The sequence below is a fragment of the Phyllostomus hastatus genome, unplaced genomic scaffold (assembly GCF_019186645.2).
Source record: "Phyllostomus hastatus isolate PE091 unplaced genomic scaffold, TTU_PhHast_1.1 phas_contig_551, whole genome shotgun sequence".
In the NCBI taxonomy this organism is placed as follows: Eukaryota; Metazoa; Chordata; class Mammalia; order Chiroptera; family Phyllostomidae; genus Phyllostomus; species Phyllostomus hastatus.
The window spans coordinates 8,050,789-8,184,921 of NW_025333909.1; the positions used below are offsets into that span (position 1 = coordinate 8,050,789).

At 34.7% G+C, this 134,133-nt stretch overlaps 1 protein-coding gene across 1 annotated transcript; it reads right to left on the reverse strand.

The window, feature by feature from the left end:
- Window positions 1-11,817: 11,817 nt before the first annotated feature.
- HDX (highly divergent homeobox) lies at window positions 11,818-104,845 on the reverse strand. Its single transcript, XM_045847506.1, has 10 exons — window positions 104,722-104,845; window positions 85,127-85,273; window positions 78,551-79,660; window positions 65,690-65,743; window positions 37,674-37,820; window positions 27,718-27,925; window positions 23,803-23,882; window positions 21,311-21,394; window positions 16,162-16,284; window positions 11,818-12,174 (listed from the first exon to the last, which is right to left on the reverse strand). The coding sequence occupies exons 2-10, from the start codon at window positions 85,271-85,273 to the stop codon at window positions 12,049-12,051; spliced, it is 2,079 nt and encodes a 692-aa protein (XP_045703462.1). The 5' UTR covers window positions 104,722-104,845; the 3' UTR covers window positions 11,818-12,048.
- Window positions 104,846-134,133: the final 29,288 nt, after the last annotated feature.

Below are 134,133 nucleotides of genomic sequence, written 5' to 3' on the forward strand. Positions count from 1 at the left end.
TAAAAAAAAAATTAAGAAGCACCCTTGCTGGGTGGTGCAGTTGGTCAATACATCGTACCATACACCAAAATGTTGCAGATTTAATCGCAGGTGAAGGCACATGCCTAGGCTGTAAGTTTGATTCCCACTAGGGGTGTGTATGGAAGGCAACAGATCTATGTTTCTCACATCTCTCTCTCTTTCTCTTTCTCTTTCTCTCTCCCTCAAATCAATAAAAACATATCCTCAGGTGAGAATTAAAAAAAAAAAACAACTTAAGAACATAAGACTTCTTTGCCTAGTAATTTGGAGATTTGTAATGGGAGTAAACAACTATATTTGCTCATTCTTACACTTCTCCAAGAAGGACATACAGAAGGCCCAGAGACATACGAAAAGATGTTCAGCATCACTAGCCATCAGAGAGATGCAAATTAAAACCACAATGAGATAACACTTCACACTAGTCAGAATGACTATCATAACCAAATCAACAAACAGCAAGTGCTATAGAAGATGCGGAGAAAAGGGAACCCTAGTACATTTTTGGTGGGAATGCAGACTGGTGCAGCCACTGTGGAAAATGGTATGGAATTTCCTCAAAAAACTAAAAATGGAAACACCTTCTGACCCAGCAATTTCACTGCTGGGATTATACCTTAAGAACCCTGAAACACTAATTCATTAGAATCTATGCATCTTAATGTTCATAGCAGCATGACTTACAATAGCCAAGTGCTGGAAGCAACCTAAGTGCCCATCGGTAAATGAATGGATCAAAAAACTGTGGTACATTTACACAGTGGAATTCTATGCAGCAGAAAGAAAGGAGTTACTACCATTTGTGACAGTATGGATGGAACTGGAGAGCATTATGCTAAGTGAAATAAGCCAGGTGGTGAAAGACAAAGACCATATGATCTCACCTCTAAATGGAACCTAATAAAAAAAACAAACAAATAAGCAAAACATAACCAGAGACATGGAAATTAAGAACAAACTGACAGTAACCAGAGGGGAGGTGTGAAGGGATAATGGAGGGAAAAGGAGGAAGGGTTTTCATGAACATGTATAAAGGACACATGGACAAAACCAAAGGGGGGTAGGATCAAGGGTGGGAAGTGGGGATGGCTTGGGTGGGGGTAGCAGGGGGGGTAAAATGGAGACATCTGTATGTAAACAACAATTAAGTAAAAAAAAAAAAAGAACAAACTGACAGTGACCAGAGAGGAGGGGGGAGGGAGATAACAGGGGAAAGAAGGGAAAGGGATGTCAAGGAACGTGTATAAAGGATCCATGGACAGAGTCAAAGGGGGTAGGCTCAAGTGTGGGAGGTGGGGGGAAGTGGTGGTGGGAAAACAGAGACAAATATATTCAAACAACAATTAAAAAGTGGTAAAAAAAGAAGAAAGAAATCAATAAACAACAAGTTCTGGCAAGGATGTGTAGGAAAGGGAACTCTAGTGTACTGTTGGTGGGAATGCAGACTGCTGCAGCCACTGCGGAAAACAGTATAGAGTTACTTCAAATAATTAAAAATGGATCTGCCTTTTGAATCACTGATTTCACTTCTGGTTATATACCCAAAGGTACCGAAAGAATACTTTGAAAGCATATATGTGCTCCTATGTTCAATGCAGCAGCATTTTCAATAACCAAAATTTTGAAGCAGCCCAAGTATCCTTCAGTAGATGAGTGGGTAAAAAAGCTGTGGTACATTTACACAATGGAGTATTACTTAGCTGTAAAAAAGAAGGAAATCTTACCCTTTGTGACAGCATGGGTAGACCTACAGGGCATTATGCTAAGTGAAATAAGCCAGTCAGAGAAAGACAAATACCATATGATTTCAGTTATATATGAAATCAAATGCACAAAATGAACTAACAAACAAAATAATGACAGACAGAGAGCAGGCTGACAGCTGTTGGAGGGGGGAGAGTAGCTGGAGGGTGAAGACACTGAACAAAAGAGAAAAATTTCAGGGACATGGACAGCAGTGTGGTGATTGTGTGTGGGGAGGAGTGGGAGTTGGATGAGGGTACAGGGGGAATAAATGATAATGGAGACTTGACTTGGGGTGGTGAACACACACAGTACAGTGTACAGGTGATGTGTTGTGGAATTGTACCCCCGAAACCTATATAATTTTGTTAACCAGGGTCACCCCAATAAAGTCAATTAAAAAAGTAAATAAATAAATAAATGAATTTTTAAGATATATGTTTTCGTATTTTTTTATCCACATTATCTCTTGGTAGCCTTTAGGGATGAATACTTGGCTGGAACCAACCAACTCAAACTTATCCTTTCACAAAGCTTCTTTTTGACAACAGCCCTTATTTCTATTCCTTTCAGACCACTCTTCACCAACCCTGTATTAACAACACCATGACATTTAACATTCAGTTGTATGCTGTCTTGTATGTTACATTTAATCTGTGCATGCCTAATTTTTCAAAGTACACCAAGCTCCTGGACATCAGGGAAAATACTCTTTCCCATATGTCTCCAAGAGTCTATATAGTGTTGAATATATAGGTAATCAATAAGTACCAAGTGGAGAGGGGAGAAATTTCAGGGGAAAAGGGAAGGGTTTACAGGAACAAGTATAAAGGGCACATGGACAAAAACAAGGAGGGGTAGAAACAGGAGGGAGGTGGGGAGGGCTGGGGGTGTGGGCTGGGATGGGAGTAAAAGACAAAAAACTATACTTGAACAATGATTAAAATAAAAAAAGATAAGAAAATAAATACTGTGTACATGGATGTTAAACTTTAGCATTTCTGCAGTGCTTTGTGAGTTGTAAAGTGCTTTGAAAAATAGTTAATTTGATTCTCACAACACTGTGAGAGGCAATCAGAGCAGGTATTTTTATTTCCTAATGAAGTAATTGAGCTTAAAGCATTCACAGCTTGAGCAAAATCACATAACTACTGTTCTTTCTTTTCTACCACACTACATTGTACCTTATTGGAGAAAGGAAAGGCTGAAGACCATTTAAGATCTGGGAACTTTTCGCCTCAAGAATTTCAACCCTTCAAATACAAATGTTTGTACTGGCAAAAGCCAAAAGAAAAAGGAATAGAAACTTAGAATATTGTGAGTTTCCAACCAGGATGAGGAGAAACATTAATTATTGGATAAGTAACTTTATTATATTTTTTACCTTGATAATGTTTTGGTTCTTAGGATTTCCAGATTCTTGTACTTAAGCTCCTTTCTTTTTTCTTTGTGGTTTCCAGTAAGCATTTGTATCCAAATGGTTCAATATTGCTTATCTGAGAGATTGTGATGTCTTTTGTTTGTAATGTCTTAAACTCTTGTTATTGTTTTGCTGTTATTCCACTTAATGTGTCTGCTAATGCTTTGAAAATGGAAAATTAGTATGAAAATATGAGGTTATATAGGAAAATATATCCATTTAAATCTTTATTTAATTTACCCAGTACCTATATTAGTGGATTAAGAGAAATAACCTTGCATGTAAGCAGCCTTAGCTAAAGTAAACAGCCCTATCATCTGACACAGTGTGTATCACCTAAGTATTTTGAAATGGTGTATGGTTAGAAAGAATAACCCTAAGAAGGTAAAAAATGTGCCCATGAATAGACTGGAAGGAAAACACATGTAAATATGAAACATGCAGTTAGAAAAGCTATGATGCTGTTTCAAGTGATAACACATGCTTGAACAACATAAGTTAGTTTATGCAGTCTAGAACTAGTAATAACTGGCTAGAATTCAGTTTTTTTCTATTGCTCTAAAAAGTTCCCTTGTGCCAGCTTACAGTCTATCCTTTGCCCCTGTCCCGATCCCTAAAAATCACTGATCTGACTTCTGTTTTTATAGCTTTGCCTTTTCTAAAATTTCATATAAATAGAATGATACAGTACAAAGTCTTTTGTGTCTCTTTTCTTTTTTTTACATAGCCTAATGTCTTTGAGGTTCATCCAAGTTTTAACATGTATCAGCAATTTGTTCCTTAATTCACTTGATTGGAAACTAAAGGCAAGCCAAAACAAAGCAAGTAATACAAAATTTCTGCAGATAATTTCAAAGATCTCTCATAAATTTACCTGCATACCACACAAATTAAACTGGAGACAGCATTTGATATATAAACAGTCAAATAAATGTTTAAAGAGGAATTATTTTCCACAAAGTTTGGTTCATAAAAAATTATAAAACTGTATACATACAGATAACACATCACTAAAAATGAATAGAATATGTTCTACAAAATCAATATTTTTTTGAATTTGATTGACCTCAGATCTCATGGCAGCTTTTGATAGAGAGGAATGACTGTTAACTCTCTAAGGCATTAAGAAGATCACTGAGGGCACCACCAATAAGGTTGTACTACCTTTTGAATGTGATAACCCTGCTAGTATATACGAAATGTAGGTGAAATTGTTTTGAGTTGTGTTTTGAAGATATTTGCATTAAGGCATTTCTGCACAGGGCAAAATTGGTGGGTGAGAATTGTCTTTGAATCTTTTCAGTCTCCTTTTCTGTAAGTAGTAATGATAGCATTGGCTAACATTTACTGAGCACTTACTGTGTGCTGAGCACTTGATGATAGATTATTACATTTCTCAGAGCAACTTGAAATAAGTACTGTCATTATCACAGTTTCTAAAGAAACTCAGAGTTCAAACAAGTTGTCCGAGATCATGCAGCCAGTGTTAAAACTGAGATTTGATACTGAAATTTAACTCCTACAATATTCTACCCTAACCCTTGCACTTTACTACTATACATGCGTTTAACCTTCTAGATTTTAGAGTGTAGAATTCCCTCTCTCTTGCTCACCAGTCACTTTAGTGCCCTCCATTGTTATGCTTCCCTTAAGACTTTCACAGGTTCTGTATTTATCCTTCTCCAATTGTAATGCATTATCCTGTTAACTGTTGTGCTCTCAGTGTTCTTCAGCCAATGATGCAAAGTATGCAGCTAATTAAGCAAATGCCACTATGGTATGAATACTTTATAGGCCCCCTTATCTTTACCAGGAATGATTGCAATTAATACCAAACTATCTCCATTAAATTACTACTAATAAACTTCTAAAAGAGACATGGGAGCTAGAGGAAATGGACAGGAGAACCTTCCCAGAGTCCATGATTTTATGACATTTAAATAACCATAAGGTTGACTATATCCATCCGCATCTTCCCCTGGTGCTCTGTGACTAGTGACAGACTACAAGACAAGATAACAAATACAGGTACATGCTGGTCCTGTAGCAGAGGTTTTTCCCCTTGTTTCAATGAACTGATCTGAATGGAGATCAAACCTGTGACCTGAGTTTCAGAACTGCACTCTGTCCAATTTGAGCTAACAAGCATTATTGACACTAGTTTCCAACATTATCGAAACGGTACATTGAAGAGTCTCCTAACAGCTTGAGAAAAATATTAATAAGCCTCCCTGAAGATCTAATTTTTTACTAGACAGGGATGTAGGTATTGGGAAAGATTAGAGTTTCATGTGGCTTAGATCACAAAGGAGTTACTTGATTACAATAGTCTTCGTATACATTATATTACCACATAAAATATTATTGTTTCGCAGCAAATTCCAGAATTGGCAAACTTTCCCAAACTTCCAAACTGGCTGAAACAGAACACTATAATTAAAAAATAGTCTTATTCTTTTTTTTAAAATTTTATTTATTTATTTTTAGAGAGGGGAGGGAGGGAGATAGAGAGAGAGAGAGGGGAACATCAATGTGCGGTTGCTGGGGGTTATGGCCTGTAACTCAGGCATGTACCCTGGCTGGGAATCGAACCTGGGACACTTTGGTTCCCAGCCCGCGCTCAATCCACTGAGCTATGCCAGCCAGGGCTAGTCTTATTCTTTAGAGAAAATAGAAACTGTGTTCTGACTTATTTAAAAATTTACTACTATAATTGCATATTTTTGTTTTATTTTTAAAATTTGTAACAGTTTACTGATATAGGTAATAAAAACACTAGTTGGACAAAAGTATTAAGGAGAGCTATCTTGCAACTTGCAGATAAAATATAGAAACTTTGTTATTCTGAAGGTAAATAGGTACCATCATTTGTTTTAAATCTAGGGCAAGAAATATAGTTTTTATGTAAAGCAGTTACTTGTTAATCCTCTAGAACAAATGTATTTTCATCATTACAAAGTTTTTTTCTTATAAATTAAAAAAAATCTCCCTTTATGTCCAAGTGTAATTGAGAGTAAAATACCTTGGTGACAAATGCTTACATGAGAAAATGCTCTCAATACATCATTAAGAGAAAAAGCTGTACACAAAACTGCATATTCAGTATAATGCCAGTTTTGCTGAATATATGTAATATGCACATGAAACAGCTAGAATGTAATATAATAAGATGTTAACAATTATTATTATTGGGTGGAGGATTACAAATGGTTTTGCTTTTTCTTTATATTATCTACATTTTCTAAAATGTCCACAATGAACATGAAATATACAAAAATAGTCTCAAAGGATATAAAAACTTCATTCAGTTATGTACACACTTATCCATCCATCAACTTGTCTTCTAAATAGATTTATAATGATTCCCACTCATTTTTTAAAACAAAGGATTTCACCACTTTGTCAATGTTTTGACAGATCTGAGAAAGACTTGGGTCATTTGAAGTGTATGTTTATATGTGAGTCTTTCCCTGCAACATTCTTTAGTTACAGAAGAAAAAAAAAGGGAGGTCCCTTGGAGCTTAGAAGCAAGAAGGAAGGGTAAAGGTAATGTGCCTGGTGGGAAGACCAGGGGGACTGGAAAGGCATAGGTTTGAGAGAGAGAGAGAGAGAGAGAGAGAGAGAGAGAGAGAGAGAGAGAGAGAGAGAGAATGCTCCTTGTAATATTCTTAAAAAAATATATCAACTGGGAAGGAAAACTGCTGATGTGCTATTTGAAACTCACCCCGGTCCTGGTGGGGTAGCTCAGTTTGTTAGAGCATTGTCCCAGATACCCCAAGACTGAAACTTAGCCCTTGCTCTCCCCCATTAGTTGGGTAATATGAAGATTTTTGATCGGTATAAGACTTTGAAAAGAGAGACATGGACATAACTTCACCCAAATTAAAAGCATGCTCAGTTGTGACTGATATGGCTCAGTGCGCTGGGCACCATCCTGCAGACTGAAAGGTCCCTGGTTGGGGGTGTGTATAGAAGGCAGCCGATTTGATGTTTCTTGACCTCTGTTTCTCCCTCCCTTCCCTTCTCTAAAAATAAATAAATAAAATCTTAAAATCTTAGACATACTCTCCCCCCTTAAAAAAAAAAAAAAGCATGTTCAACTGGTGTCAAAGAGAGCCAAAAGATAGATGCCATACCACCACTTTAAAAAATCTGTTGTAAAAATAGTATTCTTTGTTTATACTGTGGTGATTTACTTGCTGATTTACTTGTTTAAATGTACTATCATGGATAAATCCATTCTCTATTACAGAATATTGACTCTATTCTACTGGCGTTGGAGTAATTCTTTGTTAAGTACATGCCAGCTTGGAAATCAACCAAATTTTCACTTGGGTACTCCATTTTCTCCCTTTCTGGACTCCCAGTACTTTACTATTCTTTGTATTTTGGGGGGGGGGTCTTTTTATAAGAACCTTATTTTTGTGAGGTAAAATTATTTCTAAAAGGATACAGTGCTTGTAACACAACAACTTGGGGAAATAAACACTAAAATAATGAAATAGATGTCTATTACTTGGAAATCATTTATTGCCTCTATAAAATTTAAATAAAAACCCTAGAAAAGTTCATATTACAGTCTGATACAGTTTTAAGGTGATAATATGTTTCAGAGGTAGTACCAGTAAAATGTGATGCAAAATTTCTAAAATTAATTACTTAACAAGTTAATGCAAAATAAAATTTCAACGTGGAACAACATATACTCAGTATACACTTTAATGGAACAATCATAATTATATTTTCATGAAAATATCACTTTATTCTCTTTTAGCCCTTAGCAAATCTGCTATTAGGAAATGTTTATTTTAGGTAATGGTGTGTTGACTTTAGTCTCACAAGTTAACAGGTTCCTCCATTATATCATCTCCAAAACATAGCTTGGTGAAGAGCATGATACAGTGCTGTCTGCCAAGGATAACACCAACTTCAAAGATGAGCCTATTCACTCATCACTTAGACACCATGATTCTTATAACTCCTTTAAAAGGCTAATCTATTAGAATTTGACATTTTTAGGACCTGAATGAAAATCTAAGATTATACACATATATAGTTTTTAAAATAAATGGTATTCCTGGTATACCATCACTGCAACATGGAGGAAGGACTGCAGTTCAAGTTTTCAGAATGTCTCTTAAAAAATGATTATAAGCTATTAGGCTCAGATGAGGAAACTATTCCTAGGAAATAGGTGAAATGCCTCTTCTCCTCAAACAAAGCAACAAAGTCAATCTTAGAGTCTAGAATTTTTTTAAATACACAACTTATGATTTATGCTACAAATTTACAGATTGCTGACTCTGAGAGTGCCTTCAAATAGGTGTTGCTGTGTTTGGAAAAAATGACCTCTTGGACATAGTTTGAAGTTTTAGTGGTACACAGAGCACAAGATGTGACTGGACCGCAGACTATTCTCCAACAATAACAAATATTTCTATCACACAATAAGAAAAAGCTCTGCTGTTAAAACTGATCTTACAAAACATTCCCAGGTCCCATGAAATGGCCAATTTTCTTTTAAGTTTTCCTTGTATGTGTTAATTTTCCTATTCAGCAGGGAAATGGCAGTTCTCCTTTTCTTGTGAATAATTTTAGTTTGGCTGAAATGAGGTCGGTATCTTAATTTTTTTGTTTGTTTTGTATTTTAATACATATTTTGGAAGGTAAGTGCTCTTCGAAGCACATTTCTTGCTTAGAAGCTGATTGGTTATCCTAATCTGAAAGCAAACATCAAAGTTAGGTAAAAGAAAAAGGTTTTTCACCTGACATCTGTTTTTGCGAGACATGGTTCAGACAGTGTGGTCTGTTTTAATACTGTGTCATAGCCCTATAGAAAGAAACACTAGTGGTTTATTTTCCCCTCCCCTCAGCGATAAAGACGTTCACAAAAAACTCATGAACTGATATTTTTCCTCCTCTAAAATGTCTCAAAACCAATTCCAATCTATATGTGTGAAAATATATATTTTCTTCATAATAGATTTTTAAATTCTATTTTCTATTTTTAGATTTTCTATTTTTCATTCTGCCAATTATGATTTTTTTCTGGATACAGCTATTTCCTTTGGTTTCTGCTACAGAACAACCATATTTCATTTCAGAAATGTTTTAATTCCAATGGCAATAAAGTAAATAATCCTGATGCTGAAGCACAAATGCCAAAATAAAGGGATCCCTAAGTGTACTGCTATGATTGATGCAGTTTTATTTTAATGGAACTTTAAACAGGGACAAAGGAAACATCTATTCAAGTCCTTCTAGGAATTACACCTATCAGAATCCTTAAATCTATTAACCTTTCTAATTAAATAAATTTTATTACTATCCCTAAAAAAGTAAACAAAATTATTTGTTTTGAAGTTTATGACTTGCTGAGGAATCGAAATCCAATATCCTTAGCAGGAGGTCCAATAGCAGAAGGTCAATGAATATTATTTGGTGTAGTGAGTAAATGCTGAGATGTGACAAATAAAATCCATAGAGTTGAAAGATGTAGATAATCATCTATCCTTACTTTGTAACAAGAATCAAATAAGAGGGGCTTAAATTGAAGCAGAAAAATTAGACGTTAAAGATAAACTCAGTGACTAGAAAGGAGATCTTAAGTGAGGCTTTGAAGGCCTGTAATTTGTTCATGCTACATTAATGAATGGTCTCTATATTTGCTGTATGTAGTAGGGACTCTTTATCTCCTGGAGCAATTGGCGGAACAGATAAATTTAATCCTAATATCTGACGTTTTGTTGTTACTCAGCACTCTTTTTCTGAATGAAATCTGACTTGTCAGCAAAGAGTACTAAACATTGTTTGCAATGAACCATATGGCCGTTAGTTAAAAGGAAGCATACCTAACCATTGATACATTTCTATTAACAAAAGAACCACAGTAAGATGGCAGCAATATTAAATTAAACAGCTGACAAAATGAAGGATTATCAACTTTACTTATTTGTGTGTGTGGTGAGGGGACATTTCAAATTTAAAGACATTCATAACTGCGTTTCTGCATTGGTAAATTTGTATCTGAATTCCAAGATCAAAATTGGTCTTTCTTAAAACTTACAAAAATAGCCCTGGTTGGTGTGGCTCAGTGGATTGAGTGCTGGCCTGCAAACCAAAGGGTCACTGGTTTGATTCCCATGCCTGGATTGCAAGCCAGGTCCCCAGTAGGGGGCATGTGAGAGGCAACCACACACTGATGTTTCTCTCCCTCTCCGTCTCCCTCTGTTACCCTGCATCTAAAAATAAATAAATCTTTTAAAAAATTACAAAAATATCTGACATAGAAACTTGATGGCCAAAAGAGCAATCTAAGCTACTTCATTAACTTTTTTTTTACATTATTGAAATTTTTCTTTATTTTTTTATGTTTCAATTACAGTTAACATTCAATATTACTTTATAATAGTTTCAGGTGTACAACATAGTGGTTAGACAAGTATAACTTAAGAAGTGATACTCCTGATAATTCTAGTACCCACCTGACACCATATATAGTTATTACAATACAGGGTGGGACAAAGGTAGGTTTACAGTTGTTTTTTACAACTTGTATGGAAAATATACTTCATTAACTTTTTAAATATATAGATAGTAATTTAACTGCACAACATGATTCCACACTCCCAACCCCAAAATATATGATACTGTATTGTCAGGGAGAAACTGGCATTTTCCTTTTTATGGGCCCTGGTAATGCCATCTAGTACTGGGAAGGGAAAGTCTGCAAAGAATTGTCTACAATGTATTGCCACCTGGTACCTGCTAATAGAATGACTGGGTAGCATGCCCATACAATAGTAACCAGGAAATCCAGAGGACTGTGATTTACCACCAAAGTTGTATAACTCTTTTTGGATATTATCCTTGGCTGATGACTCTGTACAAGCCTCACATGGAAATGAAGTAAAACCTGTGGCAAAGCTGAATGACTAGATTTAAAAAAAAAAAAAACATCTTAGTGGCTTACCTTGACTGGTTGTTTCATGAAATGTAAAAAGTAAAAAACAAAAAAAATATTATGAAGGTGGTGATAAACTTCTAATATTTGTGCAACATTTCATCTAACTCAGTTACACAATTTTACTAGTAGAATGTGAATCGTATCAATATTTGTCATTTGCAGCAATGAAGAATTCCCATTAAGACTAATCTTTTCGACATTTTGTTTCTGTACACTTAATTTATTTAACTTCAAGTTGGTGAATTGTTTTTCCATAGTGCTTTCCCCCCTCCCCCCAAATATTTGGGTTAGTTAATGAAGACTACCAATAATTTACAATTATATACTAGTAATCACTTCCATTTTCAATCATTAGCTTCAGTCAAATTCTCGTAGTTTGAAAAATAAATCCGAAGACTCTTCCAGGTTAAATCACTTTCAAAGTTTTGTTTCAATTTTCAGTCCACTTTCCTGAGTAAAAGTGTATGTTACGAAAAACAGGGAAAGAAAGAAGATACGATGGTGACAAAAACAATAATCAAGCTTCAGTAAGCAACTTGATAAGCAATGTTGAAAAACTTTTGTGTCTCTGTCCAAAACTATTATTAAAACTGAGATTGTTCTATAAAACTAAACAAAAAATTCAGAAAATGAGACATTATGCATTTCATAGTTAATTTGCTCCGAATTAAAGTTATTTGTTCAGGTTTTTATCAGTTTGAGAAAAACTTCAAGAGATATTTAAATTTCACACATTTTTTGAACTGTAGCCATTATATCTTGCCTATTCTTCATAATACAATGGTTTCAATAATATATTTTTGCAACCGAAGAATATCAGGGAAACAGAATGCAGTTATCTTGGGAAGCACGCCTATTAGGCAGCCTAACGGCTGTATCATACACCTGCCCCACCAAATCACACACTGTCTGAGGCATTTTTCTCTGATAAAGAAGACACACTGAATGAGGTATCATCAGGCTCCGGTGAGGCATGATTGAAATCCATCTCTTCTAATTCAGGAGGTAAATCTGACAGCAGTGCCTGAGACAGAAAAATCAATATTTTTGAATTAGTATGTGGGCAGATTTCCCCCCAACTTTATGTTAATAATTACAGTCCTCTCATGTTGATTTTTTCTTATAGATTTTAAAAAGAAGCATTTATCTTTCAGGACCTTATATGATATCTCACCTACAAGAAAAAATTAATACACTACTAAGGAAGTAACAATGTACTAGATCTTGAGAGTGTGGATTATATAGAGTAGAACCTTGGACAAAAGGGAAATCAGGAATGAGATGAACAACTATTCTGTAACAAGTGCTTTGAAGTGTCTGAGATAAGTGATTTCTATACTAGTTTTGAGTGTTCACTGATCACTGCTAAAGGGCTTTAAAATGATATTCCTTATTAAAATATTCCTGCCTAGTTATGCTGTCTTTTAGAGAAAAACACATTTCACAAAAGGCTATTTTATACTTCAGTTGGAGAAAGAACTTAGCCATTAAGAGATAAGTTCAACTATTTTACTTTAGACTAAACTTTAACAACTTGATAAAACTAAGCGATATTTTCTTCTTTTCTTAGGCTATGCCCATATATCTACAGATGGCCAAGCACCCACAAGGGTACAAGCTGAACCAGTGAATTTAGCTGTGTAATGATGTATCTAGAGGGCTGGTCATTTCTCTGCTGGAGTAATTAGGATAAGTCAAGAGCCAAGAATTAAGCTTTGCCATGGTGTAATTGTTTCACCTAGAGTTGCAGAACATGCATCCACTCTAGAGAAACAAATGATTAATCAAGTTTTATATGGCTGACAGTGTTGATGCCTACTTGTCCATAAGAAATTGTGGAGTAAATTACTGATTTGCTACTCCCAATACTAAAAATAATGTAAGCATATGTGGGCAGTTTTTAGATAGCATTACTTGTAACATGGACTTCGTATATAGTGGTAAAGAAAGACCAAGGGAACAAAAACAAATGCAAGTTTCCTACTACCTGGTTAAGAAACAGAAAGACAGGGCATGTTGAAGAACATATGAAGTCCACTGTTGAAATAAGACAGTATTGTCATATTCTCTTATTAAAACAAATGAGAACTAAAATCCTATACTTTTTGCCTCAAACAGCAGAGAGGCAAGATTAGAAACTTTCTCCTTTTTCTGCAGCTGCATAAGGAAAGACTAATTCATGTCTGACAAAAATGAATTTATTTTATATTATTAAGTAGTTCTTGAATATCCTGCTGAAATTGAGAGTATTTACAAAGCAGTCACCTATGAGTACTACGTGCTTTTTAAAGTGCTAGGTTGAACCATAAAAATAAGACATAATGCCATTTTCTTCTATAACAGTTGTTTACCACTAACCCAGTCTAGGTGAAACAAAGCTTTTACTGACATTGGCTGATCATGGTTTATAAGGAATATATCACTTGATTTAGTTCACTTTGTAATTGTGAAGAAGTTATATTAGAGAGAGCAAAGTGCTTAGAGTATTGAAAAGTCAAGTGGATGAGCAGACTTAGTGACAATCTAAATTCTAGGGCGGAGACCTTAAAATCAAAGAAGCACATTTATTTCTTTGTCATTAAATTTCACATAGTTGTCCAACAAAATGAGTGTAGTATGAAATAGAAAAACTTTATTATCTGAGTCAGTATAGGGCACTACTAGTACATAAAGATGGCTTCAAAAATTTTTTTCAGTATCTTACTAGATTGCAACATTGGCACACTGAACAAATCTTTCGAATATGTCAATTGTAGAACTGCCTTTTTCTTAGGTACTAACATGATTAAGTTTTCTTACTACAGGTTCTTTATCAATCTATCTTCAGTTTGACTGAGGGCCACTCTTCCCAAAAGATTAGAGCACTTCCCAAATATAACATCAGTCTCTCTAACATTTATTCTGGGTCATAGGGAATGAATGCCAAGTTCCATTATGTTAATCATTCTCATCTTACTTGCAAAGTGGAGAAATTAAAGTTCAAGAAAGGCAATTGACCTGGCTAGGATCACATACTGAATTATCAGGGGAAGAAAGACCATAACTAATGATAGAACAGTGTTGGCAATATTATTTTTATCTTAAAATGGCCATTGATTACAAAAAAAGCTTTTAAGTAATATAATATTTCAGTCAGACTGTATCACATATTTTTAAAGCTGGGGCTGCTTCATTGGGGCGAAATATTCTGTGTGCCACTCATCTCACTCATCCGACCCAAATCAAGATGAATGGAAAAACACTTAAGATTTTTTTAAAATGGGAATCCAATGAAACACATTCCTTCTAGAAATAAACCTCTAAGAATTTCGTAGTGTTAAATCAGTAATTTAAGACATCATCTGAATAACTTTTATGGGATACTATTAGTGTCTGCTGTATTTTGAGACCATATTTTGAGATCCATTATACCTGATATCAACTATGAAAATTAGTAGTTTCTATTCGAGTGTTTATTTTGTAAGCTATGACTTTTAGTATGGTTTTGTACAACATTCTGTTTCTCAGCCAACATTTTGTCCATATCTTAGTTCATTAGTCTTTATTAGAAGAAAAGTATAAGAGAAGGAGAAAAGTAAAGTGTAAAGTAGTTCCTTTTCTTATATGTTAGTGGTTTTAGGAGAAAGAAGCAACCTATTAACATGAGATTAGAAATAGCAAAGAAAATGTAATTTGTATGTTATTCTTAGATATCAAGAGACATAGACACCTGCCATTTAACTGGCTATCTAACTCTGAATTCAAAACCAGGTTATGGCTTTGGGGATCAGGACCATACTCTAAGTTATTCCTATGGTTGGACCTAATATTTTTCCAGTTATTTAAAAGTTACAGTACCCATGGGACCATGTTAAAGGCTATCAACTTATTCTGTAAAATCTTTAGCTTAGGTTCATAAAAAACAAACACATTTTCAGTATGCCATGGGATACGCATAACTCACATAATAAAGCAATTTTCTTCAAAAAATCTGGCAAAGGTAACTAAAGATTAATGTCTTGGGATGTCTCTGTGTGTGCCATAGGGAGAGCAAAATCCATGAAACTGGAAACATAATGTGTGTGCTAGTTTGAACCTCATCACTAAATTATTTTAGTTTAAATTTTGTTTTTCTGTACTTCAGTGAAAAATAAAGACTTTTTCTTTTTTAAAAAAGGGAGAATTGTGAGATACTAAGACTCTATTTTCCCCCTGGAGATGTCTGGGATGATATGTGCAGTCTTGTTAGGATATAAGGGATAAATTTTTGTACTCTTGAGGTTCTTTGCTAAATAAAAGCTTCTTAGACTGCTTCTTAATTAATGGTTACCTTTGTGACATACTACTCATATTGAACTTTTCTAACAAGGAATCAACAGAGCAGTATACAACTCAGATGCAAAGTTGGTACCATTTAAGTATTAAATAGACCACTATAGTTCTATAATTCTTTTTAGCAAGCATAATAAATTGTTATAAAATTTCATTTACAAAGATTCCCAAATATGTGCCTCTCCAGTTAAGATAGTGGTCTTTACAAACATTTTGAGAATTTCTTTAAAACTATTATATTTCAATCCCTATTTAGCCCTGACTTTTGTGACTCAGTGGGTTGGGCATGGTCCCACACACCAAAAGTTCCCCAGTTCAATTCCAAGTCGGGGCACATGCCTGGGTTGCAGGCCAGGTCCCCAGTAGGGAGCATGTGAAAGGCAACCACACATGGATGTTTCTCTCCCTCTCTTTCTCCCTTCCTTCCCCTCTCTCTAAAAATAAGTAAATAAAAATCTTTTAAATTTTATTTAAGATTAACTTGGAATTAAAGTATATTAATCAGTTATTTTAATTTTCCACTAAAGTAGCACACAAACTTCTGAGTATGTAATATCAAAAACTCTGTGCTGAAAAAGGTTCTAAGTAACAAATCTTTCCTTGATGGAAAGCAGGGATGAAGTATAAAAATATATATATGAAAAACATGCCATTATTCAACATGATATATAACAACTTACTATTCACTTCTGGCACCTACCTGTTGTTGTTCTTTATCCTCAGCTTTCATAGCTAGTATCAAGCTTCTAACAAATGTCTGAAGTTTAAAGTACTTTTGCTTTTGAATCTCTAGCTCATGTTCAATGAATCTGACTTCTTTATTCTGAAGGAAAAAACACTATAATTACCCTATGCAAACATAGGACTATACATAGCTTTTGCACAATAAAATTTTTAAAAAGCAACAAAATTGGAGAGACAGTAAATAAGGTAAAATTTTAGCATAAAGAAATATAAAGCACAGAAGGAAATTGTCCTTTTACTCAAAGGCTATTTTTTAAGCAAATCATGAACAGAAAACAATTTGCTAAAAATCCAATGAAATTAATTTCAGTAAGAAAAAATCAAGAAACAGTTTTCTCCTTGGAAAGACTTCTCCTATATTAAACCTAGTTAGCATTTGAATTAAGATTAAGAATAGACAGAGCTCAATTAACCCCAAGTAAAAAGGAATTGCAGATGCATTAATACTGAATGTACAATACACAAAGCCAAATACTGAGAGCTAAAAAGGTTATAATTTTTTCCAAGAGACTAAACTTATTACTAAAACTGTTTTAAGTGGTTAGCTGAGCACCCCTGCCTTTATGTAGGAGTCTGTTACTCAGAAAATATTTCCAAATCACTGTATAGCACTAATTCTAGACCAATTTTCTCTTGACAATCTTTGCTTGTTATGTAGGAAAAAAGGAGTAGAGTAGGATTTTGAGGAATTTTAGTGCCAAGACTACTAATGATTGTATAAATGTGGGCACCAGTTAACTTTTCTGTGACTTTGTTTACTCATCAGTGAAATGGATTAACAATCCATTAACAATCTTTGGTTATTCTGTATTTGAGAATTACAGGTTCTTATGAAAAAGTGCCCTTAAAAGTGGTTTGAGTAGATTTACTATTAAAGCTACAGTAGTCACGAAATCAAGAATACATAGTATTGGCAAAAGGTTGGACATATAGGTCAGAGGAACAGAACAGAAAGTCCAGAAATATGTGTGCTAAAAATGGTCACATATATTTATCTGGTTGATTTTCAAAAAAGGTGCTGAAGTAATTCAATGGACAAAGAAAGGGTAGTCTTTCAAAAAACAGTGATTGAACAACTGTAAATGTATATCTAAAAAATGACATCGACTCTACCTCACATCATATACAAAATTTAACAAGAAATGGATCATATACCTAAAGGTAAATCCTAAAACTATAAAACTTCTAGAGAAAAACAGATGAGAAAATCTTTGCGTCCTTGTGTTAGACAAAGATTCCTCAAGGGGACACAAAAAGCATGAAATGTAAAAAAAAAATTCATAAAAAATGTTTGGTCTTCAAAAGACACTGTTAAGAAAATAAAAATACAAGCTACATATTGGGAGAAAATATTAGTAAGTCAAATATCTGATAAGTAATTGCATTCAGAACACAGAAATAACTGTTATAACACAATTATGAGATCAGAAACAAAGCAAAAGCAAAGTATTTGAACCCACACTTTACCAAAGAAGGTGGGTGAATGAGCAATAAATACATTAAAATGCTTAATATCATTTGTCATTAAAGAAATGCAAATTAAAACTACAAGGAGAGGAGACTACCAACATACTACAATGGTTAAAGTTAAAGAAACAGACAATAGCAAGGGCTGACAGGAATGTGGACCAATTTGGAGTCTCATACATTGCTGATGGAAGTGTAAAAGGGTACATCCACTTTGAAAAATATTTTGCAGTTTCTTATAAAATTAAATCTTGTCTTTCCTACCATCTAACTGAGCAATTCTACTCAAGTATTTTTCAAAGGGAAATATATGTCCACAGAAAGACATGCATAAATATTCCTAGCAGCTTTATCAACAATAGCCAAACACTAGAAACAACACAAGTGATCATCAGTAGATGAATAAACAGATCATAGTCATTGACAGACAACAGTGTCCCCTTGTAAAAACCTCATCTAACTGTATAAGGAGGTGAATTTTATTGTATGGAAATTACAGGTCAGAAACCTGACTAAAAATGAAAAATAAATTATTAGCTGGCCCTTTTGCTAAAAAAACCCCCCTGAAAACAATCTATGAGTAGTGTTTGCAGCTGGAGAATTGGTCTCAAGTGCACAGCAGGGTTTTTAACAGCATTTTTTCAAAAAGTTTCATGAAAGACATTAAAATTAGTTAATTTTAGGGGCTTTTTTTTTGTTGTTTGAGATGAAAGGATGCAGTTGCATTAGTCACACTGAATCTATGAACATGTTTATTACATCAACTATTTTATCAGCTCAATTTAGAACTTATTTTACCTAATAAAACTGCTTCTTTTTCAGACTATTTCATATCAAGTGAATCATCTGCAAATGATGATTCAAGCTAAATTCCCCATCCAAAGACACTCTATAGCAATCTACTTTACAAGACAGCATTATAATAAATTTCAATACGCTCCTGCCATAATACATTCAACTAGTTCTAAATATATAGATATTTTTGGTGCTTATTGTCAGAATAATAGCATTAGTAAAGTGCTGACCAGGAAGTCTTTTCAAATAATAACCATCATTATCTTAGTGTCTCCTTTGAATGCATCATCCTTTTGAGCTGCACTCACAATCCATTAAAATTTTTAAAAAACATTAATTCACATTTGCAAAAGTCACAAAGCATTGTTGGTATGCAGATCTCTAATTTTTCATGTGAATGTTCCTCCTCCTCCTCAGTATTTACACAAAGTTTTAAAAACACAAATGGCTTTGAGATCATTTAAAATTACGGACATTTCTTCTCAGAGCTGCTTTTTTCAAGCCTATTAAATACTTCCAAGATTACAGGCAATAATTTACATGTACTTTAGAGACTTGCCTAAGTAAATAGAATGTTTGTGAGGAACTAGTAAGGTAACATCAGCCACTGACTTTCAGAATGCAAGATCTAGCTCATTTTTCATATTAAAATCTTCCCTACATTGAAGTAAGTTCTGTCGGTTCTTCTCTAAGCTGACTGTAGGGAACATTCAAAGTGTTATTTTATGATATAGTGCTTATGCCTCAGAGACTGAGATCACCAACTTGTCTTATAAACATTTTGGGTAAGTTAGAACTCTGAGCAATATTTTTAGGAATATATCTGAATCCGGTATGACCAAACTGAGCACTGCTGGTTGCACAGTAACAATTATCAAATGTATATTAGAAATATTCTTTCATTTAGCCACAGTGAATTTCAAGAATAATGGAAGACTTGTTTAATTTAGCAAATGAAAAAAGTTATCAGGATCAAGCTTTCTGTGTTAATTGATTCCAAGGACTTTAATGTATTCACTCAGGAATTAGTCGCCGGATGTCTATAACTAAGCACTAGACCAGATAACACATAGATAAATAACTCTCTACCTTCAAGAATCTTATGATAAATGTACTTAAGACCTGACAAAATGATTTTGATCACCCCAAAACTAACATGTATGCAAATAAAGTACCAATGTTCTCTGGAGAAAGATTAAATTTCTAAACTGATAAGGATGTTTTAAATCAACATCCTGAAATCAGCAATGAGAACTGTTATATGAGGTTTCACTTACCCTTACTTTAAGGTAACAAAATTCATAGATAAAGTGGACCCAAATATTTTAAATAATGATTATAAAAATATATTTTTCTATATATGTCTGAGTTTTTTTAGAGTTAAAGAAGTTTATATAGGATGGCAATGTGTTTTAAAAGACACCCTTAATAGGGTAGTGAAAGACCCCTTGTTCCCAAAGCATTTACCACAATGGAAAACAGTGAATCACTGAATGTTCTTTAGAGTTCAATGAAAATGTTAATTAAGATTTCTAGACTGAACACTCTGCCCTGCCCTGGCTTTTAGCTCCAAGACTTCTCAAGTTTTCTGGAACACCAGAGGGGAAAGGTCCTAGAAAGAATCCCCAGAGTTCTGGGCCCAGCCCTATCTGAACTGTTTGAGAGTGTTAAGTGGAGCACACTTAACAGCTGTGCAATCCACTCCTCTTGTCTGTAGTTTCCATAGCCTGTGCCAAGCAGAGCCATTTTAATCCTGAACTGGGTATTTAGGAATATATGATCTTGTGGCAGAGATGATAATGATCTCTTGTACTTTAGAACCAACAACTTTATTTTGTTATATGTAAATACAGTTTAAATACAAGACTGTATTGTGCTCTTTGACCATTGTGAAAATAAATTTTGACAGATAATTTCCTTTTGTGTTTGCAATGTTCAATATTTTGAAGTCTTGACATGTTATGAACATTTGGAAAACAATCTGTTGAATGACATAACTTTCAATTATAGTAAAACTTAAAAAATGTGAAAATGACAGCTGTTGTCTTTTCTGATTAGATGTTATATTATTCTCTGTTATATCTAAATACTAGTCTATGCTTTGAACTCTTATGATATTCTAAAAAAAAGGGCTTTTGTGTATGGGACAGATGATTCTCTGGCCAAAATTTCAGAAGGCCCCAAAGTTACCTTGTAAGTTATGACACTGATTAACAAAAAGAAAGCAACTCTACGTATAAGCAGAAAATATATTAACATACGGATAGATAGCTTATGTCAAAATTTAATAAAAACAAAATTGTGTATGGCATGCTGTCAAAGTAAGCCTTTCAGTTTAGTAACAAGTGACATTAAGAAAAGGTAATTTCTATTCAGAGTCATTAAGTATTTGCTTTAGGGATTGTTTTTCAACTTCAACAACAGATATGTTATTATATTTTAACAAATGGCCTTCGGAAGCTGCAATTCAACATAAAATTAACAAAGGAAAAATCTGGAAAAAAATTCCCCTTTACCATCTTGTAAAAATGAACATTGGGTTTAAAAAGCATTGCCATAAATTTCACATTAACCACCATTATGTACTGCATCACCTTGTCATACACCATCAATACCTACTCCTACCAAACTTTGTGCTTATAACTATAACCAGTGAACCAGCCAGTGTTAATTAAAATGCCTGGAACATTGACTGATATCCAAGTTGTCTGAGAGAGTCAATGTGGAGCCCCAGGATGTTAAACTTTTCAAATGGGAGTGAAATAAACCAGTATATAAGTACTGTAACAGCCTGCCTCATTTAATACCTTCTCAATGAATTCACAATTTGAAATTACTTTTACCTTATAATCCAAGAAAGAATTCACTTGCTCTACTTCAGAATTACTCATCATGTCACTTTCTTCATCATCAATAATTTCTATTTTCTGTAACACAGAGAAGTTTTGATAAATATAGATTTGCTCATCATCACTACACTCAACAACACAGAGAGCATATACATTCAAAGTTCAGTTTCAGTTATGTGATTATCTAGTCAAGAATATCCAGAATAAACTCTGATAACTGACTGATTATACTTTAAAATAGAAAAAAATCTTCCATGACAACACCTGAAAAAAGGCATTCAAATTATGCTTAAATAGCTCCCTCCAGTGACAGGGAACTTGTTTTCTGTAACAGTAGTGTGATGCTAACCATACTTAATTGGTTTAAAGATTGTTCTTTTTTAAGTCCCCACACATTTCTTTGCAATTTCTAATGTAAAATGTCAACATATGACATGTAGTCCTGTTAAATACATTTAAAAAAAAATCACTTATTTACTTCACTCCATTAGCTAGACAATTGAAAGCAGACATGTATGATATAATGATCAAAATAGCATGGCTATTTATTTCCTTCACTGGACAGTAAGAAGGAAGAGTAAGAGAGATTCTAAACTGCCCTTAGCTTTTGAGTCAAGGTACAGCATAGTTTGTACAGTATCTTGCACATAGAAGGTACAAATTAAATACCTGCCAAAAGAATAAACGAAACAACTTAGTACTGATGAAAAGAATAACCAATCAGCTCCAACCATGGGGGCAAGGCAAGTTCTGTAATAGTGGAACATTTTGTTTTGAAAACAAAACTAAGCCCTGGCTGGTGTGGCTCAGTTGGTTGGAGCATTGTCCTGTAACCTGAAAGGTTGTGGGTTCAATTACCAGTCAGGGCTCATGTTTAGGGTTTGGTCCGCAGTTGGGGTGTATACAGGAGCAACTGATCAATGTTTTTCTCTCACATCGATGTTTCTCTCCCTCCCTGTCTCCTTCCTTTCCCCTCTCTCTAAAATCAGTGAGCATGTCTTTGGGTAAGGATAAAAAAAACCCAAATATAAAATCAACTCTAATATCTCATTTTTTAAGAAAAATAATTTTTACTTTTATGTATGAAAAACACAGTTAAGGGAAAACACTTTAAAACATGTAAACTCTGCCAACACAAAAGGAATTTTCAAAAAGAGAAAAGCTAAGCTAGAGCTAGTCACTAGGCAGTATTTTAGGAACAAGCACATTAATAGCAACATGTTGTGGGCAGAATCTAAAATCAAGTTTCCTACCCAGCAATATATATGGTGATTAAAAGTTGCAAACAATCTTGGAATGGTCATATTTGACATATTCTCTATGAGAGTACAATAGCATAACAGGGTTCGTGACCTGCAGGCTTCTGAGTTAGGAGGACAGCTGCAATGAAATTGCTTTCTACCGCTGCCTGGAGATAAATCTAATGTTTTGTTTTCAATTATAATCATTATAAACTTAGGGCTTAATCATGTTGGCTCTTACCAGACCTCAGATTTGATACTTTTTTGATGCTGTTTTTAGATTCTCAATATATTTGTATAGATTCTGGGAAAAAGTAGCTAAGTAATCTAAGGAGGATGGCACCAAAGGCCACTGTATAGATTTGTGCATATAAATGGGTCTTACATGTCTTTGTGATTTGTTATCCATGAATAATTGGGGACATTCAAAAGTTACAGGCAGAGAAGATCAACCTTTGAAAGTTTGGACTTTTGTCTGTGAAAATCAATCGTTCTTGAGAACTTAAGTGCCTAAGTGACTGTGAGTCATCCCATGCCATGACTTCATTCATTATCTTCAAATGCCTGCAGCAAAGGAGATCCAGTTCAGAGAAATTCAGGCTAAAGTGAGCATGTCTTTAGGGGAAAAAAGGTTCCAATTTTTAAGTAACCATATAAACTTGTATTTCAAATCTACAGCAGAGAATATTATTACTTGGTGGGATTTAAGAATATTAGCATAATTAAGAATTGTGGAAACAATTATGAGCTCTATAATGAAAACATGACTTTGTCTCAAAATAAAGGCTTGTTTTCCTATGTGCTTATTGAATTTAGTGTTAGAAGGGTCAAACATCAACTTAAATCAAGATTAAAATCAATAAAATGTAACCCTAAACTATATTTTGCATGTGGAAGATACTTATATATGGTTGATGTTTATCAAAAAAGAACAAAACTGTATTTTATGTGCTTAACTTTTATTAAGGAGACGTGGCAGGATTATAGTATCAGATAAACAATGTTTGTAATGAAAGCAAGGGTAAATCTTGAAGTTATTTCCATTTTGTAACAGAAAAATCCATTATAGGGACCATTTTTTAAAGGTTACAATTAAACATAAAACACTGTTTAAAAGGCGAAAACAGCACAATAACATTCTCCTTTATGTCTGACTTTAATAACATCTCAGTATCTATATTACAACTCAAAACATATCCCTGAAATTCATCATGTAATGAGGAAATAACTTCAAACTGTACATACCACATTATCTTCAGATACTGCATGGTGGTCCTCCTCCTTACCAGCCCTTCTTTCACTAGGAACAACTTCACTGGATTCTTCTTATAGAAAAAAAGGGCATGATTTAATTTTTAATTCCTCAAAACCTATTAAGAGTGCTTCCTTCAAGAACAATTAAATAATGTATTTAAAAAAGGCACAAATGGCAAATTCACCCCATATGCTTTGATGAGCAATTCTACTTCTAAAATGTGTTCTAAGGAAATAAACGTGGATAGGTAAAATTACACGGATGGTTACTACTGCTTTGTTTATAACTAAAAACCAAAAAGGAAGCAACATAAATCATTTAGGACCTATTCCTACAATAAACTCTGTGAAGCTACTAAAAATGAAGTAAAAGAATAGTGGATAATGAACAAAATATTCAAGATATATTTCCTGTAATGAACATATATTCCTTTTATGATCAAAATTTAATATTCTAAAAATGAGAAGTAAAAAGTAAAAGAAAAAAATAAGTCCGAGAAACCAGTCCACTAAAAAGCTGTCTGTGCTGAGCTAGGGGAAGTGGCTAGTTCGCGGCATCAGGTGTCTACTATATAACCACCAGTTTTACATTAACTCCACTTCTTAGGAAAACAGGGCAGCAACATTTCTCCCTGTTCTTTCTGCAGTGCCATTTTGAGGCAGGATAACTAAAAAACCATGAAAGTTCCTGGGCAAGAGGAATAGGAAATGGAGACAAATAGTTGAACACAATGGCTGAACAATTTACAGCCAGCCAGATCAGAAGGTCACCTCCCTAGAGATGACATCTAGGAATCATTCAGTTGTATTTTTCAGCTCTGGGCCCAGAAAAGCAGCAGAGTCATGGGAATACTTAGGATCAGTTACGATGACTAAGGACCCCCTGCCCGGTCACTGTTCAATCAGTGGAGACTATGACCCTGAAAGGGCACACTTGGAGAACTGATGAATATTCTGCTAAAACTGTCCCCTAAGTCCTCCCCTAGGGTTCCAGCCTGCAAGAGAGCTTATGAAAGCCACAAGACAAAGACCCACAGAAGGCTGCTCTCTGTCTGGGGAGCAGCACACCATTCCCTTTTTGCTCTTCTTCCTTCACTTCTTCCCCCACAGGCATGTATCTCCTAAACTCTAAGGGACCCCAAGACTTGCAACTAGGGGAGCAATGGGCAACAGCAGTTGTCCCAGGCTAACCACCTGATCATGTCTCTAAGGCCCCCTTTTCTGTGATGTCCCAGTGAGCTAATGCAGCCCTGCTTAGCCTCTCCTGTTGCTTCCTCTATGTAAGCCTTTCTTTGTGTCACTGTCCCCGGCTTTCATAAATGTGTCCTCATGGTCACATGGACTCATGTTGTGAAGTCCTTCCTACATGAAGTGAAGCACCCACATACTACAGCTGGCCCTAGGCAGCCCCAACTCAGGGCCAGGTCCCCTGTTCTGTAACAATATCATAAAGATTATTTATATAAATACTAGTGGACCTTTTTATCCCCTTGGTAACTGACATTTTATTTCACCATATAAAGCATAATAAAAATATCAGCCTCCTAAGATTTTTTGAGTCCATTCCTTTTCATGGAAAGACATACAGTTGTGTTCTGCATGAACATGGGGATGATTAGGAGGAAAACAGGTTCGATCCAGGAACTCACATATGAATAGAGAATTAGAGCTTAAGTATTCAGGAAAATTTTACCAGAGTTTTAATGCAAAGTTAATTTGCATTAAATTTTAATGCAAATTTAATTTAATTTTTTAATAAAAGAATGGTTCCTAGACAGAGGAAACTATTATCTTTTTGTTATTTAGACATTTCAAATCACAGGCATTTCAAGTCCTATGTAATCAGAAACTACGTGAAATAAAGGGAGGAAAAATTGTCATCAAGTTTAGTTCAGAGCTGGTATTAGTACTGGTGCCCTCAGAATAGGGGTTATTTATTCACTGACAAGATCATTACTGGAATCATTCTTTATTGGTTTGCCTTATATTTCTATTCTCACTTGCTCATAACTTTGTACACAGTTCTGCTTTACCCAAACATATTTATACATGGTTAATTATTTTATAAAATATAAATAAAAAATTGTTTTGAGGCTTTCTAATATAGAAAGGTATGAAATCACACAGCTGAAGGCATTTTTTGTTGCTGCTTACAGATAGCTTCCACATTAGTGAAAGTTTAAAAGCTAAATATTATTAATGTGTCTGGTTATTCCTCAAGAAAACAGTCTTGTTAATTGGAAATTAAACCAATGAGTAGAATTATTAATCAGTAAAAACTCTAGAGGGCACTTAATGTGGTGGCCATAATAATGATATGTAGACTTATCTTTCATGCACATGCCCACATAATACATACAGCTGAAATAAGACTTTGTTATGAAATTTAACACACACACACACACACACACACATTGTTCCTATACATTAAGCAGTTTGCTTCTCAGAGTAGTAGAAATCTTTAAAATTGCTCAATGGTAAATATATTTGGCAGACATAGAATTTGAAATTAAGGAGCTGAGTCATCTATTACTTCTGCTAGAGTTTGCAGTTAGGTGAGGGGTCAAGGTGGATAGCTTTTTTTAAAAAAATCAATACCAACCTCTTTTACTCCATACAGGGAAAGGACAAGAAAAGGGGATAAGTTAAGGTGGGAGGTAGAAAGTAGAAGTTAGAGTTAAGTCAGAAGCTCTGTATCAGGGAAGTACCTATTTTCTCAGAAGCAAAAGAATGGAATTGAAACTGCTGAAAGATCAACAGCACTTTTTGGTGACTTTGGCTAAATCTGCCTTTTACCATGTTTTAAAAATGATTCTTGCTTTTGCTTGAAGAACTTTTTTCTAGAAACTTTTAATGTGATATCAGTTGATTTTAACATGTAAAATGTAAGACCCGATTTAAAGGCATTTTTTCCTTAAACATTTGGAAGACTAATCCTGTTGAATCAACAGCCATATTATAAAGGACCCTGAATTTCAAGTTATTAGGTTTTTGAAGTAGTATGGTCAGCTACTTATTATTCTATCTGTCCCTAAAAGTCATGTAATTAATGGAAATCTCAGAGCAAACATACATATAACTGTATTTTCATAATTGCAAGAGAATATGGTTAGTGTACTTTAAAGGTATGATATTCATCTAGGTCAGATGATATAATTCACTTAATCATTACAAAAAGATCACACAGTTAAATCACTCAGATTACTGTTCTCCACCAGCAAAATGAGGAAGCGAATAGGACAGAATTAGTATAAAACATAACAAAAAAGGCTCTTTTCAGTAGTTGATAATTCTTTTGTGTTCTTCTGGTGCAATTTTGGATGAGAATGAAAAGCTTACCATGCAGCTGTGAAAAATAAGCCACTGAGAGGAATTCTAGACACTCTCACTTCCTATCAAGTGTATTTTGAGTCAGGCATTAAATTCTCTCTTATTTTTCTCATTAGGTCTTGATTACTATGCCAGCTGTCTAGAGAATACACTATTAAATGACAAAGGATTCCAGTGTAGAAGCAGTGGTCCATTAGCAACCTTAAAATTTATTCACTTTTTTCCATTAACTCCTTATTTTTTAAAATTACCTCTCAGGTGGGGAAGTGGGAGTTATGGAATGAAATTCTCCTTAGGGGGGGTTTGTAATTTCCTTTTATCAGATTATTGCCTCACAACAGGAAATGATTTTATTTGAAGTTAAATGGTATTTTTCTTCTGAAATAGGGCCTTCAAAATACTTTCTAAAGCTTTCAAAAATAAAAATACCTATGAATACAAATAAATCCATTTCTTTTAAAATGTTTGACCAAATGTTTTGGGGACTTTAGATTTGTAGTCCAGTAAGCTGAAAAGAAAGTGAAACTGCATTAAGCTTACAAAAACTATTATTAGGAGGTACAACATATAAAATACCTTGAGAGCTTCCTTCAGACAAGCAGATGGATATTTCATCATTTCTGTCATTATCCTCTTCTACTTCAGGGCCAGCTTCCTCTCCTGTTGTGAGTGCAGACAAAGAACCAGACTCTGGCTGCTCAGAAAAATCAGCAGGACCTCCTCTTGGAGGTGGAACTTCAATCCCCATTAAACGATATTTCCTCCTTCGATTCCCAATCCAAGTCTTTATAAGAAATACAAGAGGAAGCTTTGTAAGCATAGAAACCTTAGCAGTTCTGGCCATTAAAATAATGAATGGATGCTCCATAAAATATGATTAAAAAGAATAAATAGATACCTAGAATAATACAATTTTATTACTCAATAAATTAAAAATTGTTTTTGCTTTTACATATCTTATTAGCAGAAAGATAGTATTTATTTAAATATTCAGACTTTTAAGAAACATGTAGTCCATTGTAGAATGCTTTTTTATTTATTTTTTTTCTGGAGAAAATAATTCACCAAATCTTTCAAAAAAGAACAGGAATTAGTTCTTTTTCTAAAGGGACAGGCACACAGCTATAATTATAATTCATCTCCTATTCTGCACCTTGTTCCTCTTAGGTGAAAATGTGCCTTCCATTAACCTCGTTTGGGTTCATAATGGTTACCTGGTTATTTCATGTATTCTAAAATTTCATTTTATTAGATTTAGAATCATTTTTAAACTTTTTATATTAAAATAATTTTAAAGCCACAGAAAGTTGCAAAGATAAGTCTCCATTCAGTTGCCTCCAATTAACATTTTACATAATTATAGCACAATAACAGGAAACATAAAATATGTGTATACACTACCATGTTCTTTTATCGCATCATTCTTTTTTCTCTCCTTCCCACCACTTCCAACACCTGGCAACCACTAATCTGCGTAATTTCAAGTATGTTATGTAAATGGAGTCATATAGGGTAAGAGTTTTTGAAACGGGCTTTTTTTCACTCAGCATGATTTTCTGGATTTATTTAGGTTGCATGTATAAATAGTCCATTCCTTCTTTATTGTTAATTACTTAGCAACAAAAAAAATCCATGAAACTTAATGTACCATTTTTCCTGATTTTTTCCCTCAATGATTGTTTAACCATTCACTCTATGCAGGAAACTTTAATTGTTCATAAATTCTGTCTATTACATATTAAGAATAGTCATGTATAGGATTTTATGCAGATGTTTTCATTTCTCTAGGATAAATGCCCAAGAATGCAATTGCTGGGTCATATGATAATTGTATGTTTAGTTTACCTAAACTAAATTGCCAAATTGTTTCCAGGGCAGTTGTACCATTTTATATTCTTACCAACAATGTATGAGAGATCCAGTTTCTTGGCATTCTTGCCAGCATTTGGATAGTCAGTATCTTTGTTATTCTTATTTTAGCTGTTCTCATTGGAGCATGTAGTGATCAATGATGGAGTTCTTAATTTGATTTCCCCAGTCACTAGTGATAGTGAAAATCTTTTCATGTGCTTATTTACCATTAATATATCCTCTTTAATGAAGTGTTTCTTTATGTCTTTTGCCTATTGTCTAATTGAGGTGTTTTCTTTCATGTTGAGTTTTGGGAGTTCTTTATATAGTCTATATATGATTTATTTGTCAAATATATGGTTTGCAAATATTTTCTTCCCAGTCTTTAGCATGTATTTTCATCATGTACTGTGCAACACAAAAATTTTTAATTGTTATGATCAAATTTTGGAGAAAACTGTATATGAACAATGATTAATAAAAAAAAAGTTTTTGTTTTTTTTCTTATATGGAGTATGTTTTTAGTGCCATTTCTAAGAATTTTTCACCAATTCTTATGTCCCAAAGAATTTCCCCTGTTATTTTCTCAAAGTTTAATAGTTTTAGTTTTTGCTTTTAAATCTATGATCCATTTTGAAGTTTTGTTTAAGGTGTGATATTTAAGTCAAGTTTCATTTGTTTTCCTACAGATATAGAATTTTTCCTGCACCTTCTTAAAAAGACTTCCTTCATTGAATTGCTTTATCACCTTTGTCAAAAATCAACAGTGTGGGGATTGACTGTGGGAGTGGGTGGTGGACTGGGTGAAGGAGGGCAGAGTAGAAAAATTGGGACAACTGTAATAGAATAACAATAAAAAAATCAACTTAAGCTGGCCATATTTGTGTAGGGCTATTTCTGGGTTCTGTATTCTGTACCACTGACCACAGAGTCTTGATTACTGTAGCTGTATAATAGGTCTTGGAATTGGGTAGGTGGATTTATTCTACTTTTTAATCGTTTTTTAGAGATTTTCCATTCATCTTCTTTCTTTTTTTTTAAAGATTTTTATTTATTTATTTTTTAGGGAGGGAAGGGAGGGAGAAAGAGAGAGAGCGAAACATCAATGTGCGGTTGCTGGGGGTCATGGCCTGCAACCCAGGCATGTACCCTGACTGGGAATCAAACCTGCGACACTGATTTATTCTACTTTGTTTTACCCACATTGTTTCAGTTATTCTAGCATATTACCTTTCCATATGAACTTTAGAATTATCTTATCTACATCAATAAGAAATCTTGCTGGGACTTTTATAGGAATTATGTTAAACCTGTGTATCAATTTTGGGAGAATTTACAGTTTTGCTATGTTGAGTCTTACAGTCCATGATAACAGAAATGTTTTTCCATTATTTAGAACTTCTGTGATTTCTTTCAACAGTATTTTATAGTTTTCAGCATACAAGTCCTGTATATGTATTTGTTAAGATTTATACTTAAGTATTTGCTTTTAGAGTATTTTGCAAACAGTGTATCTTTAATTCAGCTCCAGTGTGTTCACTTGTACTGTATAACAGAGTTGAATTTTGTATATTGATCTTGTATACAGAGACCTTGTTGAATTCAGTTATTTGCTGTAGGAGTGTTTTTTTTTTTTTTTGTAGATTACTTGGGGTTTTTTTCACACAGCCAACCATGTACATCTTTTATTTATTTTATTACTTTATTGTTTTGCTGGCCAGAATTTCCAGTACTGTACTGAATAAAGGTGGTAAGAGTAGATACCCTGTTTTGTTTTTGATCTCTGGAGAAAAGAATTCTCATTTTTCATCATTAAGTATAATGTTAGCTGTAGGTTTTGAATGCTTGTACATTTCTTTCTGGAGGAGTTTTTTTTTAAAAAAATCTTGTTTTAATTGTATTTTTCCATTATCATTTATCCCCCTTATACACCACTCTGCCCCACAATCACCACCCTGTTATCCATGTCCTGAGTCCTGTTTTGTCTTTGTTAGATCCATCCACTGCCTAACCCTGCCACCTGTGGAGGAGGTTTTTAATGATGAATCCACCTAGTGTATTTCATATTAGATAAGTTGTGGTACTGTTCACTCTTCAAGTATTGATCCATTTCCTGTGAACTCAAATTTGTGTGGGTAGAGTTCTTTGTAGCATTCTCTTATTATCTTTTTAATGTTTTTAATGGTATGTCTATAATGGTATCCCTGGTTCCCTCTTGATGTCAGTATTTTGTTTTTTTTTCTCTCATTTTTTAATTTGCACATCTTGATAAGATGTTTGTTAATTTCACTGAGCTTTTCAATGAACTCACATTTTTTCATTGGATTTTTCTATTTTTCATCTTTGAATCTGTAGCTTGGCCTGTGAATTTCAATTACAAGTGCTTCTCAGCCCCCACCCATTTAAGTGGGACCAAATGGCTAAAGGGAGATAAGGTTTGTTATTTCACTCATTCAGTTCAGCTAGGCTCTGACAAATCTCCAATAGTTTAGACTCTGGTATTATAGTTGTCCTTTAGAGCAGGCTTTGTTGAGAAGAACAGAACATTCTGGCATATTATATTTTGATTTTTTTAAATTAAATTTGTTGGGGTAACATTGGTTAATGAAATAATACAGGTTTCAAATGTAAAATTCTTTCATACATGATCTGTATATTGCATTGTTTCCCCACCATCCAAAGCCAAATCTTCTTCTGTCACCAAATATTTGTCCTCCTTTATCCTTTACTGCCCCCACTTACCTCTGGTAACCACCACACTGTTGTCTGTGTCTATGAGTTTCAGTTTTGTATCCTATACGTAAATGAGATCATATGGTTCTTAGCTTTTTTTCTGACTGACTTATTGTGCTTGGCATAATATTCTCAAGATTCATTCATGTTGTCACAAATGACAGAATTTTATCATTTTTATAGCTGAGTAGTATTCCATAGTATCTATGTACCACATCTTTATCCAATCACTGATCAAAGTACACTCTGATTATTTCTATGTCTTGGCCACCATAAATAATGTTGCAAAGAACATAGGGGTGCATATATCTTTATGAATAAATACCCTCTTCTATATTCCATTGAATATGGCTGAGAAAAAATTATTTTATTATGTAGGGCCTCAGATTCTTCATCTGAGGAAACTGCAAAGTTAGGGAACTGGTTTCCAAATTGTGAGTCTACTGGATAATCTTTGTCCCTTCAAGATACTCATAAATTTGTAGAATATCACTGTATGTTTTCCTTTTTCTCTTTTTTTTAAAAAAATATTGTTGTTCAGGTAAAGTTGTCTCCATTTTCTCCCCACCATTCCCCCTTCCCCACCCACCCCCACCTCCCACTTTGGTTTGTCCATGGATCCTTTATACATGTTCCTTGACAACCCTTCCCCGTTCCCCCCCCCCCCATTAACAATACAAATATAGTAGCTATTAAAAAATTGGATTCTCAGGCCCTTTAAGCTTCTAAGTATATTTCTATTAAGATGACATGAATAATATTTGAAACTGCTCTTATTTTATACATATATTATCACATATTTGCAATCTGTGTATGCTGTATGTAGCAGGTGTACCTTTCTGTTAATATAATAGTTAAAAAGCAGGCATGATATATTTTCATGGAACTTAAACTTACAGTTTAGTAGAGGTATAGAAAATAAGCAAATAGACAAGAAAATACAGATTACAAACTTTAACCAAGTATTATAAAGGGAAAAAACAGATATAGTATTTAGCCACAATAACAGAGTGTAATAAAGTGGTCTCTTCCAAATTTACCTGAAAATAAGCATTATTAGAAAGAAAACATACAGATTCCCAGGCCTTTCCTTGCAAATTGTGGTTTAGTAGGTCTGGGGTGGGGTGATCTGTATTTTAAGAGTTGTGTAAGTTAATTCTATAATAAAGCATACACTGGTGAAGCAGAAATGGAAATAATGTTAGACTGGCAATAGAGAGATCTGGCCTGTAGTTATTTACTGGCAAGCCATTCCCATATCTATCCTCATTTTCTTTACATGAAATAAAAAGCATGCAATTCAATCTCAAGGTGTCCACCAGCTTTGAGTCAATGTCTATGTTAGACAGTACAGAGTTTATTATTATTTTTTATACATACATTAGGGGTGAAAGGTTATATATAATGCAAAAATAAAAGTAAAAACAATATAATTGAAAAACATTCTTCTATTTAAAGACATTTCAAATGTAACCATGCTCCTTGGAAAATAAACATAATGTAAAATGTAAAAACATTCATCTGTTTTCCATGAAATTTATTTAAGTCTTTCAAATGTATTTTAAACATTCAAACATATATTGTTTATACAGAAATTTGACAACATATGAGTACATTTTGACATATGTCCACTGTAACCAAACACAGATGGAAAGAATCGGCATTAAACTAAATTGTAGAGTGATAGGGAAAGAAAGTATTTTTGAGAACTTATGGTGCTTTACACTTGTTATCCACATATTTTACCTCAAAATACTCCTTCACTATCTCCATTTACTGTTAACTGAAGCACATTATAAAACTTTTACCATGTTAAACTTTAAGTTCTTAGGAGAGCTGCATTTTTTCATGGCACTGAGAAGTTTTTGGGTATCCAGTAGGTGTTCAATTTACCTTTGATGTATGAGTAAGTCAATAAATAATAGACATTAACCTGGTAACAACATTTGATGCTAAAGAAATATGTACACATAATAACACTCAATATGGTTAAAATAAAAATATGTCAAGTCTGCTTCCTAGCCTTTTTAAAAGCATAAGATATAAGAAGAAAAGATGCATCTGAAATTTTCAAATTATATGACAAGTAACGGTTAACTAGACATCCTGAGGTAAAGTTCATCCTGGTCATTAATAACTACAAGGTCTATTAGACTTAAAAATACCTACATAATTTCTCCTAAATCTCAGGAATATATTTATGTGGTTAACATGTTCTTCTTTGGAATTAATCTACCAAATATTACAGAAGAGGTTACAATACCTCAACTCTTCAAATTTTCTGTCTGTTGTGGGCAGGCTGGCATTTTATAGAAATAACTACATACAAGGGATAATAATCTGTCCCCTATCCTTTCCTCTAGTAAAAGTTTTAACTACCTTTAAGCAAGAATATAATGGTAACACTTCTTTTTTTCTAATTGTATGTTAGGGCCGTCTATGGGGATTAAGGGCTCTGTACATAGCAACAGCTCAGTGAATGTCCCAATATCATGGGCTTTGGCCATTTTTTACAGCAATTGTGCCTAAAATCTGTTGGTTTTGAAGAGAATTGTAGCTAGGAACCCTGTGTATACTTTTTCTTTCATTTTGAAAAAAGTATGTTTTTAGGAATATTCTGTCATGTATCTTCTCTCTCCTGTGGTATGGGGGTCCCAAGGAGACCCTGTGGCAGTAATGGAGCTTAAAGGCTTCCATAATAGCACATGCCATTTATTAGTATGAATGGCAAGTTGAATGCAAACAAAAGTGAAAAAACAGTGGAAAACTTGGAAGATAAAATTGATGATATCTTACTGAAAGTATAGTAAATGGACAAAAAGATTGAAAATGGAAATCTCAGGGTAGCTGTTTTGCTCCAGGTACAGAGTAACCAATCCAGATTGGAGCAGGTTATAAGATTCCAGGAGAAGATTCTTCAAGATGATAAAACTGTTACATTACCAAATGAGCATAAATGTATTGAGAAGAGATATATACAGCTGGGAAGGGTTTGCAGATAAATTAGTAGCAGGTACCTAGAAAAGTAAGCAAGCAAATATACAAAAACCAAAAACTAATTAAGTAATGAACTCTAAAGAAACAACATAATGTTATGCAGAAAAGGAAAATAATAATGCTATACAGCATAATTCAAATGTAAAACGCATATAAAATATCAAACTAACACAAATTATATAAAAACTACACTGGGAAAATAAGAGAAGTATATGTGTAGGTGAAAGAATTAATGAAGAGGTCTTGAAAGAAATTTTTTAAAAGCCTCGCATTTCATGTTAGAATATTGGTCAAGAATGCCTAGCACTGAAAAATAAAAAGGTAGTGATAAAAACAGATTTGAGAGAGACTTCTAATTGTTCTCCAATATGTCTTCTCTCTTTTCCAGAATAATAGAAATTATATTGGATTCCCACAATATAACTACATTTGCAGCTTCTCTTCGATTAGGTATGGCTAAGAGACTGATCATTAGCCAGTGTTGTATAAGTGAATATGTCTTTTGGCAGTTCCTGGAAATCCCCTTTAAAAGATAGCTGGTACACAACCATTGCTCCTCCTTTCCCCCCATATCGGTCATACTGCCTGGACCATAAATGTCATACCTTGGACCTTGAGGACAAGGGATACATTGTAGGGATGGCAGAATGTAAGGTGTAATGCACCAATGTCTTTGAGGACTTCATAGTGCAGAATTCGTATGCCAATTCTAAATTGTATACCCTTGGATTTGTGCATAAAATTGAAATATTTTGTGTAAGCCACTGATATTTTGACTCTTTCTGTTACAACCAAAGCTACTTCTAATTAATACAGGACATTATTCATAGATGGAGGTAGATACCAAAGGAATCGTCTAAAAGAGTGGGAAGTAATTGACTTTAGCTACTGAAAAATGGTAGGAGAGAAGGAGAAGTGTTTTGTATTAAGTTGGGTAGAACTTGATTCCTTAAGTGATGTACATGCATAACTCTGATTTAAAAGATAAAAAATGACAATTACAACAAAAACACATCTTTACATTTTCCTATTCTTAGCTTTTGCTTAGGATCCTCATACCATAATTCCAATCCAATTTTTCTTCAGTCATTTGTATTCTCATGCCATCCCTTTAGTTAGACTCTGAGTGCCTTAAAAATAGGAAAAGTGTCTAATGCTTTTCCAACTACTTGTTAGTATAGGTAACACCCAGCATGTTCAGTAAATACAAGATTTATTTTTATTTCCCATCTGGATCTTAACAAAATAAAAAGCAAGGCTCTCAACAGGACAGTATTTTGAGAACAGTATTTATTTTGATAAATCTGTGCTCTATGACTTCTCCCCACACTTCTCCATCTTTTTCCATGTATGTATGAGAAAATATTTCTTCCTATAGAAGAGTTCTGTATTTTGTCACTTCTTTAACAGTACTTCCCTCTTATATTTTTTTGACAAATCTTTACTGTGAGCTGAAGCTTCCTCATACTTGCTCACAAAAGCCAACCCTTGGCATTTCTTCTGAACTCTACATTGAAAGAACCATGGAATCAACCACAGTGGGAATCTTCATATCATAGAAGTCAACAAATATTTTCCTTAAAGGTTTGATTGTTAAATATTCACCAGTATACCATGCCACTATCTAAATCTTATATTGACATCTTTCTTTTTCAAAAATTTTATTGTTATTCAATTACAGTGTCCCCATTTATCCCAGATTACTCTCCCCTGCCCTACCTACCCCCACCTCCCACATTCAATCTTTGAGCCCCATAGTCTTTGTCCATGGGTCCTTTATACATGTTCCTTGATGGCATCTTTCAAATGGAATGAAAACTGCTGTTCCCAAGATTGATCAATATAAATTTCCATCTATCATTCATTAAATAATGTGTGACATATATTTCAGATCACCTCATGTAAATTTTTAAACAATGGAACATAAACATTTAAAATAGCATATACTTTACTCATTTAATATGTACAATGAAAATTTTTTAATATAGTCACAGAGTTGTGCAACAATCACCACTATCTAATTTCAGAATATTTCTATCACAAAAAAGGAAAACCTATATACCCTTTAGCAGTCACTCCCCATTCATCCTTAAACCCAGCTCAAGGCATCCACTAATCTGTTTCTGTGTGTCAATTCTGGACATTTCATATAAATGGATTCATATAATATGTGGTCTTTTGTAACTTGTTCTTTCACTTAGTGTAATGTTTTCAAGATGCATCTATTTTGTTACATGTTTCAGTATTTAATTCTTTGACATAGCCCTACAACACCTCATTATATGCATATGTCATATTTTGGTTACCCATTTACTTGATGGACAGTTGAGTTTTTCTACTTTTTGCTATTATGAATAATGCAGTTAAAAACATCCATGTATAAGTTTTTGAGTGGACATATGATTCATTTCTTTTAGGTATATACCTAAGAGTAGGATTTCTGGGATGTATAATAAATCTGCTAATTTAGAGAACTGTTTTCCAAAGAGGCTAAAACATTTTACATTTTTACCAGAAGTGTATAATGGTTCTAATTTCTCCACATCCTAGCTAACAGTAGTTATCTGTCTTTTTGATTCTAGCCCTCATAGTAGGTGCTAAGTGATATCACATTATCATTTAAATTTCCATAATTAAAAATCTTGTTGAACAACTTTTTGTGTGTGTATTGGCCACTTGTATATCTTCTTTGGATAAATGCTTATTCAAATTTTTTGCCCATTTTTTAAAAATTGCATTATTTGCCTTTTATTATTGATATCTAGGAGTCTTTACATACTGTGGATACAAGTTGCTTATCAGATATATAATTTGAACATATTTCCTCCCATTATTTGGGTTACCTTTTTTACTATAGTGATGGTATTATTTCTATTACTTCATATAATTTTTAAAGCTTTTATTTATGACACTCATCAACCACACCATAAAAGTTATTGAAAATGTCTTACCCGAACTATTTCACAGTCAACATTTAATTCAGTTGCAACTGCTTCAATTTTCTCTCTACAGATTGAGCCAAGGCTGGTCATGCCGTTGTCCCAGTATTTCTTAAGGGTGGCTAAGTCTCTGTCACTGAATTGAGTGCGGTCTTGTAGCTGTAGAACAAATTTTAAAATTAGAGTAATCAATAGAAAAATACTATAAGACCCTGGCCAGATAGCTCAGTTGGTTAGAGCAGTGTCCAGATACACCAAGGTTGCAGGCTCAATCCCTGGTCAGGGCACACACCAGAGGCAACCAATGAATGTGTCAATAAGTGGGACAACAAAACTCTCTCTCTCTTCTTTCTTTCTCTCCCCCTTTCTCATCAATAAATAAAAAATATAGAGAGAGTATCATCATGGTGAGATGTGGTAGGTTATTTTCAACACTTAACAGTAGCTACATTAATTTCACAATTCTTACTGTGTTCCCCCCATTTTGAAATGGGTATTTTCATATTTATTTTTATAACATGAAAGTGTACTAGAATAAAATAGACAAAAATTTTAACTGATAGTAGTTAAGCAATGTTGCTCTTAAATGGTTATAATCACACAAATAATGCATGTAATTATAAAAAATACAGATAATTTTTAAAACGAACAGAATTTCAATTAACCACACTCCTGGAAATAACACTTGTTCACATTGTAATGTATATTCTTTCCACCTTTTTTCTATGATACACACATTCACATTTATACTACATATATTGAAAATATAATAGGGTCAGGATTATATCACTGTGCTACCTTTTGATAACTTAATCTAGATTTTCATACAGATAGGTCTCCTACTAAATTTACAATTACTTAAAAAGATAGATAAAAAGTATGAAGATAATGTAGCCCTAAGAAAACAATCATATTTATGACTTAAAGAAGTTTCATAACAAGTCTATCCTTTTTGTTCTTAGGTTTTTAAACCAATAAATTACAGACTTTATATATTACTTTAATTGAGTGAATCCTGTAGGCATCCCTAGGATGTAAATTAGAAGCGTGAAAGAATAATAACCTCTATTTTACTGATAAGGAATCAGGAAGAGAAGAGTCAGAGGACACATTTAACAGGACACAGAGAACCCATGGCAGAGCTGGAAATAGAAATACATCTCATTTTTTTCCTACTAGCTTTATACCTATAATGTTTCCAGCTATCTCAAGAGGTGGTGAAAAAACCTAAAAATGAACTTTAATTAAAAATATGTCCTGCCAAGCCCTATAGGTGTATGTATGTATTTGTGGTGAAAGTGAAAGTGACAGAAAGAGAGTGAGAGAAAGCCTGTGAGAGTGAGTGAGTTGAGGGCAAATGTTGCAAATTATGATGTGAAGCATAAGGTTCTATTGCTGCTTTTGCCTAAGAAGATATGGTCTGGTCCCACATGAGGACTAGACTTCAAGTCCTCTCTAGATGTACACTGCTTTCAACGTTTCCTTTCTAACAGAAGTTTAAAATAAAACACTTTCCCTAATTGGATTTGTGCAACAATGGAAAATAATGTATATATACAACATGACTTAAAAGAATTATCATAGCTAAAACTGACATTAATACTAAACAATAGGAACAAATTTGTTTTAAAGCTATATCTTTTCAAAAAGGAATTGGAGCTATCAGGAGGTAAATCAATAAATGAATTCTTCGTTTTGTACTATGATAGTGAAGTTACACTGTATTCTTATGTGTGTCTCTTCATAAGAAAGGTAGTATACTTTATGTGTGTGTTAATTTCCTGATTGCTACATTTGTTCTCCCACTTCTTAAAAAGCCCTGATAAGTAACATTTATTTCACTTACTAGTACAAATTACATGTTCCAAATGAATAAATCAAAACATGCCATCCAAGCTTTTTAATCAAATGGGATAACCCTCAAGTTATTTACAACATAAAAATCTCATTAGGTACCCATCCTATATTGATTGTTCAATAGCTGTGGAGCTAAAATTTTCAATATAAAACCCAGAGCAAAATTAATGTCCATCATAACAGCCAGCATAAATTGCCCATATTTTTTCCATTGCCATTGCATCGAATTCTTCAGTGCAAGCTAGTTTAAATTACTGACAGAAAGGAAGAAATAATGTACAGAAAACTGAAACACATGCAACCAATTAATTTCTAATTCATTTAGAGGACATCTAAAGCTGATTCATCTCTTAAAATGAACTAAATAAAACCTCATTTAATTTGTTAGAAATGTGCTGGGATCTCAGATTGTTAATAGGGCGACCTATTGTGATAACACCTATTAAACAGAAGCTTATGAGGGAACAGCAGTTATTTTTAAAGCTTCTAAGAGCAAATTTTAAATAATAAAATAAATGAAGTAATAAAAATCGATTAGCATTAAAAGTGAATACCCGAGCCCTGGCTGGCGTAGCTCAGTGGATTGAGTGCAGGCTGGGAACCAAAGTGTCCCAGGTTCGATTCCCAGCCAGGGTACATTCCTGGGTTGCAGGCCATGACCCCCAGCAACCACACATTGATGTTTCTCTCTCTCTCTCTCTCTATCTCCCTCCCTTCCCTCTCTAAAAATAAATAAATAAAATATTTTTAAAAAAAAAGTGAATACCCATTTGCCAGGGAAGAAAAGGTGGACACTTAAAAGAAAAGGTGGTTTCTTCCCTGAGGAAATCTGAAGGGGAGATTAGTTTTGTCTTCCTATTGAACTTTAAAGCCTCTTTCATGTTACAAGACATGCCACAACCTAAACATTGGCTCAAGTGAGGGAGGCATATTTGGCAGGTCGATTTTGTGAAAAGAGTAACATCCCAGTAACCCTGAAATTCAGGGTGAAACCTGAGGCTTGGTCCAAGTGACCAGATAATTGTGTTAATTTCACTTAGATTATATTGCAGCACAATAGGAATATTTTGGTATCTTCGCCAACCTCAAGGACATTTCCAGGAATTAAGTTCTTTGCTTCCCTTTTAAAAGTAACACAAGGTAAGCTCTGGCTGGGTGGCTTAGTTGGTTGGAGCATTGTCCTGTGCACCAAAATGTTGAGGGTTCAATCCCCAGTCAGGGCACATACGTACATTGCGGATTCAAACCCCAGTTGGGGTGTGTACAGGAGGTAACTGATCAATGTTTCTCTTTCACATCAATGTTTCTCTCACTCTCTCTCTCCCTCCCCCTTCCTCTTCTCTAAAATCAATAAACATCCTCACGTGAGGATTAAAAAATAAAAAAAAAACAAGGTAACAAAATTCTGGTATTGGAGAGCAGAGTTTCCTGTTTTAATTATGTATTTCAGTTAAATGTAGATAGAACTCAACTATATATTTGGACTCAGACAAACCCTTCAAAATGAGGAGTATCAAAATTTTATTTTTAAATGTATTTTTTCAATTACAGATGACATACAATATATTATTAGTGTCAGGTATACAACATAGTGATTAGACATTAATATACCTTAAAAAGTGATCACCCCAGTAAGTCTAGTACCCATTTGACACCATACATAGTTATTACAATAGTATCAACTATATTCCCTGTGCTGTACTTTACTATTGACTATTGTAAATTACCCATGACTATTTTCAAACTACCATTTTTTACTTCCTAATCTCTTCACCTTTTCCTCCAGTCCTCCAAACACTCTCTCTTTTGGCAACATCAGTCTGTTCTCTGTAACTATGAGTCTGTTTCTATTGTTTATTTATTTTGTTCTTTTGGGTTCCACATCTGAGTGAAATTATGTGGTATTTGTCTTTCTCTGACTGACTTATTTCAGTTAGCATACTACCCTCTATGCCCATCCATGCTGTCACTAATGGTAAGATTTCATTCTATTTTATGACCAAGTAGTATTCCATTGTACATATGTACCACCGTTTTCTTATCCATTCATCTATCAATGGGCACTTTGTTGCTTCTGTATCTTTGTTCATATAAACAACATTGCCATGAACAAAGGGGTGCCTATATTCTTATGAATTTGGGGAGTTATTCCAATATCCAAAAGTGGAATGTTTGGGACATAAGGCACTTTCATTTTTAATTTTTTTGAGGAAGCTCCGTACTGTTTTCCACACTGGCTGGACCAGTCTGCATTCCCAACAACACTGCATGAGAGTTCCCTTTTCTCCACATCCTTGCCAGCACTTGTTCATTGATTTATTGATGACAACCATTCTGACTGGTATTAGGTGATATTTTATTCTGGTTTTAATTTGCATTTGTCTGATAATTAGTGACATTAAAATCTTTGCATAACTATTGGCCTTTTGTATGTCTTTTTGAAGAAGTGTTAATTTAGGACTTCTGTACATTGTTCAATTAGATTGTTAAAATTATTTTTGTTTTTGAGTTTTTTAAATTTTTGGATATTAACACCTAAGGGTGTATCATGGGCAACTATCTTACTCCATTCAGTAGTTTGCCTTTTTGTTTTGTTCATGGATTCCTTGTTTTACAAAAACTTTTTAGTTTGATGCAGTCTCAATTTGTTTACTTTTTCTTTTGTTTCCCTTGCTCAAGGAGATATATCAGAAAATGTATTGCTAAGAGAAATGTTAGAGATATTACTGCTAATGCTTTCTTCTAGGATTTTAAAAAAAGATTTTATTTATTTATTTTTAGAGAGAGGGGAAGGGAGGGAGAAAAAGAGGGAGAGAAACATCAATGTGTGGTTGCCTGTCACACCCCCACTACTGGGGAACTGGCCCACAACCCAGGCGTGTTCCCTGTCTGGGAATTGAACCTGCTACCCTTTGGTTCTCAGTCCAGGCTCAATCGATTGAGCTACACCAGCCAGGGCTCTCCTAGGATTTTTATGGTTTCAAATATTACATTTAAGCCTTAAATCCATTTTGAGTTTATTCTTGTGTATAGTGTGAGAAGGTAGTCTAGTTTCATTTCCTTTGCATGTATCTGTCCAATTTTCCCAACACCATTTATTGAATAGACTGTTTATACCCCATTCTATGTTCTTGCCTACTTTCTCACATATTAATTGGTCATCTAGGTGTAAGCTTATTTCTGGGCTCTCTATTCTGTTCCATTGCTCTTTATGTATGTTTTTATGCCAGTCCTTTGTTGTTTTGATTATTAGAGCCTTGTAGTATAGTTTGACATTAGGTAACCTGAAACCTCCAACTTAATTTTTTTTTTCTCAAGATTTCTGTAGCTCTCTGGGGTCTTGTGTGGTTCCATATAAATTTTTCAATTACTTGTTCTAGTTCTGTGAAATCACCAAGAGTATTTTAATAGGAATTGCATCGAATCTATAGATTGTTTTGGGTAATAGGGACATTTTAAAGATGTTACTTCTTCCTATCAATGAGTATGGTATATGCTTCCATTATGTTTATTATTCAATTTCTTTCTTCATAGTTTTATAATCTTAAGAGTACGGGTCTTTTACTTCTTTGGTTAAATTTATTCCTAGGTATTTTATTGTTTTATGCCATTGTAAATGGGATTATTTTTTAGTTTCCTTTTGAAATAGTTCATTACTGGTGTATAAAATGCAACCAATTTCTGTATATTTATTTTGTGTCCTGCTAGTTCACTAAATTTATTTATCAAGTCTAGTAAATTTTGGTGAAATCTTTTAAGGTTCTCTATATACAGTATTCTGTCATCTGCAAATAATGACTGTTTTTCTTCTTCCTTTCCAATTTGGATGCCTTTTACTGTTATTTCTAGTCTGATTGCTGTGGCTAGAACTTCCAGTACTATATTGAATATGAGTTGTAAAAGTGAATATCCCTGTCTTGTTCTTGATCTTCAGGGAAATACTTCTAGCTTTTCCCTATTGAATATGATGTTAGTTGTGAATTTGTCACATATGGCTTTTTTATGTTGAGGTATATTCCCTCTATTCCCATTTTGATGAGGGTTTTTGTAATAAATGAACGCTGGATTTTATCAAATGCTTTTTCATCTATTAACATGATCATATGATTTCTATGTTTTGTTTTGTTTTGTTTATGTGATATTTCATGTTAACTGATTTGAAGACATAGTATTTGCATTACAGGAATAAATCCCTCTTCATATATCATGGTGTATGATCATTTTAACATATTGCTGAATTCAGATTGCTAATATTTTGACAAGGATTTTAGCATTTTTGTTCCACAGTGATATTGGTCTATACTTTTTTAATCTTAATAGTGTCTTTATCTGGTTTTGGAATCAAGATAATGCTGGACTTGTTAAATGAGCTTGGGATTCTTCCTGCCTCTTGAATTTTTGGAAATACTTTGAGAAGGAGAGGTGTTAATTCTCCATTGAATGTTTGTTAACATTCACCTGTGAATTCACCCTGCCCAGGACTCTTTTTCGTTGGGAATTTTTTTTTTTTTTTTACTGTTTCAATTTCATTGTGTAACCGGTCTGTTCAGATATTCAGTTTCTTCTTGATTCTGTCTTTGAAAATTGTGTCTCTAGGAATTTATTTCTTCTAGATTGTCCAACTTGTTGGCATATAATTGTTTGTATATTTTCTTATAATTCTTTATATTTTTTGTGGTTTCAATTGTCATTTTTTCTTTTTCATTTCTGCGTTTTACTATTTGAAAGGTTTGTCAATCCTGTTATCTTTTCAGAAAACATTCTCTTGGTTTATTTTTGTTTTGCTTTTTTAAGACATTTTTTGTTTATTTATGTTCTAATATTGAATATATCCCTTCTTCTCCCCATTTTGGGCTTTTTTGTTACTCTTTTTGTAGTTCCTTTAGGTTAAATTTTGAAATTTCAGATTGCTTATTTGATGTTTTTCTTGTTTTTGTAGGTAGGCCTGTATTGTTATAAATTTCCCTCTTTTTTAAAAGATTTTATTTATTTATTTATTTTTAGAGAGGGAAGGGAGGGAGAGTGAGAGAGAGAGAGAGAGAGACAGACAGACAGACAGAGACAGAGACAGAGAGAGAGAGAGAGAGAGAGAGAAACATCCATGTGCGGTTGCTGGGGGTCATGGCCTGCAACCCAGGCATGTACCCTGACTGGGAATCAAACCTGCAACACTTTGGTTCACAGCCCGCACTCAATCCACTGAGCTATGCCAGCCAGGGCATAAATTTCCCTCTTAATACTGTTTTTTCTGTGCCCCATAGATTTCAGGTTGTTTGTGTTTGCATTTGTTTTAAGATATCTTTTGATTTCTTCTTTGATTTTATTGTTAATTCATTCATCACTTAGTAAGATGTTATTTAACCTCTGTGTGTTTGTGTGTTTTTCAGTTTTTGTATTGTAATTGACTTACTCTTTCATACCACTGTTGTCAGAGAAGTTTCCTGATAGGATTTCAATCTTCTTATATTTAATGAGACTAGTTTTGTGGCCTAACATGTGGTCTAATCTGGAAAATGTTACATGTGCACTTGAATGAAATGTATATTCTGTGGCCTTGATGTTAAATGTTCTAAAAATATCAATTGAATCCATTTGATCTAGTGTGGCTTTTGGGACTTCGTTTTCAAGAAATCAGCAAGAAAATCAACAAGATCCCAAATTCCTTGGGATCTAGTGTGGCTTTTGAGGATGGTGGAACAAATGACTTCCAACACCAGACAGATGCAATCAACTCAGTGTATTATTTTCTTACTCACAGCCAGGAAGAGGAAAACACTGGATGACACACAGGGTGATATAAGGATTCCACTTGGAAACAGAATGAATAAACAGAGGCTGTGGTGTAACTCCTGAGGTCAGTAAAACCCCTTTATCCTACAGGAGTATGTGATTGGAATTTTTAATCATTTTGAAGGCTGAAATATATGGTAGTCCCAATTCCCTATATCTATATCAATGCTAGCTGAACTTTGTAATTTTTGTTACTTTAGTAAAAATTAACACAGTAGTTTTCCCTTATCTGTGGTTTTACTTTCCACAGTTTCAGTTATCCATGGTCAACCATGATCTGGAAATATTAAATAGAAAATTACAGAAATAGAAGATTCATGAGTTTTAAATTGTGTACTGTTTTGAGTCACATGATAAAATCTTGTGCTGTTCTGCTCTATCGTGGATGTAAATCACCTTTTTTTCTAGCTGTATACTCATGCTGTATTCACTACCCACCTGTTAGTCACTTACTGGCTGTCTTAGTTATCAGATTGCCTGCCTGTAGGTGTGCTTGTTTCAAGTAACCCTTATTTACTTAATAATGACCCCCAAACAGAAAAATAGTGATGCTGGTAACTCAGATATGCCAAAGAGAATCCATAAAGTGCTTCCAGTAAGAGAAAAGTTGAAATTTCAGTACTACCCACTGAAGATCTTTGAACTTATCCCCTTCAGGTAAGAAGGGGTACCATATCTATCTTGTGGTTTTCAGTTACATTTCTTTAACCAAGTATTTTGATATGTTTATTTGTTTTATATACAAAATATCTCAGAATTATTGTGGGTTCAGTTACAGGCTACCACAATTAAGCAAATGTTGCTGTAAAGAAAGTCACATAAAATTTCTGGTTTTCCAGTGCATATAAAAAATATTTTTACACTGTACTGTAACCTTTAAGAGTGCAATGGCATCATGTCTAAAAATGTACATACTATAATTAAAAATACTTTACTGCAAAAAAGTGCTTGCCATCATCTGAGCCTTCATTGAATTGTAATCATTTTGCAAGTGAAAGATCTTCCCTTGATGTTGATGGCTGTTAATCGACCAGTGTGGTTGCTGCTGAAGGTTGGGGTGGCTGTCACAATTTCTTAAAATAAGAAAACAATGAACTTTGCCACATTGATTGACTCTTCCTTTCACAAATGATTTCTCTGTATAATGTGATATTTGTTAACATTTTATCCATAATATAATATCTTTCAAAATTGGAGTCAATCTTCTCAAACCCTGCTGTCATTTTATCAACTAAGTTTATGTAATATTCTAAATCCTTTGTTTTCATTCAACAATCTTCAAACTGCTTTCATCAAGAATAGATTTCCTACCAAGAAATCACTTTCAATGCCCCAGCTGGGTAGCTCAGTTGGTTAGAGCATCATCCCAAAATGCCAAAGTGGCAAGTTTGATCCCACATCAGGGAACGAACGTACAAAAATCAACCAATGAATGCATCAATAAATGGAACAACAGATCGATGTTTCTCTCTCTCTCAAAATCAATCAATAAATTTTAAAAGATACCACTTCCTTTGCTATGTCATAGGAAGCAACTCCTCATTCATTACAGATTTATAGTTAGATTACAGCAAAGTAGTCACATCTTAAGGCTCCACTTCTAATTATAGTATTCTTGCTAATTTCACCACATCTGCAGTTACATCCTCTACTGATATCTTAATTTCCCTAACGTCATCTTTGAGGGATGAAATCAACTTTTTCCAAAGTCTTGCTAATTTTGACATTTTGACCTTTTCCCATGAATCACAAATGTTCTTATCAGCATCTTAAATGGTGAATCTTTATCAGAAGGTTTTCAATTTACTTTGCCCAGATCCATTAGAGGAATCACTATCTATGGTCACTATGGCATTATGAAATAATTTTTTTTAAAAATATAAGACTTGAAGTAATCAAAATTACTTCTTGATCCATGGGATCAGGAATGGATATTGTTTTAGCAGGCATGAAAACAACATTAATATCATTATACAGCTCAACCAGAGTTCTTGGGTGAGCAGTGGCATTGTCAATCAGTGTAATATTTTTCAAAGAAATCTCTTTTCTTATCAGTAGTTCTCAACAGTGGCTTAAAATATGCAATAAAGTATGTTGTAAACAGATGTTGTCATCCAGGCTTTTTTTGTTTCATTTATAAATCATAGGCAGAATTGATTCAGCATAGTTTCTAAGGGCCCTAAGATTTTCAGAAAGCATTTCCTTTTACTTAAAGTCACCAGCTGCATTAGTCTCTAACTAGAGATTCAACCTGTCTATTGAAGCTTTGAAGCCAGACATTGACTTCTCCTTTCTAGCTATGACAGTGTTAGATGGCATCTGCTTGCAATATAAGGCTATTTTATCTACATTGAAAATCTATTTGTTAGTGTACTTACCTTCATTAATTGCCTTAGCTAGACCTTCTAAATAACTTGCTTCAGCTTCCACATCAACACTTGCTGCTTCACCTTGCAATTTTGTGTTATGTAGATGGTTTTTTTTCCTTAAACCTCATGAACCAACCTTTGCTAGCTTCAAATATTTCTTCTGCAGCTCCTTACTTCTCTCAGCATTCATAGAATTAAAGAGATTTAGGGCACTGTATAAGTTTAAGGCATACAGCATAATGATTTGACTTACATTTATTGGGAAATGATTACCACAATAAGTATTGTTAATATACATAACCTGATACAATAGAAAGAAGGAGAAATATTTTTCTTGTGGTGAGAGCTCTTAGGATCTATTTTTAACAACATTTAAATATAATATACACCAATGTTAATTATAGTCATCATATGTATATTATATCCCTGGTATGTACTTACCTTATTTTTGGAAGATTGTAACTTTTGGCCACCTTTATTCAATTCCTTCCACTATTTTTATTAATATATAGGCAAAGTACAAAGGCATTCTACTTAACCTTTATTTTAAGGAATCATGTTTCTCAGTTAGCTTATTTAGGTAAGGATTGCTTGATGCTTTAAAGTCAAAGTTACTGGAAAGTGTAACTACTGTCTAGAATTTTCTGTATGCCAAGAGCAAATACTATATTCTAAGGTGATTAATAAAATGTTAGTCACTGTGATTTTTTTCCAAATACTTATTCTAGAAAATAATTACAGACTTTAAAAATGTTTTTTTCTGGTGATGTTCTGGCAGCATGAGAGGACCTCCATGACTGAATGTCTGAAGGGTCTGTACATTGAGACATCTGAAGGTGGAACTATTGGAGCAATCCAGGTATATGGGACACTGGGAGAAACAAAGATGGCCACACATGCAGTTTTGTGCATGCTGCAGCCCAAGTGGCCATGATAGTACTGAAACATCAGGGTGCAGCACCCACTGGATAGACAAACTAGAGGGGTAGAAGTGGCAATCAGTGTTGTGTGGCTGTTACACATTGAGGCTCAGAGCAGTGTTAGGGGTTGGAAAGTGGTGCACAGGATGCCAACATTTCAAAAACTATCATTACCAGAAAAACAAAGCTAGAGATGTGAAAATCGCAACCCATCCCACTCTGGACCACTCAGCAGAAAAATCATCATGGAGCAGATTACAAAAGGACAGAAACAACTTTACAGCCCAGTTGGTCTATACATATTGCAGATGAACCTACTGGAAAGCACTGAGCTGCAGTTGTGCCAACTCACTTTCCCCTAACTTCCCCTCCTCTACCTATCATGGTGCAGCCTGATAGAAACAGCTAGGACACCTTAGAGAGAATGCATGGTTGGCAGCTTTTGGCTGCACAGACACAACATGAGGTTCATTGTGGAACCTCAGTGCTGGCCAGAATATCCATAGCCAGAATATCCATGCTGTCCAGAATATCCATAGCCAGCATATCCCACCACAAGAAAGGTGCCCTGAGTCCAAGGCAACTGTGCAATAAAGAAGATGCGTACCTCAAGTGTTTTTCACTGCATAGGTGACACCAACCCACAGAGTTCCCTGAAGCCCCAGTAGTGAAGCTAAAAGAAAATAAAAACTTTCATGTCAGCATTACCTACAGGAAACAAAGACCTCTACTAACCAACCTGCTGAACAGTTAAGACTAAAAAAGAAAAAAAATACTCCCACAAATGTCCAGACTAAGAAATAATCCATGACATATGATGAATAACCAAGGTAAAAAGGGAATTCAGATAGAAAATAAAAACTCCTCAGAAAATAAACTAAAAGACATAGAAGACTATAATTTAAATGATGGAAATTTTGAGACTAAAGTTTTCAAAAAACTCAATGGCATACAAAAAATTCATAAAAGAAGTCCAAGAAGCTCATAAATAAACTCAATGAAAAACAGGAGTACTTTATCAAAGAGTTAAAAATGACTGAAAAAGATCCAAACAGAAATTCTGGATCCAAAGAATTCAATGAGTAAGAAAAAAGAATGAACTAGTAAGATTCAGAAATACAGCAAATTAGCCCTGGCTGGTGTGGCTCAGTGGATTGAGTGCTGGCCTGTGAACCAAAGGGTCACTGGTTCAATTCCCAGCCGGGGCATGTGCCTGGGTTGTGGACTAGGTCCCTGGTGGGGGGGCACGTGAGAGGCAATCCCACATTGATGTTTCTCTCCCTTGCTGTCTCCCTCCCTTCCCCTCTCTTTAAAAATCAATAATAAATAAATAAAATCTTAAGAAAAAATACAGCAAATTACATGAAGCAAAAAAAAAAATAGAGATACCAAAGATAGAAATCTAGAAATGACTTAAGAAAAAAAACAGAGACCTGAGGAAAAAAATGCAAGAACACTATAAGAATTTTCTGACTCCATTAGATAGACAATATAAGAATAATTGATATAACAAAAGGAGAAGAGAGAGAGAAAAGAGAGAGCTTATTCAAACAAATAATTGATGATAACTTTCCAAACCTTAGGAAAAAACTGAACTCTCAAATCCAAGAAACTAATGGAATACCTAATTACCTCAATCCAAACAGATTTTCTCTAAGGCACATTGTATTAAAGCTGTCAAAAATGAACAACAAACAATTCTCAGGGCACCCACACAAAAGAAGACAGTAAGCTATAAAGGAAACCTTATTTGATTATCATAAGATTTTTTAGCAGAAATCCTATAAACTATGCAGGAGTGAAATCAAACATTTTTTAAAAATTTATTTTTAAACTGGGGCGGGTAAGACAGGAGGAGAGTAATGAGGGTAAATGGGGACAACTGTAATTGTACAACAATAAAAAAATTATTTTTATTTTTGATTTTTAGAGAGAGGGTAAGGGAAGAAGAGAGAGAGGAAAAGAAACATCAATGTGAGAGACAAACATCAATTGGCTACCTTCAGTATGCACCCTGACTGCAGAAGGAACTTGCAATCTAGGCATGCATCCTGACTGGGAATCAAACTGATGACCTTTCAGTTTTCTGGACAATGCCTAGCCATCTCAGGCACACTGGCCAGGGCTTAAACATTTTTTTAAAAAGAAGATAATAGCTACTGCAATTTGGAAATACATACAGAACATGAAAAGGGAATATTTGTGAAAACAAAAACATAAAAGGGGGAGAAGTGAAAGGACTGAACTTGCATGGGTGAATGAAGATATGATAAAATCATCACTTTGACTATATCTTGCCTAACCTTTCTAGCCTGCAGAGTTTCTTTTGAGAAATCAGCTTACAGTCTTATGGGAGCTCCCTTGTAGGTAACTACCTGCTTTTCTCTTGCTGTTTTCAAGACTCTCTCCTTTTATTTAACCTTTGGCATTTTAATTATGATGTCTCTTGGTGTGGCCCTCTTTGGGTCCAACTTGTTTGGGACTATTTGTGCTTCCTGGACTTGTATGTCTATTTCCTTTGCCAGATTAGGAGTTTTCTTTCATTATTTTCTCAAGTAAATTTTCAATTTCTTGTTCATTCTTTTCTCCTTCCAGCACCCCCATGATGTGAATGTTGGCATGCTTGAAGTTCTCCCAAAGGTTCTTTATACTATCCTCATTTTTTTTGGATTCTTTTATCTTCTTGTTGTTTTGATGTGTTGTTTTTTGCTTCCTTATGTTCCAAATCACTGATCTGATTCTCGGCTTCATCCACTCTACTATTGATTCCCTGTAAATTGTTCCTTATTTCAATTAGTGTATCCTTCATTTCTGACTGGATCTTTTTATGCTGTTGAGGTCCTCATTACGTTCACTCAGCATCCTTATAACCAGTGTATTGGACTCTTCATCTAGCAGCTTGCTTGTCTGCATTCTGTTTAGTTCTTTTCCTGGAGTTCTGTTCTGTTCTTTCATTTGGGCCATTTTTTCTTTCTGTTATCATTTTGGCAGCTTCCATGTATTTGTTTCTATCTATTAGGTAGAGCTGTTATGATTCCCAAGCTTGATAGAGTGGCCTAATATAGTGGGTGTCTTGTAGTGTCCAATGGCACAGCCTCCCCATCACTCAAACTGAGTATTCAAAATGTGCCCACTATGTGGGCTGTGTGCATCCTTCTCTTTCAGTTTAGGCTTGATTGCTTTTGGCACATCCAAACTCAGTCACCACCTGTGTTCTATACAGGGTCACATAGAATAAACTACAAAGTGATCTACAAATGGCTACTATTTGTGCTGGGCATGGAGATGCCCAGGAGAGGTTAAGCTGTGAACCAAGACTGGCTGCTGCTAGTGGCAGGCCTGGGGCAACATAGTGAGAAATACAGGGCTCACTGAAGCCACATACTGCTTGCTTGAGATAATTTAGGAAAATCTGAAGCATGAGCTAAGACAAGCCATTCATCTGAAAAAGCCACTGGAAATAGCTTGGGTGGGCCCAAAAGTTGAGTGGGGCAGGGCTTCAGGGAATCACCAGGGTGGGACAAACAGTGTAATCCAGGTTAATGGAGTCTCAGATATGGTGCCTCCCTGCTGGCTCTGTAGGGTAGGACTACAGAAAGAACAATGGCCTCTGCCAGTACTTTTTCTGGGAGAAAGCTTTACCCTAGCTCTCACCCTGATGCTGAACAATTCAGTTCCTCCCCATATGTCTCTGACGCCTTTCAGTCTCCTGCCCCCGTGCTGGAATGTATCCAAGTTAGTCTGTGCCTGGACCCTTTAAGACAGTTTTTTCTTTTTTTAAGATTTTATTTATTCTTTAGAGAGGGAAGGGAGGGAGAAATAGAGAGAGAGAGAGAGAAACATGTGTGCGGTTGCTGGGGGCCGTGGCCTGCAACCCAGGCATGTACCCTGGCTGGGAATTGAACCCACGACACTTTGGTTTGCAGCCCGCGCTCAATCCACTGAGCCACACCAGCCAGGGCTAAGACAGTTTCTTAAAAAGTTAAGCATACACCCACCCTATGATCCAGTTATTTTACTGGTAAGTATTTACCCAAGAATAATAGCAGATGTCCATACAAACACTTGCACATGAATGTTTATAGCAACTTTATTTGTAATAGCCAAAATCTGGAAACAAAATGATGTTCAGAGGTAAATGGGTAAACAAATTGTTTTTATTCTTATAGGGACATACTACCCAACAACAACAAAAAATGAACTATTCATGTACACATCAACGTGCATGAATCTCAGAATAATCAGGCTGAATACAAGAAAGCAGGTTAAAAAGAGAGTACACATTAGATGCTTCCAACTATATAACACTATTGAAAATGCAAACTAGTGACAGGAAGCAACTCAGTGGTTGCATCATGTGGTTAGGAGGGCAAAAACAGGGAAATTGAAAGGGGGCATTCGGAAACTTTTGGGAAGATAGGCATGTTTACCCAAAAATGGGCTCTTGTGTGTAAACACATGTCAAAACATCAAATTGCACATTTTAAACATGGGCAATTTATTTTATGTTAATTATACCTCAAAAAACTTTAAAAAATAGCACTCAATTCAATTATTAGAAAACCTGTGTACTTCCCTATGTCTAGGAAACAGAGAGTCTCAAACTAGATAAACAAAGAGACCCATACTAAGACACATTCTAATAAACTGTTAAAATTTAAAGAGAGAATCTTAAAAGCAGCAAGAAAAAAATAACTAGATACACACAAGGGAATGCCCATAAGACTAACAGCTAGTTTTTCAACCGAAACTTTGAAAACCAGAAAAGAGCAACACAATATATTCAACATGATAAAAAGGAAAAAAAAAACCGCAACCAAGAATACTGTACCTAGCAAAGTTATCATTCAAAATTGAAGGAGAGATCAATATTTTCCCAGACAAACAACAGCTAAAAGAATTCATCACCACTAACCCAGCTTTACAAGAAATATTAAAGGGGATTTTTAAACAAAAAAGAAAAGGCCAAAATCAGAAATAAGAAAATAAGGAAACAAAAATCTCACTAGTAAATGCAAACATATAGTAAAGGTAAGTAGACTGACCACTTATAAAGCTAGTATGAAAACAATTAAAATGACAATAATTACATAGCTATCAATAATTACTTTAAATATAAATAAATTAAGAGCTCCATTAAAAAGACATATGGTGGCTGAAGGGATAAAAAAACAGGACACTTACATATGCTGCCTATATAAGATTCATTTCAGATTAAAAGATAAACAAAGACCGAAAGAGATGGAAAAAATATTTCATGAAAATAGACACAAAACAAAACTCTAGGACACCAATACTTATACCAGAGAAAATACAATTTATTTTTATTATTATATTTTTAATCTTCATCCAAGGATATGTTTTTTATTTTAGTGAGAGAAGAAGTTGGGGGAGAGGGAGAGAGCAAGAGAGAGGGACATTGATGTGAGAGAGAAAAACATCGATTGGTTAACTGTTGTATGCACCCTGACTGGGGATCAAACCCACAACATTTTGGTGTAGGGTATGACACTGCAACCAACTGAGCTACCGGGCCAGGGCCCAGACAAAACAGACTTCAAACAAAGGCTATAACAAGAGACAAAAAAGGACCAGGTAATTCCACCTTTGTTTGTAAGAAAACAAAACACTAATTTGAAAAGATATATGCAGCACTATGTTCACTGAAGCATTATTTGTAATAGCCAGTATATGGAAGCAGTATGTTTATCTACATAATGAAATATTGCTCTGCCAAAAAAAAGAATAAAACCTTGCTATTTGTGACAACATGGATATACCTTGAGGGTATTATGCTAAGTGAAATGTATCAGAGAAAGGCAAATTACATATGATTTTACTTATATGTGGAATCTAAAAAACTAAACAAGCAGACTCTTAGATACAGAAAACAAATGATAATTGCCAGAGGGTTTAGCAGTGGGGAGACAGGTAAAATGGTGAAGGAGATTAAGAGGTACAAACTTATAACATAAGTCATGAACATGTAAAGTATACCATAGGGAATACAGTCAGTAACGTCACAGTCACTTTGTACAGTGACATGGAATATATAAAAAAAGCTAGGTATTTAAATCTACTTTTCAACTGTAAATCTTGTGAAATTTATATGTAGATCAAGTTTGTGTGATAAAAATTTAGCACTTGAATTGATATGTGTTGTAAGTATGAAATACATGCTGATTTAAAGGTTGTAATGGTAAAAAGGGAACATGTAAAATATCTTAATAATTTTGTACTAATTACACATTCAAATGATAGATTTTGGATATATTGAGTTAATGTATATCATTAAAATTAATTTTCCTGGCAGCTTTTCACTAATGTTGCTACTAGAATATGTAAGCCTATATATGTGGCTCATATTATATTTTTATTGTACTGCACTGGTCCACATTGTGGTTGATTTTTAAGGATGCAATGGTAAGAAAAAAACAGATATTTAGATATTTTCCTTGCTTTCATGGAACTAACACTTTAGATTTAATAGGATGATAATTATTAATGAAATAATCATATAATCAAATATAAAATGCCATTGTGATCAATGACCATGTTGGTCACTAACTAGCTTCTTCTGGAAGCACACTCTACCCACAAAATGAAATATAACGGCTGCCTGTCAAATTTTTTCCATCCACTTTCAAAGAAAATCTTCCCAGTGTCAATGCCCCTTAGCCAGAACCCACTAAGAATATGCCAGTATGTACTCTGCAATGTGTAGGTTTAGCATAACTTTGTCAGGTTTGTGCCTCACTATTTCATATTATTATATTCTTTTAAAGGTATTTTTAAATTTTTAATTTCTGATCATTTGTTGCTAGTATGTAGACATACAATCAATTTTTGTATATTGATCTTGTATCCTGTAATCTTGCTAAAGTCACTTATTCATTCTAATTGCTTTTTTCATGAAATATATTGTATTTTCTATATAAATGATATCTGGTGATAAAGATATTTTCATTTGCAACTTGGGCAACATTTTTTTCTTGCCTCACAGCACTGCCTGTAGCCTCCAATGCAATGTTGGTGAGAGGGGGCACCTGTGTGTTGTACCTGACCTTGTGGGGAGACACTCAGTCTTCCACAATTAAGAATGATTTTAAGTATCGGGTTTTGCACATGCATTTTAAAAATTGAGGAAGTTCCCCTCTACTGCTAGTTTTCTATGTGTTTGTCAAGAATGGATGTTAAATTTTGTCAAATTATCTTCCTGCATGTATTCACATGATCACATGATTTTTCATTTAGTTTTAGTTTGGTAAGATCATGATTACATTGACTTTTTACATGTTAAAGCAGGCTTATAGTCTGGCTGCCCATCTCTGCCCCGTCTACTGGTCTGGATGACTGTTTCTTCTTTAACTCTTTGGTTCTCAGACTTCCATACAGTTTGATTTCCTGGCAGTTCTGGTTATTTTGTTTTTGTTTTTGTTTTTAAATTTGTTATTCTTCTTTTGGTTGTGCAAGGAGGCACAGTGGATTTACCTACACCTCCATCTTGGCTGGAAGTCTGATTTGCTCAACTTTTGTTAAGGATTTTACATCAATGTTCATGAGATATAACAGTCTATTATTTTCCTTAATTGTAATATCTTTGCCTAATTTGGGAGTCAGCATAATGCTGGGTTTATAGAATTAGCTGGAAGGATTTTTCTTTTTAATTTTCTGAAATAGTTTGTATAAAATTGTCATTGTGTCTTAAATGTTTGGTAGAATTCGCCATTTGAGCTTTTCTTTATGAGATTTTTAACTTTGATTTTTAAAATATATATAATATTGCAATTATGTATTTCTTGTTTAATAAGCATTTTTAGGTTTTTGTGTCTCTGACAATTTTTAAATTTGTTTACATTCTTTAATTTATTTCAATGCACTTGTTCATAATATTACCTTGTGCTTTTACTGTCATTAGAAACTACAGTGATGCCACCATTCTCATTTCTGATATTGATAATTTATAAATCTTTTAACTTTCTGTTCTGAACAGTTTGGTTTATCATTTTTAAAAAGATTTTATTTATGGATTTTAGAGAGAAGGTAATGGAGGGAGAAAGAAAGGCAGAGAAACACCAGTGTGAGAGAGAAACATTGATTGGATGCCTCTGGTACATGCACTGATTGGGGACCAAACCACAACCCTGGCATGTGCCTTTCCTGAGAATTGAACGAGCAACCTTTCACTTTGCAGGATGATGCCCAACCAACTGAGCTACACAGGTCATAGCTGGTTTATCAATTTTGTTGATTTTTAAAAATCATCTTATGATTTCTATTTTTCTCGAATCTATTTATGTTTTTTATTTCATTGATAACCACTCTGTTGTTTTGCTTTGTATACATTCATTTGCAATTGAAGCTGAAGTCGCTAATTGGAAACGTTTTTTTTTTTTTTTGTATTACTCTTTTTCTGATATGGTCATTTAGTGCTATATAGTTACTCATAATTACTGCTTTCACAAAATTTTGAAATGATCTGTGTTCATTTTTATTCAGTTAATGATACTTTCTACTTTATCTTTTATTTTCATTTATTCATTGATTACTTAGAAATGTGCTGTCCTAGGGCTGGTGTGGCTCACTGGATTGAGTGCCAGCCTGTGAACCAAAGGGTCGCCAGTTCGATTCCCAGTCAGGGCACATGCCTGCATTGTGGGCCAGGTCCCCGGTAGGGGGTGTGCAAGAGGTAACCACACATTGATATTTCTCTCACTCTCTTTCTCCCTTCCTTCTCCTCTCTCTAAAAAGAAATAAAATTTAAAAAAAGAAATGCTTTTTGGAAATCTTTCTGTTTCTGGTTCCTAGTTTACTTCCTTTGTGGTCAAATAACATATTTTGAATAACTTTAAACTTGAAATTTATTAAAACTATTTTGTGTGGCTCAAAATTAATTTATTTTGGAAAACATAATGAGTACACTTGCTCATGATTGCTATTGCTGGTCAGATAGCTCCACAATTGTCAATTAGGTCAAGGAGCTTAATAATGTCATCCACATCTTCTGATTCCTGTGTATTTTTTCTATAAATTTTTGAGAGAAGGGTACTGAAAACTCTAAGTATACTTGGTAATTTGTCTATTTCTCCTTATAGTTCTATTAGTTTGGGCTTCTTATATTTTGAAGCTCTGTTATAAGGTGCATAAATGATTACAACTGTTATGTCCTTTTGATAGATTGACTGGTCAATAACAAATGACCTTCTTTATTCCTGTTAATAATCTTTGCTCTGATATTAACTTCCTCTCTTAGCAATATAGCCATTTAACTTATCTGCATATTTACAAAGTGTGTATCTTTCTTGTGGGCAGTATACAGTTGGGTCTTCTATTTTTTAATCTGATTTGACTATGACATTTAATTAACATGTTTGAGTCATTTACAGTGAATGTGATTATTAACAGAGATAGGTTTGTCTATCACCTTGTTATTTGTTTTCCCTTTTAAGCATTTATTCTTCATTTTTCCTTACTATTTTTATTACTTTTTAAAAACAAGTATGGAATTACTTTTATTATTTAATTTTATCTGTTTACTTTTTGGCTTATTAGCTATATCTCTGTTTGGTTGTTGTACTAGTTGCTTTAGGGCAAGGTTTCTCAACAGCAGCATTATTGACATTTTTAGGCTGGGTAATTATTTGTTGTCAGAGTCAGTCCTATGCATCAAAGAATGCTTAATGGCATCTGTGGTCTCTGCCGGTAGATGCCCCTTGTACGTCTCCAAGTTGTGACAAGCAAAAATGTATCCAGACATTGCTAAATGTTCCCTGTATGGCAAAATCATCTTTAGATCAGAACTACTGCTTTAGGGTTTATAATATACATCTTTAACATTTTACCTTAACATGATTAACTACTTCATGTTACTAGTTTAAGAACCTTATAGTAGTGTATTTCCTTTTCTTTCCTCCCAGCCATTATTGATTTGTTATCATATATTTTACTTATATTTATGCTCTTAGTCTCATATTATATCATTATTTCATTCAACAGTCAATTATTTTTAAATATGTGAAAAAAATATTTACCCATGTGGTTAACTTTTCCAGTGCTCTTTGTTCTTTTGTGTAGATCCAAGTTTTGATGCAGTACCATATTTCTTTTGCATGAAGGAAATTCTTTAACATTTATGTGTGAGTTTGCTGAATATGAATTTTTCACTTTGTATATATCTTAAAAAGTCTTTATTTCATGGTAAATTTTGAACAATATTGTACTTGAGCATAACAGTCAAGTTGATGGTTTTTCTTCAGTACTTTAATGATATTGTGCCACTGTCTTTTCACTTGTATTTTTTCTGATGAAAAACCTGATGTCATCCTTAACTTTGCTTCTCTGTTCATAACATATATATTATCAAGATGCTTTAAAGTTTTTTCTAAATCAAGAGTATTGAACATTTTAAAATTATTATGAAGTACTTTTTTGGTTCTTGTACTTGAGTTTCATAGAGCTTCTTCTATCCGTATGTTTATAGGTTCATCAAATTTGAATATTTTAATACATTATTTTTATTCAAATATTTTTTGTCCTCCCTCCTCAAATGCTTTGAGATACTTCAATTACACACACACACACACACACACACACACACACACACACACACATATATATTAGGTTACTTGAAATTCTTCCACAGCTCACTGATGCTCTTTTTGTGTTATTTTTTTCTTTTTTTCACTTTGGATATATTATATTGCTATGCCTTCAGGTTCACTAATCTTTTCTTTTGCAACAGTAATATTCCACTAGTACCTTCCACTGTGTTTCCTCCAAAGACATTGTAGTTTTCAACTCTGGAAGTTGTTTATGTCTCTTTATATTTTCCATGTTGCCACTTAAGTTTTAAAAGATCTAGAACACAACCATAACCCTGACTAGTGTGGCTCAATGCATTGAGTGCCGGACTAAAAAGCAAAGGGTCACCAGTTCGAGTCCCAGTCAGGGCACATGCCTGGGATGCTGGCCAGGTCCCCAGTAGGGGGCACATGAGAGGCAACCACACATTGATGTTTCTCTCCTTTTCCTCCCATCCTTTCTCTCTCTAAACATAAAGAAATAAAATGTTAAAATAAAATAAAATAAAATAAAATAAAATGCAGTCATAATAATGGTTTTAATAGTTTCTTCTGCTAAAACTAACATATGTGTCAGTTCTGGTCATTTTCATTTAATGATTTGCTCCACATCACTGGTCATATTTTCCTTCTTTACATTGTAGTAATTTTTGGTTCACAGGCCATCACTCAATCCACTGAGCCACACCAGCCAGGGCTACATTGTAGTAATTTTTGATGGATGACAGGTACTATACATTTTACCTTGTTATATGTTCTACAATTAAGATTTAGCTTTGTTCTGGGATCCCAATAGGTTATTAAGGAACTGATTGGTCCTTTGTGAACTTGCTTTTAAGATTTGGATTTGTTAGGCACAATAAGAACAGTATTTAATCTGTAATAAACTTTCTGTGTATTCTATACAATGGCCCATAAACTATAAAATTTTCTTTCTGCTTGGTTGGAACAGGTCCATATGAGTACAGTTATTTCTACTGTTTTTCAGACATGGTTTCTCCATACACATGGGTTCTCTATACTCAGCTGACTTTCAAGGATAACCTTTTGCAGATTTCCTGTGTTCTTTTTCTGCATAGTGCTTGCTTCTCCAATATGCTATCCCGCAAACTCTAACCATCTTATTCTCCCTGGACTCTTAGCTCCATTCCCTCAACTCAAAGAGCATTTCCAGGCCCTACCTGGGCTTCTTTTCTCTGCACCATAGTCTCACAACATCCTCAAGACAGTACTAGCATTACTGTCACCCACTGCTGGGGTAGACAGTCACTGAGGTGGAAACTCATTATCCCACCACCTGGCTTTGATGTTCTTATGTAAATAATCCCTTCCTTCTGAGTATGATGGGACCTATGACTTGCTTTTAACCAAAAGAATATAACAAAGATGATGAGGTGTCACCCTTGTGATTATGTTACATTATAAAAGACTTTTTAAAAATTGTATTTTATGCTATTACAGTTTTCCCAATTTCCTCCCCTTTACTGCCCCTCACCCTGCACCCTCAACCCTCCAGCACCACCCCTTAGTTCATGTCCATGGGTTGTACATATAAGTTCTTAGTGTTCTCTGTTTCCTATACCATTTTTGCCTCTCTCCATCTATTTAATACCTACCATTTATATTTCTTCTTCCCTGTACTTCCCCCCCATTACTTCCCTCCCTCTCCCCACTGAAAATCATCCATATGATGTCCATGTCTCCGATTCTGTTCCTGTTCTAGTTGTTTTTTTTTAGTTTTTGTTTTCATTGTTTTTCTTTTATTTTTTTAGGTTCATTTGTTGATAGTTGTGAGTTTATTGTCATTTTACTGATCATATTTTTTATTTGCCTTTTCTAAGTCCCTTTAACATTTCATATAATAATTGCTTGGTGATGATGAACTCCTTTAACTTGACCTTATCTGGGAAGAATTTTATCTGCCCTTCCATTCTAATGATAGCTTTTCTGAATAGAGTATTCTTGGATGTAGATCCTTGCTTTTCATGACTTTAAATACTTCTTGGAAAGAAGTGCCCATTCTTGCCTGTAAGGTTGGTTTTGAGAAAACAGCTGATAGTGTTATGGGCACTCCTTTGTAGGTAACTCTTTCCGTTCCTCTTGCTGATTTTAAGATTCTCTCTTTGTCTTTAATCTTGGGTAACTTAATGATAATGTACCTTGGTGTGTTCCTCTTTGGGTCCAACTTCTTTGGGATTCTCTGGGCTTCCTGGACTTCCTGGAAGTCTATTTCCTTCAGATTGGGGAAGTTTTCCTTCATTATTGTTCAAATAAGTTTTCAATTTCTTGCTGTTGTTCTTCTCCTTCTGGCACCCCTATAATTTAGATATTGGAACATTTCAGGTTGTCTCAGAGGTTTGTAACTCTCTCTTCACTTTTTTGAATTCTTGTTTCTTCATTCTGTTCCAGTTGGATGTTTATTTCTTCCTTTTGTTCAAAATCAGTGATTTGAGTCCTGGTTTCCTTCCTGTCACTGTTGGTTCCCTGAATATTTTGCTTTATTTCAATTTGGGTATCTTTCATTTGTTCTTTCATTTTTTGACCAAGCTCAATCAGTTCTGTGAGCATTTTGATTACCAGGGCTTTAAATTCTCCATCAGATAAGTTGGCTATATCCTCATCACTTAGCTCTCTTTCTGAGGTTTTGTTCTGTCCTTTCATTTTGGTCCTATTTCTTTGTTTGGGGCCCCTGTTAGGTTGTAAGGGGCCAGGGCCTTAGGTATTCACCAGGGCAGGGCAACCCTCCTCGCTGCCCTGCAGCGCTGCCTATGGGCGTGGGGCCAGAGAGGGAACAATGCAGCTCACCTGCCATCTCTAGCGCATTTTTCATTGAACTCTCATGGGAGACTGAGAGTTTCTCCCACTGTGGCATCCACCTTGGTCCACAGCTACCTCTGAGTCTCAGTTTCCCTTTAAGTCAGCTCCTCCTGTGCAGCCTGCTACCTCACCACAGTCAGCCCCACCCCCATGGTCTGCCACCTCACTGCAGTTTCTCTCTGTCTGTCACCTTACTGGTCTGGTGGTTCTGTTTGACTGTTTCTTTAATTCCATGGTTGTTGGAGTTCCATGCAGTTTGATTTTCTGGCACTTCTGGTTGTTTATTGATTTTAGATTGGTTGTTATCCTCCTTTTGGTTGTGTGAGGAAGTGAAGGGTTTCTACCTATGCCTCCATCTTGGCCAGAATTCCTATAAAACACTTTTCTTGTTAGTAGAGTCAGTCTAGAGACTCTTCCAGTGACTTGAAAAAGTGACTATTTTTTAAAAAGCCTGTATGTCAATAAACTGTGTGAGGCATCTGGAACTTGTGGGTGGCCCCTAGAAATTAAAGAGGGCCTCTAGACCCTAGAAGTGTGGGCAGCCTCTTCTAGGAGATGAGTCAGCTAACAAAAAATGAGAAGACAGGACCTCGGTCTTACAGCCACAGGAAATAAAATGTTTCAACAACCTGAGTCAGTTTATAAGTGTATTCATCCTCATTCAACCTTCCATATGTGAATATAGCCCAGCCAACACCCTGATTGCATCATTGTGAGACCCTAAGCAGGAAATCTAGCTAAACCATGCCTGGATTCCTAACTCAAATAAACTGTGAGATAATAAATGGATGTTATTTTAGGCTGCTAAAATCATGATGATGTGTTAAGCAGCAATAGATAGCTGATACAGATGCCTGATATGCAGTAGTTCAGTTATCAACAAATTCTTTTAGTTTTCTTTCATTTAGCAATATCTGTATTTTTCCTTAATTCTTGAAGGATAGTTTTGACATCCAGAATTATTGGTTGAAAGTTGTTTTCTTTAAACATGTGAAAAATATTGGCCTTTTTCCCTCGAACATTTCAGATGAAAAATCCACTACTGATATCTAAATTGGCATTTTCCTATAGATAATACATCATTTCTCTCTGGCTTATTTAAAGATATTTCCTTGTGTTTAGTTTACAGGAGTTTAATTATGATGCATCTGGGTGTGGATTTATTTGCATTTATCTTGCTTAGATTTCACTAAGCTTCCTGAACCTGCAGGTTTATGTTATTTTTCCCCAAATTTGATGTGTTCAGACATTATTTCTTTAAATACTTTTTTAGTCCCATTCTCTGTTTTTTCTTTTTGTGGGGCTCCAATGATGCAAATGCAAATATTGAATGATATCTTATTGCCACACAGGATTCTGATTTCCTGTTTATTATTTTGCAGTATTTTCTCTATGTTGTCCCAATTGGGTCAATTCTATCAATCTGTCCTCAAGTTCATTGATTCTTTTTTTTTTATCACCACTCAAATATCGAGCAATAAAGAAATTTAAAAAAATCAGTTATTGTCCTTTTTAGTTATATAATTCTAATTTGGTTCTTTTATAATTTTGATTGCTCTTTTGAGATTTTTATTTGTTTAAAAATAATTTGTAATTGCTTGTTGAAGCATTTTTATAATGGATGCTCTAAAATCCTTGTCAGATAATTCCATTACCTAATTCACCTCAATGTTTATTACTGTTGATTTTCTTTCATTATTCAAGCTGTGCTTTTCCTGGTTCTTGGAGTACAGGTGACTTTCAATGATATCCTCAGCATTTTAGCCATAACAGAAGATTTTTGTTCTCATTTAAATCTTTCTATTTTATCAGGCAATCACCCAGCTGTGTTTAGCACAAAGGTTGTGGTCTACTTTTTATTTTATTTTCTATCACCATTTATCCTCCTTATACCCTTTTCTGCTTCCACCCATCCCCCTCCTGCCCTGCAATCACTACAGTTATGAATCCTTTTTCTTCTTTGCTCAATTCCTCCTTCTCCTAGCCACCCCCCCACTAGCCGTCATCCTGCTCTCCATCTATGAGTCTGTCCCAATTTTCCTTGTTAGTTCAGCTTGTTCATTAGATTCCCCATATGAGTAAAATCATATGGTATTTATTTCTCTCTGTCTGACTGGCTTATTTCACTTAGCATAATGCTCTCCAGGTCCATCCATGCTGTCAAAAAGAGTAAGATTTCCTTCTTTTTTTACAGCCAATTAGTGGTTCAAATGATATTTTTATTTTCAGAACATTTGTGGTATTTTAACTTGTTTGGTATATATGGTGCCACTTGGGCTTCCACTGATCCATAGTGCTACATTCAGAGAAGAAAGAGGACCTTTCCCAGCTGAAGGGTTATTGTGGAGAGATACTGCCTATTGGTGTCAACCTACAGATCAGTGTCTCTAGGTGGAAAAATAGATTCTCCATTAGATTATTCATCCTTCACTGATGAATAACACACTTCCTGGGCTGAGCAGTTATGGTGTCCTGATGTTTATTGCTAGTACTAACTAAGCCACATAATTATATAAGTGGGAAAGAGAATTCTCTGACCTACAGAACCAAAGAAGCTTCTCAGGCCAGGCTGCATTTTGTTGGTTGCTGCCTGGTGTCTCCAAGTAAGTGAGGAGAAGTTCAGACCCAGCATGGAAAAAAAGCACTTCTCCTGGCCACTCACTGTCACTGAGGTTTCCAGTTGATCTCCTTGGGCTGAAGTAACCAAGCTCACTTCATGTCTGTGGGACTTCCATCTCATTAATGGGAGGAATGAGCCTATGCCAGTTGTCTTCTCATGTTCGATTGGGGGTTATGGGATGTGTAACTTGTGTGACCTTCTGCTGTTACATGGGGGCAAAATACCATGTAGTTCCTCCAAGTCTTGGAGTCCCTAACCAGTTGCTTTCTTTCCATCCTTCAGAGTTCTCCTTTGGTGGCCTCCTATATTACTTTCACGGTATATAGTTTTAGTTCGTGTGGAAAGGAAAGGAAAAGCAGTCTACATAATCCTGTCTAGAGTCCTAGCTTCTGTTTTATTAACCCCAAACCTATCTAATATACAGTAACTTGAGTTATATTTCCAAAACTGTACTAGTCATTTTTATGATTAAAATCCTTTTCCTATCTATGGAACAGTTATATCAAAATCTACTGAGATACTTGTTAAAATGCAGATATATGGGTTCTACACAGACCAACTGAATGGGATTTGTTGAGAGAACACAATTTTAATGAAGTTCTGTTATATTAACATTATAAACATCACAACAGTTTTAGCATAAAAACAAAATAATATTATTAAAATATTAGTTATTCATCACTGCTAAATACCAAAATGTTCTAATACTAATGTAAATTATTTAACCTTGACTGACATGTTTATATCAATAATGATTCAATTATATGATCAAATTAACTGGGTTAATTAGATGTAGAAAAAGTACAATATTTTATTAATTAGCTGTAAATGCTTTTTAAAACTGCAAATACCTACTCAAAGATTATTCAGAGTACTGATTACTGCATCTTATTTAAGGTTACTTTTGTTGTATATTTAATTAATATGATCACGAAATATATCCTTTGAGATAATGCAGTCTTACTGAGGTTCAGTTTTGCCAACTTTACAAATATCATTACAGTTTTCTCAATGGCATTCCTACTAACAAAACAGGGGAAAACCCATTTGTTGCTTTAAATGAAAGATTACTTACTGCTCTTTTTCTAGAACACCCTGTAATCCAAGGCACAGTAAGGTTTCCTGAAATCTGTGGAAACAACAAATGGAATCTCAGTAAGGTATACATCAGCACTACTTGGAATGCTGATCAACACCAAAAAATTCATATAAGACTTCAAGATAGGTTTTCATTCAAAGCATATTCCCCCAATAGACAATCCAGTTTCCTTACTGAACACAACAGATTGAAAAGGCCTTCCTTGGTGGGAAATTTGAGAAGTGGTGCAAAGTTCCCCTGGAAATTCAAGAAAAATTCTAGGACATTGTTGGGGCCTAAAAGCAGAATTTAGAAATCTATGGAAAATAAAATTTTTATAATAAAAATGACCAGAGGGGAGAGGGGAGGGAATTTCAGGGGAAGAGGGTAAGGGTTTACAGGAACAAGTATAAAGGACACATGGACAAAAACTAGTAGGGGTGGAAATGAGAGAGGGCGGAGCACTGGAGGAGCGGGCTGGGATGGGAATAAAGACAGAAAACTGCACTTTAACAATTAAATTAAAAAATAAAATTTAAAAATGCAGTGTTTTGTGGAATGAGTAACAATAATTAAATTATTAACTATAGTCATCATGCTATATATTAGCTCTTGAGACTTATTCATCATACATAACTGTAAGCTTCTTTTTAAGTAGAAACTCCTAAGGCAAATAGCCAGCAATGGCTTATTACATCAGCATTACCACACAAGGAGATAAATGCTACTCCAGTTGGATTATAGGGAGTGTCTATAGACCAAGGTGGTCCTGTGAGTTGTGAGTTAGCCTGTGATTCACCATACTTTTTCCTGGGACACACAAAGATTTGGAGTATGCCAAAATCTTGTCCTCTCCTTCCCTCCCAAACACATACCTCCTGAGAGACTGACTGATAAGGCAAATCAGTCTTGCTAAGTGGTGATGGTGGGAATGCGGTATTCAATTAAGCATTTATTGTATTTGATATATCAGATTCAAGCATGGCCTATGAATTACTATTATGCCTATTAACAAGATGTGATGATTAATCAATGTAAATTGTAAAGTAATATATTCAAAATACTTTGAAAATATTTGAATCCAGGTAGATTATGACTGTCCCTGGCCATTAGACTTGCCATTTTACTTTGAGTTCACTAAATCAATATGCTAAGGACAGGCAACAGCTGATATAAACTGCAAATAATACTTTTAAGAAAAAGTTATAAAAATACATTTATTCAAGGTAAAACCCCGCTACAGTAAAATGTTCCCAATGTGATGCTATATTCAATTACCCATTATTGTTTAGTTACTTTAAGTCTATTCTTCAGTTCCCTGTGTTTCTGGTAAAACTCAGAATAGCCAGGCATTGTAAGCTTTGTTGAATCCTAGTACTTTATAAATATATTTCCCTCCAATTTGGAAAAATTTTTTGGTGCAATAATGATGACAAAGTGTCTTCCCCACCAGAAACTATGGAATGTAGTATTTCAAATGAGCAAGGTAATATACTTCTTGTTTAAAGGATATTTAAATTCCAAGCACATTTTTCAACACTCTGGTTTGGAAAAGTGAAAAATTAATCTACAAGGAGCCAAGACTGATTCAACAAATATATTAGAATTTACACATCCAAATGAGTACCGCATGTTTCCAAGTAGAAAACTTAGAAAGTTGTAAAGTCATTACATTGATATTGCCATTGTTGAAAGCATTTTGGGAACTTTTCTTTTGGAGTTGTCAGTTCATGACTCACCCAGAGATTCTGTTTCATTATCTCACATTACTTTTACAATAACTGAAAATATAGCAGCCCAAATTGAACATCCATATTATTCACTAAGTATGACTAAGAATAAATTCCTTTTATCAAATATACCCTCAAATGGCAAAGATTTGTCATCACTGAAAGCTTTTAAAAGAATCCTACAGGCCCTTGAAACAATCATAAAGGACTTCAAAAACTTTCTGACAAATTGAACATTATTGAAATAAGTATAGATAACTTTCCAAGGTAACTTATTTGAATTCTGTTCAAATATTTATCAGGCATCTCTTCTATACGAGGTACTGTTTTAGGTCCTACAGGAAATAAAAAAGATAGGTAAAACATAATTTCCTGGAGGGCAAGAACTATGATCTGAGAGGGACAGATAAGACAGGTACATAAATGACTTTAATACGAAGAAAGCTATGATAAGTGTCATAAGGGCAGTGCAATAAATGAAGTGCTATAGGAGTTCAAGATATGGCAAAATTACGTCAAATTTGAGGATTGATATCTCAGCCAAACCTTAAAAGATGAGCAGAATTTTGATAGACAGAAATAAAAAAGAGCATTTTGGGAAAAAGAGTGACATGAGCACAGTGGAGTAAATGGGTAGGGTATCATTGGGAATTGTCAATTTGACTAGAACTAGAAAGAGAATTGGGGTCACTTTGTGGAGATCATGAATGACAAGGTATATTTATATCTAATTCTGTACAAAATGGAGAGATGTCACAGGTTTTTAAGCAAATGGGTCATGTGGTCACAAATGTATTTCTATCCACTTGTATGATTAATTTGACTAAAGGTTTTATAGTGAATTGAATAAGTATAGAAACTTTAATAATAGTTTTGTCAAGAGGTAGGTAATCCAGACTTGGAACTACATTAGGGGAAGTAGGAATTGGGAAGAGAAATATAAGACACAGGTATTTCTGAGGAAAAATCTTGTGCATGAGATAGAGGAGAACTAGACAGTGTGGAGATTATTGGAGTGGCTCTACCAATGGTTGTCAGGCTCAAACTAATGGAGAGGTGGAGAATCACAACTTTGAATGTAAATGCAAGAAACTGCTGTCCTGGCCAAGTATCTCAGTTGGTTGGAGCATTGTCCAGTACACCAAAGGGTTGTGGGTTTGATCTCTAGTCGGGGCACATGTCTGACTTGTGGGTTTGATCCCCAGTAGGGACAGGTATGGGAGGCAACCAATCCATCCATGTTTCTTTGTCTCTCTGTCTCTCTCTCCCCTCTTCTTTCTCTAAAATCAATAAATATATCTTTGGGTGAGGAAAAAATGAATACCAGGAAATGACTAATGTTGAAGATCTGCTACTCTTGATTAAGAACAGATACATTAGTTGCATGTAAACTAGAGGTACATCATATGGATAGTTAAGGTTTGTGAATCCAACTATCATATGCTTATCTTTCCCATGGAAAAGCATAAATTATACTTAAAATAGATACCATATGTCAGAATATCAATTATATATTATATACACATCACTTTGATGATTTAAGAAATTTTAAAGAAATTTTTACTATATTTCATTTTATATAATTTAGACCCTAAGTATAATTCTGCTGTAATATTTCTGTTAGGCTGTGAGCTTATTAATGACAAGCTATTGTGCTTAAAACAATTAGTATAACTACTTTTATATAGACACATGGAATATACACAAAAATGCATTTATTTGATTTTAAAAATCTTTCTGTTATAAAGACAATTCTACACATATGTTGGATATTCAATTTAAAATTTTTCAGACCAGTTTATGGATTTAGCAAAGTTCCTATGTGAAATATATTTTATGTGAGTCAGAAAAATACAGTATATTATTAATTAGCATGTCATTAAATGAAATTTGATTAACTGAAACCGTCTGACAATAACTATGTCCTTCAGCAAAGTTCAGCAGTAAGAGATTTATAAATCAGTGTTCTAGCTTTCTATCAGCTGTTTTGGTATCAGTTGAGCATTCAAACCTATCAATCATTCTGTTTTAGTACGCAGTGTTTCCTAGATGTTTTTCAATTATGAGGTATAGCCTAAAGAGGACACTGCTAGGCATGTGGTAGACAATCAATAAATATGGGCTGATTGATTGATTGAATTCACTTGGGCCTTCATTATGTACCAGCTTCACTTGCTGAAATTTAACAAAAGGCCAAGAGTGCAAATATACAACAGATGATTACATGGAGTATGCAGTAGCAGGAGGGGAGTAAGTTGCTTCAGGTTGAAAACAATGTGTTCAGGAGCAAAGCAGAAGAGACGTAGTGGCTTATTTAAAGATATTCCCTCCCTCTTCTCTCTATCAAGTCTGGAAAAGCTTTCAGAAGTTACACAAGCCTTACAAGTTGAAAATTCAATAACACAACTTTTGGCCAAGCGCCTAACATTTTTTAAGCACATGCATTTTCTTCTGTTAAGTAATATGAAACCAGTGTTTAGAAAATTTTACTAGCCTTAAAAGTTCTTGCAGTTTATAACAGAATGCTAATTGAGAGTTTTTCCTAGTGATTTTAGTAATGATTTTAGTAATTAAAATTTTACAAACCACAAGAGATTAAGATCAGAAAAACTGGAATTCCAAGATGTTTCAAGAAAATTATAAAGAGTACTCAACATAACAAACCTGATTTCACCATATTGATACTAAAAATTCTAGCTGTTAAAAACATGGAAACACATAAGTAAAATAATATAAGCTAATATATGAAATGATTACGTTCTGACCCAAAGGCCCTAGGTATACAATTACAAATCTAGATTTCCTGAAATTATATTTTCTAACATGAAACATTACCTTAATTCTACCCATGTAAAAAAAGACAGACATTTGAAGACATATAAAAATTATTTACTAACTTTAGAAAATAAACCGTCAACAGTTAGCTTTAAGTTCTAAGTATACAACTGAAGTGAAATGTTTTATTACATGTGTATTCAGAGATCAGCTCCCTAAATAGCAAAAGATTTATTGCTCTTGTCAAGCTATGATCCTTGCTGAGCTGGACTGTGCTCTTAACATGAATTATGGTTCCATGTCTTTATTTTGCACATGGCTCCTTGTTTAACCAAAACACAGGCAGGCATTTAAAAGAAATCAAACAGAAAGGAAGGTATTAATGGAGGAAATGAGGCACAAAAACAAGGCATACAAAAAGTAACAACATAATGGCAATAGTAAGTACTTCACTATCAGTAATTATTTTAATGTATATTAGCCCCTTATTAGATATACAATTTATAACACAAATTTTTTCTGCCTTTCCATGGGTTGCTTTTTATTCCATTGATAGTATCTTTTAATGCACAAAAGTTTTTAATTTTGATGTATTTTATGTATTTTTCCTTTGTGCTGTGTTTTTGGTGTCATATTTTAGAAATCATTGCCAAATCCAATTTCATGAAGCTATTTTCGGTCTTTTAAAAATAATTTTATAGTTTTAACCTTTATGTTTAGGCTTTGGTTCCATTTGGGCTAATTTTATATATGGTATAAGGTAAAAGTCTTTTGTTGTTGTTGTTGATGGTGACCAAAAAAGCAGGAGTAGCTATACTTACATTAGACAGATAGATTTTAGATTAGACAAATAGATTTTAGGTTGAAATCTATTTAACCTAAAAATAGTAAGAAAAAAACATTATGTAGTGATAAGGAGGTCAATTTACCAAGAAGATATAACAATCATAAATATTTACACTGTTCACAAAAATTAACTCAAAATAGAGTACAGACATATATAAAACCAAAAACCATAAAATTTCTTAAAGAAATCATAGGAAAGGAAAATCTCCTTGACATGGGTTTTGGCAAAGATTTTTTTTTGTACGTGATACCTACAGTACAAGCAACAAAGCAAAAAATAAAGGAGTAAATAAATAAATAAACAAATGGGGCTATGTCAAACTAAAAAATTCTACACGGCAAAAGAAATAACAAAATGTAAAGACAATCTAAGGAATGAGAAAATATTTGCAAGTCATGTATCTGATAAGGGCTTAATACCCAAAATATATAAAGGACTCATTCAACTCAATATCTAATAAATCAATTAATAATTGGGCAAAGAAACTCAGTAGACATTTTACTAAAGAAGATGTAGGAATAGCTAACAAGTACATGAAAAAGTGCTGGACATCACTAATCAGAAGGAAAATGCAAGCCAAAACCACATGCGATATCACCTTAGGCCTGCTATGATAGCTCTCATAAAAAAAAAATAGAGATAAAAAATGCTGGCAAGAATGTGGATAAAAGAAATCCTTGTGCATTGTTGAAGGGATTGTAAATTGATGCAGCCACTATGGATAACAGTTTCTCAAAATAGTAAAAATAGAACCATCACATGATCCAGCAATTCCACTACTAGAAATGTGTCCCAAATCAGTGAAAGCACTCTATAAAAGACATGTCTCCACTCCCATGATCATTGCAGCATTAATTACAATAGCTAATATATGGAAATAGCTTGTGTCAATTGACAGTTAAATGGATACAGGCCATTCCATATATTGGCTATTGTAAATAATGCTACTATGATTATATATGTATAGGAAAAACTACATATATGTATATAGCTAGGAAAAATATTCAGCTGCAAAAAACAAGGAAATCATGCCATAGGTGACAATATGGATGGGTCATGGGGCCATTATACTAATTAAAGCATATTGTACAGAGAAAGGTAAATACTGTATGAAGTCACATATACATAGAATGTAAAAAAAAAATCTCATTAAAAAGAGATCAGATTTGTGGTTACCAGAGGTTGAGGGGGATTGGATGAAAGTGTCCAAAAGGCACAAACTTTCAATTATAAAATAAATAGGTACTAGGAATGTAATGTACAATATGGTAACTATAGTTAACACTGCTGTATGATATATTTCAAAGTTATTAAGAAAGTAGCCCCCAAAAGTTTTCATCACAAAGAGAAAAACACTGTTTTCCTTTCCTTTTCTTTTTGTTTTGTGTATATGATGATAGATGTTAACTAAACATACTGTGGTGATTCTACAGTATAAGTAACAGAGATTATTTATGCTGTACAACTTAAAGTTATACCATACTGTATGTCAGTTATATCTTAATGAAGTTGAAAATATATAAAAGTGATTACTGAAAAATAAAGACAAAAATATATAATACCTCATATTAATAGAATAAAATGAACATGAATTTCTCATTAGATACATAAATAGCATTTGACAAAAATAAATAACTTTTTAGCCCTGGCTGGCATAGCTCAGTGGATTGAGCACAGGCTGCGAACCAAAGTGTTGCAGATTCGATTCCCAGTCAGGGTACATGCCTGGGTTGCAGGCCATGACCCCTAGCAACCGCACATTGATGTTTCTCTCTCTCTCTCTTTCTCCCTCCCTTCCCTCTCTAAAAAAATAAATAAGTAAAATCTTTAAAAAAAAATAAAAAAATAAATAACTTTTCAATATTAAATCACTAAACAAGCCAGGAAAAAAAGAGAACCTCCTCATCCTGACAAAAAGCGTATACAAAAACTAATAGGTAACATCATATTTAATTGTGAGTGACTGAATGTTTTCTTATCTACACTTGTATATGGAATCCACTATTGTCTACTATAAGTAATATACTTGTTTTGAGGATACAAGTTTGATATTCAAAAATCAATGAACAATCCAACAGTTAAATTAAGACAAATTTCATTTAAAATAGCATCCAAAATAGTTATGTACTTTGGAATAAGTTTTTAAAAATGAACGTAAGAATTACCTACAGAAAACTAAAACACATTATTAAAAAGTTAAAGAACATGTAATAAATGGAAAGGCATACATGGATCAGAAGACACAATATTATTAGTATGTTAATATTCACAAATTGATCTATAATGGAACACGGCCTTTACCAATAGTCCTGGTGGTTTCTTGGAGAAATTGATGATGTGATCCTAAAATTAATATGCAAATGCATGGTACCCAAAATAGACAAAATGAATTTGAAAAGGAATTCAGCTGGAAGACTCACTTCTCAATTTCAAAACTTACAACAAAGTTATAGTAATCAAAGAAATGTGGTATTAGCATAAAATAGACATATATAAATACATGTAAATGGTATATATATCTCAAATAGAATTGAGAGTCCAGAAATAAACTGTTACATATGATCAAAAGAACATTCAATAGGAATGTATACTATTTCATCAAATATTATGACAACTGAATATACATGTACAAAAGAGTCAAAGTGAATGCCTACCTCATCCCATACATCAAAAAAATCTCAAAACAAATGAAAAGCCTATATGTAAGATATATGAGTATAAAATTATTAGAAGGTGACATGAAAGTCTGTCTTCACAACTTTGTCATAGATACAATACCAGAGGCATGTGACAATAGAACAAAAAGGTAAATTGTACTTCATCAAAATTAAAAATATTTTTGTATAAGCAGTAACCTCAAGGAAGTGAAAAGACAGCATATGATATGGGAGACAATATTCGGAAATATATATTATAATGAGGACTAGTATAGAGAATTGAACACTTAAAACTCAAAGAGGAAAAAACAACTAATTTTAAAACTGGACAAATTATGTGAATAAGCACTTCTCCAAATAAGATATTTACATGGCTAATAAGCACATGAAAAGAGGGTTAACACTGTTAGCTCTCAGGGGAATGCAAATCAAACCCTCAGATATTTCTCTTGAAATGTCTCATGGTTGAGATAGTTCACATCCATGACAGAATCTATAATTGAATTGACTGACATAACCAGTGTTGGTAAGGATGTGGAGGAACTGGATCCCTTATACATTGAGGTGGGAGAGAAAAGTAATATAATCACTTTAGGAAAAATTCTGGCAGTTCCTCAAAATGTTAAGCATGGACTTACAGTACAAACTAGAAGTCCATTCCTAGATATATACCCTAAAGATTTGAAGACATATGCCCCTACAGAAATTTGTATATGAATGTTCACAGCATTATTCACAATAGACAAATGTAGAAACAACTCAAATGTCCAGCAACTAATGAATACCTACTGTATTTTGCTGTATATAATGCACACCCATGGTTTTAGTGTGCATTATACCCAGGATTATTATACCCATGCTATGTAATAATTTTACCCATATATAACGTGCATTCTTAATTTTCCCTCAAAAATTTGAGCAAAAAGTGTGCATTATACATGACAAAATACAGTATATACATAAAAAGTAACATCAAAGAGCAATGAAATGAAATGTTGACATTTACTACATCCTGGACAAATCTTGGAAACATGTTAACTGAAATAAGCCAGTTATAAAAGACCACATTTTATATATACAATTCCATGTATAATAATATCTAAAATAGGTACATCCATAGAAATAGAAAACATATTAGTGGTTGTCTAGTTCTGGGATGGGGGCTTCGGTGTGCTAATGGGTATGTAGTTCATCTTTGAGATGATTGTTCTAAAATTAGGTTGGGGTGCTGTTTGAACAACTCTGTGGATGTATTTTAAAAAAACTATACACTTCTAATATGTGAATTCCATAGTATGTGAATTACATCTCAATAAAGTTGTGTAAAAAGTATCCCTGCTAACTAAAGCCATTCAACGGAGATTACTGTTACTTTTTTGAAGTTGAATATTTGCCTGAGAGTTATTAAATGTTACTAACCCTCACTTTCCTCAGGTCAAAATATTATTTGTATTAATTTAGAATGCCATGATGTTTAAAGTTTCTATAAATCTTAAACTTTCATGTTTATTTTAAAAAATGTACCGAAGCCCACAAATACTGATGCAAGTTGGAAGGCACTACCAAAGCACTTTCTCTAATAGAGATACATACATTGTAGTTATAAAGTATCTTTTAAAGGAAGCTCAAAGTGCTCTACTTTTATTAACTCCTAAATCTTGATGAAGTTGATGAAAGATGGGAATGCAATTAATTTTTAAGCCACATAATAACTGCAACAAAAAATTTTGTAGCACTTATCTTTAAAATGTTCCTATATCTTCACATAGATGATTATCAATTATTATCTTTAATCATCAAAGCACTATGATAGTGCACTGACAGCAATGTTATGAAGAGTGGAACAGCACTTTGGAGACCAATATGGTTGCAATTTGCCCTCAAAGGAGTGAGGTTAGCCTGGAGAGTTTTTGAAATAGAACTGGGCTATGGTATTTTGGTATAGTCACCTCCCGACAGTTTCATTATGGCAGTAATAATAACCCTTATTGTGATATTATATCCCCAAATGGCTGCAAAACAGAGCTGATTTCAACCTTTTAGCATCCCTTAGGATTCCCTCAGTTTGGACTCATTCACTTAGATAGCTTGAAACTAGACTATCCCCCAGGAATAGTTTGAAGATGCCAGGTGTAACAGAAAGAGGCAGATATCTCTGTTATGTAGTTCCAGGGTCAGAAACTAAATAGGATTGCTTGTTTGCTTACAGTTTCAGAGCTAGAAAACTCCCAAGATGACCATGGGTTCCATATTTTTAAGTTCTGATGTTACAGTTATACAGCTTGGTAATTAGCATCATTAAAATCTTGGAGGGTAACTAACATAAACTGAATGCTTGTATCCCAATCATATTCACATGTTGAAAGCCAATCCCCAATGTAATGGTATTTTGAGGTTGGACTTTTAGGAGGTGCTTATGACATAAAAACAGAGCCTTCATGAATGGGATTAGTGCTATTACAAAAGAGGCCCCCTTACTCCTGCCATATGAGGACACAGTGAGAAGATGGCCTTCTATGCATTAGGAAGCAGAATCTCACCAGACACAATATGCCAGCACCTTGATCTTGAACTTCTCAGCCTCCAGAACTGTGAGAAATAAATGTTTGTTGTTTAAGCTACTCAGTCTACAGTATTTTTGTTATAGCAACCCAAATAGACTAAGATGCTAATCCTCATGGAGTACAGTTCCCCAGGCTACCTTGCTTTCTTCAAAGATTAACTGAAAGAAGGGGCAGATGATGCCCCAACAGTTCTCTACAAACAATCCCTACCGTATTGTCTCAAGTGAAGTTAGTGGAGGTGTGGTATAATATAAAGGAAGTTGATAGCTGATCTCTAGTCTTCTCTCAGCCAGCACTACAGCTATTTTTTCCTCAACTACCTTGTGATATTGAAGGCTCTACAATATTTTACTTGAAATGGAATGTACAGAAGATCTAGAGTATCATAATTTTATTGACTTTATAACTAAGAGATTGTAAATACAAGAAAATTTATATACCAGGAAACATACAAGGAACCTCACGCAGATTGTACCATTTCATCATACTGTATTTCTGAAAAGTAGGTGTCATTAACTATATTATGCAAATGAGAAAACTGTCACACAGAGAGGTTACATCACTTGCCCAAGATCACATAAGTAGAAAGTGGCAGAGTCTAGATTAAATAAGCCCATGCTCTAAATTGTTATGTCAAACTTCCTTTCTTTAAAATGATTACCATTCAAAAAAACCTTACTAAATTTTATTCCATTTAAAAAGTTCTTTTACATAAAAAACTTGAGTCCCTTTAAAAGTTCTGTCAGGAAAATATAGAGACTATAAAAAAGGCATAACTTTAGGTTAAATTACCCTTAGAGGAGCCATAAGCTTATGAAAAATTAAAAATTAACTGCTACACTCTCAGATCTCCAAATACTTTAATATAGTTGACATTGTCCAAAACAATATTTCTGAATTGCATCTTGGTTCTGCCACATACTGCCTATGTGATCCTTCTGAAAAAGTTATCGAAATATGAATCAAATGTACTATATGTCTAGATCATATGGAAATTAAGTGAGATCGGATATAGAAAGTGACTGGTGGTACCTGGTATGAGTAAAACCTTCAACAAATGCTCAATGTGATTGTTATTACTATTATTAAAAACAACACTGAAGGTATAAAAAGTACAAAAGACTAGGGAATGAAAGGGGGTGTTGGGAGGATATTTATGCTATGATTCCATGTTAGTTTAAGCATGCTTTAGGAAAAAGCAAATACATAAAAATCATTAGACTCTCAATAAGAAATGATACAAATTTGATGGAGTCCTTTCTGGTTAGGGCTAAGTGCCAGAGGTTTACTTCCCATAATCTGTTTTTGCTTATCATTTTGAAGTAAGGAGTTATAAGATGGAGAGAGTAAAGGTAAGGTTATTTCTTATTGTAATTGAGAATAGCCTGCAAGCATTTTAAATCCAGATACAACTTAAATACTGTGTTTAAACAACTTAAAGAGGCTAGCAAGAAAAAATGATGAATATCCATGCTCTGCTATTCAAATGTTCTGATTGAGATTTTTCAGGGAAGATCTATAACCCTAAAAGATGTCTTAAGGTAGGCTAATACTGCACTCTGGAGAATATTTGAAGCATATGTAAATAATTGAATATGTTAAACAGTAAAGAAATGACACATTTTTGCACAGATCTGAAATTGCTTTAATTTTTTACTCTGAATGTCTCTTTCTTATACACATTTTTAAAAAGACTATTTGATTAATAGTTCTATTTAATGTTTGAGTAAAGCATCTCTTTTTTTTAATAGTAAGCTTTTTCATTTTAGAAAAAGGAGTTGGCTGAGTTACCGTAGGCTCTGACTTCTCAGCCATCATCACCTAGAGAAATGATTGACTTCCCTGGCAATGTACCCAGGGAAAACAGCATTCATTTAGTGACATCTCTTCACACTGCAAGTAAAAATCATTACAGGAATAATCTATGTTCAAGGGGATGAACCTAGCCAATTTAGTTCTATTTTAGTGATAAGCAAATTTTTTGCTTCCCATAAGGCTACTATTTCCTCATCAAAATTGTTTTAAATATCATGAGAAAGCTTCCATGTTATGAAAAAATGATTATATTCCACAAAGAAAAACTCGCCATTATTAAAAAGCAATGAAAACAAGCATATGATTCTTCAAAGAAATGACCCCAAGCCACCATGTGGGAGCAAAAAAATCTCAAATGACTTCAAAATATGAGTTAAGTGACCCAGGTCCCAGGTATAACTGGATACCAACACCATGTTTTATACCAAGCAATGATTTTAAAAACTTTATAAAATAAACTTACACATTACCTGATAATTATTTTGGTTTTGTGATAACTTCAATTGGTTTGATGATGCAAAATGTGAAGAAAAATTACTCCGTGATGGATTTGTATTACTGTAAATCGTCGTAGATGCTGTATGTAATGAGGTCCGTGGTATCAAATGGTAGTCTCTGTTTTGATACAGTACATTGTCTGAGAAGTCTCTAATATTCATCATTTGTGAATTTGGCATGTTTCTTCCTGGTCCTGGCAAAGCTGTACTTTGGTTCTCACCTCGAAGGGAACTGCAACTTTCATAAAATCTTGAGTAGCCTGGTACCTGTGCTCCCATCAATGCCAACTCTTCCTCTCTGGCATACTCATCATCAGCATCTCCAGTCTCCATTGCAATGGACAAACAAGTTCCCTCTGCTGAACCAGACTTCTGTGGGGTATTTCCTCCCAGAATTCTCTGGGGGTAATCACTGACTGCCAAAGAAAATACTTCACGGATTTCCAAGTTTTGCGTTCTACAGTAAGGATCTCTAACAGGTGGCTTTTGCCCACTTAAATTATGTGATGCTAGACCTGTGTGTTCAGGCTTATATGGCCTTTGAATTCCAGCTGGTTCAATTTTGCAAGGTCGGTGGCACACAGATGGCTTTTGAGGTACCGTAATCTCAGGGCCTTGCACTGAAGAGCTTCCATAGTTTTTCTTGGTGTATACTGAGTTTCCAGCATTTAGAACACTTGTCTGTCTTGACAAAATAATTGTTTTTTCACCTAAGAGCAGAGAGGCATTTTTACAGTGTGCTACTTGTCTTTGAACAGGAATGTGCAGCTGAAACTCAGCATCATTTTTACTGGCTGTTTTCTGGATGGGGATTTTATGTGCTTCTGTAATCTGTGTATTTGTATGTTTGGTTGTCCCTTGCTTACTTAACGAACCGGCTGGACTGTATATTCCAGTTACAATGACATCATTATTGGCAGATGACCAAGAAGACTGTTGGCTTGAGGGTCGAGCAACATTAACCACATTTCTTACTGTAATATCTGGAGCTGCCATTGGGGTACTAGAAACAGTTCCTGTTGTTGCTGCTCCTGATTCAGAACTTTTACTGCTCATTTTTCTTCTCTTATTGCCAACCCACGTCTGGAAGAATAAAAAAATGATTATGGAAAATTTCTTAACACAAAACCAGATAAAACAATTTTTATGTGATAAATTATATTATTATTTGTCAGGGGACCAAAGCATATATAAATTAAAGGAAAAAAAGATACAATAAAATTTAAAATAACTAAAGTACAAGATCAGAGATGATCAAAGACTTGCAATTAATAAATATTTAGGAACTTTCATAAAAGAATTGTATTGTTGCTCTTGTCCTCAAAACCCATCCAATCTGTAGCAAGAACCTTAAAAATGTTTTTATCCTTTCATCTAGTAAATCTCCTTCTGCGAATTTATTCTAAAAATTATCATAGATATATACAGAGTTTATATGCAATAATGTTCATCATATATTTCCATCTAATAGTGAAAAATTGGAAGCATACTAAAGGTAGTTAATGACATTGAAAAATACTTACAATAGTGTTAAATAAATATATTTATGTATTTGAAATCTTCAGGTTTAACAATGTTCTATTAATATTTCATAACTTGGTTAATTTAATATTGCTAGATATTTAGATCATTTTTAGAAATATTCACTATTATAAAACATACTGTGATATACATCATTGTACTACTGGTCTGTTAGAATGTAATTCTAGAAAAAAATTGATGTGATTTTTTTATATTTTCAAAGTACTTTGCAATGTATGTATAAGAGTTTTGGTTTCTCCATACCCTTACAAATACTTCACATTATCTTTTTGTAGTCTTGTAGCCCAAGAGTTAATAAAGGATATATAATTGCTGTTTTGATTTGAATTTCTATGGTTACTATATTACTTTGATAGAATTGCTTATCCATTTCCTTTACTCATTTTTATATTGGGTATTTGTTTTTTAAATTGATTTATAAGAGCAATTTTCTACTAGAGATAGCAACACTTTGTCATAAGTTGAAAATATTTTTCCCAGTGTCATTAATTTATGATAGTTATTTTCTTCTTTACACTATTCTTTTCTTTCTTTACCAAATTTTATGCCATGAATATGTATTGCTTTTATAAACAGAAAATATATTATTAATAAAAATAACAACAGTGGTTAGCATTTAGGATTTGATTACAAAATATGTACTTTTATATAAAAATGTATTATAATAATCTTATTATGTTGTACCATGATTCTTCTTAAAATGTGCAATAAGAAATATTATACTCCATAATGTGATTAGTAAACTTTATAATTATTTCAAAATGTATACCATATTATAAACTATCAACATGTTAATCTATTAATAATTCTTAAAAATAAATAAGTAAAAATATTAAGTGAACTAGCTTTGCACAGACATGCTGCAAGGTGTATTCGGTTAACTTTTATGTAATATCTTTTTGAAGACCACAAAAATTATCCAATTTGCAATGTTTATTTATACTATAAACAATATGAATGTTGATATAATACTATGAATAAAATCTATCATGTGTTGATTATCCATTATATGTTTACATATATATTAGCTTCTTTGCTAGGTGCTATTTTTCAAATTGAATAAGTGAAGAAACTGAGGTTTAGAAATGTTAAGTGGCATGTGGATACCTGCCATGAGGACTCAAACTCAATTTTCCTTGATCTCAAAGCATATTCTCCTTCCACTATGGTGAGAAATTCCTGAAATGGTCATCTCTGTTGGCCATTTTATACTTATAATTAACATTTCTGTAATAAAGAAAATGTTCCAGAAACTGAGATGGCTCCATTTTGCTTCACATGTGGAGGCAGAAATTTTAAATTAACTCTGATTTCATTTTACTAAATAGTAGAAGTGAGAATTATAAGCAGAGGGACAAATGAATAAAATGTCACAGAAAGAAGCAGAGGAGAAAAATCTAAAATGTTGTAAAGTATATACTCAAGACAAAGACTAAAAATAATGTTTTTGGATAAATATAATTTCAATGTGGGGTTCAAAGAAGTAAAGTTTACATATATTACAAATAAGTTACTTTGATATCACTTTTCAGATATGAATAATTACAAAGGAATTATGCATAATTTTTATTGAAATATATAAGCATTATCTTTAAAAACTTTAAACAGAAAAGCATAGTGAAATGGTAAAATTTGAACTCAAGAGCTACTGCATCTCAGGGGTAGCTTTGCAATATTGCTAAACAAACAAACAAACAAACAAATCAAAAAAACCCCCAGCGTATCATGTTCTCATCAGAATACCAGCATACCTACCTTAATACAGGAAGTTTAAGAGTAATCTTAGTGCATTGCTAATTTATGGCTTACTTCTATAATGTAGATATTTATTTATACAATTCAGTAGGTATTTATATTATGTACCCATCACAAAGTAAAATTTAGTACAATATCATGTGCATAGGAAACACAGCATCTAACCACAGAGGGCAGCCAACATAGATGTCACAAGATTCATGTGTTTTACTAAAAGCACAACCCCTGACCTTACAACCCACTTTATTTTCTTCAATACATAATTTTACCTAATCTGGTATCTTCATCTATAACAAATTAGAAATAACAAATATGAGGGGTCTTGGTGATTGAGATTGCTTTTGGAGGCACATTGTTAGCCCCAAACTAAGAATGTTTACTAAATATATATTGCTCACTAAATAGGAGAAGAAAAGGAAAAAAATACAAGAGAACTGATGTCAGAAATAATTAGTCTAAGCCCTGGCTGGCCTAGCTCAGTGGATTGAGTGCGGGCTGTGAACCACAGCATCGCAGGTTCGATTCCCAGTCAGGGCACATGCCTGGGTTGCAGACCATGGCCCCCAGCAACCGCACATTGATGTTTCTCTCTCTCTCCCTCCCTTCCCTCTCTAAAATAAATAAATAAATAAATAAAATCTTTAAAAAAAAGAAATAATTAGTCTGGTGTTCTTTAGTAAAGGAGGAAATCACCTCGTATACCTTACCATGTTGCAAGCATTATTATGTGAGCACAATATAATAATTGATTTCCATAATAAAACTCTGAGTCAAAACGTAAGGGTTTAATTATTTAAAATATTCTCTATTGAAGTGAAGTAGTGAAGTATGTACTGAGAAATATTTTCCAATTGAAATGTTGAAAATAAAGAAAATTCATTGTCTGAGGTTAGCAAGTAAATGAATAAAATTTTCTGAAAAGTCATTCAGTTACAGAATCCAAAATTTACCAATGCTCATAGGATATAAATGATTTCACTTTACAAATGCTTCATTGATGAAAGAGAAAAAAATGGGCCAAACAAAATTGATATGATAATTCGGGTTTTGGATTAACAAAGTGATACTGCATATTGGGTCATCAATCCTCAGGTGTTCGTAAAATTCATTTCAGTTCTCTCTTAGAAAACCATTTTCTCCAAACTTCTTTTCCTTTTTTATACCTTCCTCTTTATTGTTTTGTTCCATTACTACAGTGTATTTATTTTTGCATAGATATTTTAACACTTTAAGTTCTGTTTACATTAAGATCAAGTTTAGTAAAAGGGATTTAAGGTTTTTTTGAGGTAAGATACAATAGATACTATATTAAAAACAATAAAAGGTCTCTTTCAAATAGAACATACAGACCAAACAAAATACTGGGGACAGGAGAGGTTGTGGAATGATGATGCATCTACAAACAACTCCCTTCTCATCTGACTAGAAAAGCCACTGAAACTGTGTTGGAATTCAGATTATAAAGACCAAATTTCTGTATAATTTACACTTCTATAACAGAGAATGAATCTGTTTTACACAATCCCTTATAAATTTATATAACATTTGACTTGTAAGCTTACATTCTATGATTTTATTTCTTTTATTCTCATTGTTTGTTTTAGATTTCACACCATTTGGAGCATAAATATAAACCTGTGTATTTCAATATTCTCAATATTCAAGTACAATCAAGTAAGTTATTAGGGAAGATTGCAGTAACAACTTGGAAACATGAACGGTTACAGTCTCCAAAGCAGCTAAGAAGGCATTTCACTTTAAAGTACTGGTAAAATAAAATGAAAAAAAGAAGAAAGACAGAAAGAAGTTATCATAGGTGCGGGAAGAATGAGTTTTGTACTTATAAAATGAAATCTCATCAACTTGAATAATCACACATTTTATATTACTTTTTCCAAGGCAACTGAACATTTTTCTCTGAGGTTTACTAAAGGTATTTCAAATAGGGAATTTAAAGCTATCAAGAGGAACTATTTTTAGTTCTTACACAAACCTGAATATGATGGTTCATCTCAGCCAATAAGCAACACATATTGTGGATATTCCCACCCCCCTAGAATTGGTGGCACAATTTTCTAAGAGAAAATGAATATATCATTTAGTCTTTAAGGAATAGATTTCTACTCTGGCCTGGTGGCTCAGTTGGTTGAGCATTGTCGTATGCACCAAAAGGTTGCGGGTTCAATTCTTGGTCAAGGCATATACCTAGGTTGTGGGTTTGATCCCCGGTGGGACGTGTATAGGAGGTAAGCAATCTCTCTCTCTGTCTCTGTCTCTCTCTCCCCACTGACTTCCTCTCTGTCTAAAAACAGTAAACATATCCTCCACTGGGGGTTAAAAAAAAAGAAAAATAGATTTCCCAAACAATTCCGCTTATCAAGATTTTTTTTTTATCTTTAGGGTCTTTTAAAATTCCTCCAAAAGATAAAAACTCTCAAAAAGAGACACTCTTTTTTTTAACCAAATTATCCTAATGAATGACAAGGGTGAGAAAGTTGATAATATTTAAACCCCTAAAGTTTTATGCCAGGAGGATTGATAGCATGCCCAGGCAAACATGAAAGGACCTATGCACTCAGTGAAATTTGTGACTAGTTCTGTTAAATTTATCTCTTGCCTCCTCTCTATCACCTTCTCATTGCCTTCACAAACGTTTGGCAGCTCTGATTTTTACAGATGAATAACTATGATTGTCATAAAGGAAAATCTCCTCCCTTGTGATTTCTTGTCCATTATTCACTACCTCATTAAAATGCATGCATTTTACTTAAAAGGCAGAAGAAGTATTCATAAGAAAGCCTAGATTTTCCTTAAAAACCCCAAAATACTAAAGTCATAATAACAGATGAAAAATTCAAATACAACAAGAAAATATGCTAGACACACAATAGTCCCCTGGTAAATGCCTGTTTTACTGATATAATTTTGTAGGGTTGTATCTATATTAATTCTAGGTGTAAAGAAAGCATAAGATCAACAACTAATTTTAAAGGTCCTCATTAATTCAAAAGACTGGGAGTTTTAAAGATATGTGTACAGTGCAAAAATTTCTAGCTTTTTCCAAGTATTCACAGAAATAAATACATACTAGTTAATTAGGTCTATGTATTTCAAATTAATATTTTTATATTAGAGAAATGAAGCTGTTTATAAAGTTAATGACTTCATGCCCTAATAATTTTTCTCAGGTTACGCATTTATCACTTGTAATGAAGAGCTATAAATTCGAGAGTGTAAGACCTCAATACTTACCCTGACTACACTGAAGTCCAGCTTAGTCTCCTGTGCACACTGTAATATGAGCTGAAAGCAATTTTTACTTTGATTTGTCATTCCATTTTCATAATAACGCTGCAAAATCCTTTGTTGCTCTACAGTAAATACAGAACGTAGATTCATCTAAAAATAAAAGAAGATACTCTGAAAATTGGAATAAAAATTGGGTATGTGTAGAATTTGCACGCTTTAAAAAAACAATTTCAGGGCTTCAAAGCTGTAAGATTATTTTTAAATCAGTTAATCCCCAGTAATGGGCAATAATTTATGTGCTACAGGGAAACAGGTTCTTAGTGAAAATTGTGCATAATGCAAACACATTGAATTTGCTCAGAAAAAGTAACAACTTTAAAGGCAAAAAATGAAAGCCCTTATCTGGGTAGTGTCAGTACATAGGGGAAAATAAAGGCTCTTTCAGTGAAATAAATATTTATGGCTAGTAAAGACAGAGATGGTGGTAGCCATAAGTGGTCAATTATCAACAGAGACACTCACTGTTCTTTGTCAAGCAAGGCATCTGGCATATGTCTTATAGCCAGAAGCTGTGCTCTGGAACAAAAGAGCGCATTTATGTTTTTCTGGGATAAGGGGGTCTTTTATATATTAAAACAGAACCTCTTTTTAAAGTTTAAAAATAAACAAGAAGGTTTAGTGACTGTGAAAATTGCTTTAGGCAATACTAACCAAAATAATTACTTTTAATAACTAAAGTATACAAATCAAAATTCAAAATCATATATGTTTTACTAAAAAGAACTCATGCAAAAGCTATGAACCTTGTAATTAAATTAACACCATCATAATTGGGGAAGACAAATTTAAAAAACACTTTATCCTTCTCATCAATAGGCAACATGTTCAATATTAAGGGCAAACAACACTGTTAATCTCACAAATAAAAGGCAGGTAAAAAATATAATCAGATTAAGACAATTGCAGGTCCTTGTTAAAAGCTGTCACACTGAAAGTGTTACTGCTAAAAGTTGGCAGACAGAAAAAAAAAAAGCCCTTCCAGAGGAAAGGGTGTCTTCAAAATTAGGAAAACAGCAACAACAAAAAACACTATAAGCCAAACCAAACAGAAATCATTCTAGTATACTGGGTATGGAAACAACCAAGTACAATGACATAAAAATAAAAATTAATTTCCTTTTCTCTGAATATTTGTTTTAAATAACCAAGTATTCTCATAGAGAAACTGAAGATAGTCATACATCCATCCTTTGCATTTGTATATCTGACTTTCTTTCTTGCTCATACAAACATCATCTTATCTGATATTAAGAGAGATGATTAAGGAAAATCAAATGCTGAACAGGGCACAAAAAAAGATGAGAGTAGAGTTTCTTTCTGGAACTTTCAGAAACAAGTAACTCCCCTAACTTTCTAAAGGGATATCATTCAAGTACACTGATGTACAAATATAAAGCTCATATTTTCAACCTGACCAATTTTGAAAGATGTTGGGGCCAGAGGACAGTATCCATCATGGCAATATTTAGTATTATGGCTGCCAGGCTTCAGAGCAATTTGGGGTTCCTCTTCAATAACAGTTTAGCTACAGTCACAAGAGGAGTCAAAAGATGATGATCAAATACCTGAAAAACCTCATCTGGTATGGATTTTAGAAGCAAGGAGTGTTGGAATAAGTTTTGAGGAGGGGAATAAACTTTAATTCAGTAACACATAGTCCAGATAATGGCTCAGATCCTTTTCTGCAGGACTGTAACCACCACAAAAAGCCTAGGGTGCAAGATATGGGTGATCCCCAAGTGTGATGATACCGGCCTACTAATACAGGAATGTTTTATTATTGACTGGCTATTACTGTTACACTTATGCAAATATATGAACCTTTAAAAACACAGCAGGTCCGTGAATTGGGGGCCCACACACACATACTGATTGGTTGAAGGATAAATTGTAATCTGTGAAAGAGGGTTAGCTATACCCTGTGACAGATACAAACAGTTGAGGATTCTGTTTATGCTGACATTCAAATGATTGATAAAATATTTGGGTATCTGAAAGGAAGAGATTAAGAATTTAAAAAAAATTGCTCTTAACAAGTGTTGGAACAAAGCCCCAGTTCCTATGAGCCAAAGAATAAAATACCTAGAAAAGCTGGACTAAATCCACTTGGCTCTAATATTAAAGGTCAACAGTCTTTCACTTAATAATAACTGATCTTCTGTATAATTACTACATGCTGTAGTCCTTTCCAAGAGAAAAATGGGAATAAATCAACCTTAAGCAGGGTTGCCAAAAAAAAAACAAAAAAAAACCCACTGCAGGTCGTTTCTCGCTGATACCAATAGCCAAATATAGGTAATAAGTACTAAGCAGATTTCTACAGTCAACAATGCTGTGAACATTTCATCTCTACCCTTAAATTGATTAGAAACAAACTGAAAGCAACCAGAGGGGAGAGGAGGGGAAATAATAGGGGGAAGAGGAGGGAGGATCATCAAGGCACCTGTATAAATGACCCATGGACAAAAACAAAGGGGGGAGGATTGAATGTGGGAGGGGGAGGTGGGGAAGGCAGGGGAGAGCAATGGGGGGAATATGGGGACAACTGTAATTGAACAACAAAAAAAAAGAGAGAGAGAAGGAAGGCCTCTTTGCTGACGAGATCTACTAATTTTCTTGCAAATTATGCCAAGCTCATTCTTTACCACAATAACAAGATAAACCCTTATAAACAAGATATTTGTCACAATGGAATACTACTCATCCATGAAAAAGAAAGTTTATCCCTTTGTGACAGTATGGATGGAATTGGAGAACATTATGCTTAGTGAAATAAGCCAGTTAGAGAGACAAATACCATATGATCTCACTCATATGTGGAACCTAATGAACAAACTGAACTAACAAGCAAAACAGACTCACAGATGAAGAGCAGGATAACAGCTGTTGGTAGGGGGGAGGTTAGGGGGTGGAGGGATCCAGCAAAAAGGAAAAAGGACTCATAGACATGGACAACAGTGTGGTGATTGCTAGGATGAGGGAGTATAATGGGACTAGATAGTAATGGGAAAAATACAATAAAAATACCCTCAAATGAAGAAAATATACATTATTATATTATCATGAAAAAAAGACTAATCCTATGACCACTTTCTATGTGATAAGAGTTTGAGCTTTTAAAATTTTGGAGAATGCAAAACTTAGGCACAACACCAATGAGTACTGTGTGCATGTATGCAGATGCCTCCTCATAACTTTTAAATTCCATATTAAAGTAGATTAATTCTTCTATTAAAATTAAGTTATTTAACAGTGTTTTATTTAGCCAAGGTTGATAGACTAATAAACCAACACCATTAAGGGAAGTCATCAGAAGGCATGGCTACCAGCTGACCCAGGAACTGGACCTTGGGAATAAGAGGCTCCTCATCTCCTCCTATGTTCTTGGAACATGCATTTTGCTTGCTTAGTAGATGAATCCCTTTGTTTATGAAGCCTGCTAACTTCAAATCTATAGGGTCTGCCTCTTTCTTCTGCCTTCCCTGCCATCTGCATACAGGAGCCAGTTACAGATTACACCTGAGGAGATCCTGACCAGGTCTGTGAAGGAACAATTGGTGAGCCAGCCAGGAGAAATGGGCTCTCAAAGACATGGGCTTGGGATAGAGGCATCTGTGAAGGAGTATCCCACATTGGCTATTGTTCTCTATGTGGGGAGAGATGACCAAGATATCAGATACTTGTGGACTGCCATGTCAATATGGGGACACCTCAAAAATGTGAGGAACAAACATTGTGGCAGAGAAGGAAAACAAAGGTTGCCACAGTGGGCTAAGCCTCTATTGTGGACAGTTCATATCATTTAGAAGCTAAAACTCAACCTAGAAAGTTGAAAGAGCTGAGATTGGAGGACACATGGTTATCAACTACTCTGCTAGCTTCAGGGCTGGCAAACAAGGTGGGAAAGCAAGATAATAAACTTGAGACCTTAAAGTGCTGTTTCACAAAAGTATGAGGACACAAAATACTAGATTAAGATCCAGAAAGTCATGAAGAAAGCGTGATTAGAATTAAGAGGTGAAATCTAAGAGATGGGAACTCTGGGAAAGTGATAAAAATGAAGAGGAGGATGATATAATGATTGATGAGTAAAGAGATAAACCACCCCATGTCATCAGATCCTTAATACAAAGGAAATTTTTAAATAAAAACTACCCCGAAAGTGCTTAGAACAAAACTTATATTATTTTTCTGCCCCTTGAAACTGAAAATCTTATCATGTTTTTAAAATGTAAACACCCCAGCAGACAACCAAAACATTGCCCACAGAGACTGATGGGGAAAAAAAGTCTTTATAAAAATATATACTGCTGTGGCCAACACTGATATATAAAAGAGCTAAAGTTTTTTATTTGTTTTGTTTTGTTTGTTTTTGTTTTTATAAAACTACTAGAAATAATAAGGCTAAAAGAAAGTGACTATATGAAAAGTAGGATGTGTGTTTTTGGTAGAAGATATGAGAAATGAAGAGGCATTTCTATAGGAGGGAAAAAGAGAAAGTAATTTTGTCTTCAAATAAAATGATTGTTCCAGAATGAGAAAAGAAAAAAATAGAACATATTCTAATTATATTTAACAAGTTGCAGACAATTTGTAGAAAAGGGTTCTTAAAAGGGAATTTTATGGGAGGTCAAGCTAAGATTAAAATGAATTCATTTATGTTAAAAAGACAAAAAAAAAGGTGAACTTTAATATCAAAAGCACATTGACACAAAATAAGAATTTGGCTTTCTCTCTGTTAAAAAGACAAGAATTTCTTAGATTTTTGGTCTCCTCCTAAAAAGAAATTGTAAACAAAGTTTATCTTTAACGAAAACTGCTAAAAACAAAGAGCCTGTGTTTTGTCTCCATTAGGTCTTTGATTACTTAAGAAAACTGAGTGTTCTCTATTAAAAGAGCTAAGTTTTTTACAACTATGTAACTCTTTGAATATGTTAAATTTTGTGGAAAGCAACATCAAATAAAAAGTGGTCTTAAATTTTCTATGGGGTGTATTTATATGAAATTCCTTAAAAATGGATATGTCCTGATATAAAGTTATCAGTCATAAATAACCAGATTTCCTTATCAATTTCATCATTTTCTTTTGTGTATGTGAACTCTCATCTGATATTTAACCATGATGATTTTTAAGTCTTTTGTCATTTGTAGACAGTTACTGTTTCACATTTTCAGAAAAGTGTTCCTACAAAGATGCTTCAACTTCCAGGAGGTTGATGGAAAGACTCTGACAAGTACAGATTTCTGATAACTAAGATCAATTTGCCTTCATGTGGAAGGGACAATAATGAATCTTTCAAGTGTTTTTCAAGACTAACTGCACAGCCCAATACGTTATGAGATATGGCTCTTTTATATACCAGTGTTGGCAACAGCAGTTTGTATTTTTAAAAACGCTTTTATTTCTTCAGTCCCTGAAGAGTTCCTGAGACTTGTCCTTGTTCTCCTGCCCTGTATTAGTAACACTGGATGGTTACATTGATCATATAATGTCGACATGTGACCAGAGGGGTGGGGATAGAGGGATAATGGGAGAAAATAGGGGAAGGGCCATCAAGGAACATGTATAAAGGACACATGGACAAAGCCAAAGGGGGTAGGTTCAAGGGTGGGAGGCAGGGATGGGGGGGTGAGGAGGGGTGAAAATGGAGACAACAGTACTTGAACAATAAAAAATTTTAAAAGAAGTATAAAGACTTGGCTCTGCTGTAGGACACTGAAGGCTATGTTAGAACATCTATGAGGTAAAAAATCGGTGGTGAATCCACAGAAAATTCAAGGCCTAAGCACCACCCTGAAGTTTTGGGATTCCCTTGATCAGGTAGTACATGTTTCCCCAGAAATTCTGTTCATTAAAGTGCAAACTTACCCAACCCCTAAGACTTCGTAGTGAATTTGGAGTTGTGGAAGATTCTTACTCCCAACTTGACAGTATCTTTGTCCTTTGTGACACTTTATTAAAAAGGGGAGGGGCACATATGAACTGGAGATCAGAGCCACTTTTAAGCCACTTTTAAGAAGGTAAAAATACTAGTGAAGCAGATTAAAGGTCTAAGCAGCTCCCAAATACGGTTACCCTTTGAGTTACATGTGTCTGGGATTCCAAAAGGTATGGGTCAGGTGCTGTGGCAGAGGCAAAAGAAGGGAAAAATGCCCTGTGAATTTTGGCTCTAGCAATATACCGCCAATATACCCCCACTTCCCATACAGGAATAGGTACCAGCAGTGTATACAGCACTCCTCCAGGGTGAGAGTCTTAGAACAGAATGAACCACTGCAGCCAATGTGACAAAATCAGAGCCGTTAGGTTAGTGATCACTCATGAGCCCTGGTCTTTATCCCTTTGTACTGAGAATAGGCTGTTCTAAACAGATTAACTCTATGACTTGAACAATGACAAGCCCAGGGATGGATGACCATGAATAAGCTTTGTCGGGTCAAGATATGTGGAAAGACATTTTGGTCATTTTGCAAGAACGTGAGGCAGTCCTTTCTGGTTTCCATGTCCTGGCTTATAAAACAATGACACCCCCTAGCAATAAGGAAGCTGATGCCCTAGTTCAGATATAAGCCATATCAATGAACCCTTGAACAGATATAGCAGATTGGGTGCATAGAGTGTCCACCCTAGTACCAATATGGATGAGATTTCATATTGCCAAGAATGCTAAGTTCCTCTTAAAATACAACTTGATTTATGTAGTAAGAGCATCCATGATGTTATTCTAAACAACATCCAAGCTACTGCCCAAGGAGTCTAAGACTATCCACCAGAGTTCTCAACTGGTGAAGGATTGACTAATTTATTATATTGTTCCTGCTCTCTGTGAATGACCATTCTAAATATGCCTTGGTTTGTGTGAACACTATGTCTTATCTAACCCAAGCTTTCCCTTGTTGTTATGCCCAAACCAGCTACCACCATTAAGGGACTGGAGAAGTTGAATACCGTGTATGCATACTCTCCTCAAATAAATAATGATTTGGGGTTACATTTCAAAGGTTGTAATATATGCAAGAGCAGGCAAAAAATTACATTGAATGGAGATTTCATCTGTCATATAACTCACAAGCAGCCAGGTTGGTAAAAAGGAAACAAAAAATATGAAAGCAGCAGATTAAATTACTAACAAGTAAAACCACATTGGCTAGGTGGACTAAAGTAGTGTCCCAAATTTTAATGCATTTGAATGATCAACCAGTAGGGCCTGTGGCCCCTTATGTCAAAATGGTAAACCACTGTTGAATCACCCATAGTGTCATAAAGGTATAGAAATCACTGGAAAGAGTCATTGCCACAACTGTTACCATGGATCAATCTGCTATGTTGCTAAGAATCTCAAGCCCCATCACACCTGGAAAAGGAATTATCTACTGGAATTTACAATGAGACATTCTACCAGGATGGGTGAATTACTTCATATACCTGGGTAAGGGGGAACTATGCAATCTCTACTGGGATCCCATTGTCCTAGTGCAAGCTGGTTCTGCTGAAATGCACTATCTATATCTGGAATAGAACATGAACCATTGAAAGAAAGGAGAAGGTGAGGGTTCTAGTCTGGCATATCCCACCCCCAGTCTATCGCCTTATGCCTGACAGTGCTGTCTCCCCCAGCCAACATGTATGGTATGTACAACAGGTCAAGCTCCTAAAGCTGCCAGTCACCCTCTCTCCTCAAAACTAGGCAGGTTCATTCTGCTTCCAATTTTTATGATCTTTTGGCTTCAGTCTTTATTCCCTTCACTGGTCTGAAGGACATTATAGCACATCCTTGCTAAATTTACCCATGAAGCCTTGAATGATAGCCAACAAACCTATCCATACTCATCACTGAAATGTTTCTAATAAAAAAAAAACTATCCTACAAAATAGAATGGCCTTGGATATTATTGAATGTTTTATGTTCATACCTGATGAATCTGTTAATGTGTCATCTTTATTAAATCACATAAAGATACAAGTAGATGCCTTCAGTGATCGACTCCTATCTAAGGAACTTAGCAAATCAATGGTTCGAATAATGGAGGCCTTAATGGGAAAAGCTTTCACTGATTTTAGAAGTTATTGTTTTAACCTGTGTTTTCTCTTGCATCTGCCTGTACTGTTGGTATGGCATCTGCCTCCAATGCAGCCAGATATCCACCAAATGAGCCACTTCCATGCTAATAAAACCTCTTGCTTACCACACAGGTCATATTGCAGAAGAGGGGAGCATGTATAAGAGTTAGTTACAAGGGATCAAACACTGGGGGAGACCATCAGAAGATGTGAATGACATGACTCTTGAATTGGACCCTGGCAATTAGAGGATCCTCATCCATTCCTCTATCCTTGGAATGTACATTTTGCTTACCTTTGTACTCCCAGAAGCTGCTCCCAGGATACAGCCTTAAGACAGAAATGTGGTATTGCGACTATCTAAACAGGGTACATGAGTGAAGTCTGTTAAGGCTTCTGTATATTAACTTAAGATTCTGGAAGGCAGGTGCAGAAATGTAGTCATCTTATAGTCACCCTAGAAAAGCCTAGTAAGTTCCTTGTTTATTAAACCTACCACCTTCCAATCTGAAATGGCCTGCCTCTTTTTTTCTTATTTTGGTCTCTCCTTGCTTTCTGTGTATTAGTAGAGGAGCAGTTTCAGATTATACCTGAAAAGCTCCAGCCAAATTTGTGAAGCAACAGGCACTTTGAAATTAGTGAAATTTTAACATATGTGAAAGAATTGCTACAGTAAATCTGTAGCTGTCACTTTAATCTGTCATTTACATTTCATAAACATAATCTTTTTTAAATTTTATTTTAATCATTGTTCAAGTACAGTTTTCTCCCTTTTACTCCCAATCCAGCCCCCCCCCCAACCCTCCCCACTTCCCTCCCATTACCACCCCCCCTCCTAGTTTTTGTCCATGTGTCCTTTAAGTTTGTTCCTGTGAACCCTTCCCATTCTCCCCTGAAATTCCCTCTTCTCTCCCTTGTGGTCATAATCTTTAACAAAACAATTGTATTTATCTTCTTTTATAATTAACTTGCCAGAATTTGCTGATATTGAAAAAAATATATACTTTAGCATCCTCTAAACATGAAGTTCAATAACATAGCGTTTATTGTAATACTATGAAAAGATATTCACTATTTATTGGGCTATAATTACTGAAATGCATTGCTTACATCTCTTATCTTCCGTTTTTGATATATAATATGCCTCTATCACTTAGGTGGAAATATGAAACAGGAAATTTTGACAACCTATCACATGAGTTTCTCAGGACACAAGGATATTGTACAGTGACCTCATTAAAAAACACTGAAAATTCTATGTAATTAGTATTAATATTTTCCAGCTACATAAAAGGTACATATATGTATATATTCATAGTGAGATGGGCACAAACTGCAAGACAATTTTATGTACACATTCTTCATGTAAATATATTAAAAGATATACAGCTCTAGGGACAATATCTCTACTACATGTTTAATGTATAAATTCAAAGAGGATCAATGTTTAAAAAAGCATTATCAACAACACTAAAAAATTAAAAGAGCATTATCAAGTAAATATGCTAGATCTATGATTATTTATTTCATCAACCATAATTTATTAACTTTTATTGATACTTGCTTTTATCACAAAGTGGTAATATTTTAAAATAATACAATACCTTTAAACTGTAAATACCTTATCATACACTTATATACCAAGATTCAGGCTATAACAAATTTTTTAAATATCAATTTCAAACAGATAATCAGTTGAACAAAAGAAGCATAAACAGAGTCTCAGATGGATAATTGAGTTCCTGTTGTCTTAGCTTTCATACACGCATACAGAATACGTGGCAACTAATGACCAATGACATAGCATCTACTGATAAGCTAAATAGTACCTTGATCCATACACATCTGCTGAATAAATTGTGTAGCTTTTTATGTTTCTAGCCCTAAGCAAATTGTGCCAGTAAATTACTTCTGCCTTTAACAAGATAACGAAAATGTTTCCATTGCCACAAGCATTTACCACTAACATCATGCAATTCACAGTCTAAGTTAATACCTTTCAAATATAGGCTGCATTTTAATTTACTATTGAAGAAAGCTCTGCAAAATTCATTATAGCCACATATTGAAAGATATTGTTAGTAAGTTATTCATTATATCAAAATTATATGTCTCTTGGATTTCTCTGTACTGTGAATTTATCCTTATTAGTTCTCTCTTAACCTTTTTTCATCATCCACATAATTCCATTTTACCCTATTCTACATCTTCTCTCGCCCTACTCCCAGCAAGAATTTTGATTGGTAATTAAATTTTGTGATAACAGTATGGTGGTTACTAAGGGGAAGGGTATGGGGTATGGGAAGGTTGAAGAGGGTAGAAGGGATCAAATATATAGTGACGGAAAGAAACTAAACTTTGGGTGGTGAGCCCACAATGCAATATACAGGCAATGTATTATAGAATTGTACACTTGCAACATATAATCTTATTCACTAATCTCACTCCAATAAACTGAACTTTAAAATTTTTGTTCTAAAGAAGTTAAAACCCTATTTCTTCAGTTAGGCTCGATATTATTTTAGTGTTTTGTATATCAGATTTACACTGTATATATTAGACTTAAGGGTAGTTTTACCTAGAAGCAAAGAGGTGGAATATTTCTTTCTTTTATTCTTTCCACTCCTGCTATTACTTCAAAAGCCTACAAAACTTCGGGGGAAAGTATACATCCCGTTCTTTGGGGGTTAGAGCAAGATTCCACAAAGCACACCATCTAGTGATAAGTAGGTAACAGTATACAAATGTACACATATGTAGTATTGAAACAATCAATATACAAAGGAAGTAGTGGAAGCATAAATTTATCCCCACAAATACCTTTAACAGACTAAGAAACTGCTTGAAGACTTAAAAGTCTCATCAAGCACAACCCAAATATGATAGCCACAGTAAAGCCCCTTCTTCTGTCTTCCTTTGAAAGAAGAAAACAGAAACAAAATCATTCCTATACAGCCAAAACAATGTTTTTAGGTCTCGGTTTGACAAACTCTGCCTTAGGGTACTCAGTTAATGCTGTAATATGTCTTTAACCAACTATACTTTAATAGTTTTTTTTTTAAAGAGAGAGATGTTTTGTCTTTATATCTGGTGGAAAAGCTCTGTCTTTGGAAACCCAGGTGTCTGCAGACATCAGTGTGAGAGACACTGGCCTATATTATGTTAAGCTTATGACATTAACATAGAAAATACATGTTATTGCCAAATCATATACATGTTTATTTGAAGAGTGGGGTTAATACTGACCCCCAATGCTTTTATTATCACTAATTTCTCCTGCCTTGTCATATTTTTCATGTGGATATGAGACACAAAGGGAGAAATGGTTACTCAACTAACATGCTCCTGGGTAATTCATCACAATAGTACTTCTTGGTGTTAAGCAAACCAGATTTGAGCACACAGGATATATAATCCAGAGTTTAATCATGACCATATTCAGCAATTGTTACTATTTTACTGCTACTATTTAAATCAAGTAACCTAATAACCATTTGCAAAAAGATTCTCAAAGCTACTTGAACACTACAGATTCACCGGTGAACTGTGAGAACACATATTGCTCCAATATACTTTACAGTAGTGAGAAAGCAGAGAAAAGTATTTTGCTAAATAATCCTTTCCTTTCCAAGTCATAGGTTTCAAAAGCTGCCAATACATAGATGTATCACCATAGATATTTTGACAACTTACTCATTTAAATTTATATATTAAGCATATATCACATTCATAGCATCATTAATACACGATGTTCTGAACATAAGTCTTAAACCAGTTTCAAAGGGGTCAAAGAGAGTCAAAAGAACAAAGTTGTTTCTCAGTAATATCTATATCACTTGGCTTTAAAATTAAAGGTTAAAAAGTGGGCAATTAATGACAGGGACAGTAGTTATTATGATATAGCTTCTTGAAAAAGAGCTTAACACAATTTTGACAGATTTACCTGCACTTAATGCTTTTTTATTTTTCAATTAAACTTCACATTCAATATGATTTTCGTATTGGTTTCAGGTGTACAGCATAATGGTTAGACAATCATGTACTTTACAAACTGGTGCTCCCTCCCTGATATTTCCAGTACCCACCTTGCACCAAATATAGTCACTATAATATTATCTCCTTTATTCTCCATGCTGTTCTCTACATCCTCATGACTATTTTGTGATTACCAGTTGGTACTTCTAAATCCTTTCACCTGTATCAACCTTCATTTTATTAAAGAATGATTTAATAATGTATTATAAATTTTAATTGAATAATAGAATTTTTAAAGTCAACATATCCCTAGAAATTATAAAGATTGTGTGCTCATTTCACAGTTGAACAAACTGAGGGCTAGATAATTGAAGTAAAGTGTTTCAAAACTTGTTTTATGAAAAATGTCTAATATTTATACAGTAAACTCTTTAATGTCGAATTCCCTTTGTCCAACACCTAACACATTATAGAACACAAACTTACTAAATAAGTGCTTTTGAAAATGATTATACTTAGATATCAACTAAAGGACAACCTTGACTGTGTTCCTTTGCTAGGGCTGCTATAACAAAGTACCACAAACTGAGTGACTTAAACAGAAATTTATTCTCTCATAATTCTGAAGAAGTCTGGACTCAAAGTGTTGGTAGGGTTGGTTCTTTCTGAGGACAGTGAGGGAAAGATTTGTTCTAGGCCTCCTTTCTTGGCTTGTAAATGGCTACCTTCATGGTCATATCCTTGTATGTGTGTCTGTATCCAAATTTCCTCTATTAATAAGACACTAGATATATTGGATTAGGAGCATACTCTGCTCCAGTATGACCTATCTTAATTTAACTGATTACATCTACAATGACCCTATTTGAAAATAAAGTTACTTTCTAAGATACTGGGGGTTTGGACTTCAGCAAAATAATTTGGGGAGCACAATTCAACTCATACAACTGACAAATTGCTTATTCCAGTAACAAGATTATAGACTGACTTTATTAGCCAAAAAGGCCATGAATTCCTGTGCTCCCCTCTCCCATACTCCCCACCCCGTGATATTCAAATTCCTGGAACCTGCAAATATTTTAGTTTTCACAGCAAAAGTGAATTAAATTTGCAAGAGGAATTAAGGTGTCTAACTAGCTGACCTTAAAATAAAGAAATAATCTTAGATTATTTGAGTGTACCCATGTTACCATAAGGATCCTTAAATGTGGATGACAGAGGCAGAAGATTAAGTGTCAGAATGGGTATGATGTGGAAAAGATCTGATCAGCCATTGCTAGCTTTGAAGGTGGAAGGCAGCTGTAAGCCAAGGAATGTGGATAGCCTCTACAAGCTGGAAAAAAATGTAGTGAAACAGATTCCTTCCTAGAGCCTTGACAAAGGGAAGCCCTACTGACATTTTGATTTTAACCCAATGAGACCAATTTCAGACCTCTAACCACCAGAACTATAAGATAATACATGAATTGTATCAACCCACTATGTTTGTGCTAATTTCTTACAGCAACAAATAGAAAACTAATACAGCTCCTCTTGAAGTTATTAGGGACAGTGAGTTCAATCCATATATACTCTTCCTTAAGACTCTGTTGGCAAGTCAAATAGAATAAATATCATTTTAATGGTAAGGCAATTACTATCACCAAAAATAAGTGAATTCACTCACAATTTTAACAATTTTACCCATCATATAGCTGTAGCTATCAATTCTATAATGTTGACTCCAGAATGGAGCAACACTGATATATATTAGCCATGCAATACTTTGGTTACATATTTCTTTATACATATGAAAATTGACAAGAGGAAATTCAGAGGTTTTTTTCTATGACTGCCAGCTCTTAAAACTCGAAGTTGTGCAAAGAGTCAAACTAAATTGGTACTTTTCACATAATCAATGCTAAGTTCAAAAAGGGGGGCAGAAGCATAAAGTGGAGTAAAAGTAGCCACTTGAACAAATGGTGTTGAGAGATCTGGACAGCTAAATGTAAAACAATGAAACTTGACCACCAACATATGTGACACACAAAGATAAACTCAAGATGGATAAAAGACTTAAATAAAGCCCTGGGTGGTATAGCTCAGTGGATTGAGTGTCAGTCTGCAAAACAAAAGGTTGCTGGTTCAATTCCCAGTCAAAGCACATGCCTGGGTTGAGGACCAGGTCCCCACTGCAGGGCGTGTGACAGGCAAACCACACATTGATATTTCTCTCCCTCTCTTTCTCCATCCCCTCCCCTCTCTCTAAACATAAATAAATAAAATCTTTTTTAAAAACTTAAATATAGGCCCTGGCTGGCATAGCTCAGTGGATTGAGTGTGGGCTGCGAACCAAAGTGTCGCAGGTTCGATTCCCAGTCAGGGTACATGCCTGGGTTGCAGGCCATGACCCCCAGCAAACACACATTGATGTTTCTCTCTCTCTTTCTCTCTCTCTCTCTCTCTCTCTCTCTCTCTCTCTCTCTCTCTCTCTCTCTCTCTCTCTCTCCCTTCCTCTCTTCCCTCTCTATAAATAAATAAATAAAATCTTTAAAAAAAAAACCTTAAATATAAGTTGCAACATCATAAAAGTCCTGGAGGAGAACACAGCAGGCAAATCTCAGATATTCCACACAGCAATATTTTCAGATATTTCCCCTAGAGCAAGGGACATAAAGGAAAAAATAAACAAATGGGACTCATCAAAATAAAAAAAAACTTCTTCATGGCTAAAGAAAACATCAGCAAAATGAAAAGGGAACCAACTGTATGGGAAATATTTGCCAATAATACCTCAGACAAAGTTTTGATCTCCAAAATATATAAAAAACTCACATGACTCCACTCCAGAAAGACAAACAATCCAATTTAAAAATGGGGAGGACCTTAACAGACACTTTTCCAAGGAAAACATACAGTGTCCAGAGACATATGAAAGGATGCTCAGCATCACTAGCCACCAGAGAGATGCAAATTAAAACCACAATGAGATACCACTTCACCTAGGTTAGAATGGCCATCATAAACAAATCAACAAACAACAAGTGCTGGAGAGGTTGTGGAGAAAAGAAAACCCTAGTACACTGTTGGTGGGAATGCAGACTGGTGCAGCTACTGTGGAAAACAGTATGGAATTTCCTCAGGAAACTAAAAATGCAACTGCCTTTTGATCCGGTAATTTCACTGCTGGGATTATACCCTAAGAATCCTGAAACACCAATTCAAAAGATTCTATCCATGCCAATGTTCATAGCAGCACAATTTACAATAGCCAAGTGCTTGAAGCAACCTAAGTGCCCACCAGTAAATGAGTGGATCGAAAAACTGGTACATTTACATGATGGAACACTATGCAGCAGAAAGAAAGAGGGAGCTCCTACACTTTGCAACAGCATGGATGGAGCTGGAAAGCGTTATGCTAAGCGAAATAAGCCAGGTGGTAAAAGAAGAATACCATATGATCTCACCTATAAGTGAACCTAATGAACAAAACAAACCAGCAAGCAAATAGAACCAGAGACATTGAAATAAAGAACAAATGGACAGTGACCAGAGGGGAGGTGGGAGGGGATAATGATGGTGGAAAGGGGGAAGGGTTATTAGGAACATCTATAAAGGACACATGGACAAAGTCTTAAGGGGGTAGGATTAAGGGTGGGGGTGGGAAGGTTGAGGGGAGTGGTGTGGGTAAATGGAGACAAGTTTACTAGTATAACAATAGAGAAAAAAGAAAAAGAAAACGTTTCTCTTTACATTAAGTAGTACTAGCTAGGAAAAGAAAAAAAATTTAAATTGACCTTTAGCATCTTTTAAGCATTCACTGATGATAAAAGTGAGCCTATAGAGTCTAAATAAAATTCTTGACTGTTAAGTTTATTAATTTACATAAATATTAAAAATAACTTCATGTTTTCTTAGAATAGTGGAGATGAGTCAAGTGTGAGGAGATTTCAGCACAACACATGCTTAGTCTATGAAGGGCAGATCTATTTGGAGAATGGGTGTCAGATAATTACTTTCCTAAATGGCATAGCTATTTCATACTGAAAACATACCATTGGTAGACTAAGCTAACCAAATAACAAAGTATAATATATGAAGAAATATATTAAAACAATATATTAGTGTAGTACAAAACTTATAATTTATTTGTTCACAAAACAATCAAGAAACACTTTCACCATTACTTGGTACTTGACAATAGAAATGAATAGTGTATGGGTCTGTCTTCATGCCTTCTGCCAGTAAAGCCAGAGGAGGTCAATGCATTGATACCTTTCTCCTAAATGACAGCTTTTCTATTAAAAATTTCTCTTCACTGAGAGAAAAAAGAAAATGTCATAGGCATCAGAGACTCAGAAAGAGAGAAGTTAGGGAGAAACAGACACACACTTTTTAAAAACTATAAAGAGGAACCTCATTCTAGCTCTACAACCTATAACCTAATAGTTAAGAGTGCAAACTCTGCTTTAAAGTCTTGTATCTACCACTCACTACTTGAGTGACCTTGAGCAAGCACCATGAACAAATGGTTGTCTACATGAGAAAAGTGCCTGCCTGGGGCATAAATGTAACATGTTTGCATGGCTGTTGTTAAGAACCTTTAAAAAATTGCCCCCAACTCCAAATAAAATGAGATTAAGAAAATGTTTTCTGAAAATTTTGCCTCTCTGACAAATAATATGTTTAAAGATTCTAAGGATCAACCCAATTGACATAAGTCTAGTTCTAATACAACAGAAGACCAAGAAGGTATGACAGATGCTCTTGTAGATTTCTTTACAGATGTAAAGTATACAGTATAATTTTATGTATTCATTTACCATGTACCTAGATCTCTGGTTAATCCAGACAATTTTGCTACTAGTTGGCATAAGGATGACTCCATTTATTTGTGAAGGCAGGTTTCAGTTTGGAAAGGTCTCAGGGTGTCAGTGACAGCTTCTGAATTTATTTAACCTTACCAGCTCCCTCCTTATGTAAAATATATCCCTCTAAATTTTTTACTATTTACTTCCAAACCAGTATGCCTAGATATAATGTACTCAGTGGAATTATATTAACACATACTCGATTTCATATTTAGAAAAATGGCTCCACTGCAAAATCAAAATTAACAACTCAAATGTCTTTATCTTGTTGGCAATAACATGACACAAAAATATAATTGCCTCTGGAAGTACAATACAATTTTAAAAGCATTATTAAATAATGTTTAAAACACATTTTATATACAATTTCATGCCATTTTTTAAGCAAGACTGAAAGGGTGTGTTTTAATAAAATACGTAAGAAGAAATGTAAATATACAACATTTGGTCAAGATTAGAAATGACTGATTTTGTAGAAATAGTATGGTGTTCATGGGAACCATTATGGGGTTTGGAGAGGGTAGGGGGAGGGGTGGGGGGAAAATACAGACAACTGTAATTGAACAACAATAAAATAATTTAAATTAAAAAACACATGCAACATGTACATAAGAACAATATAAGGCAAGCTATAAGAAAGTGAGAAATATAACAAATGATGTAACAGTTCTAGCAATGTTGAACTTAACAAGGATTGGGTTAGGCTTGGAAGGCACTTATGGAGAGGTGTAACTTGAGTTAAGCTTCCAAAGTGAGTAAAATATGAATAAGCAGAAGAGAGGGCAATTTAGGTGAGAGAAGTGGTATTGATGTAACTAGCAGAGTTCTGGAGGTAGATTGTTCAGGGGGCATTAAGAAAAGTCATGCAGTGAAGAATAAAGAAAAATAGGGAATCTCTGGTACAATGAAACCAGATTATGAAGCCATTTGCACTCCAAGTGTAACTGGGCTTGGAACAATAGATTATAGAGAGCCAAGAATATTTTGGAAGAAAAATGACTTGATGAAAACAGTGTTCACGGACCATCAGCCTGATAGGATGAATTAGGGATTTGGGGCACAAAGGAAGGCTGACTAAGAAGCTCGTGAAGTGACTGGATGGGTGGTGATGAGATTTTAGTTGCAGGATAAGAGAAAAATGGTGGGAGAAGGCAGCCCTGACTGGTGTGGCTCAGTGGATTGGGCGCAGGCCTGCAAACCAAAGGGTCTCTGGTTGGATTCCCAGTGAGGGCACATGCCTGGGTTGCAGACCAGGTCCTCAGTGGGGGGCCCTCAAAGAGCAACATCCTCTCTCTTTCTTCTCCCTCTCCAACTCTCTCGAAAAATAAATACACAAAATCTTTTTTAAAAAACTATTTTAAAAGAGAGAGAAAAACGGTAGGAGAAGGGCTTCAAGTGAAAATTTACCAAGACTTGATAATCCATTAACTATGATGAGAAATGGAGAAAAATCCAGTTTTTGCTGTGAAATAGTCAAGACTTCATGATCAGGCAGTGAAGGACAATTAATAACACTACCATACAGTTTGTCCACCAAGGACAGGCAGGTTGTTTCTCACAGTTGGTAAGTTTTGTAGCCCCTCTCAATGAAGGAGAGCTGGAGAAGGTGTCTCAAAATAGGATTTGATTTTCGTGGTTCTACCAGAGACACAGAGGAAGAAGAAAGAAAGACATAGCAGCAAACCTGAAACAGAGACCAAGGCTGTCTAACAGACTATTCCAAAAAGAAAAAAAGACAAGAAAGAAAAATGTCTTACTTTGAATCTCCACAATGGACCTCACTCTGAGTATCTCCAAAGAGTTTAAGTTTCACAATCAGTGACTGGCACCCCACATCAGAGTTTTTCGATGACTAAAAGTGTTCTTTACTTAAATAATTAGTGCTTTTTTGTTTTCCAAATGGTTTCTCATCTCAGTAATTTCTATTCCACAAATACCTCTCCTGAGTTCTTTTAATTATTCCAAACCTGATATCTGTAGATTAAGAATTTTCCTTCTTAAACTCATCAGGCCCATTTTGGGTCTGGATATGCTCAGTAGGCCAGATTCAAAAGGAACTGACAGATCACTCTTCATCAACTGGGACTTGAAACATCACAGGGCAAACCCTTAACCCTTCCCAGATTCTTCCCAGACAGAGCTCAACCCCACCCCCTCCAAGAAACCGAAGAAGCGCCTGCGCATATTCCACGCCTATTCTCCTGGCCAAGAACTCCCCCCTCCAAGTTGTTAATGCGCAGGCGCAGCACCCTCAGTGCGTTTGAGTAGGGCTGTGAGAAATCTACTGTCCAGTGAAATCTAGAAGTGGTAGAATTCATCCCCCTCTCCCAGCACTCCTTTCTTCCGAGGCACAGGCGCCACTTCCTCCTATTCCAGGGCCAGAAGCGAGTCCCTAAAGTCGCCTTATCTCAGAGCAAGGTCCTTCGCTTTCTGGCATTGCTCACTGTATCGCTATCTTCAGCTAATTTCTACCCTCAAGCTGCCGCCAGCCTTCGCGGGGGTAGAGGCAGTTGGCTCCCCCAAAGCTGCACCAGTTTGTTGGCAGCCTCTTTAGGCCTCTGAAGCTACGGGGTGCCCACTGGGCAGAACATTAACTAGGTCCCTTTTTCGCCTTCCTTCGCCCTTCACACCCACCCTGTCTGGGTGCTTACCTCGGGTGTGGTGAGGTCACGGGAGGGATCAGAGGATCCCAGATCAAGCCACTGTTGGGCCCGGAGAATTCAGCAAGATTTTTCCTGGGTCTCCACTGCCTCCTCAGACAATGAAATCAGCGTGTCCGATCATCAATTCTCATCATGATCGTGACGTCACGAAAGACAGCGGCCAATGGGAGCCCGAGATCAGCTCTGGACAGTCCCTGGCCTCAGCCCAGAACACAAGAGTAGGGGGAGGAGGGGAAGGGGAGTTAGCTGCTTGCTTTGGGGCTGCCTCTTCCCCACACATCTGAGCTGCGTTCAAGGCCAGGCCTCTCCGTATGCCTCTGTTCCTGAATGGCTGTAAACGCCCAGCATCCCTGGAGTAATTATATGCCAGCCATATGAGCAGGTGTTGCCTTGTTTTCCAATTCGGGATTCACTTTCAGCAGAATTGTAGAAAGCTGCTAGAATCAAATGATCACATACAAAAATACAGTCTGTTGTGGTCAATGTCCAATTGACAGTGTTACTCAAGTCAAGAGTGCGTTCATCGCGAGCTTTTGAATTTGTCAATAAGGGACGGTGTATGATTTTATGTGACCTGTTTGTTGGCTATAAATTAAAATGATGGGTTCTGGTCATCTAACCTCGATCTCTATTCCAGAAGTTACTTGAGTGATCGCCATTACACAATTACAGAAAAATCGTCAAGCCACATGTTATATCATTTAACACTCACTTGATATACTCCCAAAATTTGTTGGATGCCATGAGAAATGTAGAAATTATTGGTCCTCTGTCATTATACAACTTGCATCATTTGGAAGATAAAGATAAGTCTACATTAAGCATTCAAAACAATAAAATAAAGTACATGATAATGTGTTCAGCCATGAACTACAGAGAAGTGCTACATCATTTAATAACTGAAAACATTAGTGAGGTGATGGTAGCTGGAGAAGCATTCTATGCTGTAGTTGAAATTTGAAATGGTCTTGAATGGTAGCTAAGAGAGGATGAAAAGCATTGTCATAAAGGGGAAGGAATAAGCAAAAGTAAAAAAAGTACAGATATGTATGATGTGAGGAGGTCCATGATGAAATCCGCCTGACAGATAGAGGGTGTATGTTGAGGACTAGTGGGGAATACAATAGGCTGATAATAAAAGCCTTTAAGTAGGCAGAGAACTTTGATGTTAGTAAAAACTGCCAAAGGTCCTAAAAGCAGGGTTCCTCAACCCTCTACTGTCAGATGATCAGTTTGCATCATTTTTTAAAATGAAAAGTTACATCATACCCAGGTCCAGAATATCCAGTGTCTTCTATTCACATATACTATAAAATGCAAAGTTCTTACCATAGCCATAAGGTCCTGAATGATCTGACTTTTGCCATCTTTCTGGCATCACCTTCTACCATTCACTCACTTTCCAATCATACTGGCCTTCTCTCCACTTCTCAAACAAGTTAAGCTCATGACCACATCAGGGCCCTTTCACTGTTGCTCCATCTTCGAATGACTAAGTTCACGCTTGAATCAAATCTGATCAAATGTAACCTTTTTAAAATTGTTATATTTAAAAACATTTAAATGTTAATTTTAAAGAGGTTATGTAACTTCCTTAAAAGTAACCGTTTTACATTTACTGACTTGCAAATATTGTACCATCCTTGCATTCCTGGGATGAACCTCACTTGATCATGGTGTGTGATCTTTTTCATGTGTTGCTGGACGCAGTTTGCCAGCATTTTGTTGAGGATTTTAGCATTTATGTTCATCAGTGATATTAGCCTGTAGTTTTCTTTCTTCATGGTGTCTTTATCTGTTTTGGGATTAGGATGATGCTGGCCTCATAAAAAGAGTTTGGGAGTCTTCCTTCTTCTTGGATTTTTTGGAATACTTTGATAATGATAGGGGTTAGTTCATTAAAAGTGTTGTAAAATTACCCCTTTACACCATCCAGTCCAGGGCTTTTGTGTGCTGGGAGTTTTTTGATTACTTCTTTCAATTTCACTAGCTGATATTGATCTATTCAGACTTTCTGCTTCTTCTTGACTCAGTTTTGGAGAATTATGTGTTTCTGGAAATTTGTCCATTTCACCCAAGTTTTCAAATATCTTGGCATGTAGTTGTGCTTAGTAATTTCTTACAATCCTTTGTCTTTCTTTGTATTGTCATTTCTTCTATTTCATTTCTGGTATTATTTATTTGGGTCCTCTCTCTTTTTTTCTTGATTAGTCTGGTTTATGGCTTGTTAATTTTGTTTATCTTTTCAAAGAACTAGTTCCTGGATTTACTGATCCTTTGAATTGTGCTTTTATTCTCTATTTCATTTAATTCTACTCTGATCTTGATTATTTCCTCCCTTCTACTCACTTTAGGCTTTGTTTGTTGTTCTTTTTCAAGTTCCTTGAAGTGTAAAGTTAGATTGTTTATTTGATTTTTCTTTCTTTCTTTCTTTCTTTCTTTCTTTTCTTTCTTTCTTTTTCTTTCTTTCTTTTTCTTTTTTTCTTTTTTTTTGAAATAGGCCTATAATGGTATGAATTTCCCTTTTAGGATTGCTTTCCCTGTATCCCACAGATTTTGGATTGTTGTGCTCTCATTTTCATTTGTTTCAAGGTATCTTTTTGTTCATCCTTGATCTCATTGTTGACCCATTTATTGTTTAATAACATGTTATTTAGCTGCCATGTCTTTGTGTATTTTTCAGTGTTCTTCTGGTGATTGATTTCTAGTTTCATACCATTGTGGTCAGAGAAAATGCTTGATATTATTTCAATCTTCTTAAATTTATTGAGACTTGTTTTGTGTCCTAACATGTGGTCTGTCCTAAGAAATGTTCCATGTGTGTTTAAAAAGTATGTATATTCTGCTACTTTGGGTTGAAATGCTCTGAAGATATCAATTAAATTCATTTGATCTAGTGTGTCATTTAAGTCCTCTGTCTTCTTGTTAGATTTTTCTGTCCGCGAGATCTATCCAATGAAGTAAAGGGATGTTAAAATTCCCACTATAACTGTATTTCTGTTTATCTCTCCTTTTATGTCCATCAATGTTTGCTTTACATATTTAGGTGCTCCTGTGTTAGGTGCATAAATGTTCACAAAGGTTATACCTCTCGTTGGATTGTTTCCTTTATCATTATGTAGTGTCCTTCCATGTCTCTTACTATAGTCTTGGTTTTAAAGTCTATTTTGTCAGATAAAAGTATTGCTACCCAAGCTTTTTTTCTTTTTCATTTGCATGAAATATCTTTTTCCATCCCTTCAGTTTTAGTCTGTGTGTATCTTTTGATCTGAGGTGGGTCTTTTGGAGACACCGTGCAAGACCTGTTCAGAAAGTATCCATCCATGTACTATGACAAAGAGACATTTACTGAAGAAGATATAAGATACAGGAAACATGGTACATAGGACAGTGACACCTCAGTCCCTTTCAAAGCAGGCATCTTGAAACCTCACAAAGTTCTCCCAAACACCATCAGGTGCCCCATCATATTTTCTTGAATCTCATTGATGGTATGAACTCTCTTCCCTTTCAAAGGCGATTTTAATTTTGGGAAAAGCCACAGGTTGCAAGGCACCAAATCCAGGTTGTGGGGGTGCTGAGTCACCTGGGTGATTTGATGTTTCACCAAAAGTCTCTGCATGAGATGTGATGCATGAGTGGGTGCATTGTTGTGATGAAGCTGCCAATCACCAATTGCCCATAACTGCAGCCTTCTGAATCACCCAGATATTTTCCAGGGAGGAATGTTCAAGCCTAATGCAAAATTGGATGCAGATTCATTGCTCTACTCTCTCATTTTGAATGGCAACGATCACACAGTACACATGCTCACTCAATGGTGTCTACCCGCACCCCACCAACTACTACAGTGAAGCTGTCTTCATTCATGCATGCAAAATCAGTCTACTCTTCTTTGCTGCCAGGTTACATTGATGTTGTGCAAGCCACCCTTGTTATATTAACAAAGGCTGAACTTTTTCCAGACAGACCATATATATAGGTGTTGTTTTCTGACCCATTCAGCTACCCTATGTCTTTTGGCTGTAGCATTTAAGCCATTTACATTTAAGGTACTTTTGATAGATGCATATTTATTGCCATTTTATTTTTAAACTATTTTTCCCTTCTTCTCCTTCTTCTCCTCCTTTTCCTCCTCCTCCTTCTCCTCCCCCTCCTCCTCTTCCTCCTCCTCCTCCCTCTTCTCCTCTTTCTGCTCCTCCTCCTTCTCCTCCCCCCTCCTCCTCTTCCTCCTCCTCCTCCCTCTTCTCCTCTTTCTCCTCCTCCTCCTTCTCCTCCCCCTCCTCCTTTTCCTCCTCTTCCTCCCTCTTCTCCTCTTTCTCCTCCTCCTCCTTCTTCTCCTCCTCCTCCCCCCTCCTCCTCCTCCTCTTCCTTCCTCCTCCTCTTCTTCTTCTTCTTCTTCTTCTTCTTCTTCTTCTTCTTCTTCTTCTTCTTCTTCTTCTTCTTCTTTTCTTCTTCCTCTTCTTCTTCTTTCTTCTTCTTCTTCCTCTTCTTCTTCTAGCAAGCTCTTTAACATTTGTTGCAGTACTCATTTCTTATTAACATAGTCCTTTAAATTTTTCTTGTCTGGGAAGCTCTTTGTTTCTCCTTCAATTTTAAATGATAGCCTTGCTGGGTAAACCAGCCTTGGTTTTATGTCCTTGCTTGTTGTCACCTTGAATATTTCACACCATTCCCTTCTGGCCTTAAGTGTTTCTGATGAGTAATCAGATGCCAGTCTAATTGGTGCTCTCTTGTAGGTAACCACCTGCTTTTCTCTTGTGGCTTTTAGGATTCTCTCCTTGTCTTTAATTTTTGCCATTTTAATTATAATGTGCCTTGGTATAGGCCTGTTTGGGTCCATCTTGTTTGGGATTCTCTGTGCTTCCTGGATTTGTGTGTCTTTTTCTTTCACCAGACAATGGAAGTTTTCAGTCATTATTTCTTTTTTTATAATTTATTTTTTAAAAGATTTTATTGATTCATTTTTAGAGAGGGAAAGGGAGGAAGAAAGAGAGGAAGAGAAACATCAATGTATGGTTGCCTCTCAAGCATCCCCTACTTGGGACCTGGCCCACAACCCATACATGTACCCCAGCTCGGAATCGAACTGGTGACCCTTTGGTTCACAGGCTGGCACTCAATTCACTGAGTTGCACCAGCCAGGGCTCAGTGAATATTTCTTCAAGTACGTTCTTGATCTCTTGCTCACTCTCTTCTTTTTCTGGCATTCCCATAATGCAGATGTTGTTATACTTTATGTTGTCCTAAAGGTTTCTTAAACTCTCCTCGTTCTTTTATTTTTTTTTCTTTTTGCTGCTCTGCATGAGTATGTTTTTCTACCTTGTCTTACAAATTGCTGATTCAATTCTCTGCTTATTTGCATATAACCAAATTTGAATTATATTGAAATTCTATTTTACAATTTGTCACTCAACATAAAGTAAACTTTTTCTTACATAATGACTTTCTTAAATTTTACCCCCTACAATGATTTAATCAAACCTCATTGCTGAACATGTTGGTTGTCTTCAATTTTGTGATATTGCAATTCTGCAATGTGTACCTTTATGCATAAATTCTTTGAATTGTTGGATCAAATTTCATGCAAATTTTTAAGGCTTTGAGTCCATATTGCCAAATATCTCTTCAGAAAGGTTTTTACCAAATTACAGTATCACCAGCAGTAGGCCTTCTGACTGACTCTGGATATTATTAACATAAATTGCCAAGTTTATGAGAGAAAAAGACATTTCATTTTATCTTGCATGTCTTAGATTCCTGTACTTTAAAAAAAATATTCTTTTGTGAAATGCTTAATTATGATCTTAGCTCATAATATTAAATATACAGATCACATGTCCTAGATTATACACTTAAAATCTCAATAATCTTATTAACCAATGTCACCCCAATATATTTTAATCACATCAAACCTAACTTCTACAAATTGCATTTTTTCATTTTTTATTTTCAGTTGGTTCAGTAAATACTAACAAAATATCATACAATCAATCTTAACATAGAACTCTTAGTTTTAAAGGTATGTTTTTAATTTATAACTTTTCCCCAGTTTTACCTTTTAGAAAAGTGGTAAGTACTTTTACTGTATATGTAATGAAGTGATATGCCGTCTACCAGCCTGCTTTCCAACCTCTCATATGTACACATTTAAATAACCTGTGTTTTTTAGATTATGCTTGAAAAATTTATCACTTGATTCTATGTTATGTAGCCCAATGTCATCTGAAATTACTCTTAGTCATTTTGTAGTTTTGGATTTTACATATAATGCACAGTTCATAAAAACTGGGTGTTCAAACAAAATATTTTTAATTCTGGGGAGTTAAAGTTTTGCTTTTTGTTTGTTTGTTTGTTTGTTTTACTTAAGATGCCTGGAGAAGGGGTCTGAGATCATGTAGCCCCAACTTTGCAGTAATAATTTTTCTGGGCTAGGTCACAATAAAATTTCTATCATCAGAGAACTTATTGCACTAGTCATTGCAGAGCAAAGGTCTGCAAAAGAAAATTCAATTTGCAATTTCTTCCTGTCCTCATAGCAGCATGACACTTTTTCTTATGTTCTCACTTGTACATGGAGGCAACAGATTCAGACTTAACCTCCTATATAAAAGACACTGAAGTTTTTCTCAGTTACTGACACCTTTCTTTACTAATTCTTCTACTCCCTCAAAAGCCAAAGAAGTGTTTCATTATACCCACAACCACCAGCATAATTCTGCCAGCAATTTAAAATTAAGCTTTCTCAAAGGGTTCCATTTTAGCACTGGACACTTGCAATTTCAGTTTAGATGAACACCATGGCTTAAAGCTAGATCATTGTTTATAGCATTACAAATATTTTGTCCTTCATACATGACTGATGACTGATGAAAAGTATAAAAGCCTAAAGCTAGTTTAGCAATAGTGTACTTGACTTCAGCAGCACAGACGCAATAATGTTACTGAATACAATTACCCCTACTCTTGTAAAAATTACTCTAAAGGCAATGTCCATTGAGGGAAGTATCATTTTTTAAATAATAATCTCTAATTATAATTATTGTTGGTAATAATTAATCAAAAGTGTTGTTTCTTTCACCCAAACTCTATTAAAGGCAATGCAATCTTCATAAAAATCTAGTCACCATATACCCTTTACTCACTTCCTCACATCTACATAGTTGTCAAGTCAGCTCGATTTTGCTTTTGAAAATTTTATTTTTTAAAAAATATATTTTGTGATTATGCTATTATAGTTGTCCCATTTCTCCCCTTTATTCCCCTTTGCCCTGCACTCCCTCCTGCATTCCCCCTTCCTTAGTTCATGTCCATGCGTCACACATATAAGTCCTTTGGCTTTTATATTTCTAATACTACTCTTAACATCCTCCTATCTACCTTCTTCCCTGTACCTTTTCCCCCATTCTCCCTGCTCCTACTTTCCACTGATAACCCTCCGTGTGATCTCCATTTCTGTGATTCTGTTCTTGTTCTAGTTGTTTGCTTAGTTGTTTTTTTTTAGGTTCTGTTGTTGATAGTTGTGAGTTTATTGTCATGTTCCTCTTCATATTTTTAATCATCTTCTTTTTCTTAGATAAGTCCCCTTAACATTTTATATAATAAGAGCTTGGTGATGATGAACTCCTTTAACTTGACCTTATCTGGGAAGCACTTTATCTGTCCTTTAATTCTAAATGATAGCTTTGCTGGATAGAGTCATCTTGGATGTAGGTCCTTGCCTTTCATGACTTGGAATGCTTCTTTCCAGCCCCTTCTTGCCTGTAAGATTTCTTTGGAGAAATCAGCTGATAGTCTTATGGGAACTCTTTAGTAGGTAACTCTCTCCTTTTCCCTTGCTGCTTTTAAGATTCTCTCCTTCTCTTAAATCTTGGGTAATGTAATGATGATGTGCCTTGGTGTGTTCCTCTTTGGGTCCAACTTCTTTGGGACTCTCTGAGCTTCTTGAACGTCCTGTTTCCTATTTCCTTTGCCAGATTGGGGAAGTTCTCCTTCATTATTTTTTTCAAATAAGTTTTCCATTTCTTGCTCTTCCTCTTCTCCTTCTGGCACCCTATAATGCAGATGCTGGAATGTTTAAAGTTGTCCTGGAGGTTCCTAAGCCTCTCCTCATTGTTTTGAATTCTTTTATCTTCATTCTGTTCTGGTTGAATGTTTATTTCTTCCTTCTGCTCCAAATCATTGATTTGAGTCCTGATTTCCTTCCCATCACTGTTGGTTCCCTGTACATTTTCCTTTATTTCACTTTTAATAGTCTTCACTTTTTCCTCTATTTTTGCGACTGTATTCAACCATTTCTGTAAGCATGCTGATTAACAGTGTTTTGAACTGTGCATCTGATAGGTTAACTATCTCTTTGTTGCTTAGTTGTATTTTTTTCTGGAGCTTTGATCTGTTCTTTCATTTGGGCCATTATTATTATTATTATTATTATTATTATTATTATTATTATTATTATTATTCTCAGCGTGTCTGCTACATATAAAGGGCAGAGCCTTAGGTGTTCACCAGGGTGGGGCAAGCCCTGTCAATGCTTTGTGATGCTGTATGTGGGGAAGGGGTCGAGAGGGAACAATGGTGCTTCCTGCACTCTCTGCTGGATTTCACTTATTTTCCTCACTACCCACAAGCAAAGTGGGCCCTTCTGGTGCTGATTCCCAGGTGGGTTGGCTTGTGTACATTCTAGAACCCTGTGGATCTCTCCAGCAAACTCTCCAGTGAGGCTGGAAGTTTCTCCGTCTGCCTCAACCCCCACAGGTGTTTTCAATCAGTGGTTTGAGGCTTTATTTCCCTGTACAGGAGCCCTGTATTGTGCAGTCTGTTTTACTCCCCAGTTATTTCTCCCAGTTTATCTGTATGTGAATGTAGGACCGCCCAGTCTGCAATCTGCCCGCTGCTGCCTTGCTGGCCAGCTGGAGCCTTGTGCACCCTGCTTCACTATCTGCTGCCTCACTCTGTCTACCAGCTGCCACTTCGCCCGCCCTGGCCCTCCAGCCACAACCTTGCAGCGAGTCCTCTCTGCCTGGCCTGTCTCTGCCGCTCCTACCAATCTGGATGAATATGTCTTCTTTAATTCCTTGGTTGTTGGACTTCCATACAGTTCAATTTTCTGGCAGTTCTGCTTATTTTTTGTTTTTAAATTTGCTGTCATCCTTCTTTTGGTTGTGTGAGGAGGCAAAGTGTATCTACTTATGCCTCCATCTTGGCTGGAAGTCAAATATTTTCTTTTGTATCTGTCCCTTTCCTTAGATAAGTGCTAATATTATCATAGTCTAGGCTCTGACAGTCTCTCACCTGGACTATTATAATGGCCACAACTATTTTTCATACCATTAATTTCTTTCCACTTTAATATATAGTGTTCACATTTCCTGCATTAAAAGTATCTAAAAATTTAGTTCTATTTTTTGTTACACTGATATCTAAGGTTCTTTATTACCCAGAAGATAAAGCCCAAATTCCATACAACTGTACTGAAAGTCCTCCACAATCTGTGCCTAACCTAATTTCTAGTTTCCCTTCTCTGTGTTATCTTCTCTAACCTGCCACATATTTTACAGTCAAGCTACATCACAGCCTGTGCCAAACCAAATAGCATATCCTTTGTGAAGCCCAGAAGCTCTGCCTTACATTTTGTTTCTTTCCTATTTGTGCTCTCATAGCACTTTGTACAATACTTCTGATAGCGTACTTGGTAATTTAAGTTCTTTATAATTATTGACACAATTAAGTTAATCACAGTCTAGTCTCTGTTAAATCCTGCTGAGACTTTTGATATTTGTCATAATCTAAAGGACACATTAAAGATTCAGTCTTTAATTTCAGGATTTATAAACTGTGTTCTTATGCTAAGGTAGCACCCACAATAGCTAATTTTCCAGACCAAAGTAGTTAAATTTCTTAAAAATGTCTTTACAAAATTACCTTTGAATATTTTATTGTGGGTCCGATATAAGAAGGTAATATGAAAAGGTTTTGCATTCTGAAATACAGCACTTGTCAACATCTTGGTAGTATGATAGTTTGTGAATATGCATTATTTTCACTAACTTATAAACTGTTAAGAAGGACTATATCTTCATGTTATCAGGTACCACATTATTCTTCATATAGTACGATATTATCCGTAGACACAGACAACAGTATGGTGATGGCCAAAGGAAGGGCGGTGAGAGGGATGTGGGAAAAAGCAGGGGAAATAGGGACATCTTTAATAGTGTAAGAAGCAGGGTCGTCCAACCTTCAGCCTGTGGGCCACATGTGGCCCGGGATGGCTATGAATATGGTCCAACACAAAATCGTACATTGAGTTAAAACCTTTTTTTTTTCGCTCCTCAGTTTTCATTAGTGTTTGTGTATTTAATGTGTGGCCCAAGATAACTCTTCTTCTTCCAGTGTGGCCCAGAGACACCAAAAGGTTGGACATTCCTGGCACTGTAAACAATAAAAATGTTTTAAAAAGGTGTTTTATAACTCTGTCCCCTTGAATTATGAAGGGCAATGTTTTTAGTTTGGAAAGTAATTCAGTTAATAATTATTTACCTTAAATATATCAGATTATTATATCAGATTATTTCACAAATATGCACATATTCATAATCAGTATTTGAAGAACCCATCTACTCAATAAAGGACTGAATACAAGAAATATGGTGTTAATCCAAACTAGAAAGCTGGTTAGATCACTTGGTGCTTTGTATTGCTCATTCATACATTACCTCTCATTATACAAGTTAATACAAAACGAAGGATTTGGAGCCCTTATCCATAGTTTGATCTTGTTATTGCCTTATAAAGTAACTCTGTTCATCTACAATTTAAAGTTTTATTAAGTTCAACATTTTAGGAGGGATTCATATTCTATTCCTCTTTATTCCATGACTATTTCTAAAATGTGTCAATATTTTTCTTACCTGTTCTAGAATAATGTATGGTGGGTGTGTTGTTTTGCTCTTTCCTATATCACAGAGAACCTCATAATAAAGACTATTGGCATATAATAGGAGAAAGATGATGTATGTTCATAGTCTCTCATGATAGAATTATTGGTAACATTACAGTAATTTCTTCTAAATATTATAACAATAACAAATAAGCCATACTCTAAGCTTATTTCATTCTGGTCCACATGAATACATACATAGCCATACACTGGAAACCCCAATATTCTAAAAATTATTTATCCTTAGGTCATCCTATGCTTATCATTTCCATTAAAATGCACTGGTGAAAGTTAAAGCAGAAAATTTTTAAGAAAAATGTGACAAGATGATAGAAATTAAACATAAATAAGAGTTTGATTTATAATAAAATCATCTTTTTACTTAAAACTAGAATTGGTAGTACAATTTCATATTTTTAATGTGCATCTATTTTATCATAAATAGTTATTACTGGAGTTTTCTCATAATCATAGTTGAAGGTAGAGTTTATTTTTATTTTTTAAAAAGATTTTATTTATTTATTTTTAGAGAGAGGGGAAGGGAAGTAGAAAAAGAGGGAGAGAAACATCCCCTTGTGTGCCCCAAGCTGGGGACCTGGCCTGCAACCAAGGCCTGTGACCAGACTGGGTATTGAACTAATGACCCTTAGGTTCTCAGGCCAGCACTCAATCCACCAAGCCACACCAGCCAGGGCTGAAAGTAGATTTTAAAACTTGTAACCAATATCAACTTCATAATACAATGCAGTAGTGAAACACATATAGGGAATATTTTTATTATATATTACACATAATACTATTTTTTCTTTATATTATGAATTAGAAGTGTTTTATAGTGGACCTCATGTGAAGAAGCATTTTATGTCAACTACTTAAGGAAATGGCTCAGTTGAAATGTATGAGGTACTAGTCAAATTCTTTTTTGAAGTATGGGGTTATAAGCAAAACACAGTGGTACAATGGAAACCTTAAAAACAATGTCTCTTTTTCTGCACTCTGCTATTCCCAGGACTGAAAAAATCGCCTTTTCATTTGAACCCTTAATCATAGCCTTTCCTGACTGACATTCTGCAACTCATGCTGATTTCTCTCTCTTTCCTGGACTCCCACAACACTGAGAACCAGCACCACACAATTTTGCACTTAATTGTTATAATAGTTTCACGACTCAGTTTTCTCAAGTAGATTGTAAGCTCCTTAAACTCCAGAAATAATGTCTTACATTTATCTTCCCAGGCACAAAATTGGATAATTGTTGATTAATAATGGTAGTCAATAATTTTCTTCCTTTTCAGTGTTTTCACTATTCTTATTTGGGGCTGCTCAAGAAAGGTCAGCCTCTAATAACAAATTTACTATGCATTCAATAGTATCTTCTAGTGTTAGTTAAAACAGAGTTAGTTAGAAGCTCTAGAATATCAAGATATATTTCATATGCAGTGTGAACTTTACAATATGCCTTAGTATGGTCTGTAGAAATGATTTGTCTTAAAGTGAGGATGTTCTGTTCTGTACTAAAAACTCATTCAGCAACATGTTTTGGACAGCTATAATGGATTTGGCATTATTTAAGGGGAAAAATGGGTGCAAAAAATATCCCTGACCTTTAAGGAAAATAATTTATTCCCAGAACTCTGCAAACTGCTTTAGATAATATGACTTAATTTTATACTTCAAGGAAGGTATTGTTACCCCCATTTTACAGAAAAGTAAACTGAAGTTTGGAAAGGTTAAGTAATTTTCCAAAGGTCACAGCTTCCAAATGGTAGAAACAGAATTTGAACTCATGTCTGTCCATCTTCAAAACCTGAGCTGACAGTTTTATAAAAGACATAACCACATGAAAAATGCTTATAATGTAATATGATAATATGATGACTGTTAATAGAATGTATATGAAATACTATGGGAAAACAAGAAAGTGAGTGGAGCACAGAGAAGGAACTAATTAATACTGCCTGTGAAGAAATAAGACAAAATTCTCAAGAGTCTACCATTTCTATGCTGTCATAGTAGCATGTTACTTTCCTAAATACCATTAATCATAGTTATTTTATATTTTATGAGTAGTAATTTAATTGTCTCCTCTGATAAACTTTAAACTCCATGATCTCAGACACTATTTCTAATTTTTATCACCATGCATTGAGTACCTGGAATATAGTAGAAATCTAAGAAATATTTATTGAATGACTGGATGAATGAATGTTGTGAGATCTGAGTTGAGCCCTGAATGGTAAGTAGAAGAGTACAAGGTGTAGAAAAGGAGAAATGGCCTTTCTAGAAGACACAAACTGGGCAATAAAGTTCTTGATTGATTGAAGGAGTGTAAGCAATTATTTTAAAATTTTCTAAATCTATATCCCAAGTAACTAAATACTATTCTCAGTCTTCAAAAAGATACTCCATATATGATAGAAGGTAAGATTATATTCAGTGTTTTACCTTGCTCTGAATAGGACACTGGAGCAAAGATGGCATATCGGTAGCTTTTCCAGAAATTTAGAAGACTGCTTCAAATATATATTCCAAGAGTTTTATATTTAAATCTCACATAATAGAGTTAATAACAACTGTGGTATGACATTAAAGAGTACATTTACAAATAGAACTCACTAACAAAAAATAAAGAATCTGATCAAAAATTGCATAGAGGACATGAAGAAACATTTCCCAAAGAAAAAAAAAACATACAATGGCCAACAAACACATGAAAAGATGTTCAACATCACTTATCATCAGGAGAATATAAATCAAAACAACACTTAGATAACATATCACAGTGGTCACAATGGCTATTATCAAAAAAAAAAAAAAAAAGCCCTGGCTGGCATAGCTCAGTGGATTGAGCGCGGGCTGGGAACCAAAGTGTCCCAGGTTCGATTCCCAGCCAGGGTACATGCCTGGGTTGCAGGCCATAACCCCCAGCAACCGCACATTGATGTTTCTCTCTCTCTCTATCTCCCTCCCTTCCCTTTCTAAAAATAAATAAATAACATCTTTAAAAAAATCAACAAATAGTATATGTTGGTGAGATTGGGAACAAAAGTAAACCCTCATGCACTGCTGGTGGGATTGCAAATTGGTATAGCCACTGTGGAGAACAGTATGGAGGTTCTTCAAAAAAACAACCTAAAAATGGCACAAAACCCCAGAAATCTCACTTCTGGGCATTAATCCAAGCAAAACCAAAACACTAATTCGAAAAGATAAGTGAACCCCTATGTTCATAGCAACATTATTTACAATAGCCAAGAGAAGAAACATAGGTGTCTATTTTATACATATATAAAATAGAATATTATTCAGCAATAAAAAAAGAATGATTTTTTTCCATTTCCATTTGCAACAACATGAATGGCCCTAGAGGGTATTAAGCTAAGTAAATTAAGTCAAACAGAGAAACACAAATTCTATATGGTTTCAATTATATGCAGAATTTAAAACAAAGGAAACAAACAAAACGAAACAATATTATAGAAACAAAGATCAAACTGATGATTGCCAAAGTAAGGGAGCTGGGAAGATTGCAGAAAAGAGTAAAAGGGAACATAATCAATAATATTGCATTATCTTCTCATGGTGACACATGATTACTAAAGTTAGTATGGCAATCACATTGTAAGGTATATATATGTTGAATCACTATATTTTACAACTAAAACAAATATAATATTGTATACCAACTACACTTAATTAAATAAAAAACAACTATATTACAAAACTGACCTCAAAAAACTGAAATTGCATTGGATTCATTTTGCATTAGTTTACTACCAAAAAAAAAACACAAAGAACATCAAGGTATTGAAATAATGAAATAATAAACATACTTATAAAACATTTATAATTTTATTTTAAAAAATGTATTATAATTCAACTTTTAGAAGAATGCCATTGGTCAAAGATCACAATCTGTGTGCAAATATTTTCTCTTCTACAAACTGGAGATACCAAGATGAGCAAGTTTATTTTCACTATTTGGAAAGAAATGTCATCTAATTAGTAGACTCATCCCCAAATCACCTTTGAACTTGAATGAACATTTTGTATCCTAAAATTCATTTACAGTTTTTATTTTTTAAATTTCAACTACAGTTACATAAATATTACATTAGTTTCAGGTGTACAACATAGTCTTACCTCTACATAATTCTCGCCTCTCAATTATAACTAGCATTCTGTAAAAAGTAAAGAAATCTATGTGAATTCATATTATCAATATTAAAATTGATATTAGTATCTAAAATTAATTTGAGCAGGTTTGAATCATAAGAGTTGTAAAACATGCAACTTGTGTTACCCAGATGGTAGCCTAGAATGTGTGGGTCTGTTCTATCCAGCAGTACATTTGAGGTCCCAAATTGCTTTTTTTATTAACTTACAGATTTTATATAATAATGATATCTTTTAAAAATCTTTATGTTTTGTAGGGCAGAGGTACTTAGACCTTTTCTGAAATTAATTTATATTAGAAGTCCTTATGAGTTCTTTCTTCACTTTTGTTTGTTCAAGGTTATGTTAATCTCAGACTGAAGAAACTCAGCAAAGAAAAGATTTTTTACACAATTGCCTAAGAAAACAAAGTTATTATTTATTCTGATAATAGAGGACACATATAATGAGTAAGTGAAATCTATAGTGTTAGAAGTTTTCATGTAACTAGGCATGGACAAGTTCTAAAAATAAGTTTCTTTGTGCATCATCTCACTAAAGTGATATAAGTGAAGATAGTGAGAAATAGAATTTATTTCTGTTTTAATTATCCTTTTAATTTATTTCTATTTTATTAGACTTTTAATTGCTAATAAGCAAACATTAACTAAACATTATAAAAGCAAATATATTTTTTAAAAGTCCTATTATTGTATATGTGTTTAGATATACATTTTTCATAAACAATTTAAAATGTCACACTTCCACACACTCTCCAACACTTGTTATTGCTTGTTTTGTTGACAATAGCCATTCTATCAGGTGTGAGGTGGTATTGCATTATAGTTTTGATTTGCATTTCCCTACTAGCTCATGAAGCTGAACATCATTTTACATATCTGTTGGCCATTTGTTTGTCTTCTTGGGAAAAGTATCTATTCAGGGCATCTGTCCAATTTCTAATTAGATAGTTTGCTTGTTTGGTGTTGAGTTGTATGAGTTCTTTATATATTTTGGACATTAACCCATTGTTGGAGCACTTGTTTGCAAATATCACTTTCAGTTCCTTAAAACTTAGGAACAGAGTTACCATATGACTCAGAAATCCCTCTTCTGGGTATGTACCTGAAAAAATAAAAAATGTTTTATAAAGATATATGCACCCCTATGTTCATTGCAACATTATTCATGGTGGCCAAGACATGAAAACAACCATAGTGTCCTTCAACAGATGACTGGATACAGAAGATGTGGTACACATATACTATGGAATACTACTCAGTCATAGGAAAGGGTGAAATACTGCCATTTGAGACAACATGGATGGACCTTGAAAATATTATGCTAAGTGAAATGGGTCGATCAGAAAAAGCTAAGAACTATATGATTTCACTCCTATGTGGGATATAAAACTGAAACTCATAACACAGACAGTTTGGTGGTTATCAGAGGGGAGGGGTTAAAGGATAACTGGATCAAATATATGGTGATGAAAGATGATTTTACTTTGGGTGATGGGCACAGAGTACAATATACATATCATGTGTTATAGAAATGTACACTTAAAGCATATATAATCTTATTAACTAATGTCACCCAAAATTTAATAAAAAATAAAATAAAAAGAAATAAATAAACTTAAATGAATAAATATATTAAAAATACCAACAAATAATAAACTTGTCATCTTGAAGTTATTTTGATATATGGTATAAGTTGGCAGTCAAGTTTCATTGTTTTGCATGTAGCTGTCCAGATCTCCCAACACCATTTGTTGAAGAGACTATTTTAATCTGTTTTATGCTTCTGCTCCCTTTGTCATAGGATCAAGTGTGATCAAGCGTGGGGTAGGGGTAGTGGTGAGGGAAAATGGAGACAACTGTACTTGAACAATAACAAATATATATATATATATAAAATGCCAAATTATCTCGCTAGATAGTAAGAATACAAATGGGGATATAATAAAAATGTGATCAGCATGTTGAATATTTATTGTCGAAATACTTCTAGCAGATAAAAGTATTTCCAAATAGAATACTGAATTAAAATTGCTTATTTGTTAATTTCTTAAGTATGTTGCCATTACTTTCTCCCATATTGATACCACTAGCATTGGAATCTGTTCAATAAACGTTTATTGAGTGGTCATCATGCAAAACGTGTATAGTGGGGAAGAGATTATACAAGCATGAATTAAATACAGTTGTAATTTTCAAGGAAATTGCTATATACTGGGGCAAGACATGCATACAACTAACTTAGATTCACATATGAATAAAAATTGCACACAAAATCATATTTTGTGTAATTTACCTGCCACAGTTAAAATGTCACTTTTCATGATATAATTCTTTTTGTAGAGCTTACCTGAGTGTTGAGGGGAAGAAAAGAATCAAAGATACTAGTTTAGAAAACCTCACTACTGAAATTTTATAGTCTTGGTTCAGGGTGAAGGTGGATCTGGATAACAAACCACATACATGAAATGTGAAAACATCTGTGAAGGAATGTACCAAAAAAGGGAAAATAATGTAATATTGAATGCATTAATCTTCAGGAATTATATTGAGTAAAGGTATACAAGCAGTTTGAAAAAAATCCTAAGAGTTGTGTTTTTATTCTTTTCACATTTCTTTATTGTTATTCAAGCACAGTTTTTTCCATTTTCCTCCCCACCACTCCCCCAAAAGTTATATTTTTAAAAACAGCTGAGCAAAATAGCATAGTGGTTATGAAATCTGAGTTTATTCACAAAATAGTTTCTTTAATAGGCTATGTATTCCTCTAGCAGTCTAAAAAATCCAATTTACCTTCTTTTTAAAAAGATTTTATTTATTTATTTTTAGGAAGAGAAGAAAGGAGGGAGAAGGGAGAGAAACATCAACATGTGGTTGCTTCCCACGCAGCCCTTACTGGGGACCTGGCCTGCAACCCAGGCATGTGCCCTGACTGGGAATCAAACCAGCAACCCTTTGGTTCGCAGCCTGCGCTCAATCCACTGAGCCACACCAGTCAGGGCCACCAAATTGTTTAATGCTGATGAAAAATAAGTCATATTTGTCACCTACATAATGTACACAGCAACTCTTAACCTACTCCAAAAAGCCTTCTCTGACCTCAAGCTACACTGATTACTTCCTCCAATGAGCTGCTACAGCCCTCATTTGGTGTACTGCTCATTTGCTGCTTAATGATATCTTCTGTATAGTTTTGTGTTTTAATTTTTCACCCATGTCTGTCTTTGTATAAACACACTCTAGTATCCCTGATGGGAAATAATACAATAATTAATAAATAATAATATAAGAACAAACTGTTTTGTATACTGTCAACTGTAAACGTACTTTTGCCACTGCATATATATATATATATATTTTATATATGAAAATGTAGCTTCAAAGCAGTGTCAATCCCATTTTGAATAGATGTGCAGTAAGTGTTTATTCTAGAATGAAGCTTTTTAAACCCATTTATTAAGGACCCCATATGAACCAATTATTAATGTGTCTGTAATGTTTGGGAGAGTTGTGACAGCCATTGTTCTACTCAGATTCTTTGACTATGGGCAAGATGGGAAATGGCTAGTTTATGTTCCTTAAGCATAGAAAACAATGTAAATAACATCTCTGCAAACTTGAGGGGATTTTCAATAATTCCAGAATAACTTGATTTAGTAACAAAATTCAGAGTCACAGGGGAAGATTGGAGAGAAAACAATGCCTTTGAAATGTTGATCACACTAGAGGAGTTTAGCACAATTAGCCCTAACCTTTGGCTTACTTGTTGAAGACATGAATTACAAAGCAAACATAGTGTGGTTGATGTGTTTGGAGTATGAATATAGTACATAATTCTTATAAAGTAAGTTGTGTGGATGTTAAAAACAAATTTGTGGGGTACTGTGTCTTGAAATTTTAGAATATTTATTTTTCTCATTTAGTTTTAATAACGTCCATATAACAATTTGGTACTAGGGGAATTCATTTTTGGTATTTGGCCTACTTAGATGGAGATTTAAAAAAAGGCCTACAGCATAAAAACCTTTAACTGCCATCATAAAGTTATGTCTGTTCCAAATTTAGCTCTTTTAAAATAAGTGGCTTGTGTAAAGTGTACTGATTCAGAATTCCCCAAAGGTAGAGTCATCAAAATGATTTATCTGACACATTATTTTCCTTTTCAAAGTTTTAACTCTTCTCCACAGGGTTAGGGCACTAATGGATTGTATCATGATAGACTTTGTTAATAAGTGGGGGTAAACATTATAGCCATTTTGAAGAGAAAAACGTTAACATTTCTCATTTCCCCCTAGTACCAAAATAAATAGTTCTTTGAAGGCAACATGAGAAAAAAGAAACTTTGGAAATAGTCTCAAAATAATAAAAAAATTAGAGGTAATATTGCTATCATTTTGTATCCTGAAATTAAAATGGTAATCAATTGCTGTGAAAAAATTGACCAATATGAAAAGATACTTTAGCATAATCAATCAAATTATCTTTAGATTTTAGCCAGAACTTTCATGTTAATTAGATTCCCTAAATCTCAAGAATTTCCAAATGATAATACCTTTCGATGGCCCACTGTTCTCTCACCAATCTAAGAGAAATCAAGAAGTCATAAGTCATACTAGCTTTGGGGTTGAAGTTATTAGACTGGGGTGCTAACTTTAAAACCTCTTAAAACTAAGAAAAGTACTTGCAGCCAAGCAAGAAAATAATTAATGAGTCCAAACCTATCAAAAATTAAAAATATATATGAATTTTAGTACAGTCAAATGTTTTTTCAGCATCTTAAAAAAAAACTCAAATTTGCCCACTTCATTTTTACTTTGTAATGTCATATATACGATGTAAATGCTGACCATAATTAGAAAGAGTGAAATATACATTAAAATATTTCTGTGAAGAATAAAAAGTAAGAAAAAAGACGTGGCTGTAGAGTCATAGGAGCAGTTTTAGCACATATCTAATAAGCACAAAATTTATATCCCCACTTTTTAAAATTGTTTTTCTTAAGTACAGTTGTCTCCTTCCCTGCCCCCATTACTGCCCCATTCCGCCCCACTGATCCCCGCCTCCCACCCTTGAAACTACCCCCTTTAACTTTTGTCCATGGGTCCTTTATGCATGTTCCTTGATGGCCCTTCCCCTACTTCCCCTCATTATCCCTCTCCCTCCTCCCCTTTGGTTACTGTCAGTTTGTTCTTTTTTCCCCATGTCTCTGGTTATATTTTACTTGCTTGTTTGTTGTTGATTAGGTTCCACTTATAGGTGAGTTCATATCCCCACTTTTCATTTTATGAATAAAGCAAGATAACCTCAAAATTACTTAAAAGCCCTCAACAGCAATTCCTACCCTAACATCAGAGTAGCACAATTCATTTTCTTGTATATTGTCAGATATTTTAATCTCACAGGATTTTAACAAGAATGGTGATTTGCTGTGATTTGAGTAAACTCCCCCATCATAACTTTCGTAACAGCAAATTCTTCCTCTAATTCATCCTTAGAGTCTTAGGAAAGCCAATTAGTAAATTGTCATTTCTACACTTATCCCAACTGAGGTTATGCAGCAAAACCACAAAACACAGCTGTTATAAAATCTGGAGAAAATCTGGATTTTTGGAGCAATACTCCCTAAATTCTATGCTTTCTAAAACCCTAAATTCATCAGAGAAAGGTACAAACTTTTAGCCTATATATTATAGAATGGAATTTGTTTCATAAAATGCTTTTATTGAATTCATTGGAGTTTTATTGATTAATAAAATTATATAGGTTTAACTGAACAATTGTATAATACACATCTGTATACTGTACTGTGTGTTCCTCACCCAAAGTCAAGTATCCTTTCCTGACCATTTGTCCCCCTTCACCCTTTTCTAGCTGCTCCCACCCTCTTTATCTCTGGTAATTGCCACACTGTTGTCTGTGTCTATGAGTTTTTATTTTTATTTTTGCTTAATCTCTTCCTTTTTCAATCAGTCCTGCAACCTACTCCCCTCTAACAGCTGGCACTCTATTCTTTATTTATAAGTCTGTTTCTCTTTTGTTTGTTAAATTATTTTGCTCATTAGATTCCATGTATGAGTGAGAACATATGGTACTTGTCTTTCTCTGACTGGCTTATTTCACTTAGCATAAAATCTCCAGGCCCACCCATGCTGTCGCAAAGGCTAAGATTTCCTTCTTTTTTACAACCAAGTAGTACTTCATTGTGTAAATGTACCACAGCTTTTTTATCCACTCATCTACTTATGGGCACTTGGACTGCTTCCATATCTTGGTGATTGCAATTAACCTTCCTAGGAACAGAGAAGTTCATATATTCTTTTGAATCAGTGTTTTGGATTTCTTAGGATATATTACCAGAGGTGAAATTTCTGGTAATATATTGCTGGTCATAAGCCAATATTATACATATAGATCACCAATAGACTTATGAAAAGATATTGAATGTCACTAGTCATCAGAGGAATGCAAATTAAAACCATAATGAGCTATCACCCCACACGTGTCAGAATGGTCATCATTCATATATCAACAAACAACAAGTGCTGGTGAGGATGTGGAGAAAAGGGAACCCTAGTGCACAGTGGGTGGGAATACAGACTGGTACAGCAACTGTGGAAAACAGTATGGATATTCCTCAAAAAACTAAAAATGGAACTTTAATGGTATTTATTCTTCATGTGATCACAAGTCTCGTACAATTCTTCCTGCTCTGGAATTGAGTCATGGGCAGAAAGCTAACGGAGCTGCTGGTTGAATTTTAAAGATTTTTTTGGATTTGACACATTGGTCCTGATAAACCCGCTAAGATTCTGAATAGATAATTATTGTGGTATCTTCATTATCTCATTATGAGAAAAATGCCCTCTAATTTGGTATCTGTTGAGGATTTTCAGCAGATGGAACAAGAAGAAATAGGGCCACCTAGGGCTGAGATAGCAAATTTCCCTGGTTCATACATGCATTCTTTCATTGATCCGTCAATAATTAGTTATTGACCACCTGTTATGTGACAGGTACTATTCTGAGTGTTAAAGAAATAGTGATATATAAGACAGATAGCATTCCTACCCTTATGGAGATTATATTCAAGTAGAGGCGGAAACAAATGAGCAAGCAAACACATGAATAAAATAATTTTGCTAAATGATTAAGTGTTGTGAATGGAATTGTAAAAGAGACAAAAATAATAGATACTGCACAGCAATTGGAGGTAATTGGTACAGAGAGCTCTGATCAAATCACTGAGCGGGAGTAAGGAGAGGCCATAGGAGGAGGTTGCCCGAGGCAATGGTAACCGTCTACAAGGGGATTGGCTGAGAGGCTGAATGCCTCCGGAGAACATGAAATTATGGGCCAGAAGATATAAGATAAAAGACAAGCCCTTGGGACTCTGAGAGTGGCTGGCTCTTGGGCTTGAGTTCACTGGGTCACTGGCTCGCTCTCTTCCAAGGTGATGCCTGGATAATTGTGCTGCAGCTGTGTGCATTTCCCAACAGAAGGTAAAGGTATGTTGAATGGGAAGAAACATCGGGCACAGCCTAGGGTCCAGCTGGCCTGGCAGAGGGTGGCAGGGTTATTCTTCTTTGGGTGTTCTAGGAGGACGGGCTCTGAGGCACAAGTCTGCCATTCTTCCAAAATTGTGTAGCTTTTGTGTGTTATGTTGTTTTAGTGTGTAAACTAACCCTAAAGAAATAAGATAATTAAAAACTAATGGGGCATTATAGAGCTCAGGTGTTAAAGAGTTTAGCCTTGATAGGTTTAAGTGATTAAAGCTGTATCTAAAGAGTTAAGAGTTTAGCCTTAATTAATAGGCTTAAGTGACTAATTCATGTGGAAAGCTGTTATTCCAAAATTGTGAAGCTTTTAAAGACTCCTTTCCTTTCTCACCAAACCTTTGCCTCCAGAATTTTGCCTACAGGGTGGCAGCAGGCAGCAGGACCCCAAGTGCTATTTGGTAACAGGACTACTGTAGAGCAGATGGAAAGGGAAGACCTCTCTGAGGGCATTTTGTTTCAGCTGGGGCACCATTGAAAAGGTACCAATTGCATGAAAAACTTGGACAGATAACTTCATGGAGTCATGATACAAGGTTGACAAGTTCAAAGCAGATAAAAGGCCAGTGGGTCGTGATACAATTTATTGAGATGGAGAAGACTGAGAAAAGGGCAGGATAGAGAGGATAGAGAGGTAGAGATCAAGACTTCCATTTTGGCCATGTTAAGTTTGGATATCTATTATATAACAAGAGGAGATTTAAATCTGACAGTTGGATATGAGTTTGAAGACCACAACAGATGTAGAGACTAGATATATTAACTTGGCAGTCATCAGAGTATAAATGGTTTAAAGCAATGGGACTATGTGCCATCACCTAGAAAGGTATATGTAGAAGACATCCATCAAGTTTTATTCTTTTTAAAAATTATTATTTATTGTTGACACTATTACAGATGTCTCCACTCACCCTGCCCTTGCCTGCCTCCACCTATCCACCACCCTCTCTTCCCTCTGGCCAGCACCACACTGTTGTCTGTGTCTAACATTTCATAGATAAGGAAACTGAGACTAGCTTTGTTCCCATTAAACATATATGTACTTTGTCTAATCCATTTAACTTCTTTGATCCAGTCCCCCTCCACTCTCCCCTCTGACAGCTGTCAGTCTGTTCCCTGTATCCATGCCTCTGTTTCTCTATTGTTTGTCAGTTTATTTTATTCATTAGATTCCACACATTAGTGGGATTATATGGTACTTGTGTTTCACCAACTGGATTATTTCACTTAGCATAATAATCTCCAGAACCATCCGTGTTGTTGCAAAAGGTAAGATTTTCTTATTTTTTTATGACCATGTAGGATTCCATTGTATAAATGTACCACAGCTTTTTCATCCACTCATCTACTGATGGGCACTTAGGCTGCTTCCGTATTTTGCCTATTGTAAATAATGCTGCACTGAACATAGGGATACATGTACTCATTTGAATCAGTGTTTTGGATTTCTTAGGATATATTCCTACAAGTGGAATCCCTGGGTCAAAAGGCAGTTCCATTTTTAGTTTTCTGAGGAAACCCCATGCGTTTTCCACAGTGGCTGCCCCAGTCTGCATTCCCACCAACAGTGCACTAGGGTTCCCTTTTCTCCACATGTTGCCAGCATTTGTTGTTTGCTGATTTATTGATGATAGTGATGATTTATTGATCATGACCAGTGTGAAGTGATATCTCATTGTGGTTTTTATTTGCATCTCTCTGATGATTAGTGATGTTGAGCATCCTTTCATATGTCTATGGGCCCTCTATATATCATCTTTGGAGAAGTGTCTATTGAGGTTCTTTGGCCATTTTTAAAATTTTGATTGTCTTCCTGGTGTTGAGTTGTATAAGTTCTTTATATGTCTTGGAAATTAACCTCTTATGAGATGTATCATTGACAAATATGTTATCCCATGCAGTGGGTTCCCTTTTCATTTTGTTGATGGTTTCTTTTGCTGTGTAGAAACTTTTGGATTTGATGTAGTCTGATTTCCTCCTGGTTTCTGACTCATCTCAGAATTCTGCTGCTTGATACATTGACACCAAACTTACCTACCCACCCACAAGTTCCCCCACTTAGCTCACACACCATTGTAAATGCTGACTCAGATAGAATTACCTAGTGAAACACTAAGTTGTATGTTAACACAGATGTTTTCTATAAGCAGTACTTTCTTGCCCACGGACACCTCTTTAGCACTTAGAAGCAGCTGTATAAGTTCCTCAATGAGATTTCCAATACACAAAAAAGTAATATGAAGATAAAAACACATGTACTAACTTGAAGATGGTTTAGGAAAGTAGATATAATCTTCTTCATCTCTTCAACTAATATCATAGGGAGCGTTTGTCTTTCTTTCTTACCAGGAAAATGGTAGCCTTTTTGTCGGGCTATTTTTAACTGCAGCCTTTTTGTACTCTAGGATCCTGGCCTCTTGAAAAATCTGCTTGCTGGTTTCGTGCCACAGTAATTTGCCTGATGTCATACATTTCAATGCTCTCCTCATCTTACATGGACATCAATTTTTATCATATTACTGTGGTGAAAGTGTCATAGTGAACAGAAAACTCAACAGAAATTTTAAAGTTAGTCTGTTTCTATTGGCAGGGATGAGTCTGCAGTATACAATAATTATTACTAAGTTAGACTATGCTTTGAGCTTGTTTATAAGAATAACTTATTAAGTAATGTTTAAAATGATGGGGTTGATTAAGGAAGGATATGCTTTAAATGTTGGGAACAGCTTTTTAAACCTAATAATTAAACAAAAATAATTAAAATATTAAAAAATCAAATAACAAAATATTCAGAAATATATGGCCAAACAAGAAAGATTTCAAAGCACCAGGACTTAAAATTCTCTGTATGAAAAACAAAAAGATGCTATATCAGTATTCCCTCATTTTCCAAAAATAATAGAGAAATAACATTATCTTATATATTATTTCTAGGTAACAAGGTGCTTCCTAAAGCACCTTGCTCGTCTTCACAAACTTCCCTTTTCAATTCATGCTGTCTCTTTTTAAAAACACCAGTATTGGTGATTGAACTGCTGGGTAATTTGCTTTGACTTAGACAGGCTTACAATGAAGCACAAGGAAAGCAGAACACTTCTAACATCAACATATGTAGAGACTCTCTCTACCTATAACAATGAGCTATAGAAATAAAAGTTTGAAAGTCCAGTGAAAGAACACATTTTCTGTTATTGGTTCTGTTTTCTCTTCTGTAATAAATTGGCTTGGCTCTGGGGAAGGGAAAGAAAAGGCAATGATGGTTGTAAACTGCCTCTTTTATAAATATATAAATGTAAAACATGATGTATAATAGATATGTAAAACATATGTGTCCCAAACTGAAATGCAGGTTTTCCTAATGTACTGCTAACATACTTCACCCCTAGGCTTCCTTATTTCAGTTAAAGGTAACTGCAACCTTCTAGTTGTTAGGCCAGAAACCTTAGAGTCATCTTTAACTCCCTTATTTCTCTCATACCACACATCTAATCAATCAGAAAATACTACTAGAGCTATCTTCAACATTTAACCAGAATTTAGAACCTTCTCATTACTTCCACTGTACTGTTGTATATGATCTGGCTTCTTGTTTCTTCTGTGATCTCATCTCCCACAACTCCTGGGAAGAAACAACCTAAAAATCCCTGATGACAAAAGAATGCTTAGCAGATTGAGGACAATCAAAGAGGCCACAATTCTTAACATAGCAAGCAGAATAATACTGTCTATTAGGAGTTTTTGAATCACTGTATTTTTGGACTATAAGACGCACCCCGCCCCCCCCCCCCCGGCAATTTGGGAGGAATAATGGTTGTTAAAGCTGCTGTTGAGTTCTGTTTACATTTACATTGGTGAAATATTATGTTATTTATGTTATTAAATATTTTACCACATTTTTTGCTTCAAAATTTTTTTTCCTATTTTCTTCCTCTAAAACCTAGGTGCATGTTATGGTCTGAAAAATATGGTACTGTTTCCTCCAAAGGGAATGTTCTTCAAATTTTCACAACCCTTTGCTCAAATTCACCTTTTTTAGTGTGGTGTTTCTTGACTACTCTACTTAAAATTATAACCTCCCAGCTCCAACATTCTTTGTCCTCCATTCCTGTGTAATTTATTTTTTATTTTTAAATTAAATTTATTGGGGTGACAATGGTTAATAAGAGTATAGGTTTCAAGTACACAATTGTATGGCACATCATTTTATATTACATTATGTGCCCACTTTTTTAAATAAAAATTTTGTTATTGTTCAAGTACAGTTGTCTCCATTTTTCCCCACTCCTACCTTCGGTCCCACCCATCCTCACCTCCCACCCTGGATCCTACCCACTTTTGGCTTTGTCCATGGGTCTTCTATAAATGTTCCTTGACAAACACTTTTATCTAAAGCAGTGAAACATCATATGACCTATTTTAAAATTTTGCTCATTTTATTATTGTCTGTCTCCCCCTCTTACAATGTACACACCATGAGGACAGAGATTTTCCTAAGTCTTTTTAGTCCACTGTAATATCCCCAGTAGACATTCAGTTAATATTTATTGAACAAGAACATGAATAAATGAAACATAAGGCTATGGCAAGAAACACTGACACTTTCCACCAAGTCTTTTGATTGCTGGACTTTTCTCAGCACAATAGCATTATTTTAATTGTCAAGGGTTGATAATTACTGGAAACTCTAGAACATGCAAAAATCATCCCAATGCTTCATCTTTTATAAATACATTCTGATTTGGTTCATATAATATGAATTAAATGTTAGGATGAGCAATAAACTACTAATGTGCACTGAGAAAACAGGTTGCCATTCCACACTACCATTCATCAGTTTTCCATATTACTGGGGCCATACTGTATCCACAAAAGTACAAAATTGCCATATCACAATGATTTTCTCCCTTTTCTTTCCCAATGACAGGTTTTATAAGGGAAATTAGAAGTAGTAATGGGTGGGGGGAAAATGGGGACAAGTGTACTTGAACAACAATAAAAAAAGATTTAAAGCAAAAAAAAGTAGTCATTTCAAATCCATTAGCAGACCTCTATATAATACCAAAGAGAAAAAAGAGTCCCAATTGCAAAAAAAAAAAAAATGGTTTTTCAGTGAAGGTTGTCATGTCATTACATAACAGTGTATTTTCACATGCAAGTAGAAGATAGGTATATAAAAAATCACTGGGCCCTGGCTGATGTGGCTCGGTGGATTGAGAGCTGACCTCAAAGCAAATGGTTACTGGTTCATTTCCCAGTCAGGGCACAAGCCTAGGTTGCTGGCCAGATCCCAAATGGCGGTACATGTGAGAGGCAACCACACATTGATGTTTCTCTCCCTCTTTCTCCCTCCCTTTCTCTCCCTCTCTCTAAAAATAGATGAATAAAATCTTAAAAAAAAAAACCCCACTGGGTCCTATCCCCACTCTAATTCTGCCTTATTAAATAGAATGGTAAATCATTAAATTAGCTGACCCACTTGGTGAAATTAAGTGAGAAGCATTCTATGTGCACATATGGACCAAAATTTGAAAGCAGCCATAGTAGAAATTATGGAAAGCTACTCTAATGGGTGTGGCACAGAAAGGTCTTTTCTTCTCAAATAGACAAATATACCACAGTGAACTAAAAGTAGTATTTGGAAATAATTTTCATGAAATTGTAAAGTAACATAGCTGGAAGGGATCATGGAACTTGTCCTCTGAGTACAAAAGAGTCTTCTCCAAGGCCATATACCTTTTTAATAGCAGATTATGATATAGGTTTCAGATCTCTAAACTCAGTACCAGTGCTACTTCTACTATACTATGTAGCTGCCTCTCTAAGAAATAAAGTAAGAAATTACTTTTCATGATGAGCTCTCAGGACTGTATTCTTGTAAACACTAGAAAATTTAATTTCTTCGTTATGGACAACAAATGCATGGTGCTTGATTGTTATTAACAATAATTGTTCAACAGATGGCATTTTGCCTCACAGTGTATATGATGTACCCTAGTTACCAAAACACATGAAAAAGGTAGAGTGGGTTGTAATCTAAGTTGTCAATTATGCGTGGACACTTGGTAGAGGTACTTTTAAAAACTAAACATGATACGTGAATGTGAATGTAATGTTCTTATTTGTGCTCTTGAACTAATGCACAAAGTAGAGAGAAGGGGTTAAGGATCAGGAATAAATGAGCATAATTGCACAATGATGCTGCAGTAGCTGTACAATCTTGATTACAAGGCTAAGCAAGAGATATATATTCAAAAGTCACTGATTAAAATCTACCTTGACTGCCCTCCCCATTGCCAGCAATTTCAAAGCAATCCAAAGTGTTCCAAAGTGTGTCCCCTTCTAAGAAGATGCTTCTGCTCTAGTTATGTTGTTTTTCTTATGGGAGGTATCATTGCATAATTAACAACTAGTTTCTCACCATTTGTAATACATTGTCTTACTATTATGACTATACGAATTCTACTGTTTCTTCAACACTCAACTCAGGTCTTAACTCCTCTTTGAAGCATTTCCAGTTATTAATGCTCATAAGGGGCTCTGATGCCTCTGAATTCCTAAAATCAGAATCACAGAATATTTCATATCAGTATTTCATATTTGTAAACTCTTTTATATTTATAAACTTTGTCAGCCCAGCCCAACTGATGTCTTTAGAGCAGGGACCTTGGAAAGATTTTTATCTTCCATGGATCTCAGGTTATTCATCAGTAAAATAAAGTTAATTGCATTT

Excerpts from the sequence above, each read along its gene's own strand:
- HDX (XM_045847506.1), bottom strand. The coding sequence starts at position 85,273 with ATGAATCTACGTTCTGTATTTACTGTAGAGCAACAAAGGATTTTGCAG. Across the intron at positions 65,744-78,550 it reads AAAACCAAAATAATTATCAG|ATTTCAGGAAACCTTACTGT; the intron begins GTAATGTGTAAG and ends TTGTTTCCACAG. Across the intron at positions 21,395-23,802 it reads CAGTATCTGAAGATAATGTG|AAAATAGAAATTATTGATGA; the intron begins GTATGTACAGTT and ends TCTGTGTTACAG.